This window comes from Maylandia zebra, linkage group LG10 (assembly GCF_041146795.1).
Source record: "Maylandia zebra isolate NMK-2024a linkage group LG10, Mzebra_GT3a, whole genome shotgun sequence".
Lineage (NCBI taxonomy): Eukaryota > Metazoa > Chordata > Actinopteri > Cichliformes > Cichlidae > Maylandia > Maylandia zebra.
Genome location: NC_135176.1, coordinates 34,282,794 through 34,417,030, shown reverse-complemented (window position 1 = coordinate 34,417,030; position 134,237 = coordinate 34,282,794). Strand labels below are relative to the sequence as shown.

The 134,237-nt window shown below is 44.0% G+C and overlaps 8 protein-coding genes, 1 long non-coding RNA gene and 1 pseudogene across 15 annotated transcripts in view; 3 read left to right on the top strand and 7 right to left on the bottom strand.

Annotated features, from left to right (window-relative positions):
* The window catches only part of LOC101481373 (A disintegrin and metalloproteinase with thrombospondin motifs 2), a 30,384-nt gene extending 18,402 nt beyond the window's left edge, over positions 1 to 11,982 (bottom strand). Inside the window, exons 1-3 of one of the 2 annotated variants that reach the window (XM_004556990.5) lie at positions 11,840 to 11,982; positions 9,857 to 10,305; positions 1,751 to 1,931 (exon numbers count right to left, since the gene is read on the bottom strand). In XM_004556990.5, coding sequence (XP_004557047.3) covers positions 1,751 to 1,931; positions 9,857 to 10,305; positions 11,840 to 11,927 — 718 coding nt within the window. In that variant the 5' untranslated portion in view covers positions 11,928 to 11,982. Of the gene's footprint in view, positions 1 to 1,750; positions 1,932 to 4,890; positions 5,479 to 9,856; positions 10,306 to 11,839 lie in introns of those variants that run through there. The other variant, XM_076889524.1, reaches the window with a different exon arrangement.
* Positions 11,983 to 12,813: 831 nt separating this feature from the next.
* LOC101481665 (GTPase IMAP family member 8-like) lies at positions 12,814 to 18,564 on the bottom strand. The gene is made up of 4 exons (XM_076889523.1): positions 17,975 to 18,564; positions 17,065 to 17,583; positions 15,217 to 15,669; positions 12,814 to 13,134 (listed from the first exon to the last, which is right to left on the bottom strand). Exons 1-4 carry the CDS (start codon positions 18,555 to 18,557, stop codon positions 13,097 to 13,099), a joined length of 1,593 nt encoding a protein of 530 aa, XP_076745638.1. The 5' UTR covers positions 18,558 to 18,564; the 3' UTR covers positions 12,814 to 13,096.
* Positions 18,565 to 23,627: 5,063 nt separating this feature from the next.
* LOC101481952 (GTPase IMAP family member 7-like) lies at positions 23,628 to 30,183 on the bottom strand. Its single transcript, XM_076889522.1, has 4 exons — positions 30,012 to 30,183; positions 29,567 to 29,605; positions 29,360 to 29,461; positions 23,628 to 24,962 (listed from the first exon to the last, which is right to left on the bottom strand). Exons 1-4 carry the CDS (start codon positions 30,031 to 30,033, stop codon positions 24,196 to 24,198), a joined length of 930 nt encoding a protein of 309 aa, XP_076745637.1. The 5' UTR covers positions 30,034 to 30,183; the 3' UTR covers positions 23,628 to 24,195.
* A 542-nt stretch (positions 30,184 to 30,725) lies between these two features.
* LOC143420890 (GTPase IMAP family member 1-like) lies at positions 30,726 to 33,110 on the bottom strand. The gene is made up of 3 exons (XM_076889521.1): positions 32,317 to 33,110; positions 31,473 to 32,243; positions 30,726 to 31,437 (listed from the first exon to the last, which is right to left on the bottom strand). The coding sequence occupies exons 1-2, from the start codon at positions 32,876 to 32,878 to the stop codon at positions 31,498 to 31,500; spliced, it is 1,308 nt and encodes a 435-aa protein (XP_076745636.1). The 5' UTR covers positions 32,879 to 33,110; the 3' UTR covers positions 30,726 to 31,437; positions 31,473 to 31,497.
* LOC143420891 (uncharacterized) lies at positions 32,780 to 46,425 on the top strand. 2 transcript variants are annotated; one of them, XR_013100660.1, is made up of 8 exons: positions 32,780 to 32,896; positions 40,223 to 40,433; positions 40,517 to 40,792; positions 40,932 to 40,961; positions 41,109 to 41,130; positions 41,232 to 41,328; positions 41,649 to 41,711; positions 46,225 to 46,425. It is a non-coding gene; the product is annotated as an uncharacterized LOC143420891 (long non-coding RNA). The 2 variants fall into 2 exon arrangements; XR_013100661.1 differs by having other exon boundaries at positions 41,232 to 41,350.
* A 5,276-nt stretch (positions 46,426 to 51,701) lies between these two features.
* On the bottom strand, positions 51,702 to 59,668 carry LOC105941040 (GTPase IMAP family member 4-like). 2 transcript variants are annotated; one of them, XM_076889518.1, is made up of 3 exons: positions 59,534 to 59,668; positions 54,474 to 55,031; positions 51,702 to 53,930 (listed from the first exon to the last, which is right to left on the bottom strand). In XM_076889518.1, exons 2-3 carry the CDS (start codon positions 55,012 to 55,014, stop codon positions 53,203 to 53,205), a joined length of 1,269 nt encoding a protein of 422 aa, XP_076745633.1. In that variant the 5' UTR covers positions 55,015 to 55,031; positions 59,534 to 59,668; the 3' UTR covers positions 51,702 to 53,202. The 2 variants fall into 2 exon arrangements, with proteins under 2 accessions (XP_076745633.1, XP_076745632.1); XM_076889517.1 differs by having other exon boundaries at positions 59,374 to 59,659.
* A 225-nt stretch (positions 59,669 to 59,893) lies between these two features.
* Positions 59,894 to 66,420, top strand: LOC101482245 (GTPase IMAP family member 9-like). Of its 2 annotated transcripts, none has more exons than XM_076889519.1 (4): positions 59,894 to 60,044; positions 60,461 to 60,511; positions 60,890 to 60,997; positions 64,034 to 66,420. In XM_076889519.1, the coding sequence occupies exons 1-4, from the start codon at positions 59,996 to 59,998 to the stop codon at positions 64,801 to 64,803; spliced, it is 978 nt and encodes a 325-aa protein (XP_076745634.1). In that variant the 5' UTR covers positions 59,894 to 59,995; the 3' UTR covers positions 64,804 to 66,420. The 2 variants fall into 2 exon arrangements, with proteins under 2 accessions (XP_076745634.1, XP_023009895.1); XM_023154127.2 differs by having other exon boundaries at positions 60,031 to 60,162.
* A 2,930-nt stretch (positions 66,421 to 69,350) lies between these two features.
* LOC143420653 (uncharacterized) lies at positions 69,351 to 70,787 on the bottom strand (annotated as a pseudogene).
* A 6,940-nt stretch (positions 70,788 to 77,727) lies between these two features.
* On the top strand, positions 77,728 to 98,702 carry LOC101482828 (uncharacterized). 2 transcript variants are annotated; one of them, XM_076888811.1, is made up of 7 exons: positions 77,728 to 77,853; positions 81,043 to 81,121; positions 90,436 to 90,732; positions 95,175 to 95,303; positions 96,408 to 96,530; positions 96,614 to 96,709; positions 97,390 to 98,702. In XM_076888811.1, the coding sequence occupies exons 2-7, from the start codon at positions 81,076 to 81,078 to the stop codon at positions 97,440 to 97,442; spliced, it is 744 nt and encodes a 247-aa protein (XP_076744926.1). In that variant the 5' UTR covers positions 77,728 to 77,853; positions 81,043 to 81,075; the 3' UTR covers positions 97,443 to 98,702. The 2 variants fall into 2 exon arrangements, with proteins under 2 accessions (XP_076744926.1, XP_076744927.1); XM_076888812.1 differs by lacking the exon at positions 95,175 to 95,303.
* Positions 98,703 to 102,521: 3,819 nt separating this feature from the next.
* Positions 102,522 to 131,159, bottom strand: LOC105941041 (uncharacterized). 2 transcript variants are annotated; one of them, XM_076889516.1, is made up of 11 exons: positions 130,965 to 131,159; positions 130,602 to 130,651; positions 116,774 to 116,852; positions 116,476 to 116,692; positions 115,333 to 115,604; positions 109,440 to 114,703; positions 106,750 to 106,966; positions 104,219 to 104,451; positions 103,840 to 104,124; positions 103,660 to 103,766; positions 102,522 to 103,298 (listed from the first exon to the last, which is right to left on the bottom strand). In XM_076889516.1, exons 3-11 carry the CDS (start codon positions 116,840 to 116,842, stop codon positions 103,051 to 103,053), a joined length of 6,912 nt encoding a protein of 2,303 aa, XP_076745631.1. In that variant the 5' UTR covers positions 116,843 to 116,852; positions 130,602 to 130,651; positions 130,965 to 131,159; the 3' UTR covers positions 102,522 to 103,050. The 2 variants fall into 2 exon arrangements, with proteins under 2 accessions (XP_076745631.1, XP_024659636.2); XM_024803868.2 differs by lacking the exon at positions 130,602 to 130,651.
* Positions 131,160 to 134,237: the final 3,078 nt, after the last annotated feature.

The window sequence follows — 134,237 nt, the reverse complement described above, 5'->3', positions numbered from 1 at the left end:
ATCAGGTGACGTCTTCAGTCTCAGCTGACTGCAGGTCTCCAGCCTCATAAACAGGACATTTGCATAATGACTGAAACCAGCTTCATAATTATGCAAATTCTCATAACCATCGATCAACAACCATCGATCAACAACCACTATCTTTACTTGAGTAGCTGTTTTTCTGACCACTTCGTGCTCACATTGTCAGAACAAGCTCGGTAGCGTCATGTGTCTCACTCATTCTCAGGTAACACTAAACTCAAATGAAGCTTCATTACTGAATTCCTGATTACAAAAACCAAGAAAGACACAAGAAACCCAACCTGAGAGAGCAGAGAGGAAACCCCGGGAACACAGCCCGACATCATCCAACTCAGTGGTTCCCAGACTTTTTTGCTAGCCCCCCCCCCTTTGTTTTACAAGAAAAATGTTTACCTTTTTTGCGTCACGCAAAAGGTATGTGCCTTTTTTCACGTCACGCTGTGCGCCACGTTATTGTTTACATGAGATGAATTGCAGATTCTGTCTCTGTCTTATTTTGTTTTCTATTTTGTGTCTATCTGCAGGTTTTACACGCAGTTACTGCCCCTCCATTTACAAAGGCAGAGGCATCACGGTGTCATTATTTTACATGTAGTTGTTTTTTCCTGTGTAACAATGTTCAACATTGATATCAATACACTTTTCAAAAAATGCAAAATGTGTTCAAAAACATAAACAGCTGTGGGATCCTGTTAGTCTGTGATTTGCACCAGGGGAACAAATCGTAGCAGGATCAGCCTGATGTTATTTGTATCCTGCTGTAACTTTACTGTATAAAGAGCAAACATCTCCAACATGTCAGCAGTAGTTAGTCATTGCAACAAGTGTTTGTGAACTAAAAATCAAGAATGTGGGATCCTGTTTGTCCGTGATTTAAACAGCCCAGCGCTGCTCCCGACGCAGGGAAAATCAACCCTGCAGGGAGACCTACCTCAGCACCTGTGCAGGTGAAGCCAAAGGGAAGATTTGCTTCACCATATTTTCTAGTCTTTGGCTTAGAATGAAGTTGGTTTGGAAACATATTCAGCGATGCTTCATGTCCTGCTTTGTGTTTGTGGAGGCGCCGTGCTAGCAGTGTCCAAGCCTTGCTTTTTCTTTTTTTGCCTTCTCATACCGCGCCCCCCCTGCCATGGCTCTGTGCCCCCCCGAGGGGGCGGGCTCCACACTTTGGGAAGGTCTGATCTAATTGAACATGATGCACACAGGACAAGTGACTGTCAAAATAAAACAGGAAGTGACAAACACACCGATACACATGTACTTGAGAGGCCAAAGTAACAATAGAGACAAAGCTGACTACACACAAGAGATAACACAGAAACCAGACATGGGAGAGACCAGACGCCAGGAAAGACGAACAAGATCAAAACATATGCAGGCAAAGATCCAACCTGACAACTACAACATCAAACAGAAAACACTGACTATAAAACCCAGGATCATGACACTTTTGGTTTAACAGACTTCATTTTACGTGACTTCAAACATCAAACACATAACAGGCTGTTTGTGTGTTAATCACACGGGGGCGTGGCATGGAAACAGACCTGAGTGTTTGCCTGCTTCTCTGTGGGACTCTGTTTTTATCTGTTTTGTTTTTGCCACAGAACGACAGCAGGTGTGCGTCAGCATCGAGCTCGCTCTGCAGAAGAGGAGCGAGCATGAAGCGAGGAACGCTTTTAAGCGTCAGCTAATCTGAAATGCAGCGTTTCAGTCTGAGTCTCACCTTGGACGAAGTCATCAGCTGTGTGATTGACAGCTGAGTTCTTCTTCACGGCCGAGGAGCGATAAATGATGTGCCGCCGCCCCTCCACCTCCTCTTCCTCTCCTCCTCCTGCTCCTCCCAGCCTCCATCGATCCAGCGGCTCGATGAAAAACTCCTCCTCGCCGGTGCGGACCATCCCTGCCTGGGAGACACGAGAGCGTTAATCTGAGCCAGCATTAATCAGTCTGAACGATTATTATTACAGCATCAGTCAGCAATACTTCAGCGTTTTTACAGTATCATTGTTCCAGAGACCGATGCAGTGAACAGTGAGGGTCAGATTACTGCCTTGCCCAAAGGAAACACCTGAAGAGGAACAGGTGATACCAGTAAAACCAATTAAACACCTGGAATGAAACAGGTGAGCCAACAAGTGCCAGGAAGGAACACCTGGAGGACTCAAAGGAGCTTGGAAAGAAAAGCGTCTGGACTTCTTTAAGTTGCTTGAAGACGTTTCACCTCTCATCCGAGAAGCTTCTTCAGTTCTTGGGTCAAATGGTGGAGAGTCCCAGATTTAAGCCCTGTGGGAGTTTCCCCCCCCCCCTCAAAGGGGGACAAAAGGACCCCTGATGATCCTCTACCTTCACAGACATCTGGAGGAATCAGATGATAAAACTGAAGAGCAGAGCTCACAGCTGTGCTTATGAGAAAGTAAGAACGTGTCCATCAGATAAAGACTCCGTGGGTCTGTCCCACTGCACAGTCACGTCTTTTATTCGTCAGGTTTGGTCCACTGAAGGTGTGTTTTTGTAACGCCAGGTGACGTCTTATTTTTGACGTCTAGCGTCGTCTCTATGACCTCAGTGTGTGGCCTATTTAGAGTCCAGATGTGGTCGTGGTGGATGTCTTTTCAACGACAAACTTAGACTCATTGTAGACGTCGTGCTTCTACGTGTGCAGGAACTGTAGTCCTGTGTTTCCAGAGGGAGGAGGACTTGTTGCTGTAGAGCATGGCTATTCAACTAAGAAGTTAGTTGGTCCAGATTTTCAAACCGAGGAATTTATCTGGGCCAGATATTTTTTTGCAGCCAGTAAGCAGCAGATCATGATCAATTTCAAACCCACACAACTGTACTGAAAAACAAGTAATTTTTTTTATTCCTTTTCCCCCTGTAAATCTGGTGACCTCTCACAAATGCACACCAAAAGGTCCATTTAAAAAGGGAGCTATAACTAAACTATTTTTTTGCACATTTGAAATAATAATATTAAAAAAAACATTTTGATAATTCCCTTTCAAATTAAAATAATTATTTTGCTGACCACTCACTTTTCCTGCCATGGATGGAATCCCATCCGTCACAAGTATACAGACACGCTTCATATCCATTTTCCTCAAAAAGAGCTGAAATCTTCTCAAACATTATTTTGCCAGCTGTGTGTCCCTCTAACGCAGGGCTCTAGAGTGCGACCAATTTGGTCGCATTTGTGACCAAATCTTTCAGTGGTGCGACTAAAAAAAATATTTGGTTGCACCTGTGCGACCAACTGTTCGGGTAGCAAAAAAAAAAAAATCTGCAACCTTCCCTGTGGTCAGCAACAGACACACATTTTGCCCCTAACTTTAATACTTTAATTGGACTAAACCAATCAGAGATAGTCAGGGGCGGGACCTCTCTGATTGGCCGTGGTCCAGTTGAAAGTGCAGGTGGAAGTGGGAGGTGAGTAGCTTGAATAAAGCGATATCAATTCATTAAATCCTGAATCGACTTTTAAATATAACTGTGTTTTGCCAGAAACACCAGATTCTCAGATTAAAGCTCACAAAACCATTTCAACAACAACCAAACAGCAGATGAGAGCAGGTACACGGACTCCACACAAAGACGTAAACACAGACCGACGCATCAGAATCAGCTTCGTCTTTCTCGGCTTTCTCACCCGACGGCTCGCAGACGGACACGCTGTCGGAGCTCAGCGATCCTGATGCGTCCGGTCCGCGCTGTGATTACGTCTTTTTGCGCTGATTCTGAGCTGCAGGTTTTGTCTCTCCAACCAAAATCCACCGAGCCAGCAGCAAAAGAAGCAGCAAACTGCGCTTCACATTTGATCAATGTCGTCATGAATTTTGCTGTTTTGCTTCCACGACTATTAAAATCACACTTCATGCACAGCTAGCTCTCTCTCTCTCTCTCTCTGTACTTCAAGAACAGTTTCCGTCTCCAATCTCTGTTTTCTGTATTATTTATTTGCTTATTACCCACCAGTCTACCGTTGTTTACAGCGCTGTGGCTGCTGTCTTTTTTTTTTCTTTTTCTTTTTTTCACTTAAATGACCTCGGACAAGAAAGCCTATTTTTTCTGTTGTTCAATACTGAAGAAATTTAAACTTTATATGCAGAACATTGTAGAATATTTTTAAGGTTATCTGCTATAAAAAGCCAGACCAGGAAAATCTCCTTCATGTTTTTCTGTTTTATTCTCAGTTACTTTCACACAAAGGCATCTGCTGTGATGTTCACAATTCTGATGAAGTCAGTACTGATAAATGATCAGAATTATAATATTTCTGACTGTCTGAGGCTAAGTTGAATCGAATCGGGACTTTGAAAACCAGAATCGAGTGGATTATAGAAATCAGTGATGATACCCAGCCCTAGTGAGCAGCCTGGGCACGACAGACGTGGATGTAGCTGTAATAGGAAAAGAACTATTGCTAACTTTTCTGTTAAGGCCTGATCCTTCTGAAATTCATAGCCAGCTCTGACGCGGTGTCATCAGTCTTTGAATGCTGGAAAAGCACAGTGTATCCAGAAAAACACATTATATTATATCAATTATTAGAAAATTTGTGTGCGCCTAACTTTTGTGGCGGTAGGCCTAACTTTTTAAAGTTAGGCGTACCGGTACGCCCATGGCAAAAAGTTAGTCTAGAGCCCTGCTCTAACGGTAGCAAGCCGAGCAATTTCCCATCCAAAAAAACGGACATATATGCACAACTGTGCATTATCAGTTCTGTCTGTGAACCCATCTCCTGCTATAGATATTACATCAGTTTTCCTCAGGTCATCTAACAGCATTTCAAACTCGTCTGACGCCAGAACTTCAACTCTACGAACTGTCTGACAGGGGTACGTTTTTAATAGCATATGTCACACTTACTTTAATTTTTTCGTCACTTATCACCGCATCCACCACGGCCAGCATGCAGTATTTCACTGTTTCAGAATCTGTGAAAGGCCTTTTCTTCTTCGCCAAGAAGCAAACACGAAGGAAAGCTGCTGCCGCTCTCTCTTGGACTGTACAGGACCCTCACCATGGTAGTACAACTCCGGTTGTAAGATTATTAAACTCGCAGTTAAACTGTACTTTTGCAGCCCTCTCCTGTGTCCGGACGGATGACGGCTGCACAGATTTCTTCGAGATCAATACTGGCGTGCGACAAGGATGCGTGCTGTCCCCTTTCCTCTTCCTGTTGGTAATTGACTTCATCATGCGACGATCAGTTGACCAAGCTGGCATCGGTGTGCCCTGGCACGAAGCGTGTAATCTCACTGACTTGGACTTCGCAGATGACATCGCCCTGCTGGGCTCGACTCAGGAAGACCTCCAAAAGTTGACCGCAGCCCTGAAGAGGGAGGCGACGAAAGTTGGATTAAGAATCAGCGCCAAAAAAACCAAGGTACTCCGAGTTGACTATGCACGTGCCCACATTCCTGTCATGATCAACCAACAACGTGCTGAAGAAGTGGAGAATTTTACATATCTTGGCAGCATCATCTCGAATGACGGGGTCTCTGATCGGGATGTCGACGCCAGAGTAGGGAAGGCAGTTGGTGTCCTGCGACGTCTCCAACCTATTTGGAACTCGACATCCCTGAATGTAAGGGTCAAGATCAGACTACTGAACTCTATCATCTTCCCTACTGCACTTTACGCTAGTGAAACCTGGCGCTCAACAAGTGCAATTATTCAACACCTGAACGTGCTTCAACAACGTGGCCTGCAGCGAATCCTGAGAATTTCCTACCGGGACCGAATAACAAATGAGGAGGTCCTACGAAGAGCAGGCACCCGCCCATTAGCCGATGTTGTTGCAGAAAGGCGCTTCCGCTTTGCGGGCCATATTTTACGCCTACCCCCTCATCGCCCAGCTAAGATTGCCATGACATGGCGTCCACACACTGGCAAGCGAAAGCAAGGCCGACCAAAGACCACATGGCGTCGAACATTCATGGACGATCTGAGAACTGTCAACATTGCCTGGGACGAAGCTGAAGCAGTCGCTGCTGACCGACATCGATGGAGATCACTAGCTGCCCGATGCGCCGCCCGGCGTAGGAGGAACTAAGTCTAAGTCTCCTGAGATTGCTCTGGAAAGTTTGTGTAGAAAATCTGGTGTTTGTCATTGTGGTGCCTTCGTAAGTACAGCAAACACACTCACTGCAAATTAAACACATTGGTTTGGCATTTGGATTTGGCGGTAAAATGAATAAGTATTTGTCAGTCCAGGCAGGGTTCATTGTCAATTTTGCGCTTTTGGAGTGAGAAAGACATGCTGTCGTCGCATCATATATTACGATGATTGTTTAATATGTTTACATCTCGGTGCATTGTGGGTTAAATATTGCTAGGCTACTAGGAGTGTTGCATTCAAAGTCTACACTACGCTGTAGGAATTTTTAATTTTTTAATTTTTTAAAAATTAATGAATTAAATTTTTAAAAATTAATGAATTAATTTTTTGCGTTTTCTCTGTGTTTCTGCCAGGACCACAGGCAGGGCCACTCGCAGGTTGCTTCTGGGCCACATTTGGCCCGCGGGCCGCCATTTGAATAGGCTTGCTGTAGAGAAACATCATGTGTGAAGGACTACAGAGAGATCATTGGACGTCTCCAAGATGGCGCGAGCTCTTTAGCTAAAACAGTGAGCAGCTGCTCTGTGGATGTGTCACAGAACTGTCACAGACAGTTTCAAAATGTGAGCATCAACAAAGACCGAGCAGATAGTCCGGTTCATACAGACCACCGCAAACTTCCTCTTACAAAGCTTTTCACAATAAAACAGGATAAAGATAGATTGTCAGGTTTCCCAGCTCGCTGACCCAGGGTTTGTGTTTATGGTGATTCGGACTCTTGTTTATTTATCATCATGTTCTCTGTGTTTATATTTCCTAGTACACTCTGGAGTTATTTCATTATTCCTAGTTCAGGTTGTTTCCTTAGTCTTTGGTCCTCTTCATGTCTCTGTCCGTCCCTCAGCGTTTCCCCGGGTAAGTCAGGTTCGTCTTCATGTTGCCAAGTTTTCTGTTTCACAGTCTCCCTCGCCCTATCTCGCCCCTCACCCTCTCTCTCCTCCCTCTGCTCCTGGTTTGGTCAGCCTGTGTCTCTGTGTGTTCTCCCAGTACTTCCTGTTTTACTTTGATAGTCTCGTGTCTGGTGTCCGTCATGTTCAGATGTGTTCCCTCCTGTGGTTGTTCCCGTGTGTGTCTTTATGTCCTGTGTTGTGATGTCTCTCTTTCTCTATCAGTTTGTTTGTTTCCCGTCTCCCAGTTTTGTTTTGCTTGGATTCCAGCAGTAAAGCTCAGGTTGGAGTTAGAGTCCAGATTTTGCCTGCTCCACACAGCGCTGATAAATATAATGCCAACACTCGTTTACATTTATTAAACACGTCGTACTCCTTTTAAAAGAAATTCCAACATTTTCTGAATACTAACCCTTAATATTTAACATTCAACAAGGATTTAAACATTTTTAATATTTCAGCACATTTCAGTAAGTGACACAGTTTCAGGGGCAGCACGGTGGTTAGCACTGTTGCTGCACAGCAAGAAGGTCCTGAGTTCAGTTCCACCATCAGGTCTTTCTGTGTGGAGTTTGCATGTTCTCCCCGTGTTTGCGTGGGTTCCCTCCGGGTACTCCGGCTTCCTCCCACCATCTAAAGACAATTAATCAGTTAACCTGTCCCCACTAACTAGTGGGGACAGGTTAACAGGTTAACTGATTAATCCAAATTGCCCATAGGTGTGAATGTGGGCGCGAATGGTTGTCTGTCTCTCTGTCTCTCTGTCCAGGGTGTACCCCGCCTCTCGCCCTATGACAGCTGGGATAGGCTCAGAGGAAAGCACTTCAAGGGGTTATTAACAGCACCCAAAAGGTCTGATCTGCACGTCTATCAGACGTCCAATGTTTAGCAGGGTGGGTCTGTGGATCTGTGGGTCTGTGCATCCATCATCATTAGCAGCTCTGAGTGAGAAGCGTCAGCTCTAAAGCCTCAGTCGTGCTCTGAGTCAGCAGTAAACATGCCGGAGCTGGAAATATAAAATCATAAACCGAGTAAGACTTTTCCCATCATGCACTGCTCCTGCAGTAAACTCCATCAGAGCTTCAGTGCTGAGGTGTTCCTGTTATTGTGTCCACCTCGATGAGTCTGCAGTTTGTTCCCTGCAGCTTCCTCATTCCTCCTCCTACGCCTCACATCTGTCCTCCACATCTGGCTTCACTCAGTGACTCGGCCCACGCTGTACGAAGCGAAGGTCTCAGCGCGCCACGTTTTACAGCGTCCTCTCTGTTTCTGTCTGACTCCCTGCTGAACTTAAAAGCTTTTATTTTGAAAGTTTTGTGAGCCACATTCGTGACTTTTATTGTTTAAAATCTTTTTTGTAGATGTTTGGATCAGACGCTCCTCCTGCCTCAAACTGAAGCTTTCAGCTGCAATATGTGGAAAATCAGGAGGCTCCACACACATCGACAGCTGTGGAAACATCTGCATCCATCAGCAGCTGCAGCTTCCTCGCTCAGGACAACGACGATGATGACGATGACGATGTTACATCCTTAAATCGTCTCTGAGAGGACAAAAGAAATAAAACTCTCCTGCCTGACTCGGGGACACGTTCCTCTGGGGCTGATATGTTTCCTCCCTACAGTCACTTTGAAACCAATGTCTGTGTTTTACCTGTCCATGTCTCGAGTCACCTGACAGGTGGGATCACAGAAGCCTGTTAGGTGACTCAGGTGAGCCACTGGTTGATGTCACCCACGAAACGCCTGATGCTTTGGCTCATGTGATGTCTCAGGTTAGTGACAGATGTTCATGTTTGACTGAAACCTGAGACGGTCGCCTGATTTGCTCATTAAAGTCCTGCAGACGTTCCTGTGGGCGGGCTTTAGTGTGCGTGTAGCTACAACACCTGAAGCACTGCTCCATCGCCACGCTGACGAGTCTCATCACTGTTTAACAATCGTGTGATATTTATTCATGAAAGCCTGAGTCACAGAGCACTTTAGTAACAGCAGTCCATGACTGAGAACACGCCTCGCTCAGCTCACCACCGTCAGCATCAGAGGACCGTGATGAACAGGACGTGAGCGTCTGACTTAGACAGCGGTGACGGTGAGGCGAGCGCTGTCCGCACAACAGAACGCCACAAACACGTTCAAACCTTTACTGCAGAAGAGCTGTAGAAAGAACACACCCGAGAAGCTGTTTGATACACTGCTGAAGCTATTCACTCATTTACTTTTTCTATTTTTTTCTATTTCTTTTCTACTGGTGCTGAAGTGAGTTTCTGTGGGATAATTAAATAAATCTGTTTCTTTAGAGTGAGCTGTAGAAAGAACCACCTGCATGTCTACAGCCTGCTGTGCTGATGATTCTCTACGGCATAACGACCAGGCGATAGCTAAACGTTAGCTAAATGTTAGCGAAAACAAGAAACCCGCAGAGAGCTGAAGGATGGTGTCAGGAGAAACATCTGTGAATGTGATCACTGAACGAGCCGATCATTGACTTTGTTTCAGCTCCTCGGAGACACGAGGAGGATGTCCACAGTCCCATCTCCTCTGAACTCGTCAGGGTGGAGGTCACGCCGTTAACTCCACCCTGGTGATGGTGTTGGCAGGTCAGCTGAGGATGCTCAGTGACCTGTGGACCCTCCCGCAGCTCTGACACTACCGCTCACTTAAGTCACAGTGCAGGAGCCGTGTTAGAGTTTCTTCTTCAGGCACTGATTACATGGGACCCTGTGACTAAGTTCACATGACCCAGGATTGGTCCACGACCTGGAGATTGGGAACCTTTGCTTTGATCAAACAGCTGTAAGACGATTGGGTCATGTGATACATACCAGTCCATCACAGTTGCTGATGGCGACTGACGTACCCTCCATGTTGGACACAGTTCCCGTGTAGAAGCAGCCGGTGTCTTCTATTGGCTGAGAGTGGTGCTGTCCTGACTCCTCCCACTCCATGGTGGCGGTGGGGGCGACGAGGCGAGAGTTGGGATGCAGGTGTAGGTGCAATTCCTTCCCGAAGGCAGTCACATTATAGAAAAGCTCCGCCTCCTCTGTCATGTGACTCTGCCCCCACCAACCGTGACTGGGCGGAGCCTGTTGTGAAAAGGGTGTGCCCTTATGTATGTCTTTAAAGTCAGTGGGTGTGTCCTCTGGTGAGGGGGCGTGTCTTTTCCTGCGATGTAGCTGGCGAGCTGAGATGGAACCTGACAGGAAGCGCCCCTCTGAGTCTGTCCTGATTGGACGAATGATGGCGAACTCCGACAGAACCTGATGGAGAGAATCTACAGAAGAAGAAGAAGAGTCAGTCACTCCTGCAGCGTCTGTTTCAGGACTGAAGACAATAAAACCTTCAGTTATTTAAACAAACACGTTACTGTTGAACATTCAGACCAACAACACCTGAACCTCACACCTGCAGTTCCTCTGACGTCCAGCAGGAGCAGCACTGAGTCAGTCCCATAGACTCCCATATTAAAATAAACATGTTTGGAGTCTCTAGTGATAATTCAAACCTGTTTAGATTTGATTAAGGCTTAATGTTTGCATCATTGGGGGCGTGGCCTCTGACAGGTGGTCTTCTAGCTTCACCTGAGCTGGGCCTCTAGACGTGTTTATGCTGTTGGAGCCTTTCTAATGACATCATGTGACCGATAACATGGCTCCTGTTAGGTCACTGTACCAACAGAGCATATGAGGAGGCGGAGCCAAAGACTGAGAGCATCCTGTGGTTGGACTCTGACTGGACACCTCTCACAGAGCGTGTAGATGAGTTTATAACCTGAAACACTTCTGTGCTGTGTTTTCTTTTTACACGGCCACGTCTTTAACATAGTCAGACAAAGACATTTTAAATAAAATATATTTTAAATTTTTGTTATCAGAGGATTATTGAATGGTGATCATGAAACCAGTGGGCAGGTACAAAGCTGACTGTGGTTTCTGTGTTTTACTTCAAAGACATTACTAATCATTTATAACACGACTCCAGCTGTTTCATCCAGATGTTATAATAAATAAATAAACACTAAAACCTCTGATCCTCCCACACAGGACAGTTTCTACAGGATTACATCAGCTCAGGCTGGACACAGTCTTACTCTGAGAGCAGCTCTGTGAGGACGTCTCTGTCCTGGTGGAGATTAGAGAGCAGGACGAGGGTCCTCACGTATAGAAAGACGAACCTTTGTTTGTCTGTGAGCTGTACCTACACTGATGAAGAGGAAGGATGAGTGGGCTCTGTCTGAGGTCATGGAGGTCTCACACACACACACACACACACACACACACACACACACACACACACACACACACACACACACACACACACACACACTCACTGAGTGTCCTCATGAGGACTCAAATAACACTTCACTCCTGAACCTCACTGCATGTGAAGGTCCCCAATTTGTAGAAGTGTCCCCACTGTGATGTGTAAAGGCTCGGTCCTCATGTAGCAGGAATGTGAGCACAAACACACACACAGTGAGGATTTGATGAAATATGATCTGGATGGCTCACATTCCCCAAACGTCTGAAACACGTAAACACTGAGATTTACTGGGAAAACGTGCAGAGGAGGGGCCTCACACCGAGAGCCGCTCTGTGATTGGTCAGTGTGCTGATGGACTGTTTGACTTTGACCTTGACTGCACAGTTCAAAGGTCAGCACGCAGAGCACTGAATGGAAACCACCACAGAAGAAGAGCAGGAGTGTTACTGCATCAGTGCAGCTGCTGTGTAACTGGTGTGCAGATAGAATCAACAGTACTGCAATGTCAGTATTGCAGCATGAGAAGTATTAGAGGAGAGTCTCACCTGTGCTCTGGGTGATGTAAACTGAGTGCAAACAGTGGACGTGCAGCAGAAAGGTGATGATCAATAATCCACAGCGACGCTCCTCCATGCTGACAGTGAGGCTCTCTGTGAGGCAGACACACTGAGACTAACTGCTGAGCAGACTGAGCTCGGACAGACACTCCTCCACTCCGTCATTATCTCCTCCCTCTGACTGCCGTGTGCAGCACGGTCCTTCCCCTCCAAGCTTTCTGAAGGTCCTGGATCTGGTTTCACACCAACAGTACGGGACAACAGCTGACCCACACAGACACAAACACATGAACTTGTTCTTCTATCCTTGTGAGGACCCCAAAAACCTGAACCTGTGCGGATCAGGGACCTGACTTTGTTTGGGTCTGTGAGGCATTTTTATATTGATGAAAGATTTTGATTGGTTGAAGAAATGCAAATGTCACAAGCGCTGCATGGTTTTTTAGTTATTAACCTCATCAAAGTGCTCCCTAAAACAGTGTTTATTACTTTTTAAACAACAATATTCAAGTTTGTCTGAAGCAGTGGCTCCACCTGCTGGTGAAGCTGCACTTACACTCAGAACAGTAACATGAACTCCATGAAGCTTGAGTCGTAAAAACAAAAGTGTTAGTAAGTGGACTGTTACGGAAGCATAGAGCTGTATCACATTATAACATGAAACCTTTATCGTTCTAACATATGGTTTCATGTTTGTACATATTATCATGTTATTACAATATTGTAATAACATGATAATATGTTGTACGAACATCCGTTATAATAATGTTTTTTATTGTGAGAGCTGATGTCAGAGCTTCCTGCTGATGGAGCAGCAGCTGCTCTCAGCACTGAGTGATCTTTGGTCTGCACAGGGGTGTCCAACATCAGGCCTGGGGGCCACAACTGGCTTGTCAAAGACCCCCACCCGGCCCACTGGACATCTTTGGAAAATGTAAATGAGGCCAAACATTTAGGAACTTTCACAGGATTTTATTATTTTACAGCTTTTCTGATATAAACCCCACCGACCGACGCTCAGCACCAGCAGGAACAGGCAAGGTCTGAGGAACCAAAGGACGTCCCCACAGAGCTTTCTCAGCTGATACCCCAACCTTAAACTCCCGGCGTGTCCACCACAGCTTCCCAAACACTCGTCCCGTTTCCTCGCTGATTCCTGTCGTCACCGCTTTGAAGGAAGTCTTTGACTCGAACGCTGCTCGTCCTAAAATAGTGTTCGCTGAAGCACTTTGACCCACTCCGGTTCTACCGAGGAGGACGATGGTGAGATCTGGATCCATGACCTGAGAACACACACACACGTTTCTGCTGTCATTTGAGTTTCTCTCTGTGTGTCTGTGGAAAGTCTCCTGTGACAAAGTGAACTGAAACCAGCTCTATCTGTGCATGAAGCCAGATAACACACACCAATGAGTTCAACTGCAGGAATGTCTTAAAGACATAAAGACCTGGATGGCCGCTAACTTTCTGCTTCTTAATTCAGATCAAACTGAGGTTATTGTACTCGGCCCTGAAAAGCTTAGAAATATGGTATCTAAGCAGATTCTTACTCTGGATGGCATTACCTTGGCCTCCAGTAACACTGTGAGGAACCTTGGAGTCATGTTTGACCAGGACATGTCCTTCAACGCACATATTAAACAAATATGTAAGACTGCTTTCTTCCATTTGTGCAACATCTCTAAAGTTAGAAATATCCTGTCTCAGAGTGATGCTGAAAAACTAGTTCATGCATTTATTACTTCCAGGCTGGACGACTGTAATTCATTATTATCAGGAAGTCCAAAAACTCCCTGAAAAGCCTTCAGCTGATCCAAAATGCTGCAGCAAGAGTCCTGACAGGGACTAGAAAGAGAGAGCAGATTTCTCCTGTTTTGGCTTCCTGTTAAATCCAGAACATTGTTTTTATCACTGGTGACCATTCAAACAGAAATCTGTCCGTTTTGTAGTCCTGTGGTAATTTTTCCACTCCTTTATCCTGGGATATTTTTCATCCATGCAGCTGTTATTGTTTTTTTCTTTCTTTACAGATTTATCAGATTCTCTGTGACTTTAGTCCATTATATAAAGGAGCAGCTCTAACATCTGTCAAATGTCTTTTTTGACATACTGTCAGAAATTAAGCAACAGAGGACAAAAAGTATTCATACAATTCCTGATTCGTCACAAACAGGTGTGAACAGGGCAGGACAGTGTGAGCGTCTTTGTTATTTTATCTGCACGAATACGGAGAAAATTATAAAACATTATTTAATCTTTTCCACCACCTGCATCGTAAGTACAGGTGTGTGGTTCATGTGCTTAAACTGCTCTCTGTGTGACCTTTAACGCCACACACAGGTATGTTAGCGGGCTAGCTGTGCCTGAGCTAAGAGCTTTAGCTCGTCCTCATCCTCACTCTTCTTCTGTGGTGATCAGCTGGTCAGCCACTGCAGGATCAGAGCGACTCACCTCTACATCACTTCCTGCTGGTTGGATGGTATTGATCACTGATCAGGTTTCTTCTTGTTTGTGATGAGCTACATGCTAACAGCCTGTGCTGCAGATCAATAACCAGAGAAACTAATGACGACGAGAGGAAGCGTCACAAACAAACCCCATCACAGTGACCGTGTTTGTTTCAGGACAGAAGCTTTTTAAATAAAGTTAGATTGAATTTGCTGACGGTGGACGATCCTCCACAGTGAGGGAGAAATTAAATCACTGATGTGAGCCTGATACACACCTGTTACCATGGCAATAACCGTGTTGATTCATTCATGTCTCTGTACTTTAATGTGTCAGCTGATCTTAATGCAAACAATTCAGATGGAAAGTGTTTGAAGTATTTATGTTTGTTTTACACAAAGTACAAGTACTATGAAACTGTACTGGAGTAAAAGTTACAGTACAGAGGGCCAATCGTGTTTCAGAAAACTGCTGATCCTGAACAGGAAGCAGACCAAGTCCAGTCAGGTTTTTATTTCCTCAGACGCCTCCAACATCCACCAATCACAGTCAGACATTCAGCTCTCTGAAGAGTTTGTCCAGACGGCTGGCTGTGCTGCAAAAACACCCACAGCAGATCTGTACAGTGATCCTGTACCAGTGCCTGTGCATGTCCCAGTGCCTGTGCCTGTACATGTGGATTCTCTCCATTTCCTCCCTTTCCTCACTCAGCCAGTTCTTTCCCGCAGGCTGTACGAGTAGGTTCCAGTGTTCTCCTCCGTTCTCTGAGATGATGTTCTCTACATGACGGAGGAACTCTCTGACCTGCTCTCTGTTTCCTTTCTGATTATTGTCAAACACACAGAATCTGCCACGACTCACGGAGACCAGTGCAGACACACAGCTGTTAGACTGGATCATCTGATCAATGGACCGACCTCTCAGCTCATCTCCGTGAGTGAAGAGCACCATGGAGGAGTTACTAGGATGACGACGACGACGATGATGATGATGATCATCATAAAACATTTTTCTGAGAGCGGTGAGGAGCGCAGAGTCTTCCCTGGACATCCTGCCTATCCTGACCACGAACACCACGGCGTGAGGTCCTGGATTAGACTGTTGTCCAATCATCCAGAGGCGTTTTTTCAGCTGATCTTCATCCGAGTCTCTGGCTGTGAATCCTGGAGTGTCGACCACTGTGATCCAACAGCCCTCCACTGCTGCTGACCCAGAGACCACCTCAGCTGGGACCGGTTCAAACCCACATCCTGTCGGGAACTGCTCCGATCCCAGGATGGTGTTTCCTGCTGAGCTCCGCCCTCCTCTAGACAGACCAATCAGAATGACTCTCCTGTCCACCAGTGTGAGAGACGCCATGAGACGATCACCTGGAAGAGAAACACGCTGATGTTAAACTGCAGCCATGATGAAGGAGCTGAGAGCTTAAAGCGCCCTCTGCTGGACAGCAGCAGAGACACAGCAGAGCGTTCAGCCGAGTCTAAAGAGGAGCAGTGAGTGACACCAGTGACCGACACCAGTGACCAGCATTATATCCCCCAGACTGTAAAATGTGAGCTGGAGTGAATCTTAGCTCAGATTTCAGGGTTTCTTTGAGCTTTAGGTAGAAAAGTCACTTCAGACGAATCTGACTGAGGGCAGAAGTGAGAGAAACCCCGTCCAAGCTAACGTGGAGCTTCAGGCAGGAGCAGCTCAGTGAATAATTACATGTGAGGGTGTGTTTGTGCTGGAGCTGTGCGACATGACCAACCCTTACATCCCGACACACATCTATCGTCCCGACAATGATATTAATCACAAAATTTACATTTTCTGTAAATTCAGTGAATCTCGATCAGCTCGACCTGCGTGAAGTGAATGTTGGAACGGCCGCCATTTTCTTTGTATTTATCACGTGGCGTGCTGCGGGGAAAAGCCTGTTCTAACGTTTGAGTCTAAGGTGCATCTGGAGCACCTGCCGGCTCTGTTTGCTTCTCTGTGAACTCTCTCCACACTCTGTCACGTGACTCTGGCGTCGGTGGTAGCAGAGGTCGTGCGAGTCTGAGGTGAGACCGCTTTGCTGCATCGTTTGCATCGTACAGTTTTCTGGGCCGTGTCAGACTTTGGACTGGTGCTTCTGTTTGGAGCTACCTGGTTCTGCCTCATCTTCACTGGCCATACTGGGATTCTCTGTGCCGTGGTGACCATCCAAACCATGAAAAATACTGAGTGGATTTTGTGACACCACGAAACAAATGGTGGTGTGTAATATGAAACGAGAGATGTTTTACCTTCATCATGTCGTCATATCACACAGCTCTAGTTTGTGCACAGAGTTCAGAGGAATGAGGCTCAGCGAGGTCATAAATGAGTTTCCTTTGATGTGCAGATGAAACCTAACATCTGTATGTCACAGGTATGTGCTGCGTTACACACAAACACACAACATGTTACAGACATGGACATCCGGCCCTGAACACACCGATCAAACTTCCTGAGGATCTAAAATCATCTTTTCCTTCGTGCAGTCATTAAATATGTGTGCACGGATCAGCTGATCCATGCTGACACACGTGGGTCATGTGACATGTGGATTTTTGGGACTTCTTTAACAGATAAATACATGCTGCGTTCAGGGTCCTGAGGAAAGCTGGGACACTCGAGGTTTTCCTGTCTTAGTTCCCCTGAACGCAGCATGCTGTCACAGGCTCGGTGTAGAAGCATATGAAGGTTATCACAGGGTTTAAATGAGCTGCTGTGGGCAGACAGGAAGCTGTGAAGGTTACCTGCTTTCTGCAGCAGCTCTCTGACCTGCTTTCGTCCTCCTCCTTCATTGTTGAACAGGTGAGTCCTCCCTGCGAACCTCTGCACCACCTGATGGAGAGGACCTGCTTCATCTTCAGAAACAAAGTCCTGCAGACTTTTGTCCTTTAAGGCGTCTCCTCCTGTGAACAGCAGGTAGCTGTTCTCAAACCGCCGAGGCCCGAGGACTCTGATCGCTGTCTCCACGGCGCGCCGGTCCTCCTCGGTGAACCGACCGACTCTGACCACCACCAGAGACAGAACAGGTGTGGAGGAGTGGGGCAGGCCCAGGTAGTACTTTTCAATCAGCTCCTCTGATCCTAAAAGTCCCGGAGTGTCGATCACTGTGATCAGCTTCCCAAACCTCTGTCCCGTTTCCTCTCCGATTCCTGTCGTCACCGCTTTGAGGGAAGCCCTCGACTCAAACGCCGCTCGGCCTATGATGGTGTTTGCAGAAGCGCTTTTGCCCACAGCGGTGTTTCCCAGCAGGACGATGGAGACACCTGGACCAGAACAGACAGAAGGAACATGATGAAGAGCAGTGACAGGTAAACAGCCTGTCTGCACTCACACTGCTGCTGCCTCACAATCAGTCTCCTCATTACTCCACACAGCGACAGCCTGACGCAGCGACAGCCTCGTGGCTGAGAGCACGACGCCCTCTGAGGGCAAACGTGGGGCTCGTACTGATGTTATGATTATTACTCCTCATACTGAGGTGACGACACTGATGTGTCCAAAACTGAACGGACTAAATGTGAACGGTTCTTATAGATTCACTGCTTCTGTCTAACAGTGATCCACCTGACAGGTCAGAGGTCAGGATGACTGACCTGAACTCTCACCTGTCTGCCTGCCTCACCTGAGGAGAGCCTGGGCTTGTTTCTAACCTACCTTCTGCTTTGAATCTCAGCAGCTCGCGGGTCCTGTGGCGTTCAGCCTTCCTCAGCAGCTCTCTGACTTGCCCCTCGTCTTGAGGCTCTTTATTGTTGAACAGATGATACCTGTCCCCGAACTTCTTAATGACGTCTTGGAGCGGGCTTCTCTTAGACTGGCTGATGTGATCCTGCAGTGACACGTTCAGCTCATCTCCACCTGTGAAGAGCAGGAAGCTGTTTGCCAGACCTTCATCGCCAAGGACTGTGATGGCTGCCTGCACAGCCTCCTTTTCCTCATCCGTGAAACGACCAGTCGTAACCAGCACCAGGAACAGCAGAGGGGTGGAGGACCGCAGGAGACGCTGGCAGAAGGTTTTCAGTTCCTCTTTTGAGCTTACAATTCCTGGAGTGTCGATCACTCGGATCACCTTTCCTAAAATGATTCCTTTTTCCATTTGGATTCTCATCGTCACCGGTCCCCACCCTTCACTCAACCTAAACGCTGCTTGTCCTAAAATCGTGTTACCAGAAGCGCTCTTTCCCACTCCGCTGCGTCCCATCAGGACGATGTTGAGATCAGGATCTGGAGACTGAGCCATTCCTGGACCCAGACGGTGCATCTTCTTCCCCCCCCTGAGGACACACAGAGGTCAGAGTGATGAAGAGCAGTATAATCACAGTCCTGTGTCACACCTGAGTGTGTGAGTTCAAGCACAAACACACATAAGTGCACTCGTTCTTCATTTTAGTTGTTATGGAGCAGCGGCCCCCACCTCCCCGTGCAGTCAGCCTTCAGCGTGCAGGTATGCAGTCTCTGCCGTTGGTTTGCACTCCCCGTTTCAAATCAACCTGCAGAACAGGACGAACTGGTGCACACGGGCCCTCAGGTAAAACGGTGACAGTCGCAGTGAAAAGATAAGGTGAGCTTTCCTGCTGCTGTCCTCACTCTCAGAGCGCTAAATATGAGGCGAGACCCTTCTGAACTCTGTCCTCTCTGGAGGAGGCAGCTCCGTTCAAACTACTTTAAACCACCTCTGTAATCCAGTAGGTTACAGGTTATGCTCTGGAATCTGAGTACTTTACATGTTTCCCTGTCAGCGCGCACCTGTATGACATTAACAAACCCGGACCGGTAACAACCGCAGCTGCAGCGCCAGGACCGCCCGGACCAGCGCTGGTCCCGGTCAGTCCCGGTCACTGTTGGACTCACCTGCTCATCTTACGGGTCCGACACAGACCTCTCTGCGATAGTGCGACGCTCTTCACTGTGGTCCGTGTTCCTACAGGACCGGAAACACAATAGCTCCTTCAAAATAAAACAACTTCTTAAACGGAACTCTTTAAAAACTTGCACGCAACATCAGCCCGCGATTTGCCGTGAATACTATTCTTCTAAGTCAGGGGTGTCAAACATAAATAATTAGGCAATAGTTAAACAAATAAATAATGGAAAACTTCCTGTTTTCTTTAAACTATCCAGTATACCATATATTCTCTCTCTCTTTTACAATCGATCTTTTTCTTACAGTTTAGGACCAAACAGTCATGCTGACACTACAGCAGCATTTCTTTACCGTGTAGACAAACTGAGACATCATTTTAAAATTACACTTCTTATTCTTCTTATATGAATTTATCCCACAGATTAAATGCATAGTTAGACTTTGTTACACTAACAGAAAGGGCACTTTTACTGGTCCGGCCCACGTCAGATCAAAGTAAGTCAGTTTAAAATGAGTTTGGTGACAGACTGCAAGAGGTTGAAAGCATAGAGCAGGTTTGAAAACATCCTTCTCCACTGGTTTAGTAGGACAATATACATTAATATCACCAACAATGAAAACCTTTATATATATACAACATATTTTGGAGTTATTTAGTTGGACAATAAATAACAAAACAGGATGACTGCTACCAAGCTCAAACATATTTAGTTCAGAACTAGAGAAGGTAAATACATTTACTGTGTATGGTTTAGTTAGTGTTGCTATGACAAGGTGTTGTGGCTGTAATGTGGTATCAAGAATGTGATGCTGCTGTTAGTAGTATGAACTATATAATGACGGGGCAGGGATGATTGGAAAGTCGGAGGCTCCAATCCCCTGAACAGCTACCCTGAGGTACCCCTGAGCAAGGAGAGGGTTAGGGTTATTAGTTATTATTAGGGTTAGGCTCTTATTTTGAAAGAAATACACGTTACCATAGCGACCAGGGCGCATTAAGGGGCAGAGAGGAGGATGTTACTCTCAATGTTGGTGCATTTTCAGGAGGAAGCTGAAGTTACACAATGACACAGTTAATTCAAGTTTATTATTATATTTACCAAAGACCCGTTTTTTCCTGGTCGTATCATTTATTTTGTTGTATTTACCCACAACACCTTAAAGGCCGCTCCCTGTCTGACATTAAAAAGGTTGGGGACCGCTGCTGTGCAGCATGAGGGTTAATAAAACCGCGCTCATATGAATATGATGTGTAAACTGATTCATTCTTGTACCTCCACGCCACAGGGGCCCAATCCTGCACCCAGTGAAGAGGTGATCGTTTTCTCCTCATTTTAATAAATTGACTGTTTGGTCTTTGTTCCCCACAACATGTCACCATGAAGATTAATTTAAAAAATCAAAATTAGCTGTATGTAAGCAGCAGTACATGAAAAATCGCGGGACCTACCATACAAGCTGGTTTAGGGTTATTTAAATAAAAGAAGCATGTCTCTGCAGATGCCCAAAGCTTAACAACACAACCGCTATAACAATTTAACTTTTGTACCACCAGATGTTCATATACTTACATTTGAAAGTGTTTTCCTCTCCTGCTTCGACCACCATTGTTATCAGAAACAAATCTTCTCTATGACCCGCAATAAATCCTGGGATATATCCCAGGAGTTGTATTTGTATTGTACTTTGTATTTTGAAGCCTCAACATTTGCTTTATTTCTGTTGCTATGTTGGGACCCTATTAGGATGAGGGGTCAGAATCTGGAGTCATGCACACTACTGTTTCATTTAGTGTGTATCCATAAGATTTGTACAGCAGGTCCAAGTTGTGCCTTGGAAACAGTAAAGTCGTCTGCATAGAGGAGAACTGTAACAGCAGGCTTGTACAAAGTGAGGCTTTGTGCTCACATTTGCTGCAAACACTCGTTTTACCCTGTTTTGATGCAGAATTCACTTGAAATCAGGCAAGAACTGGACTTATTTTTTACAATGTGTTCTTGTGAATTGATTGTGTATCACATACATTTGATTTAACTTTCTGCAAGACAACAGTCGTCCACTGGCCAAAACAGTTTTCCAAATACCTCCACGTGATCAAGCCTGGATTTAGAAAAGAATAGCAAAAAATCTGCACCTCCTGCTTCAGATGCAGTTTGTGTTTCTGTGTTCAGAGGCAGTGGCGTGAGGGGAGACCTCGGATCATCCAGCTGGAGAGCCTGACCAGGAGGAGTTGAACATTAACCCTGCTCTTCCAGGACACCCTGCAGACTCGGCTGCAGGGTGTCCTCAGACGAGGGATGACGTGAACGCCAAACTGGAGTCCATCGCAGGTCAACTGCAGGTATGCGAGTCAGACCTTCTGAGGAGGGTTTCACTTTTCTCTCTTCTTTATAATTGACTCTTTTCTCTCTCTCAGCTCCTTGTCTCAGAGTGGGAGGGATTTGAAGCACAAAGGGAGGAGCTTGTCATTTGGTTGGCTAATATGGATGTCCCCCTGAGTGAGGTTGACCAGCTGACAGGAAACACCTGTGAAAAACTGAAACAACTGCAGGTGTGGGCTTGTTTTGATATGACATATATTTGATATGATACATACATCAGAGACATTATCCTAAACTGGACTAACCAAGGACCATGAGTCCAACATGAAACTTACCTTACAGAACGCTGAAGTTCATTGATCATTTTAATCATAAACTTGTTGTTGAAATATTTTTACTGAACATGCAAACATCTGCTGATGAAAATGTCTTGATTTATTGGTCTGTTATGAAGCTATTGCTATTTCTAATGTGTTTTTATCACTTTCTGATGTTTTATTAATTAAACAATAAATGTATTAATTGTTGTGTTATCTATAGATGTAGTATTTATATATATTTATTTATAGTATAGCAAATATATTTAATTATTACTGTTTAAAACACTAATATGTGACATGTATTAGTAGTGATGTTGTGCTGAGGGTTAAAATGCCTTTTTGTCTTTTGGTAACTACAAAACGACAATAAACCATTAATATGTCTATGTGCTCGTATTTATTTTACCCTGCTCAAATTCAATTTATGATACATTTTATTTTGAAAGATTTAAAAGGGTTCTTTAAAGAACCATTTTTAAAAAGGTTCTTTGAAAAACCATTAAAGGTCCCCTAAAGAACCATTTCTTGATGGTTCTTTGGGGCCTCACCCAGGAGGCGCCCAGGAGGCATCCTTGTCAGATGCCCGAACCGCCTCAGCTGGCTCCTTTCGACTAGTTGACTATTGAATGTAAAGTATTTTATACTTTACCTTTTTCTGTCATATTTTAATTTTACAAGATGATTAAATTTGGCACCTGAGACCCTCCATACTGATGGAGATGCTGTCTCTGTGCTGATGTACTGATGACTGATTATTGAAGCTGTGAAGAAACAAACATTTACCTGTAACTTCAACTCCTCTCAGCCAGCCGGTCCAGGAGTAGTCAGTATGCAGGCATGTATGTGAATGTTTGCTAATACTATTCCTATTAGCACTTTAAGTACTTTATTTATTGATTTTGTTTTATTTATATTTTGATATTGTTAGGGATAATGCACTGATCAGGGACTATTTTTAATTTCGATGTACCTGTGACAACGACAATAAAGACATTCTGATTCTAGCACCGATCTGTCAGAGCAGGGGGCACCAAAGAGATTTGGATGAAACTAAGGCTACGTTCACTCTGCAGGTCTTAATGATCAATTCCGATTTTTTGATCAAATCCGATTTTTTTGTCTGCTTGTTCAGACTACAAATAAAATGCGACTTCAAACGTGCTGTAGTGTGAACGGTTCACGGCCCTCAAAGCGGCCCGCATGCACAAAAGAAGACGTCACACACAACGCGCTCTGTTTAGACCCAGAGCAAACTATATTGTTTGACTGATGGCCCTTTATATAAAGACTTCGGACTTCATGTTTCCCAATTTTTGCTTTGTTATTTTGTTATTTACATAATAATGTAAATAACCTAATAATGATCCTTATTGCTGTTTTAGAGCAGCGGTGCTTCAAAGGATAGATTTCTGTCAGAATCTGCAGATTATACAGTACAAATAAAATGTTCACGTTTCTCCAACGTTGTCTTCCCAGCAGTTTCACCGGATGGCCAGGAAGCGTTCGCAATGTCTTCTCGGGCGCTTCTCCGGCACTGATAATTGGCGTCTGTCTTGTGTCAGTGACGTAAAAGACGGATTTAATGCGACTTGACTGCAAGTCGCATTAAATAAAACAGCAGTCGCTTTCTAAAACATCTGATATGTACCACATACGAAAGTGACCCAGGTCGGATTTGAAAATATCAGATTTGTGCCGTTCACACTGTCATAGCATGATCGGATAGATGGGTCACATAGGGTCAGAAAAGTCTTTCACCTGCAGCGTGAACGCAGCCAAAATATGAGGGATGAAAAAAAAAGGAAAATTTCATCTTTTTATTTTGTCAGTAATAAAAAGTGACATTAAACAAACTTTGACAGTGAAGTATGGTATATAAAAGCACTTTCTCCAGGTTACACAAAATACATCAAAATCATGAGACAAACATGAAGATGCGTTCATAGATGCTACATTTCCTTATGAGACACTGGTCACGATGCACTTTGGCCACACGTTAAACTAGCACAGATTCAGAGCATGGCATCATTTCTCCATCTGCACATGAACAGCTGAAAGTCTGTCATTAAGATCGAGGTTGATCACGGTTTCTGTGGGATTCATAAACTTCCTGTTTCTTTACAGCTCCTCACTCAGTGTAACATTAAAGTGAACAGAGGGTTCATTTTCATCACACATAGAAAAAGAACAAGAGAAGATGCATAAACATGTACACAAAACAGGCTGCTGGCTGCTGGAGTCTGATGTCAGTCTGTCCACTCATGGGCTTCCATGACAGTGATCACATGACCTGGATGCACTACCATCATGGATTAAACAGAACAGATGAAGGATGAGAGTGAACCTTCAGTCTGCTGAGGAAGTGTGAGCAGCTCAGTTCAGCCTCAGCTTCTCGTGGAACCTTTTAAGGATTTTATCAAAGGAGGCATCTTTGGCCACCTGCTCCACAAACTGACGAACTCCGCTCGCTAAAGCCAGATAATATCGCTGCACCTCCTCCCGTTCAGACTGCCATTCCTTCTCCACCTGCTGTTTCTCCTCCTGAGCCTCCTTCAGCTTCTTCTCGTACTTTAATTTCACTGCTTTGATTTCCTCCTTCAGCTTCTTCTCGTAGAACTCTCTGAGCTCTGACTCTCTCTGTTTCAGCATCTCCTCCACCTGCAGGTAGGTGTAGTTGGAGTAAAACTCTCCTCCGTGGTCGGCCACCATCTTGTCGACCTTCTTCAGCAGATCCAGGACTTGACCACGGTCGTTGGCTCTGAGATTGTTGAAGACGTGGTATCTGTTTTCAGCCTTCCTCAGGACCTCCTGCAGCTCAGTCCCTGCTGTCTTCAACATGTGATCAAAGTCTGCTTTGACTTTGTCTCCGTGGGTGAAGAGGATCATGGTGTACCTCCAGGCACCCTCTCCAAAGATCTCCTCCACCTTCTTCACGGCGTCTCGTTCCTCTGCTGAGAAGCGTCCCACCCTGATGACCAGCAGGATGGCGTGGGGCCCCGGGGCCGACATGTTGATGCATTTGGAGATCTCCCTCTTCACGGCGTCTTCAGACATCGTGGTGTCGAAGAGGCCGGGAGTGTCCACCACAGAGATGGTCCTCTGGAACAGCTTCTCCTGCTGCTTGGAGCACTCAGCCGTCACTGAGGAGGAAACAGATCAGTTAGACTCTTGTTTTTAAAAAAGTGAACTTCATGGAAACTCTTGGCATGTCTAAACATAAATAATCATTTCACCCTCTTCATCAGAGTGCAGATGATATACTCTCTAACAAATGGCATAGACACACATGGCAGCTCTTCTGAGGTAAACGCTCCAGTCTGTCCTTATTAGAGATGGACCGATCCGATATTACGCATCGGTATTGGTCTGATACTGACCTAAATTACTGGATCGGATATCGGAGAGAAACAACAAATGTAATCCGATCCATTAAATATCAAAAAAGCACCTCACCAAACGTATGCCATGGTGTTACTCAGCTCATAACCGTAGCACGTCGGAGGGCGATAGAGCGGCTGCGGCGGACGAGACCTGTCAGCGGTCTGGTTGAGCATTTGGAGGCTCGCTACCAAACCTGCATTTAATCTCAGAGAAATGTATCCAGACAAGTAAAGCAAGTGTGCAAGTTCATCTCTGAATGTTTGTAAAGCATTCCATTCCGTAGCTGCTGTTGTTACCACTGTCCTGTTTGAAATGGATACTAACTAAGAGGGGTCATAACAACCATCTGCCTCTCTTCATTGGCAGTGAGGCGGTGGAGAGGGTGAGCAGTTTTAAATTCTTGGGGGTAACTGTGACCGAGGACCTGTCCTGGGGCAACCATATCACCTCAGTTGCACGGAAGGCCCAACAGCGCCTCTACTACCTGAGGAGACTGCGGAGCGCACACATTCCCAGATCTCTGATGTTGAACTTCTACAACTGTGCCATCAGCAGCGTTCTGACGTATGGATTTCTAGTGTGGTTCCCCAGCTGCACCAAGGCCGATCAGCAAGCACTCCAGCGGGTGGTGAAAGAAGCTGGCAGAATTATTGGAACAAGTCTGCCAGAGATCAGTAATATCTTCCCCACTCGCTGTCTGAGGAGGGTGCACAGTATCCTGCGGGACCAACATCACCCTGCGCGCCACCTTTTCCATCTGCTGCCCTCAGGGAGAAGGTACAGGTCTATACAGGCCAGAACATCCAGACTGGCCAACAGCCTGTATCCACAGGCTGTGAGGCTCCTGAACTCTCTGCCCCCCTCTCACGGACAATAACCATATCCAACTTCTTAATAGCAATGAACTGGTCTGCATTGGTGCATCATATCTTTATTCTCTTCCCCCTCCTGCCCCCCCCCTCTTTCTTAAATAGATAACTATCATATCTGATATCATATCTCACAGTACAATAATATTGAATGGGTTGCATTGTTGTATTTTGTCATGTTTCTCAGGTCTTTGTCTGAATTTCTACGAACATTATTGCTAAGGATTGTCTTATTGCATTGGAGTCACACTGGGTTAAATATGTACACTTGGGTTTTAAGGGGTATTTATTATTTTCTTCTTTTTTTGGGTTGTATGGAAGCCCCAAACGCAATTTCATTGTTCTTGACAATGACAATAAATAAATAAATACTAAATACTAACTGACTGGATGCCCATTAACCTTAGAACACCTGGTGTGTGTGTGTGTGTGTGTGTGTGTGTGTGTGTGTGTGTGTGTGTGTGTGTGTGTGTGTGTGTGTGTGTGTACAGAGACAGCCAGGTTCATAATGGATATGAGGAAGATTTTCCAAAAAAAGGAGCCACGTCAGGTAAAAGTGTAAAATCAAATGATCCATTAATCAAGAATAATGTTGGATCAGTGTTTCAGTGTTTACATCTTTTATGTGGTTTGGTTATTTGCCTTTTGGTTGAAAGAACACTGAGAGGACTTTTTATTAGTGATCTTAATAGAATTTTTTTTCATATTAATGTAATTTTTCATCTAATTGAATCTATTTGTGTATGATTGTGAGTCCAAAGAGGGAGAGAGGAAAGAGGGAACGTGAGGAGAAAGAACAAGGTCAGGAAGAACCAAACTTTTTACAGTGTGGACCACCTGAGAAAATGTCAAGCTCTCCTAAGGACCACTATGAAAGCATGAAACTCATAAATCTGACAACACAAAATTAGCATCTGCAGTAAAGATTTTTTCATGCATTCTACCACAGGCAAAGTTGCCTCAATTTTTATAGTTTTTATTAATATTTTGTAATAATTTATTTGTAATAATTCTGTTTCGGGAGTGTTTTTATGTATCTGTATTATATTACACAAACACATTAAAAGTGAATCTCTGTCCAAAAAATGCTCTCAGTTTACTTTTCACTCACTGTGAGCATCATTCATTATTCTCCCAGTAATGAAGGTTAGGATATGTATTTTTATTTTTATTCCAATCCATTCTTCTTTGGCAGCAGTTAAATAACCTTGATCAGATTTGATGGTTTTGTTACAGACTTTTCAAAAAAGTGTTTTGCTTTTCTTTCACAAATGTGGGATTAAATTGTGTTAAAATGTGCAAAACAGTGATGTCATGTTTTGTGACGAGGACCCAGGCACAGAGAGACTTGATGAATTTAAGAATCTTATGATTTAATAAAGAAATTTGCAGACTTGCACAGAGATGGTAAAATTATGATGACTGATAACAGAGACGAAGACAACAGACGGTGAGGACAGGGAGGAGCAGGGGTTTAAATGCACCAAGGAGACAGTCAGAGACAACTCGGGACAACATTTAAGGACGCAGGGACTGACAGAGACAGGTTTATCTTGCCTGGCTGGGCAGCTCTCTGGGTGCTCAGCACCCCCAAAGCTCTGATCCTAGAATCGCCCCTGCTTCAATCATGAAACTGATCAGTGATCAGCTGATCGTCTCTCGTTTGTTTATCGTTCACTTTGCAGCAGAAAGAGGAAACCAGCGGCTGAACAACAGCAGCGCGTTTAAGCTTGATCAGCTGTTGTTAGAATGTATTTAATATTACTTTCTACTCGAGGATCTTTTTCTACAGCTGACGTAACTGTGCAGGGGCGGATCTAGCAAAGTTTAGCCAGGGGGGCCGATAGGGCATGAACAGGGAAAAGGGGGCACAAAGACATACTTTTCTTTCTTATTCTCATTTAAAATGTCGAGCTTTTAATAAATAATTATCTGAATCTTACACCCAAAGTTTTAATCTGATGTAAAATGTATAGAAGTCCATTACTGTAGTAACTGTTAAGTCTAATATACCCTGGTAAGCTATATTACTTTTTCCTTTGGGTACCATCTGTGCAGTCTGCAGTTCTGCTGAAGAAAGATGTTGAATCTATTTAATTATTCTTGAAAAATAATTTATGTATGTGCCTTTTTTTTTTTTTTTTTTTTTTTTTTTACATGTGCATTAAATTAAAGTTGATTTCATCAGTTAAGCATCACGAGGTGGAGGGTGGGGGTGGTTCCGTCATTTTTTTGGGGGGGGGGTTTGCTGGGCGTTTGCAACCCTATTAGTCAGGTTGTTTAATATTTCTGCTAAGTACTCTTTAAAATACCAGAATAGGGAGGATGGAGCAGGTTTAAGTTTATTAGATTGATCAGTTTTGCTGAACTATGACATATTTTGGGTGCAGTGTGTTTTTTACAAACAGGTTTAACAGAATAGCTTTAGTGTTGTTGTTTATCTTAACTTGAGTAGGAACTTATACAAAATGTAGCAAGATATTAAAAAAACAGTTTGATTGATTATAAAAAACGCTATATCGGATTTATATCGGTATCGGCTGATATCCAGATTTATGATATTGTATCGGACATAAAAAAGTGAAATCGTGCCATCTTTAGTCCTTATCTGCAGCTTGTATCGGCCCGTAGCTCGTTGCCACAGGTGAGGACAGGAATGCAGACCGACCAGCTTCCGTGCTCAGCTCTATGCACTGGTAAAGCCTCCAACTGTTGAACTGTCAGTAATGCCTTACTTAAAGTCTTCTAACTTTACTCCAACCAGGAATGAACAGTGTGGACCAAGAATCACTGTTCACTGATCCCTGCTCTTGAACGGGGGGACCACCACCCAATCTTCTGGTCCAGAGGCATCACCCACAACTTCCAGAAGTTACAGACGCATTTCAACCAGGAAATCCAGAGCCTTAAGGCCCTCAGGCAGAGTCTCATCCATCCCAGAGGCCTGGCCACAGGTGGAGGCGGGTGGTGTGAATGCCCAAGTTTGTGAATGTGATAACTCCAGAGCAAGCCAGCATAAGCTTTTTGTGATCTTGGACCTATTTGAATCTCTCTGACCTTGAACTCAAGGTCAAAGGGGAACTTTTCTGAAAATAACCTAGTATCTCCACAGGTACAGCTACTAGGAGAGAGGCAGCACTTCTACTTTCTTTAGATTTGATCTTGATTTAAAACTGCTCTTGCACCTTTGCCTGCGACCTTCTGTTTCTTAGTCCTTGTTTCGGTTGTGCAGACAGAGACCTTCATATTATTAGACACCCTCGTGTGTGTGTGTGTGTGTGTGTTACCTGAGGCAGAACCAGTTGCTGCTCTGAAGACGTCCTTTCCCAGGATGGTGTTTCCACTGGAGCTCTTCCCTACTCCAGTCTTCCCAACCAGAACCAGCCTCACTGAACACAGACACACATGTCAGCTCACTGTTTGATTCCCTAAACTGACTCTTTATCTCAGGTTCAGCGACAGCTGTGTGTGTTTATACAAACATCTGGACTTACAGCTCACAGGTTCGTCCTTACTGTTTCTCCTTGCCCCCACTATTCAGACACACAGATAAATGAAAGAGTTCTTACTGATGATCTGGTAAAAACTACATATTTGTTCTGTGACTTTTATATATCCTTTATTTATCTAGTAAAAAATTAAAATTGCATTAAAAATGTGTTTTTTGGGAGGAAACTGGGCAAGAGGACAGCAGAGAAATACAACAATAGTTTAAGTGACCAAAAAGGACCGGATTGGTTATAATGTAGCCGCTTTGTAAATCTTGTCCACTAACGTCTCTTTACCAATATAAAGTAAAGACGTTACGCATTAAAACACACGGAAACACTGGAAATCAGTTTCTGGCACAACACTGGTCTAACAGGTTCTCCCTCAGCGAGAAACTCCGGATCCTGACGCTGTCGGTATCCGCAGGTAAAATAAAGCCCACCGACTCACCTGCCGGTACACTCGCTGCCATCTGCGCTTGTTGCTGCTTCTGCCGGACAACTTCAGCTCCGAGTCCGGATCCTCAAACTCTGGAAAGAGCTCGCCTCTACCTAACCAGTGCAGGGAAACACCGACTGTGTTTAACACAGGTGCGAAATGCCCTACCGGAAACTCAGTTTGCTGTACCTGCCACACCTGCTGCTTCACTATCCAATCACAGTGAGATCTCGGAGTGGAGAATCTCCGCTGTAATAAACCGTTCAGCCTAAAGTGGAGGAGCTTCACTGTGCAGAGGAAACGTCAGCTGACGACTTATTTAATAATAATAATAATGGATTATTATATTATTATAATAACCCCTAACCCTAACCCACCTTGATTTGAACATCTCTGAAAAATGTTAATCTGTCTTTAAAACACTACATAGCACCGAGACGGCACTTTTAAGGGTTTTTAATGATATTCTTTTAACTCTGGCAGCCCTGCTGCCCTTTTATTGTTGGACCTGTCAGCAGCTTTTGACACGGTCGACCGTGACATCCTGTTATCACATGCTGGCCTAAAAGGATCTGCCCTGCGCTGTTGTAGAAATCACTGTAAAAAATAAACTGTAAATGTAGAACACAAAACTATTTTGGCAACCATAAATTTCACAGTAAATAATTATTTTATTTTTTTCAGTAAATGACTATGAATTTAAAAATAAATTGTAAAATTGTTTATGGGTAATTCAAGTGAAAACAACAGTTTTAACACTTTGTTAAATATAGAGAGACTGTATAAAATAATACAGTATCATAGTAAAAAGTTGAATATTACAGTGAAATACAGTGATAATGTAGAATATATAACGGTTTGTTGAGAAATGTAAAACATGAAGCGCCTTAAGGTGACTTTTGTTGTGATTTGGTGCTATATAAATAAAATTGAATTGAATTAAAATTCAGTGAACTTTGGTTTTTGCAGAATTACATTGAAATAAAACAAATATAATTTAAACCTGTTAAAATACAATTCAAATGAGCTTGATTACCATCTCCTATTGACAAAGCACAGAAGAGCTGCAGCTCTTTTTATTCAAAAGTTCATATTTGCAGTAAATTATTGGCAGCTGTTGCAGCCAGAATGTCGTCTAAAAGATTAAGCTGCAACACATGAGGCAATAAACATAACGGGCATAGTTTGCTAGAAACATGAACAAAAACCAGCAGAGACGATGATTCAATTAAACCGTTAATATTAAATAATCTAATTAATGACTAAAGAGGCACTGATCTAATGAATATCAGACTTAATCCAACCAAAAACTAATAAGTACATAATAAAGAGTCAAACGTGATGTTTATTATTAATACTGGAAACCGAGACCAGCGATCACCGCCGGCAGCACAGACGAGTTCACGTGAAGGAGTTCCTGATCAAAGCCGACAGACATCTTATTTTACTGGTTTGATTCATGACAACAGACACGACCCAAAGATTTCATCTGTCACCGTTAAATCCAGTGGAAATGACGCCTCACAAAGAGCGCGCTCAGACACAGGAGGCGCCAGCACACGCTCAGCAGAGAGGGAGGAGTCCTCGCGGCGAGCGCATGCTCGACAACGTTGTTCGAACAGGAAGTGTCCTCCAAGTCACCTGACCTCAGTGCGTCCCGGCTCCAGTGGTGTCCATCGTTCTCTCTGATGATGTCGTCTACGAGGCGGAGAAAGCGCTCCACCTGCGCCCGCTCTCCTGAGCGAGTGTTGTCCAGCACGCAGTGTCGCCCCCGGCAGCGGGACACCAGGTCTGACACGCGGCGGCTCGACCTGATCGCGTCCTGCAGAGGGCGGTCTCCCAGAGCGTCTCCGTGAGTGAACAGCACAGCTGCGTGTCGGGATGCCGCGCCCTCCAACAGCTCGGTCAGGAGGGTGAGCGCCCGCGAGTCTGTGGCTGAAAGCTGGCCGATTTTCACCACCACCGCCACCACATGAGGTCCCGGATCGGCGAGCCGGGCGGCGCTCTCGATGTCGCGGAGCAGCTGCTCCCGGGTCAGACCTTCACCCGAGAGTCCCGCCGAGTCCACCACAGAGACCCGCCCCCCCTCTGCTTCGCCGCACGTGTGTCCTCTCCCTCCTCCGTGGAAGTCGCAGTCCACCTCGAAGTGGCGGCGGCCCAGCACGGAGTTCCCAGCAGAACTCTTCCCGCCTCCAGGAGGACCGATAAGAAGGATCCTCCTGACCTCTGACCCCACACACTCAGCTGCAGGACACAGACACAAACATGTGACCATCTTCAGTGTACAGTCTGTGTGAGCGTGCAGTTCCTGTCTTACCTGGTGGGCAGTGAAGAAGCCCCGCCTTCAGCAGCAGCTCTCGGACCTGCTCTCTTCCTGCGTCCTCGTTGTTGAACAGGTGAACCCTCCCGGAGAACCTCGCCACCACACCAGGGAGCGGACTCTGCCGGTCCTGGTAGATGAAGTCGTGCAGCGACGTGTTCTTCAGGGCATCTCCACCCGTGAAGAGCAGGTAACAGCGGCTGAAGCCCCGCCCTCCCACCGCTGCGAGCCCCGCCTCCACGCCACGTTCCTGCTCGGCAGTGAATCGGTCCGTTTTAACCACCAACAGGAACAGGTGAGAGCCGGGGGACTCAAGCACGTGCCGACAGCACCTCCCGACGGGCTCCTCTCGTCCCAGTATTCCCGGAGTGTCGATGACGCGGATCACCTTCCCGAACACTCGCCCCGCCTCCTCTCTGATCTCGCTCTCTCCCGCCTTGAAGGACGTCTTTGACTCAAACGCCGCTCGGCCTAAAATCGTGTTTCCTGAAGCGCTTTTACCCACTCCACAGTTTCCCAGGAGGACCACAGTCAGGTCTGGACCTGGATCAGGATCCATGTGTGAGCACGAGCCCAGGTGAGTCCAAACTGAGCGCGTGCAGGAGCCTCCAGCAGCAGAGCGATGGATTCAGGAACATGAGTGTGAACACACACCTGCTTCAGTCTGACAGGAAGCTCCTCACACACCTGAACAGGTGTGCCTGCAGTGCTGAGTGTGTGTGTAACACTGTGACACACACACTCAGCAGGACGCGGAGACCTGACGAAGTTACTGAGGAGTGCTCTTTACTTTCGTCTCTTCAGGAAACACGACGACGCCTTCAAAATAAAAGCACGGGGACACGCCACGTGCCGTGTGCGTCACGTGTAGCAGATCATCGACGTGTTTTTATCAGTAATAATGATGGTTCACGTTATTAGTGCTGAAAGAAATGTAAACGACAGCTGTCCGGGTGCAGCCTTCAGACTGGAGCTCTTATTGTGAAGGACGTGAGTGGAAGTTGTGTTAAACTGTTTCCGTTAGCAGAGGCTTGTTCCAACACCAGTGGCGGTCCTAGCCTGTTTGGTGTCCTGGGCGAACATTCCCTCTGGCGCATAAAACTTTATGTGTGTGTGTGTGTGTATAATATAATGGCGTTGTGTGATGTTTAATCTCTTCACCGTGGCAGCCCGGAGACACGCTGCAGGGCGGTGCTGTGCCTCTTAGGGCTGGGACAACGCGTCGACGTAATCGATTACGTTGACGCAAAAAATACGTCGACGTAAAAAAATCTGCGTCGATGCGTCGTCACTTTCAAAAAAAGACATGGCGGCAGCGAGTAGCGGAATCATGAGTGAGGCAGTTGCAGTCAACTTAAATCACTCCACCCGAACACGCAGCTCTACAGTATGGGGATATTTTAACAGAAAAGGAAGTGATTCAGTCGTTTGCCGGCTTTGTGAGGTGGAAATGGCCTATCATAAAAGCACGACGGCTATGCACCAGCACCTCAAACGACGGCATCCAGGAGCAGCTTCTGCAAAGGACAAACCACCGTAAGTTTTCAACTTTTTTACTAACGCTAGTTTTTACCCGTTAATTCATCCAGACCGCCCTCCCCCACGTAGACGTACACTCACTCATAGACACAGAGATAAACACCCAACCTCCGTAAATGCAAAACTCATTTAAGCTGCTTAGCAGTAACATATAGCAGCTGCTGTTTAGTTATTGTTTTTTTGGTTTGTGGCCCATGCTGGCGAAATGAGTCTGAATGCACGCAGGCTGATTATCAGAATCGGCGAAAGACAAAAATGTGAGACAGCGAATTGGCCGCAGGAGAAATGTTAACAAGGATAATGCACCACCTGCTAAACGTAGCCGTCGTGGACACTATTACAACATTGTTAAAGTGCTTGCAAAAGCAAAATGACAATGAACTCTTGATTTGTCAAATTTAATGTGTTTCATCCTATTTGAACGCTGTTTTTATACATAATGCTTCTCCAGCTTGATCTTATAGGTCCAAGTTATGCCATCTAATGACTAGAAAGCAGTGCACCAGTAAAAGTGCCATCAGCTATGGCTGTTTAAACGTTATCTTTTCCAGCCATCATGATTACTGCATATCATATGTTCAACATTGGGGATTATTATTAACCTCTTACTGTTATGCTATGAAAGCACATGGCATAACAGTATGTGTGTATCTATCTCAACCAGATCCTTATCAAATTATTTTGATATTATGCTTTCCATATAATTATTTTGTAATTATTCGAATTCATATGTGTGCTGTGTGTGATTTATGATTTTAGGAACAAACAGAAAAGTCTGGAGGACTACTGTCAGAGAAGAAGTACACCATGCACCCCCCAGGAGGTGGCTGTACTTACTGAGAGGGTCTTATCTATGATTTTAAAAGACAAGAGACCACTTGCTGTGGGTGAGGGATTCAAAGAAATGCTGACCACTTTCCAACCAGGTTACACTCTGCCGTCTAAGCGTCATTTTACAAGCATGATGGAGAGAAAGTATGAAACTTCAGTGGAGAAACTAAGGAAAGAACTAAAAAAAGCCACATCCAAAATCTCCCTTACCACTGATGCTTGGACAAGTCTGGTCACAGAGTCCTACTTAGGGGTAACTTGTCATTTCATTATTTGTTCAAAGACGCCATTGCTGCTGTTTGTATATTATTAATTTTTTGCTATGATTTCCTTTGTTATATTTGTTTTGCAAAACATTTAATTTTTTGTTAAAAACAGAAGATTGTAGTACAATGTTATTGTGGATTTTGTTTTGTGAATGAAGAGCACTTTTTGGCAGAAAGCAAAGTGAATGTTACATTTTGTTTGTTTAAAGACACCACTGTTGCTATTTATTTGAAATGTTTTGTTAACTTTTCCTTAATTTTATATATGTTTGCACATTTCATTTCTTGTTAAATGCTATCTCTATTGTATTGATTGTACGACCTCTACAACTTTATTTTGCAATTTTTTTTTTTTTTATTAAAAGGTCTTCAAATGAATAAATTTGTGTTTTTCATTTATATACATAAATTAGTAAATGTGAAATTGCTATACAAGTCAAATAATGGGGAAAAAAAATCGTTAATCGAATCGAATCGAAATCGAATCGGATTGAAAAATTAATCGCTAGATTCATCGATTAGGAAAATAATCGTTTTGCCCAGCCCTAGTGCCTCTCGTTCTGCTGGGAACACTTTCTAGGTTTGCGTTCAGGGATTAATGTGGTTGCCATGTTACCCGATGACATGGTTGTCATGGTTATCGTATGGCCCACCACATCCCAGAATTCATAGCATGGCCCAGCCAATTCCAGTTTCCAACAATGGCAGCAGCTACTTAGTTTTAATATGACTCTTCTTATTCTTTCTGGGTCACAAAATAAACTTTTAGCATATTTTCAAGCAAGAATGTAGCTGTGCAAACTTCAAATATCTGCTCAGATTATCAAGACATTGCATATTTGCAAAAATGCTTCAACGTTTTCAGAGACGTCTGTTACCCACCAGCTCGATAGCTAGCCGTGGTTCAAGGCTCACTAGGACCGACGAGAACAGCGAACTCCCGGCAAATCGTTTTCAAACCCTGTTTTACAATCTTTCATTACTGCGGTTAAACATCATATATAACCCAGATAGCCAGGAGACATTTAACTGATGTTGATTTTACATCTGATCCATCAGAATCGTAAGGATTGAAATGTCAATGCAAAATCAATGTTGAAACAACATTAAAATACTGAGGAAACCTGACATTGAAATAACATTGATTCACTGTTGTTCTGTTATCGTTGATCTGTTGATCTATTTATAGTTGACAATGTGACAACAATCACATTGAAAACCATTGATTTATGGTTGAGCGGGAAATTAAAGCTGCTACCACATGCACTATTCCATAGCACCCCTCTCACAGTGGTACATCCCATCAGGCAGCAGGATATTCCATTTAAGCTCAGCAGAGTTGACCGGACGTTTTGTCAGAACACCGGAGACACAGTAGTATGGGCTCAAATTGTGGTCATAAATATTTTGTACTTGTAAATCAGAATTTGTATGTGTAAAAAGAATTTGTGTGTGCATAAAAAAGATTTGTGTATGTGTTGCCCCCCTGGTGTGACAGGTGCCTGGGAGGGGTGCGATCCTAGATCCCGCAGCTGTGTATTGAAATAAAGAGGCACAGATCATGAACTTGTTTACGATTCAACTGCAGGATTTATTCTGCTCATCAACAGGGGAACAAATCATTAATCGCCTCTCATACGAACCAGCAATTCTTTGTAACGTGGCATAACAGCTGTCAGCGTATTGTCAAAAGTACAGGAATAACCTTGGCGAGTATACATTAACCATCATAAATATAGATAACATTGGCTCGCAGTGACCAGGTTGCCTCAGCCTTTGTTCCGGTTACACATACGGTTACACTGCATCAAGAAATACAATGTACTGTAACTCACAGCCCGTGAATAGCAAACAACCATTGATATACAGCACATGAGCAGCTATGGAAGCATTAATTACAGCCTTTGCATGCTGTCTTACTTGAACAAGACATATAGAGAACACACAACTGAGAACGTGCCTTAGCATCGCTACGGTACTTGAAGCTCACTTCCCCCGCTAGCCAGCCCATTAGCCTAGCATGATCACGTTCACATCACGATCTCATTCAAAACACAATACTTCAGAATCAGAATCAGAATCAGAATACTTTATTGATCCCTGGGGGAAATTATTTTTTGTTACAGTGCTCCATTTTCATACTTCATACTTCAACATAGGGTTGCCAACTCCCTGAAAAATAAATAAGGGACACCTCGTGGCCAGGGCCGGGCAACCCAGTTGTCTTCACTCTTCCCAGTGTGGTGAATTTTCTAGCTCTTTGTTTGTGTGTGAAATTATTTTTTTAACTATTTGACTTGAAGTTGATTTAAGTAGATGCATATTCTATTCTTTGTGATATGACCTTATGGGAAACAAATGATCATTTAGCCATTTATTTTTAGCTCAAAATGACAACATTAACACAGTAAAACAGGTCTCTTTCTTAAACAGAAGCCTGTCATGCTTAACTTTTGAGAATATAAGTAAATCTTTCTTTAAAAGAACTCTGTCCTGCTTAACTTAAAATAATAGAAAACAATAGAACGAAAAATATTCTTGTAACAGTGCACATATAGTGCATTTAGTACAATTGGCTACAGCTGAGGTATTATTTCAGCTTTTCTAATGCTAATCAGCTGCTCCTGTTTGTAAACCCGCTTGTTCCCATGATTACGCATCTTAACTCATCATCATTATTCATCTATGTATTACTTTTATGTATTAGTCATGTATTTGTTGTAATCATCTATCCTTGCAGTTGTTTATTACACAAAATAAGTTATATTATCACACTTCTGGCCACATAGCGCTGATATTCACTGCACATGCCCATAGTAACTTTTCCAGCCAGGTGTTTTCCTTTTCCCATTCCTCCCTGTACTTTTGCAGCCTTTTTTTCTTTCTCTGAGGGGAACAAACATTGCTGCTCTAATGCTGGGCGCACACTGTGCGATTTTTGGCCCATTTTGAGACGATTTTTGAGTCGTGCGACTGATTTGGTGATCGGACCGCTTTTGGCGTGCATCGTGTAGTATACGTGGGGTAACACCTCACGACCAGCTCCCGATCATCAATCGTTCGTGACGTGTCACCACAGCCGCTCACACTGCTCGCGCGCAAACACGTAACCGTTGGTGAAAAAGACGGAGCAGCACAGCTGTGCAGCTGTGATCTGGACACAAGCGATGGAGGCACAACTTGTAGAGCTTTGGCTCATCCGAGCCTTTTCGATGTGGCATCACACAATTATCACGACCACAACAACCGTGAAAACAGTTGGATTTACATGCTGCTCAATCACAGCTGCCTGATCATGTTTTTCATCAGCAATTTAGCAAAGTTGATGTTGGTGTGTGTCTGTGTGAGTGAAAGACAGAGAGAGCGAGCGACAGAGTTTCTGTTATAACCTTCATGTTATGGAGGCACAGTGTGAGCACTCAGGTCGCATCAGAGCATCGTGACCTATGAACTTCTGACCCCTGCGAGTCAATCGTGCAGTTTGAGCAGGAGCTGAATAACGTGACTGAAAAAATCACACAGTGTCTGCCCAGCTTTAGGTGTACTGTTGTCCGAGACTTGCACCGCAGTGTCGGCGTTTGTTTCCCTGTTGGCCATGCTTCTTGTTGTGGTCATCTGTTGTCTTCCGGTATTTTCTCCGTAAGCGACCTTTCCTCGACCAATGAGATGAGCGGTAATCTGAATTGTCATAAGTGTGCTGTCAGCTCATTGGTCACAAAGCAGGAGAGGGGCTGGGAATTATGTTTTCAAACAAAGCGTTAATCCCATAAACATTTATAGACTACTTTTGATTCTCACTGTATTACGGGACAAAGTGCGTCCCTTATTAGCTCAATACGGGACGTGTACTTTTGTTTCGAAATACGGGACGTTTTTTAAGGGACGGTTGGCAACCCTACTTCAACAGTACTTAACTTATAACGGTATACTTTCATTCACGAGTTCACAACAGTCTTATTGCTTCTACTGTGTTACATATTAGTCATTTTGAGGACTAGTAACCCAGCTGTGTATTGAAATAAAGAGGCACAGATCATGAACTTGTTTACGTTTCAACTGCAGGATTTATTCTGCAGATTTGCCTCCCAGGGGGGTTTACGCTCCTCCTGGCCGCTATGCGCCACCTAGTGGTATTTTGTAAGTAATGCCATGGAAGATGTAAAGTGTAATTAGAAAATACTGAATCAACACTGAACGATATAACAAAGACCAAAATATAACTGGGGTGTTCCCTTTTTTCCTTGTATGAAGACATAAACTGAACTAACATCCCCATAAGTCTTTTTATCTCTTAACTTTTTAACTATTAGTGTAATCCAGATTTACCAGCCACACATTTCAACTTAAACACATATGTTAACCTTTTACATGTGGACTTAGCCAAAAAATACGTGTGAAACTCTGCACTCAAGTTTCAAGTTACAAGTACGAATTTTGACCCTGTTTTTCTTCCTTTCATCTGATTGGTCAATGTCATGTCAATCACAAATATAACTATCCAATCAGAGAACAGATGGGTTTGGCTGTCGGAGGGGCGCTTTTTTGAACTGCAGGTCCTTCAAGGGTGATACAGTTTGAAGCTGGAGGATCTCTATATAAATATCCGATAGCAGCTAGGTCTCCTAACTTTCAGTAGCTGTTGAAAGGATAAAGTTGTGCTATATCAGTGGTTAGAAACACCATTATTACTTTAGGATTAGTTTAACACAAAGTCAAGGCTGACCCGGGACCATGGCTGTGAGTCACAGGGCGCAGCATAAAAGTCCTTTCACATCAGACGCAGGATGTGCTGCTAATGCTAACTGCTAACTAAAAGCCAAGGATCCAGGATTTGTTGCTGGCTGCTGGGCTCTGTGGGTTTTTGCAGCAGCTCTACCTGCACTAGATGCACCTGCTCCTTGTCGTTTCTATCTCTGACTTTATGTCCTCTACAAGAGTTTGTTTTTTTTGCTGGTTCCTCAAATGTTCAATAAAAACATGTATGCTAATTCACAACGAAGAAAGCTCTGTAACTATCCCTGTCATGGTCTGGGTGTCTGGCTGTAAAATTCCATTGAAGGTCTGGACCTCCCTGGTATCCACCCATGGGCAGGGCCTACAGCCTCTCTCACCTGAAGCTGATTGAGGCAATCAGGTTGGAGCGCTAAGCTGCTTGCTGACACTGCGTCCTCACCTATTCGTCAACTACCCTATGTTGGTAACCAGGCCTCACGCTTCATGTCTGTGAATCTCAAGTGCTCTACTAACCTTGTAATCTCGTGTTCTAGTTACTCCTGGAAATTCCATCACACTGAACCACTCGTCTTGGAAATCTGGTTAACCCGCCTGCTTTCAGAATCATCTCCTTGCCTCACCTGCCTGCCCTCCTGCCCTTACACCACCTCGGGACCTTCACCGCTCAGGACAGCTGCCACACACCACCAAACCCACCTGGACCGCACCACCTCTCCCTCAACGCTTCCATCTCCCACCTGCACAGTAAAACGAAGATTTTCATAGCTTCCACCCTCTCCAGAGCCCTTCATTGGCTACCGGTCTAACACTGCTGTCCTCTCTTCCAGTACTTACCTAATCACCAGCCAGCTGCCGTTGCTTTCTTGGACCTGTCCCCTGCTTATCCCACTCCCCTGGCCAAGACCCTCATGCCCCATGTATCAAGCCTTAAATCCAATCCACGTCATTTTTTTGGAGTTAGTTAATAAACCTTTGTTAAACCCTTTACTCTGCCTCCGCCTTGGGTTTTCTGCACGTGGGTTTGAATTTTGGTGCTCGGCCTCCGGCCGTTTTGTAACAATCCCCGTTAGTGAAGACTGTCATTTCCCCAATACCAAAAAATGGTAAAAATTCTTACTTGAAACTTGAGTGCAGAGTTTCACACGTATTTTTAAGTCCACACACAAATATTTTTTTACACACGCACAAATTTTCCTCTTTTTAATTGACGTTGTTTGTTTTTTGTTTATTTTCTCATTTCAGATCAGTGAAGTACAATCCAACCATAAACAAGTAAGGCACTCGTGTCTTCAAATTATTGTTTTTAACCCTTTTTGTGTGATGTTGTAAATTTTACTGTAACTTAAAGCAAAGTAAGCAAAAAACACAATGCAGTTCAATACTAATGTTTTGTTTTGTCTTGGACCAAATTTTCCCCAGGCCCCACGTGTGAAAGCACCAGGTAATAATGGTGTGTGTGTGTGTGTTGTGTGTGTGTGTGAGTGTGAGTGAACAGGAACCTTTGTAGATGAGTCGTAATTTTTTAAACCTTTTTCTAAACAGGCTCCACCGCTCTGCAGTCTGCCCCCAACATGATGCCCCATCTGGCTCCTTTCGCCAACCTACACAGCTATGCGACCTCCCCAGCAAATAGTCTGCGGTCAGTGCCTTCTGTAACGACGGTATGCTTTGAGACAATGAGCTGCATCACAATTTCATTGTAATCTTAACTTCAAAACACTAATTTATGCTGCTGAATATCATCATATTTTGCTTGTTTAGATTTCTGAGGTAAGTTCTAAAACGTTGTACATTTATATGTAAAAGGCTAAATTGTAAACAGTTTTAACAGATTGAACTACTTAAACCTGAATGCAAAATGTGAAGCCATCACTTATGGATATAGTTGTTTTTCTCATCACAATGCTCATCCAGTTTATCACAAGCCAGTATTCTTTGTGTTATTGTTCTTTTCAACAGATGCAGCCTTCCAACAACTTCTAATCATGGTGACAGAGCTGATCAGAGAAGTCGGGGACCTCGGTGAGGAGTTCAGAGCCTTCTGTTAATCCTGCAGCACTGACCCTGTTCATGCTGGGGTGTTGTCTCTGGATTAGCCTTTGCACAACATAGATGAGATGAAGTGCAATGACCGGAGGCAAATGAAGCAATGGTCAGTTCTTTAAAGGTTGTAGGACTGTTGTAGCCCTGAACTTTAGAAATTGTCAAATTCAGTTAAACTGCTTAAAAATGGCCTTCTCCTGTATGTTCTGCTTGAATATACAACAGCAGGCTATTGTTGGAAGATCCAAGAAATAGAAATACATTTCACTGCCAGCAGTTTGGTTTATTCATTATTAGAAAATTAGGCTTTGAGCTTTTCAGCTAATGGCTCTTTGAGAATCAAAGTGAGGCAGCAGTTTGCTGATTTCTGCCTTGTGACTTTCATATTAATCTCATAATTTCTCCCTGCTGAAGTCAGTTGACAAGAGGTTATTCATATTGTTAAGGTTCAAAATATTGGGGATGGAGACAAGAGAAAAACCACAATAACAACACTGGTCCGGTCGGGTTGAGTCAAACGATGATTTAATGATCACACACGTGGGAGATGGACACTGATGCAGACAGCCTCAAAATCTCAAAATGGTGGAGCATTGCTCAAACTCTTATAGCCTCTGGTGCCTCCACCTTATCATAAAAAGCCTAAACATTCACATGCTCTCTCTCACACAGCGCCTGAGCTACGACCTTGGCTCCCTGTTTATCTGCTCCTGCTGAGATGGAGCAGAAAACTCCAGCACACTCTGTTCTCTTCTACTCAGACAAATTAGACAATAACTTTCTGCGAACAGTATTTCTTATAACTCAGCAATATAATGCATCATAAAACAATATCATTCATTCACAACAAGTCAGCAATTTAATGTAATGCAAATCAGTTTAACTAATGCAATAGTTATCAGCTTCTTCTAATTCAGGAGAATAATGCAAACTAAAACTACATAATAATTCACAATCTTTAATTAGGGGTCTAACATGGCATAAAATAATATCATAATTTTACAATTCCCCCTGATGAGGTCATTAGAATAATGAGCTCACAAACACCCTGTAGCCCAGTGTGGCCGGGTTCATCTCTTCTCACTCCTGAGGCCCTTTGTCCCCCTGAGGGGCGAACCATATGTGGGATGACCTCTGTGTTTGCGCAATTCAGATGCAAGAAAAACTAGGATTCCAACAGTAGCAGGTCCAGATGACACTCTCCTTGTCTCCCACAGCTTTATTTGGTGTTCCCTTATACCATTCAGACGTAGACTAGAACCTCTGTCCGAAGAGCTCTTAACCTTTATTTTATTGCTCCAGCTACCAGTGTCGTCCAGTTGGGTGATCCTCTGCTCTTAATTCTTCAACCTTAGGGGTTAGACAACCCTTCAGTCGTAACACAGATCAGGGGATTATTCTGCTCCGATTTCAAACAACGATCTGTGTATTCTCCAGAAAAAGGAACAGGAAGGTGTCCCCTTTTTGCCCAAAAGCCTCTCGAACTTCGTTGGTCTGGTGTTCCCGGATTTCCGCCAACCCCTTCATGGTTATTGCTGTATTTATGGGATCCATCCTTTTGTGGTGACTAGCTGGAGCCCAAACGCCATGACCCCTGGACCCAGTTGATGTCTCGGCAGTCACTGTGTCTGACTCTGCTACGGAGGATCCTCGCATCTCTGTGACCTCGTCTGGTGTCTGTTCCTTTCTCTGTAAGAGACAGAAAACCAAAACACCTCTCTTCCTAACCCTAATAATCTAATGTTGTTATCTACTGACCTTCTAGTGTTTCAGAATTGGTTTAAAACATTCAGAATGTCCCAGGGACTTATTCTAATCATATCCTATGTGTGTGTAAGCGTGTTTGCATTTAGCCCTCCGCACTCAAGGCATTTCTTACACTTTATCAGTCCGGACAGTCACGCCGAACGAAGCTTCTGACCTTCAAAAGGCCGAGTGCCAACTCGTTATAAGCACATTTGCAAGGTGTGTCTGAAGATTATTGAAACCCCTCTTTTTAACAAAAGACAAAAAGTTAACAAATCTTCAAAACGCTATTCAGTTCATTTCAATGAGTAATGATTAAACATGAAAGTGATAGTTTATGCTTTTTCACTGATTCTCTAAAAGGCCCGTCTTCTCGGACCGCTATTAGCTTAAGCTTTACCATTCCTAAATTATTAAAGACACAAATGAAGTTATAAAATGTTCAAATAATCCTGGTTTGATGTTAAAGCTCAACCTTCCCCCCCTTTTTTGACACATTCCAATGTGTCAAATCAACGGAGCTAGAACATTCAAAAAAAAGTTAGGCAGCTACAAAGTTTCCCAGACTCTTAAGGTGATCCGCGTGTAACGTTCTGACTCAGGTATTTAACATTTTAATAAATCTCGTTTAATTAACTGCCACTATTTAAACTAACCTTAAAGACATAATTTAAGAAAAGATCACAAAGAATAACATGATATCAGTGTTTTGTAAGCGCGTGCGGCCCTCTATGCTCGAAGCCTTTCCCCTCAATAGATCAGTCAGACATTCGCGCTGACTGTAGCTTTTAACCCTTATTAACTTGAGCACAACTCTACAATGAGCAACAAGTTGCAATATGTATAAAAATGATCATGGTTACACCTGCAATGAAAAATTATATCATTATCCTAACACCTGTAAATGGAAGATTCATCAGAAGTTATAACAATCACAGGAACACAGATGTTAGTATAAGGTCAAAAGCTTCAATAAATGATCATCGATGCAATGCTTGTTGCATGATTCTCATACAATAATAATGCTGATATTAAAATAACAGTATAACACCCCCTTTTGTCCCGTTTCACTTGACACCTAAACGTTTATAAATGCCTCTTTAATTCTTGATTTTATTTCCCCCTTTTCTCCCCTTACTGACCACAGCAGGGGGATCTTAGTTTTGAATCAGCCATGAATCCAGCTCACCTGATTCATCAGTGAGCTCCACCGTCACTGGCGTCTGACAGGGTGGTGCTGCATACTCTTCCTTTAATGTCACTATTTTCAACCTGTTAATTAGAGTGTTTAAACCTGAAGTCGACTACGTCCACAACAAGTCAATACAGCTGTAAATGTGGCCAATTATCAATCTATTACCAATCAATAACAACAGATAACTTCTATTTTATGCATGCTTTTAATCAACCACTCACCCAGAGGATCTCCAATCCCAGCAAGTTCCTTCTCCTCCTTTAATGAGTCTGTCCTCCTTCCATGCCCTGGTAACCGGTCCATCCAGAGCCATATGATCTCAAATATACATACAACAAGCCAAACCACACCTTGGTCACACCAACCCTCCTCCGCCCCGAAGATGTCCAATGCCATCCTAGTATGGACTGTCAAAAGTGGCTTTAACGCTGACTGTCCTGACAATCCATCTCATACTTTTCCTGGTCACATTTGCCAATCTCTGCACCAGAGTTTTAAACGTTTCGCCATTTTCATTAGGTTTTATCTTTTATTTAGTTTCGACTCCAGATTTTCAATTTTTTGCCAGTTGTAATTAGTTTTTACCAATTCTTTGCTAGTTTAGTCTAGTTTTTATTTTCTGAAAATCCTTAGTTTCAATTTAGTTTTATTTGTGTTTTGCAAAAGTTAAGTGTAACAAAATCTCAGTTCCATCATATCAGTCATGCTCTTCTAATTATCCTTGGGTGTTGAGACTAATAACTATTAACTCTTGCCGCACCGAGTGTTCCTAATTTTGGTTGAAGTCAATTGATAACCTTTTGAAGGCGATTGTTTCACACCTTTATTTAGATGTCCCAGTCCTGTTATCTCGGGATACATCACGCTGCCTTATCTGGGGTTAGCTGTTTTCTTGGGATGCGAGTTAAGTGGGTGAGCTCTAAACAGAGGGGGAGCGTGCTCCCCCTGATGAGGTCTTCTAGGTAAGCTAGGTTAACCTTCTTGTGTGAGCTTTTCAAGTGCACTTTTACGGTTTGTGGGATTTTTTGTTTTATAAATGTCCCTCATAACCCCCTGATGACCCAGTAATTCATTTTTGCGCACTGTAGTACACATTTAGTTTTTTGCTTGTAGCTCTCATACTCTACTTGCCACTCCTCTAAGTCCTGATGTTTCTTAGAGAGGACAACAGAACCTTTAAAATTATATCCCATGTGTGGGGGTGTGGCCTTGCCAATTGTTTTTCCCACCTTTTCAAAATGGCTGGCGTGCCCACAAGCACATTTTATGGAAGAAAGAAAGGTAAGCTTGATATTTACATTTAAAATGTTTTGTTAAACTCAGATTTTTATTTTATTCAAAAAATAAACATCTGGTAAATAATTTCAGGGGTCTTTAAGAATTAGGCTCATTTACTTTCACAGGGAACATGACTAATTTATTAATGTGTGCTCTACACATTGGGACTTTATATTTATATTTATTTCACTTTTTCCTAATACCCAACTTTTGACAATATTTAAGCTCTAATTTGGCCTTTTGTTTTCTTCCTTTTGTTTGTTTGTGTCCTAGATGGCCTGACTCAGCAGGTGGGGGTAAACGCTGTTTCTGAGTTTGCCTTCGGCCAAGCTGTGCAGAAATGTCTCCGCTACGCTCCAGATCACATGGGTGGTGCAGGATGCCCGATATCCAGCTCGATCCCCGAGTAAACAAAAAAAAAAAGTGACCTGTAACCAATACAAGTAACAAAGAAACTTTTTTAAAATATAATAAATCACTTTGTTATTGATACAGAGATGTCTGTCATTTTTATTACATAATGTCAGATGCTTCATATCAGAGGCGGAGCCAGACATTTGAAACACCCGGGGCTTAGCCCTAAAGGGTGGTATGCATGTGGGATTTTTTTTTTTTTTTGGGGGGGGGGGGGGTGGGGGGGGGGTTAGAGATGACTGAAAGATTAATTGGCTCTGTTTTGAGTTTTGTTCAAAAAAGAATGACTTCATAGAGGGTAAAATATATATCACATGTGCAGGACACCTTAAACTAGTTTTTAATTAAGCAGCGAGGCGGAACAAAGTCGGGCTGTATCAAGACACGAGGACTAAACCCCGATTCAACCAGACCCAGAACTGATCCGGAATTAAAACAGGACTACAACAGTTCAAAATCAGCACTACTGAGGACTTAACCAAGACAGAACCAGAATCAGAACTAGATGATAGCAGCACTAAAAACCATCATAGACCTGCACTACACTTGTTTTTTAATTCTACCAAAGTCCACTGTTTAGATTCAGAAAAGTTTCTATAATTATTCAGCCTTGTTGTGCAAACAAGCTGCATAACTTAATAAATATAAAATTTGAAAAATAACAAACCTAAAAAGAAACACGAGGTACGAGATACATGAGGACCTGTGATACGGTGATACTTTTGGCAAACAACCATGTGACTAACAGGTGTGTCTCACCTGCTCTTGTTCCCTCTTTGTGCTGACAATCATCAAATCTACAGTTGAAACCAGATATTTACTCTTCAGATAAAAACACTTTTTTAATTGTAACATCAAATCAGACTAAATGTTTATTTTTTAGATTAATATAAAAACATATTTGTTAACTTTAAGAGTAAAGAGAGAAACTGTCTGTATTTCTTGTAAATGGCACCAAATTGTATTCAAACTGAGCCACACTTATGCAGCTCCACAGTTCTGTTCCTGCTGTTTTGGTTGACATCTCTTGATGTTCCCATGTCACAGAAACAGCCTCTGTGTTTTGCCTTATATGCATCCACAGCTGTGCCACCAATTTACTCACATGGACTCTACGAACCAATCAGAAGCTTCTTCAGCTCAGAATGGAATCGTCTGCAGTTTCTTATTAATTAACAATAAACTTAGTGTATATGTGCTCCTTAATATGATGAAAGTGATAAAAAACAGAAAGCTCTGTCTCTCTTTATTCTGACATTTAACTCATTCAAAAGATGTTTCAATATTTATCTAAAACAAAAGTTTACTCTAAATTGATGTTGTACAGTAAAAATGTTTTATGTTTTCTCCCTAAAGTGTAAATATCTGGTTACAAATGTGAATATCCTGCTGTGTACTGAAACCCCTCTTGTTTTGCATAGAAATATACTGAACAACATACAAAGCATAATATATAAAATAACATTTACCTGAGTTTTTTCTTTGAAAGAAGCCTCTAATGTCCATTCTTATATTTCAGTACATAACTGAAACCGATTTAGTCGGGGAGGGTAAGAACTGAAAATATGAAATAAACACACGTAAGCTAAGACTCTCTAAAAAATAGCATTTGTTCGGCTTTTCATTTCGCCATTTGTTGATTCACTTGAAGAGCGAGTAACGTAATATGGGTCAAGTGATCAGTTTGATATCAATCTTTCGTGATGCACCGTCATATTTACATTATTTGTACGGTACAAATGATTTGCTTTGGTACCTGCTCAAACTTAAGCTCTCCTTAGTATGGCTGGCTCCGTTTCTCCAACAGCGCACTCACAGGCAGCAGCTGCCCCGCCCCCTCGCTCAGTCGCTTAGTGCCTGAGCTCGGATCATACCAATATCAGGGGGGATTCACGCACAGTCGTAAATTCCCACAGTGTGCGCTATGTGCTTCGAATATTGTGTGTACTTTTTGTTTTATACAGTTGTCAGCCAGACATCTAACTATGAAAAAATTACACTCCAAAAGACCCCGGGCTTCTGACAAAACAACCCGGCTTAAGCCCAGTAAGCCACCCCCACGCTCCGCCCCTGCTTCATATTATAGGGATATTATTATGGACATGACAAATTGTAAGACTGTGCAGCATATAATAGGTTTCCTATTTATGGATCATACACAATTGTCTTTTTTGCACGTTTAAGTATTGATTTTAATTTGCAGCGGTTTAGTATTGATACAAATACCTGTGAAGTACTGATTTTTAATCATGACTTTATTGTTTCAATAGTAACCAAGGGTGCAAAAGTGATGGAAAATCAACAGTGATTCAATATCAGCATCTGACATTGTTTCAATATTAACAGTGTTTGAAAATTTGACATTGAATCAATGTCAGTGTTGAACATTGATTCAATATCAAAACCTGACGTTTCAATATTTAAAAAAGGGTGCAAGAGTGACGTCAGGTCAACGTCACATTTCAACGTTGCTTCAGTGGAATCCCCTGATGTTGACTAAACATTGTTTCAATGTCTCCTTGCTATCTGGGAAGTCACTTAGATCTCTTCTAAATGTTAATGTTTGGTTTATTTCAGTGTTTGATTTGTTCCTGAGTAAATTGATTTGGCTGACATTAAAGTTATAGACTTTTGAGCGTTTTCCTTATAAAACGCCGTTTTTACCGTTTCTTCCTGCAGTAAATATAAACAACGACAGTATTCAGGAAGAAACAAACATTGCAGATATTTTTATCATAACTCTGGTTTTACGTGGCCGATCAACACAATTTAAAAACTGGTATAAAGTCCACACTTTGTCCGTCAGTTGTTCCGTCTGTCCTGCTCACATCTCCAATGGTTGTACACGTTGTCATTAACGTGGCTTCACGCCACATCAGCCGCTTTGCTAAAACACCGGTGTCGCACATGAGGACGCTGTCACAGCCTGTCAGCGATGCTGATTAGCTGCGTATATACGAATGTGAATCGCATCATTGGCTGGACTGTGGGATAAGGTGGCATCGTTCTGATCCCATATGGGAGCAGCCAGTCACTGACTAACACTGCAAAACAGGATCGTTAACGTATTAATTTTAGGCTACGTCCACACGTAAACGGGTATTTTTGAAAACGCAGATGTTTCTATGCGTTTGCACCTTCCGTCCACACTTAAACGGCGTTTTCGGTCACTGAAAACGGAGATTTTTAAAAACTCCAGCCAGAGTGGATATTTTTGAAAACTCTGTTTTTACATTTACGTGTGAACGAGAAAAACTGAGAAAACGCAGAAAACGCAGCGTCAAAGGTGTGCGCCTTTTTTGACGTCACACTGTGCGCCACGTTATTGTTTCGGTGAAATGAATTTCTACAATACTGTTAATTCTACTCTCTGCAGTGTTTAAATGCTTACATATACACACAGTTACTGTCCCTCCACACATACGACTCGGTTCTGCTTCTATGCCCCAGCTTTGTTTACTTTTTCCCACCGAGGCTTCCAGACTTCTGATTGGCCAACATTTCTACACGGTTAGGAATATAGCGCCACCTGCTGCTTTGGCATGTTCATAGCAGCGTTTTCCTCCATTTCTGCCTTTATGTGTGGACGGGATTATTTTTTAAAACGGAAAATCTCTGTTTTCAAAAATACCCGTGTACGTGTGGACCAGAGGCGGAGCCAGACATTTGAAACACCCGGGGCTTAGCCCTAAAGGGTGGTGTGCATGTGGGATTTTTTTTTTTTTTTTTTTTTTTTGGGGGGGGGGGGGGGGGGGGGGGCGTAGAAATGACTGAAAGATTAATAGGTTCTGTTTTGAGTTTTGTTCAAAAAAGAATGACTTCATATAGGGAAAATATATATCACATGTGCAGGACACCTTAAACTAGTTTTTTAATTAAGCAGCGAGGCAGAACAAAGTCGGGCTGTATCAAGACACAGGGACTAAACCCCAATTCAACCAGACCCAGAACTGATCCGGAATTAAAACCGGACTACAACACCTCAAAATCAGGACTACTGAGGACTTAACCAAGACAGAACCAGAATCAGAACTAGATGATAGTAGCACTAAAAACCATCATAGACCTGCACTACACTTGTTTTTTTAATTCTACCAAAGTACAATATTTAGATTGAGAAAAGTTTCTATAATTATTTAGCCTTGTTGTGCAAACAAGCTGCAGAACTTAATAAATATAGAATTTGAAAAATAACAAACCTAAAAAGAAACACGAGGTACGAGATACATGAGGACCTGTGATACGGTGATACTTTTGGCAAACAACCATGTGACTAACAGGTGTGTCTCACCTGCTCTTGTTCCCTCTTTGTGCTGACAATCATCAAATCTACAGTTGAAACCAGATATTTACTCTTCAGATAAAAACACTTTTTTAATTGTAACATCAAATCAGACTAAATGTTTATTTTTTAGATAAATATAAAAACATATTTGTTAACTTTAAGAGTAAAGAGAGAAACTATCTGTATTTCTTGTAAATGGCACCAAATTGTATTCAAACTGAGCCACACTTATGCAGCTCCACAGTTCTGTTCCTGCTGTTTTGGTTGACATCTCTTGATGTTCCCATGTCACAGAAACAGCCTCTGTGTTTTGGGGGTGTCTTATATGCATCCACAGCTGTGCCACCAGTTTACTCACATGGACTCTACGAACCAATCAGAAGCTTCTTCAGCTCAGAATGGAATCGTCTGCAGTTTCTTATTAATTAACAATAAACTTAGTGTATATGTGCTCCTTAATATGATGAAAGTGATAAAAAACAGAAAGCTCTGTCTCTCTTTATTCTGACATTTAACTAATTCAAAATATATTTCAATATTTATCTAAAACTAAAGTTTATCTAAATTGATGTTGTACAGTAAAAATGTTTTATGTTTTCTCCCTAAAGTGTAAATATCTGGTTATAAATGTGAATATCCTGCTGTGTACTGAAATCCCTCTTGTTTTGCATAGAAATATACTGAACAACATACAAAGCATAATATATAAAATAACATTTACCTGAGTTTTTTCTTTGAAAGAAGCCTCTAATGTCCATTCTTATATTTCAGTACATAACTGAAACCGATTTAGTCGGGGAGGGTAAGAACTGAAAATATGAAATAAACACACGTAAGCTAAGACTCTCTAAAAAATAGCATTTGTTCGGCTTTTCATTTCGCCATTTGTTGATTCACTTGAAGAGCGAGTAACGTAATATGGGTCAAGTGATCAGTTTGATATCAATCTTTCGTGATGCACCGTCATATTTACATTATTTGTACGGTACGAATGATTTGCTTTGGTACCTGCTCAAACTTAAGCTCTCCTTAGTATGGCTGGCTGCGTTTCTCCAACAGCGCACTCACAGGCAGCAGCTGCCCCGCCCCCTCGCTCAGTCGCTTAGTGCCTGAGCTCGGATCATACCAATATCAGGGGGGATTCACGCACAGTCGTAAATTCCCACAGTGTGCGCTATGTGCTTCGAATATTGTGTGTACTTTTTGTTTTATACAGTTGTCAGCCAGGCATCTAACTATGAAAAAATTACACTCCAAAAGACCCCGGGCTTCTGACAAAACAACCCGGGCTTAAGCCCAGTAAGCCACCCCCACGCTCCGCCCCTGGTGTGGACGTAGCCTTAATTTCAATTCAGGTGAGATTTTTTTTCTGTGCACAGAGACCGTGCCAGCAGTCTGCAACTGCGCACGCGCACAGCTTAGAGGGAACATTGCGTGATGCCTCGCCAGATGTTACGAAGGACTGAGCTTTACTTTCACTATGTCACTTCTGGAAACACGACACCATTAAATAAAAGCATGGACACACGTCACTAAGTATGAATAAAGAGATGAGTCGTGTTATTAGTGCTGTAATGAATGTGAGCAACATCCATGTGATTCACTTTGAAGGAGCTGAGCGGGTTTGGGTCAGTGATGTTTCAGGAAGCAGAGGCCGCTCACAGACCTCACAGCAGTCAGTGGATGTTTCTGTGCACTGCAGAGTAATCGAGTAATCCACGTCTGCTCACAGAGAGGCTCAGAGTCCGGCTGGGGCTCAAACCTGAGCACAGGACCACTTCTATTAGTTTCACCTTCACAAACACAACATGTGAACTGCAGTCGACACAGTTTACTGCACTAAACGCACTGATGCTGCTGCACAATCACACACAACCAGTGTGTGAATGGGTGGATGACTGAATGTGTAAAGCGCTTTGGGGTCCCTAGGGTAGTAAAGCACTACACAAATACAGGCCGTTTACCATTTACAACCATTAATCTGGAACATAACCTTCAGAGTCAACAGGAAGAAGTTTTATTGCAGCGGGTTGAGCTGTGAGTGTAGCGGCTGCTGATACAAACTGAGCACATCAGCAGCTTCTGGATGAAATGAAAACAGTGATGAAGGTGTACACGATGGTGCTCTTTACTTTGAACGCTCCGTCGCTATGAATTATGGGACGGCGTTTCCTCCTCCCCTTCACAAAGGATGCTCCAGTGTCTCCTCTGCTGAAGGACGCACGGAAGCTTTGTGATCCCATTGGTCAGAAACTGTGCAGGTCAACAGGGGGCGCTCTGCTCACTGCTGACGTCACAGTCACGTGACGGTTGAATGAAACATGGTTTAAACTGCTGACAGGAAGTTTACATCAACACTAATGATATATATAATCAACAGGATCCAATCAGAGGAGCTGATCAATAACATCACCAATCAGAATGATCACAGGATCAAACAGCTGTTTAATAATAACAATCACATGATCAGACTGTCAGTTTTTAATCAGGTTAAATAAACATTTTCCTTCTTTGTCTTCATGACGATGATTAATAATAATTAATGATGAAGATCAGTGAAGAACACACTGCGGCTGATTCTCTCTCTGAGGTCGTAGCATCTCTCTCAGCCTGTCTGCTAACATCTCATGATTTTCTCTCTGAAGGCGTCTCATCTCTTCTTCTCTGATGGCTCTCTCAGCCTCTCTGAACATCTCAGTGCTGTAGTATCTTCCTCCGTTTCTCTGAACCATGGTGTTGATCTTCTTCAGCAGCTCTCTGACCTGAGCAGGATCTCTGCTTCTGTTGTTAAAAACATGATATCTTCCACCACACTGACGGATGAAGTCATGGAGAGCTGGATTCTGTGTGATAAACTCCTCTATGGTGACTCTCACATCCTCCAGATGGTCTCCACGGGTGAACAGGATCATGGTGTAACCTGCTACTTCTTCTCCAAACATCTGATGAATGATTCTCACTGTTTCTTTTTCTTCTCCAGTGAATCTGACAGCCTGGATCACAACCAGGATCACATGAGGACCAGGAGCAGCAAATGCGACACATTTAGCGATCTCTATCTTTCTCTCCTCTTGACTTCTACAGGTGTCAAACAGACCTGGAGTATCAACCACAGTCAGGGTCTGACCGTCAAACAGACCGGTTTCTTTCTCACACTCTGATGTTACTGAGGAAAAAGATGCTGTAGATCTAAAGACTCTTCTTCCTAAGATGGTGTTTCCTGATGCACTCTTCCCAACTCCTGTTTTCCCCACCAGCACCATCCTGAGTTCTGCTCCACCTGTAGGAGAAGATCAGACCATCATGAGTGGAAGTGTTTCCTGCAGTTTGTCTGCAGCTCACAGCCTGAGAACAAACTGACACTGGTCATGTGACCTCAGCAGCAGCTCTGACATTATCTGTGATGGAGAGCTGCAGCTGCTCTCAGCACTGAGCTGATCTTTGGTCGGCACAGGGAGGTCCAACATAAGGCCCGGGGCCCACAACTGGCCCATCAAAGACTCCACCGGACATCTTTGAAAATGTAAAGGAGGCCAAACATTTAGCAACTTCCACAGGATTGTATTATTTGACAGCTTCTCTGATACAGACTCCCACACCACCACCAGAGCAGCGTTTCTTTGTAATGTTATGTTGATTAAATGAGTAGTTGAACTTACAGAGAGTGCTGTATGTAGCCCTCAGTGTAAATTCACTTTGACATGCCTGGTGTGGCACCATCAGCTCTCTGACAGAGTGCAAATCCAGCTGTGAGCAGCTGTTTGCCCACACTCAGCACAGACGTGCCCACAGCAGCATCTGTCTCATGGAGGTCAGCTCTTACCTGTGGGGAGGTGTTCCGCCTTCAGCAGCAGCTCTCTCACTTGTTCCCGTCCTTCATCTTTGTTGTTGAACAGGTGAGTTCTCTGTGAAAACCTTTTTACAACATCTGGAAGTGAACTTGTTCTGTTCTGTAAAACATAATCGTCCACTGATGTCTTGAGTTCATCTCCACCCGTGAACAGCAGGTAACATTTCTCCAGCCTGTGAGGCCCGACCGCTCTGCTCGCTGCTTCCACGGCCCTGTGGTCCTCCTCGGTGAACCGACCCACTCTGATCACCAGCAGGAACAGAACAGGTCTGACAGACTGCAGGACACACTGACAGAAGGTCTGGACCTGCTGCTCTGATCCTAATATCTCTGGAGTGTCGATCACTGAGACCTGCTTCCCAAACACAGTTCCCGTTTCCACACAGATGAGTTTGGTCACTGGTCTGAGGGACAGTTTGGACTCAAACGCTGCTCGTCCTAGGATGGTGTTTCCTGAAGAACTTTTACCAACTCCAACTTTTCCCAGGAGGACGATGGAGAGATGATCATCCATGGCTGAACGTCAGAGACCTGCAGGAGAGAGCACAGGTGTGGTGACTGTGGTGGTGCATCACCATATTACTCTGTGCAAGTCTGCCTGTTGTGCTATACCACATAGTACAGATAATAATTAAAGAGGTTTAAATAAAAGTACAAACATACAACAGAAATATGACCTGACATGATCCACACCTACTGGCTGAGGAACTAACAGCGGATACCCATCCAGACTGGCTAACGCAGGGCAGAACGATGCTGATCGTGACGGGTATATCTCCTAGTAGTGGTGCAACGGAAAAGAAGAAAAAAAGTATGTGTATGGTGGCGTGGTCAGTCTGTCAAGTGATAGTTATGGTCAGCGCTAGCGTTCCAAGTGGAGGAGCAGAGGAGTTTGCGGTATTTAAGCAGCCCTTTGCTGCCCGATCCGACCGGGCTGAAGCTATTACAAAAGCTGTTGGGGTGTTAGCTGCAGACGGGAGGTCGTGTGCAAAACAAGCGGTTTAAACTATGATGAACATGCTTGTGCCACGCTATGATATCCCGTTGTGCGTCCACTTTAGTGGTAAGATTGTAGGGCTGGGTATCGTCACTGATTTCTAGAATCGATTAGTTTCCGATTCACAAGGTACCGAATCGATTCGATTCGATTCGATTTGAATCTGGGAAATTTTGACAGTCAGAAATACAATTCAGATCAGTACATTTACATATTTTTGTATCAATAAAAAGGAAGCTGACACACTCAAGACTTTATCACAGGTGTGAGCGTCACAGCAGAGGCCTTTGTGTCAAAGTAGCGGAAGATAAAACAGAAAAACATGAAGGAGATTTTCCTGTTCTGGATTTTATAAAAATATTCTGCAGTACATCAAAAACGAAAGAAAACCATTAATCAACATATGAACATCACCTCTGACGTTACAGAGGAACGAGGAACAACGCTTTCAAATCCGGGGACCAGGAGGCATACAGTGCTGCCAGGGCCAACCTGAGAAGAGGCATCAAGACTGCCAAGCAGCAGCACAGGAGGCGTATCGAGGCCAGGTTTGAGAACAACACAAACCCAAGGCAGGTCTGGGAGGGCATCAGGGCTATCACGGACTACAAAAGGAGAACACCATCACCCTCAGCCGACAGTCCTACTCTGGCTGAGGATCTAAATCTCTTTTATGCCCGTTTTGACAGGGAGAACACCGACCCTGTCCTGTCCCCTCTCCCCTCAACCGACCCTGCTCCGGTCCTGAGCACTCATGAGCTGAGGCGTGTGTTCCGGAGCATTAACACCAGGAAGGCGGCCGGGCCGGATGGAGTGCTGGGCCGGGTGCTAAAAGACTGTGCTGTGGACCTGGCGGACGTCTTCACCTCTATATATAACACCTCGTTGTCCTGTTCACTGGTACCATCCTGTTTCAAAGCAGCAACCATCGTTCCCATCCCAAAACAGTCAAATGTCACATGTCTGAACGATTTCAGACCTGTGGCACTCACCCCCATTCCCGCCAAATGCCTGGAGAGACTGGTCATTAAACACATCAGAGCTGCTTTTCCACCATCCCTGGACTCGCACCAGTTTGCATACAGGGAGAACCGGTCAACCGAGGATGCGATTGCCACAGTGCTGCACACATTACTGAAGCACTTGGAACACAGGAACACCTATGCACGGCTCCTCTTTGTAGACTACAGCTCGGCTTTTAATACCATCCGGCCATACAAACTCCGTCCCAAACTCCACCAACTGGGACTTAACTCCTCTCTGTGCAACTGGATTGTGGACTTCCTCACTAACCGTAGACAGAGTGTCAGAGTGGGTAAGAACACCTCTTCCACCCTTGTGGTCAACACCGGTGCCCCTCAGGGGTGTGTCCTGAGCCCTCTGCTATACACTCTCTTCACCCATGACTGTATTTCCTCCTGCGCGTCCAATCTCATTGTTAAGTTTGCAGATGACACTACAGTGCTCGGACTTATATCCAACAATGATGAGACAAACTATAGGACAGAGGTGCAACAACTAGAGTCATGGTGCCACGACAATAACTTGGTCTTAAACACCAAAAAGACCAAGGAGATCATTGTAGATTTCCGGAAGAGGGGTCATAACAACCATCTGCCTCTCTTCATTGGCAGTGAGGCGGTGGAGAGGGTGAGCAGTTTTAAATTCTTGGGGGTAACTGTGACCGAGGACCTGTCCTGGGGCAACCATATCACCTCAGTTGTACGGAAGGCCCAACAGCGCCTCTACTACCTGAGGAGACTGCGGAGCGCACACATTCCCAGATCTCTGATGTTGAACTTCTACAACTGTGCCATCAGCAGCGTTCTGACGTATGGATTTCTAGTGTGGTTCCCCAGCTGCACCAAGGCCGATCAGCAAGCACTCCAGCGGGTGGTGAAAGAAGCTGGCAGAATTATTGGCAGATTGTTCCAAGCAAGTATGAGCAGGAAAAGATTTAAGTCATGGCTGAACTGTCCCAGACATCTTCTGTTGCCCAAACTGCTACAAATGGGTGGAGCTCCAGGGCAACGGAAAGCTACGTGACCGTGACCGCTCATTATATCACAGTGGAGTGCGATATAAAGAGCGGTGTGTATCACTGTAGGGTCGACCTTACATTATAAAGCACCTTGAGGCGACTGTTGTTGTGATTTGGCGCTTTATAAATAAAACTGAATTGAGTGGTAGATACAAAGACCGTACTGCCCCATATTGTACCATCATTTGTTTTTTTTATAATTGCGTGGAATGAGTCTAGAGCTGAATGTTTTTAACAGGCAAAAATACTTCAGTAAGTGAAGTAAATGTTACATTTTTGTCTTTTTCCTTTTTTTGCTGATCCGAACATTGATCCGAACCGCGACATTTTTGATTCGTTGCACCGCTATCTCCTAGTGACTTCTGATTATAACAACCAAACTGAGTCAACACATGGGTGAGAGCAGACAGAGCAGGACTCTAAGAGCAGCACAGGGTTACAGGAACCTTAATGTTGGATAAATATAGCTCAATAAAAGGATTATAAACATGGTACTAACAAACATGGCACCTGTAAATATGCACCGTAACATCATGTGTGACTGAATAATACTGCTGTTTCTGCAGTATGTACACAACTCATACCACAGTGGAAATACACCATTATTAATATTAACACATACACCATCCCCACCCTTCCAGTGACACCTAGCATCCAGGTAACAGACTGATCAGATACAGACCTCATCAACATTAGAGTGGGAGGAGTTAGTGTGCTGTAGCTGCACTCAGCAAACAGATGTTATCTATATAAACATCTGGCACATCAGTAACCAGTATACACGATTACATCCACGCACTGTGCACACAGCGTTTCACAGGTGTTCTCTTCCTTTAGAGTGACATCAATGAGCTGATGTGGTAAACATCTCCACAGACATGAGTGGGACCTGGACTGGTGGACTCTCCACCATGTGACCCTTTCCAAGCTCCTTAGGCCACGATGACCTGGATGAATGAGAATCTTCAAAGACACTGAGCCTGGTTGTTACTAAGGGTGGGCGACATATAAAAATTGTCGGTCCATTAACCAACGATATATTCGCACAGGCGCAGACTTTTTTATGGGCGGAGGAATGTGATCATGCACGGACTGATTTGCGCATTTAGTTTTGTCTGGAGGGAATATTTAATCTTTACTTCTTTTCTTGTTTGTTTCAGTAGTAACATAGCTACTCTTTGGATAATTCATTTATTGATTTATTTATTCATTTGAGACGCGCTGAATCGCACAAAAGACGTGTGTGAGATTTTTTTATGTTCACTGGAAGACTCATTTTGATTTTAACTTTTTGTTTAATTTTGTATTTGCTGTTTGGTGTAGTGTGTCAGACAGAAACACTGGAACGGTCTGTAAACACAGTTATAGTGGAAAAGAAGCCAGTTTCTCTCCCCAACATTGTGGTTTTTTGTTTAAATAAACGGTTTTTGTGTTTTTCTGATCACAGGCTGCTGCCGTCCTTTCTTTCTGTTCTGAGTTTGAATCGCTGCTGCATTTGGGCGCACTGTGGGAGGGAGCTGTTAAAACAGCACTATTATTTTCCGTTGACTGCTTCTCTTAGGGTCAACCAACATTAGTACCAAACTTACTCATGGGCGAATAAATAAATAAAGCGATCGGTGAAAGGGTCGGCCTGTTGTCGACATGTTCGTCCACTCGCCCAACCTCAGCTGTTAGTCCACAGTGTTTACGTCCACAAAGAGCCCGTGAATGAAACGTTTCTTCTCTTTTTTAATCTTTGGGGTTACTTCCTGTTCTTTCACCAACTTTACTGAGGTGAACACATATGACTGAAATCTCTGATAACGCGCCCCACGCACTCACACCCAACTTACTGTGAACGCGAGTGTCTGTGGAGGCCTCGCGGAGACTCGGGCATGCGCAGATGTGTACACCTGAAGACGAACACGATCCTGTCTGTGGGTTCGTCTGCCGAGGCCCTCACTGCCGGTCACACCTGAGCCCTGCTGGTCCCCGTGGTCCCGCTGCACTCACCTGTCCAGGTGAAGCTGCTCACACCGACACGCAGAAACAAAAGCGCAGAGACCCGGAAACACATCTGAACTTTTCAGGCCGTTTCCTCCTCTTTGTGGTTCCGTCTTCTTGACTGAAGGGCGAACTGCTGACACCGGAAACAGGAGTGCTCTTCAAAATAAAATTACTAGAGTCGTTAGTATTTCACTAGAAAACATTTTAAATATCTGAACCAGTTTATTTTTTATCCCCGGTTCTAAACGAAGGCCAGTTGTGATATTAACACATCGTGATTCGCCTGAGCTTTAGTTTCCATCACAGCAGATGACTCCGCCCTCTTTTAAGGTTGTGTTACCGATCTGAACCTAGGTGATGTAAAGCTGCTTAGTCCGACAGTGCACCTGAGCAGGTAATTATTCCAGCTGTCCTGGGTTCAGTCATCACTAACAGACAAGAATATGAAGCCTGGATCTTTCCCCAAGAATGAAACTGAACCATCCCGCGGTCCGGACTCCACCGTTTTATTTTGAAGGTGAGACCGGAAAAGGGCGGCTCAGTGGGACCTTCTTACTGAGCGAAGTTTCGAACAAATAACTGATAAACAGGTGAATTTGTGAGAGCAGGTGTGATGGCCTCGGAGGAACAGTCCGGTGAGTGTGTGTGGAAATCATCTTAATTAAAGCCGATCCAATCATTGTTCTCCGTCTGCGCTTCTCAAAGTCATCAAACTGTCCGAACAAAGTCATCAAACTGTCCGAACACAGAGGACACTTCATTAATATACACCTGTACGTGTGTGCGGGCGTGCGCGTGCGTGTAGTTTACTGGTTAGTTTTTGGTGAAAAACGCAGTTTGAGCGGGTTTTTCGTGGGTGACGCAGTTTTTAATTTCAGTTACTTTCACTTTCATGTAAAAGATTACTGTGTGTGTGTGTGTGTGTGTGTGCAGGAGCAGCAGGAGGGAGGACGAGGAGAAGCAGTAAACACGAGCCTCCAACAGGTGTGGTCTCTTCAATTTTATGTTCCAGAAGAAACAGGAACCATAAACACGAACGAGCTCTGACTAACACATGATAACTTAAGACCAAAGAAAAGCTGGCAGGTGGATGGTGAAGGATTTAAGCTCAGCATGAGTGTGAGCTGGTCTCAGCTGGTTCTGCAGGCTTGGTTATATTGAAGCTGCTCCTCAACCTTCCGGTTACAAGACGAATATCGTACAGCTCTAGTTGTGCTCCCTCACAGCACCTCCTGTCAGCTCTCAGTCAGAACAGAAAACAGTTTGGTCATGTGATATTTAAAAATCAGCTAATACCGTCCTTTGTAGATCAGCCTGGAATGTCCCGCATATACGATCTGATCTCTGTGTGTCTGTGTTCAGTGTCACTCAGGTTGGTTCTGGTCGGGAAGACTGGAGAAGGAAAGAGCTCCAGTGGAAACACCATCCTGGGAAGAGAGGCCTTCAGAGCTGCGTCCAGTCATTCCTCAGGTATCACACACACATGTGTAGATGCTCACACACACACACACACACACACACACACACACACACACACACACACACACAGTGGACGAGGATGTAACATCCTGGACAGGGAGGAACGCTGGGTTGAGGGCGGAGTCAAGGAGGCCATTTACGTGAAAGACCATCTCTGAATGGAGGAGGGGCCCAAGGGTCCATCTGTCACCATCTTACAATGCTGTGATTGCAGCCGTTCCCCAGCTCTCTGTGAATGGTACTCATGGTTATTGATCAGTGGTTGTTGATCAATGGTCATGAGAATTTGCATATTAATGATCATAATCTGACCTCCCAGCCCATTGTTCCTTCAGTGGTGCTGGTTTCCATCATTGTGTTTATAAGGTTGAAACCTGCAGTCAGCTGAGACTGAAGAAGCCACCTGGATGATGATGAAACGTTTCTCCCACTGAAAACATCCAGATGAACAGAATCTACTATCCAAAACACAAACTTAACAATGTGGTGTATGCTGTACAGTGCAGCGAGGAATGCTCAGACCTCTACATTGGAGAGACCAAACAGCCACTTCACAAGCGCATGGCACAACACAGAAGAGCCACCTCCACAGGACAAGACTCAGCAGTCCATCTGCATCTAAAGGTCAAAGGTCACTCTTTGAGGATGCCAATGTTCACATTTTGGACAGAGAGGACAGATGGTTTGAAAGAGGAGTGAAAGAAGCATCTATGTCCACTGTGAACGACCATCTTTGAACAGAGGCGGGGTTTACGACACCAACTCTCTGCCATCTATAATCCAGTTTTGAGATCCCTTCCCAGACGCCTTAACGCCCACTCACATCCTGGGCCATCTGACCTCAGGAATTCGCATGATAAGGTGGGGCCAGGTTTCACAATGAACCCACCCGAAACTCTGGCTGATTGGGACCCACACCCAGTTTCACACCTTGGCTCAGGCGATTAGGTAGAGGATCATCAGGGGTCCTTTGTCCCTCTGTGGGGGGTTACTCCCACTAGGCTTAAATCTGGGACTCTCCACCAGTTCTGGTCAGCTGACCAGCTAGCACCAGTGTTCACGGAGATCTTCAACCTTTCTCTGGCCCAAGCAGTGGTCCCCACATGCTTCAGAGAGTACATCATTGTCCCTGTCCGGAGAAACAACAGCCCGCTTGCCACAATGACTACCGCCCAGTAGCACTGACTCCAATAGTGATGAAGTGTTTTGAAAGACTGATGAGAGATCACATCACTTCTTCACTTTCTGCCACCATTGACCCACTTCAGTTTGACTGGACTACAGTTCAGCATTCAACACAATAATTCCCTCTAAGCTTTTCTTTTCTATTCTATTCTATTCTATTCACCAAGTTGACAGATCTAGGACTCAGCTCATCACTGTGTCAGTGGATCCTCAACTTCCTCACAGACAGACCCCAATCAGTGAGGGTGGGAAAACAAGTCTCCATCTCACTCAGCACTGGAGTGCCTCAGGGCTGTGTTTTAAGCCCCCTGCTGTACTCACTGTACACTTATGACTGTGTAGCCACATCCGACACCACCTCCATTGTCAAGTTTGCTGACAACACTGTTGTTTTGGGCCTGATCTCCGACAACATCGAGACGGCCTACCTGGAGGAGATTAGGAACCTGGAGACCTGGTGCCAGGAGAATAACCTCCTCCTAAACATCAGCAAGACTAAGGAGCTGATCGTGGACTTCACTACAAAGCAGGCGAGGAATTACAAACCCCTCATCATCAGTGGCACGCCAGTGGAGAGAGTGGACAGTTTCCAATACCTGGGTGTCCACATCACTCAGGACCTGTCATGGTCCTGCCACATCAACTCCCTGGTTAAGAAAGCCCGTCAGCGTCTCTTCTTCCTCAGAAGACTTAGAGACTTCCATCTGCCACTGAAGGTGCTCAAGAACTTCTACTCCTGCACCATCGAGAGCGTCCTGACGGCAAACATCTGCACCTGGTTTGGGAACAGCACCAAGCAGGACAGACGAGATCTGCAAAGGGTGGTACGCTCGGCCGAACGCATCATTCAATCAGAGCTCCCTGACCTGCTGTCCATCTACACCAAGCGGTGCAAGTCCAAAGCTAGGAAGATTATGATGGACCTCTCCCATCCCAACAATGGACTCTTCTCACTGTTGAGGTCTGGGAAGCGTTTCCGCTCCCTTAAGGCCAAAACAGAGGAAATGAGGAGGAGCTTCTTCCCCCAGGCTATTCGGGGCCTGAACCAGGTGTAGGACTGGACTCTCATACATCGCTGCACCAGACACGCTCTGTTTATTTGCACGCTTCTTATAATTTATTTTGTAAATCGTTATTTGCACATCCTATTCTTACTGTAAATTTCTAAGTTAAAATCTGTAAATTTTGTCATAATCTGTAAATCTTTAAATTCTTTACTGTCATTTAATGGTCTGGCATTGCAGAGCAATAAGCATTTCACCACATGTTGTACTGTGTATGATTATGTGTGTGACAAATAAAATTTGAATTTGAACTGAAGAAGCTTCTCGGACCGAAGCCTCTATAACAGGGGTGTCAAACTCAAATACACAGTGGGCCAAAATTCAAAACTGGAACAAAGTCGCGGGCTGACATTAATATTTATTGAAAAAAAAAAAACTTCCTCCAGATATAAGAATGAATCTTTTCTTATGGACTCAAACACGTTTTGCTGAAAAACTGAATATGGAACAAGCAAAGCTTAATACTAAACAATATATATATTAGCTGTATAATACCAGTAGGCCAGCTCTGATAGTAATTTGGTATGGCTTCGCGGGCCAAATGTAGTTAGGCTGCTTGACACCTATGCTCTATAATGATTACAGAACCAGGCTGTGTGTTCTCACGTCACTACAGTCCAGAAGTGTTCAGGTTAAAGACCAGCAGAGTCCAGTATGAGACCCATATTTACATTCCAGCCTCTGTTAGGTGATCTCTGCACAGCCTTCTTCATGTTCAGGTGAAGTCTGTGTTCGTGCTTCATGTAAATTCAGTCTAACTGATCTGTTTCCTCCTCAGTGACGGCTGAGTGCTCCAAGCAGCAGGAGAAGCTGTTCCAGAGGACCATCTCTGTGGTGGACACTCCCGGCCTCTTCGACACCACGATGTCTGAAGACGCCGTGAAGAGGGAGATCTCCAAATGCATCAACATGTCGGCCCCGGGGCCCCACGCCATCCTGCTGGTCATCAGGGTGGGACCCTTCTCTGCAGAGGAACGAGACGCCGTGAAGAAGGTGGAGGAGATCTTTGGAGAGGGTGCCTGGAGGTACACCATGATCCTCTTCACCCACGGAGACAAAGTCGAAGAAGACTTTGATGAGTTCATAAAGGAGGAGTCGGGACCTGAGCTGCAGGAGGTCCTGATGAAGGCTGGAAACAGATACCACGTCTTCAACAATCTCAGAGCCAACGACCGTCGCCAAGTCTTGAACCTGCTGGAGAAGGTGGACAAGATGGTGGCCGACAACGGAGGAGAGTCTTACTCCAACAAAACCTACCTGCAGGTGGAGGAGATGCTGAAACAGAGAGAGTCAGAGCTCAGAGAGTTCTACGAGAAGAAGCTGACGGAGGAAGAAGACAAGGTGAAGTCAGAGTACGAGAAGAAGCTGACGGAGGCTCGGGAGGAGAAACAGCAGTTAGAGAAACGACTGTGGTGTGAGCTGGAGGAGGTGAGGAGGTACTATCGGGCTTTAGAGAACGGAGTCCGTCAGATCGTGGAGCAGATGACCAGAGATGACTGTTTTGATGAAATCCTCACCAAGTTCCACGAGACCTTGAAGCTGAACTGAAGTGATGCTGACTCCCACTCACAGCACTCAACTCTCCACCTGGTTCAGAGGCCGAACACACTAAAGATTTTGGGCGGTGCTGTTCCAGAAGCTTCCATCAGCTTGTGGGGTCATGACTTTGCTGAAGGTGATGTTTTCCAGGAGAGTTTGTGAGATCTTCAGGATTCATGAGCTGGAAATTTGTCCTGGAACTGCTGATGTGTTTGCAGTAGCTGTAAGAAGCACAGGATTACCTGTAGTTTAAATCTGAGTTAATAATGGACTGCCAGCAGGATGGGAGCATGGATCAGAGTGTTGCATACCGACAGATTTCCTTTTGTTCTGTTGCTCGCACAGTTAAATAAATGGAGCAAATATACATTCACAGAATGGAATAGATGGTGTTGAAGCTGACTCTGAGCTGCTTATCCTGCTCTTAAATTAACTGAAAATTTGTTTATAGACAAAAGGTGAAGCATGATAGTTTAACCTTCCTCTTTATGATGGAAGTGGGAAATAAACTCTTCTCTAATCAAGAAGTGGAAAGAGTGCCAGATTTCCACATACTCAGTCATCACGTTAACCAAACGTAACTGTAACCATGATTGTTAGCGCACATCAGAATGAAATTTGGTGCATTTCCTCACCATCAGAGTGTATAGTATAATTAATAAATCTAAAGGGATGAGAAAAATCTCACATATGTTCACCTGGGAGTAGAAGAAAAATGTGTCTATAAGGGATAAAAAGAGAAACTGTACAGAATATTATAAAAATAAGATTAATAGCTCCAGAAAAATGCTGTGTGAAACCGTTTCAGGTATGAAATTATGAAATTGCTTTGTCCTAAATATACAAAAAATTACATATTAATGGTCATAAACTGACCCCACAGCCCGTTGTTCATTCAGTGGGTCAGGTATTACACAAATGTCCTGTTTGTAAGGTTGGAGACCTGCAGTGTTGAGATGAAATTATTTGAAGTGCTTCAATTCTATGCTTTATATTAACTAAAATGCCATATAACCATATAGTGTAGTATTAAGTGGACACGGCCCTGAAAATAAAGGTATTAGACTACGTGTCCTTGGGGGGTAGAATGGTGCAGACTCTCGCCCACGCCGGCCTGGGAGAAAGTAGATAACGGGACCATCTTCTAGGAGAAAGTTAGTGAAACACTGTTGTTTAGACTAGAGAGGGACTAGCAGGCACCTAGTTTTTGAGAGAAAAAGGTTGTTGATTTCTGTGTATCAATGTGCTGCTGGAACTGCCCCAGTGGATTTGATGTGAAAATCCCCACGTACAAGTAATAAAATTAATTGTTTATTCTGAGAAAAACAGGAATGGGGTATTACACTGTTTTATGATGCATTATACTGCTGATTAATAAGAAATGCTGTTTGTGTAGAATCATGCGCTTATTTGTCTGATTAGAAAGAACAAAACATACTGCACAGGAAGCCAAGATCGTAACGTAGGCTCACTGAGAGAAAGAATGTGAAGGCTTAGTTTGGGCCTGAAGCTCTAAGAATGTGAGAAATGGTCAGACACTTGGAGATCTTGCCGGACACCCTCCTGTGCACATCTCCCGTCCGGCCGTTTGTAATGCTCTAAGTGTTTGTATGGAATAAAGAGATTGTTGAGCATTAAACACCGAGTGTTGTTCTTCCTTCAGCCCAAAGATCAAAGAATTGGGATATTTAATAACGTTCAACACATTTCTGTTCTTGTTGTTACTGATGAACATAAAAAGCTGAACTCACTAATGTTTTCTGATTATTTTATTTAAATTTTATTTAAATCGTTTTTGATGGTAACGTGCTAACATGGCTAACGCTAGCATCACCGCACGTAGCTCCGTTATTTTAAGGTCATCTTAGTTTATGAAAACAGCTGTACGAGCTCGCTACGTGTTTTGTAAGCTGCTGTGCTCTTCACAAATAAAGCTGGAAGCGTGGGGCCGGCACGATGGCGAACTAAGCAGTTGTAAAGTAGTGTAAAGTAAAATGAAAAGTAGACAACAGAAGGAATTTGAAAGTAAATTACTTTACAATATAAATAACTATTGTAATAGACAGTTTATGTCAGAGGCTGATAAGAAATCCCTGTTGTCTTTACAGGCTCAATTAGATGATCTATACAAGAAAAAGGCTCATGGAGCTTACATTAGAGCTCGTGCAAAATGGAAAGAAGAAGGTGAAAAAGTGCTTCATATTTCTACAATCTGGAGAAACGGAGGCAAGAAAAGAAATCTATTAAGACATTAATCGTAAATGGGGGGGAATGCACAAATCATAAGACTATAGCAGAAGAAAAACATAAATTTTACTCAAATTTACACTCGCCTAAATATTTAATTACTGATTCATTAAGTTTTTTTGATCAGATTGAAAAATCGATTCTGCATTCAGAGACATTTGTGACTCTGATATATGACTGGATGACTGAGATCAAGCCTTAAACAAACTGAAAATGGACAAAGCTCCTGGTCAGGATGGCTTGACTGCCATCTTTTATAAATTCTTCTAGAAAGAAATAAAACAATTTTTCTTCCAAACTATTAGTGAAATCATTAGTAATGAAACGTTAGCAACGACAATGAAACAGGGTCTTATCTCCCTTATTCCCAAACCTGGTAAAGATAAAAGATTAATCGATAATCTACGACCAGTTACTCTATTGGATACAGATTATAAAATTCTTGCTCATGTTATTGCAAACAGATTAAAGGACGACTTAGATCAGATTATTAGTGAAACACAATCTGGGTTCTTAAAAATCGTTCTATCCACAATAATATTATGTTTTAGATCTACTGGATTATAATCGCTTAATTGAAGATGATGGTGTGATTCTTTTTTTAGACTTTTATAAGGCATTTGATACGGTCGAACATCCTTTCATTTTAAAAGCTTCACAGTATTTTGGTTTTGGTAAAAAATTCATAGATTTAATCTCTCTATTATACTCTGACATCAATAGTTCTATTTCTTTACCTTTTGGAACGTCTGAACGATTTAACATCAGTCGAGGAGTCAGGGGTGTCCAGCTTCTCCGTTACTTTTCATTATTGTAACAGAACTTTTAGCTATTTTCATGAAACACAATCCAAATATTCAACCACTGAATTTGATGGGAGCCCCGTTGATCGTAATTCAATTAGCAGATGATACTACACTGTTTTTAAAGAACATGTCACAGGTTCCTCTCGCACTAAATGAAATTTCACTGAATATTAGAAAATGCGAATTATTAACTATTCATGATTGTAAACCCAGTAGCTCTCTTAACATAGCTATTAAAACTGAAATTAAATATTTGGGTATTATAATCTCAAAGAATACAGATAATAGAGAAAATCTAAATTTTGAGCATATTACCCATAAATCTAAAAAGAGCCTAATCAACCTCTCCATCTTTGGACGCGTCTTTCTTACTAAAACAGAAGGTATCTCTCAACTGATTTATCCATCACAATGCTTATATGTTTCCAACAGACTAATCAATAATATAAATCACATTAACATTAATTACATTTGGAGAAACAAGCAACATTATGTTAGGAAGAATGATGTAGTGAAGTCATTTGAAGAAGGAGGTTTGAATGCGATTTATTTTGAAGCAATGATGGTTCCATCAAACTCAAATGGTTGCAGTCTTTCATAAATAACTCAAACAGTATTTGGTTTTATTTCCCCAAAGTAATCTTTGAGAAGCTTGGTGGCATTGAATTTCTCTTAAAGTGTGACTTTGAAATTACCAATTAAATTATCCAATTTTCATAAACAGGTTCTCCAGTACTGGAAAAGGATTTACAAGCATAATTTTTCTCCACATACAAATTCGATTTGGAACAACAGATGTATACTGATACAAAGAAAATCCATCTTTTATAAGGACTGGATGGGTCATGGAACTTGGATGGTTTTACACCTTTTAGACAATGACTTAAATGTGTTAACATATAACAAATTCATAGATAATTATGGCTTATCATGTACTCAAAGTAAATTCATTAAAGTTGTGAAGGCCATTCCCCCTGCAATGATTCAGATGGCTAAAGCCAGTTTAACCGATTCTTCCTCTATAATTCGTGAACCGTCCTTAATTATTGATGATCGCCGATTTAAAGGAAAGGCACGCAATAATAAATTTTTAAGGACAATTCTCACCAAACAACTTTTCCCTTCTCATTTAAAAAGAAAATATTTGTTTAAAGATTAAAAGACATGTATCTGGTATTCTTCATTTTAATTGAAAATGTTTAGCAAGAAAACTAGGCAGTAATCAGGAAGCTGGAATGGAATGAAAAATATAACAAGCCATTGATAAAAACAGAGTAAAATTAAACATTTTACGAATCACAAATGAGACCATTCTCAATTTGAAACTATGCAACTAAGTTGTTTTTATGGTGTAACATCCTGAGTATACACACAAAAGAATCCAGAACACTTAGAAGTTATAAATAATAACAGTAAACTTATTCAACAGTTGTATTTTCTGGTCCACAAGTAGTTAGAAAATGACACAATGTACTTTTCCCTCTGAACTCTCACAGGTATAATTCATTCAATTTCACGGAGAATAGGTGTTTGTAAATTTGTAAGACACACACATGCTTTCAAGATCTTATTAATATTTTTTTTAACTGATGTGGGATGTGATGCAAAATTGAGAAAGGTTTCAGTCTTTGAATGGAACGCTCTACATGTATTCTTGCACAGGAAATCTTCCTGCTGTTCACTTCCTCCTGTGTGAATTGTCCGTTGGTGAGGAAGGACGGGATGTTCAGTCAGACCCCTTCTGGTAGGATGTCCCGAATTGTGAAGCCCTTATCTGCAATGACCATGTCACCTGGTTGTACATGTTGCAGTACTCCACAGTCAGCTGTTATGGCCTTATCTGAGGCACTTCCACCATTCAAGTTGCTTACAAAGGTTATTACACCATTAGGAGCCACACCAATTAGAGCCTTTAGTTTGGTCCGTCCTTTGTAGTGGCTGTACAAATGACTTTGTGTGTCAAGTCTCTCTGTGTTAGAAACAGAAACTTCCGTGCAGTCAAGCACAATCCTGCAGTTAGGAAATGTTGGAAGCAATCTGGCAGCGATGTCTGATTCTTGGTTCTCGAGGGAATGTTGTTTTCCAGCATGCCAACATACAAAATGTCATACAGTGCACTAACAATTGTTGTAAAAATATTAGTTACTGTGGCTCTGCTGCAGTTAAACCTTGTTGAAAGGTCTGCATGACCAAAATTAAGTTTGAGCTTCACCAGGGTTAGAAATAACTGGTCAATTAGGGGCATCATTTGGACAGTCCAATCAGAATGATATTTAAGATCAAATCTGGAAAGAAGGGCTTCTAAAAACAGGACAGAAGCAGCATCTGATCTTTCACCTTGATTTTCACCAATAGCTGGGACCTGCTCTTCTTTCTTCTTTTTTCTAACAGGGTTGTCGTCATCTGGGAACTGAAAAGACTTCCTGTCGTTCCATGCAAATCGTGTTGGCCGCGCAGCTTTTCCTTGAGGGAAGTGCCAACTGCAGACTCTTGGGTTGCAGTTTGGGGTGAAGTTTTCACGTCTGTGGAAGTGTTTAAAAAGGCAGAGAGAAATTTCAGATCATACAGTAGCCCTCCATTAGTTATGATGTGACCGTAACAGTGACCGTAATTAAAGGAGCTTGAAAAGAAAAGCGTGGGAGAGAAGCTTCTCTCATCCAGATGGGCAACTCTACTAACTAACCTTATGAATAAAATAAAGTTCACTATCAGTAACATCATAGCACCACCCAGCAGTATATAAACTCCGTCATGCTAGCTAGCACGCAGTACGAGTTATTGTAAGTGACTGTAAAAAGTCAGCACAACGAAAATAAACTCCACCTGAACTTGGTTTATGTCTGACCCAGATAGACTGCAGGTCATAACTTCTTACCTGAAGTTCAGTTCACCTGCCACTAGGACCGGCGGGTCTCTGCTCCTGCCTCCCCTTTCCCTCATTCACCTGCTGGTCTCCACCACTTGCTAATGTTACTGAATCTGTGGAAGCCCTGCGATGCCACCACCAAACAACTGAGTTATTTTTACACACCTGCCAGCATCTGGCCAATCCAGTTCGTTAATCTTAATTATGTAAATTCTCAAGACCACTGATCAATAACCATGAGTCCCATTCACAGAGAGTTGGGGAATGGCTGCAATCACAGCATTGTAAGATGGTGACAGATGTACCCTTAGGACCGATCCTAAGGGGACCCGATCCTTGGGGTGGACCAATTTTTGGCGCAGCGTGTTTTGGGGTTTAACAGCCACAGAGACCCGGTGTTTAGAAAAATGTGTCTCAGCTGCTCTGATACTCCTGACACGTACGGGATCACTACAGGTTTTTGCTTGGGCAGCGGTTGTCCTTCTCTCCTGGATCGGCTGGAGCTTTCTTTAGGAGTCTTTCCAGCTTTGACAAAAGTCCAGAATTTACATAATTAAGATTAAGGAGCTGACCTCCCAGCACATTGTTCCTCAGTGGGCTGGTTTCAGTCATTATGCAAATGTCCTGTTTATAAGATTGAAACCTGCAGTCAGCTGAGACTGAGGACGTCACCTGATGATGACGAAACGTTTCTCCCACAAAATGCTACGTCCAGATGAACAGAAGCAACTTTTTGGAGATTTACTTTCCTGGATGATTGAGAATTGTTACACCCCGGCCCAGGGAAAACCGGCGTGCAACAAAAGGAAAATTTAAAAAAAGGAAAGTACCCCCACACTCCCTGCTCTCAAGGAAGACGAACCAAAAAAACAACTGCCACGGATTTTGCAACAGCCAGCCAGTTTATTAAGTCCCAAAAGGTAGCGAGGGTCAGGGTGAGCATGGCCAAAACAACAAACAAAAGCTTTAGAAATGAAATGCAACTGGCTCACCTACACGGAAAACCCCAAGAGCAAATTACAGGTGTCTTACCTGCCTCCACGGTACTTGCACTAAGTACCGCAGCAATTTCCTAATGTTGTAAACCTGCTCAACATTTGGCAATAAAACCCTTTCTGATTTCTCCCTAACCAAAAACAGGAGAAAAGGTTCCCAAAGAAAATGGCCCCCAAAGCACTGGCATCTACCTCGAGCTTGAAGGGACGTGTAAAGTCGGGGGCGGCAAGTACAGGAGCACTGCAGAGGAGAGCCTTGGCAGCTTCAAAGGCAAACTGACATGTCTCTGACCACATGAATGGTGACTTAGGACTGGTAAGACTGGTTAACGGGACTACTACCTCAGAGACGTTTTTGCAGAAACTGCGGTAGTAACCGGCCATGCCTAAGAAACGACGCAGCTCGCGACGCGTTTGAGGAGCTGGGAAGTCTAATATTGCCTGCACTTTCACGGCAACAGGGAGGACTCGACATTGTCCTACTTGCTTGCCTAGGTAGGTTACCACAGCTTTTCCAAACTCACATTTAGCCAAGTTTAGTGTCAGAGAGGCATCACGCAGGTGGTCAAATATTTTGCTAAGGATTTTGAGGTGTTCAGTCCAGGTGGATGAATAGGCCACTATATCCAAATACACTTCACAATTTCTGACTCCATGTAACACAGTGATCATCAGTCGCTGGAATGTGGCTAAGGGCATTTCTTAACCCGAATGGCATAAAAATGGTCAGGTGTAACAAAGGCACTGATTTCGGACGCACGGTTAGTTAACGGAAGTTTGCTGCGGCGACATCAGAGGCACTTGTGTCTGCTATTGGTGTTTCGACTACTTCGGGTAAAGGAAAAACTTTGCATCCAGCTAAATCATTCCCAAGAATGATGTCAATGCCCTCAACTGGCAACTGAGGTCGCACCCCAAGTTTAACTTCCCCTGATACAAACTGTGACGACAGCTGCACAGTGTGCAATGGCACACGCATAACCCCCATTTTAACTCCCCACGCTAACATGTCGGCGCCACAATACGATTGGGCTGAAAAAGATAAAACACCCTCACAAATGAGTGACTGTTTTGTGTCACGCAGAATGGTAACAGCAAGTTTCTTCTCTCCTCCCACCAAAGAAGCACAACCTTTCGACACAAACGGTTTGAACTCGTCATCTATCCTGTCCTTCTCAGTTTTAAGTACAGTCACCCCTTCTAAAGCGTAAGGTTTGGTTTGCAGAAAGCTGACTGGACTGCTCCTTTCTCTTAAGAACGGGACAGGCAGCAATGAGGTGTCCTTGCTCATGGCAATAGTAGCACTCTCTATTTTCAGTGGTTGCGGATGTGATACTGCGGGTGTTCTTTGGAGACCAGATTTTTGGACTGACTGAGTTTGGTGTGCTGTGAACAGGAGATGAAAACGCACCTTTGTGTGTCAATGCAAACTCATCGGCCTGTACAGCAGCAGCGACAAGAGTTGTAACCTTCTGTTCATTTAAGTAGGTTACTACTTTTTCTGGGAGTTGACTTTTAAATTCCTCCAACAACACCAGCTCACGCAAATCATCCAAGGTTTTTACCTTGGTAGCGTGACACCATTTATCAAACAGAGTTTTCTTTTCTCTGGCAAACTCTACATAAGTCTGGGTGGCAGTTTTTCTAAGACCTCTAAATTTTTGCCTGTAAGCTTCTGGGACAAGCTTGTATGCACGTAGGACAGCAGCCTTCACCATTTCATAATCCAAACTGTCCTCCAATGAAAGAGCTGTGCACACCTACTGAGCTTTCCCCACCAATTTGCACTGGAGTAGAAGAGACCCTACAGTCTTTGGCCAGTGTAGTGCACCTGCAATGCGCTCAAACACGGTGAAATATGAATCTACCTCAGTCTCTCTAAAAGCTGGGACTAATTTGATGTGCCTACTTACATCAAAGCTGTCCTCTGACTGCGGGGATGGTGACTGATACAGCAGCTCCCCTCTCTCCAGAGCCCTAAGCTTTAAGTGCATGGCATCCACCTCCAACTGCTGCTTCTGTAACTCAACCTCCTTTATGTGCAGTGTTAACTGCAGCTCTTCCGCAGAAGGGCCAGTTTGAGGAGGGAGATCTTTCAGTGGGGCAGGAATGCCAGCAACAGCTCCCGCCTGAACTCCCCCTGCAGGAGCTGGCTCACCAAACGACCCCCTTTCATGCAGTTTAACACACAGGAGGTCTTTCAGCTCTTTCTTCTTCACATTAAATGGCACAGGCACATCTAAAAAGTTTGCAATGAGCACCAAATAGTCCTTTTTGGACTCATGGTGAACTCCTCTAATTTAAACTCCATACTAACACACCCACTACGAACACCCTTCCCCCCACACAAGAAAAAAATCCTGCCAACCAGTAAAACAGAGCCAACAAAGGACACTGGTAACTCACCGGCGATGATGACGACAGCTTCGGTTCGTAGAGTATGCTTGGGGAGTGTGATCGTGTGTACAGCGTCTCTTTATGTCTGTCTCCACGTTGGTTGAGTGTGGAGTGAGTGCATATGAGAGCATGAGGGTGGGAATGGATGTTTGTATCTGTGTGTGCCTGTATGTCTGTGTCTATATGTCAGGTTGGGTATCAGACGCCACCTCTCTGGGGACACCTCAGGCCCTCCAAGGTTTGGAGGCCTATCTCCCCCTACCACCACTTCCCCTGCCGGTGGCGGACTCCCTCAGGTATCGGTGCGTTGGTGGTTCTTTGTGTCCGGGGATGGGCGTCCAGGTACACACCGGCTCACTCCTTGGCGGCCGCTTATCGGGGCCTGGAGCCTGGGGCTCGCTCGGGCCACTTCGGAGGTGGGGTGCCCCCGGCCTCTCGGCCTGGGGCTCGGTCACTCAGGCACGGCTGGCTGCCGGCGGAGCTCACGGGCGCGTCACTGCAACTCCCCCTGGCTTCTGCTCCGCGGCTGCTGAGTGAGCCCTCATCTGGGACTCTCCTCAGCTCTTTCTGGGACAGTGGCGCGGCTGCCCCTCTGTTGGTCTTCCTTGGTCTCTTGTGTTCTGGGGGCCTCTGGATGTCTGGAGTCTTGATCTCTTCCATACCTGCTTCATGCCCTGGAGGACGGGGCTGTGGCCCCCCCACACCCTCTAGCAGATCATCACATGAAGGAACCTTTTAAAAACAAGCGCGTCCATGCTCACAGGTGTACACACGGGTGACCACACCCACAAACTACACCCTTTTTGGCTCCTACCTCAAAGCACACTGTGTTCTGTTGATCTTATGTGCTGCACAATAATGTTTAATATTTAGTATTTACTGTCATATTCCCATATATCATTGTGATGTTGTTTATTCTGTTACTCTTGTTCTCTTCTGCTTGTTTTCTTTTTTCTTTCTCAGCAGGTGATCCAGGTGATTGATATATGCATTTTTTTCTCTTTTCTGCTCGTTCTGTTGGTTTTTGTCTTTTGCCCTTCTCCCCCGTCCCTCTTCTCAGCTGTTTCTCTTTCCCTCTTTCTTTCTCGCCTTCTTTCCTCCAGTCAAGTCTGTCCCGTATTCAGCAAGTGAAAATAAAATAAACAATAAAAGGTGAATCAAATGGACCATTATGGCAAGGCTGGGATGGTCAGTTTGGTAAAGTAAATCCGTTGGGCATCTTTCTTTGCCTTTAGACAATAATTCTGCTGCAAAAGAGCCAAACGGGACAGGCAAAAAAAACCAAAAACCAAAAAACCCTGCCAACCAGTAAAACAGAGCCAACAAAGGACACTGGTAACTCACCGGCGATGATGACGACAGCAACAAACAAAGAACAAACGAGCCCACGCTCCAAGCCAACCCAAACGAGACGAAAAAAAGGAACGGACGAGCCCCCAATTATGTTACACCCCAGCCCAGGGAAAACCGGCGTGCAAATTTAAAATTAATTAAATTTTTTAAAAAAAGGAAAGTGCCCCCACACTCCCTGCTCTCAAGGAAGACGAACCAAAAAAACAACTGCCACGGATTTTGCAACAGCCAGCCAGTTTATTAAGTCCCAAAAGGTAGCAAGGGTCAGGGTGAGCATGGCCAAAACAACAAACAAAGGCTTTGGAAATGAAATGCAACTGGCTCACCTACACAGAAAACCCCAAAAGAAAATTACAGGTGTCTTACCTGCGTCCCTCACCAAAAACAGGAGAAAAGGTTCCCAAAGAAAATGGCGTCTCACCCCTACAGCTACCAGGTAAAAAATATTGACAACTATTTACATCTATTTACAACAAACTATTTACAACTAGTGATGTGACGTTCTGTATCGAGGCTTCAAAGCTTGTGTCGAGTACTGGAGGGGGCGTTTCCGCGATGTGCGTAACGAGGCTTGCTTCATTTATGGGAGGAGCTGAAAATGATGACGTCCGAAGCCTCGCTGCCCGGCTGTACCACGTGACTGGTTCATGAAGTGGTTTGAACTTTGCCGCGAGCTATGACAGCGATATAAACCCCTCAGACTTCATTCAAAATGTGGGTGTTTGATGGAGAGCTGCGGTTAGTGAGAGTTTGGAGACAGTTTGGAGGTTTATGAGAGAAAGTCAGGAGAGAATGGAGCCAGCTAAGAAGAGGAGGATGTCCTCCCCTGTGTGGGAACATTTTGATCTTATTCCTCCCAACAAGGTATGTAAATTTCTACAGAAGATGTATTTTCATAATACTGACGGTACAATACAATTTATGTTAAGCTGTCTGTACTTTTGTACAAGGTGAAGTGTTTGCTATGTGCCAGGGAGCTGGGATATAACAACAACACCTCATCCATGCTTAGGCACTACAGAGCTTTGCATGAGAATAAGGGGAACACCGATTGTGGAGCAAGACCAGGTGAGCCATCAAATGCAATGATAATATAGCATGCAGTAATGTTACTAAATGATATAACAATATTATACAGCTGTAATAGGTTACGTGTGTGATATTTATATTTGTGCTTTGTCTTTATTGTCTTTCCTCAGGAGAACAATCTCAAATAGATGAAGACCTGGTTACCATGGTGATTGAGGACTCCCAGCCATTTAGCATTGTGGAGGACAAAGGATTCAAAAGATTTGTTAAAACATTAAATCCTAGCTATGTTCTCCCCACTGAAAAGGCCATAAAAGCAGTGAAAATTTAGTTTTTACAGAATAAAATGTGAACAGGCAGGACTGAGGCTCAAAGCCTCAGTGTGTAGCTGTCCATACCTCAACATTACAAAAGCACAACCACTGTCCACACCCCAACCACACCTCACCTCACAGTAAATGATCATTTCCATTTTAAGCATTTCCAAATGATCATTTTCCATACTGCCAGTATAAATATAAACAGTATACTGCCATCACTACAATAGACATGTTTTACACACTCCTTCTGTTGTTGACATTTACAGGCTGTGTGCAAAAGGCCACACTCTTCAAATTCATGCCAACTAATATTTTTACGTCCAGTAGGTGGCCTACTAGAGCAAATGAAGCTTCAAGAAGCTTTGCGCTGGGGTGAACCAATTGGATGAAGAGCTTCAGTGCTTCATGAAGCTTCATCTGCCCATCACTATTTACAACACAGCAAAAGCTTCCAGAATACAGACTCACACGCAGCCACATGCACAGTTCGTTGGGAACAGGAAGTAGGCGGGGGGGGGGGGGGGGGGGGGGGGCGTGCCGGTTGAGAAAGGTCCTCATTTATAGCCGGCCTCTCCCAGTCCTCCACCAATGGTCAGCCTCCACCTGGAACTCACATAGCAGCAATAACACAGGACACAAACTATGCCACCCTCTGGTGTGGCAGACAAAAAACACAGTGCAAAAAATATCCACAACACTGAATCATAACAGAATGCATCAACACCAGCTCCTTCAGGTGTGCTGTTTGGGCAGCAGGGGGCGATGTTTCCTCACACGTCCACTGTGGGCCTCATCTGTTTGTACCTGAAGGCTGTGAACTCCCACTGAGGATGTGCACTCAGAGTGTGAGGAGCCTGTCACGGGACTCAGACCACTGCAATAAAAGCAGCACTCACCCCGCCACAATAAGAGCCCGGCACTGACTTTGATGTGCAGACGTGAAACTGTGGGCGCTTTCTTCCTCACTCTGTCACTGCGCTGCTGTCTGACCTTCACACTGATCCTCTGCAGCTCACCTGCTCTTTGACACCCTCTGACTCTCACAGGTAGGACCTCCATCATCTCTTCTTCTTCTTCATGTGCTCCTGTGGCTGTTTGGAGGAGTTGGGCATGTTCTCAGAGAGGCTCAGAGTCTGTGTGAGGAAACGATCCTCACGACTAACACCAGCCTCCACGCCACCGTCAGCACACTCAGACACTTCAGACAGAAACCAGAGTTTAGGAAACTGGAATCATTTGGAGTTTTTACAGAAGGAACTACAATCTAATAAGATCTAATAGCAGGAGCCTGTGATGAAGTGTGACAGCACTGTGAGTCTGAGCAGGTTCAACTTCATCTGTCTGACAAACGGACGTCCACATGACCGACAGCCTTTATTAATTCTGCTTTGGACTAAACACCCTGTACATGATTATAAAGAAGAGTCAGACTTTATTATGTCAACTAATAAATAATTAAATTCAAACATTTCAACTGAAACAGTCAACTAGAAACTGGACTGACAAACTGTGAATCAATAAAAGTATAAACTTAAGTATTGTCATTGTGCAGTTGCTTTCACGGCGACATTAGGTAGCAAAACAACAAAGATGCAAAAGTGTAGAAACCAAAATAAGAAGTTTGAGTTACAGGAAACACTGTGGGGCTGTGTACAAGGGCACCATGATAAAATATAATGAACAAGGCTGGAAGTGCTGTGGTCACTGAGGAGAAGGAGACTACAGAGCTAGAAACTAAAGAAAGAAAGTAACGTAGATGAAACATGAACACGACATCAGGGAGCTTCTTCTTCTTCTCTTCCTGAACATTAACCCTTTGCCAAAGTCCTTCAGGGTGTCTTTAACTGCTTCCTGTCTGGATCCACCTCTGTGCTGGTTTCCTGCAGGGATCACTGATGCTGTGATGACACGATGTCTCATTTGTTCTGCGTTCTTTAAAGAACCTTTAGAACGCGTCGGTAACATCAGTGTGGCCGACTCTCTGCTCTCAGTTTGACATGAGTTCAGGTTTCCACGGTTACAGGGATGAAGGAGACGTGTCTCAGAGACAGTCGTCATCAGCAGCTCTGCAGCTGGACCTGATCGAACAGCAGAGCCCAGATGTTCCAGATGTTGGGCTGAGCTGTGAGGGATCCGGGGAAGGTCGTCCCATCATCACTGCAGTGCTTTTACTATCAACACATTTCAAACACACACAGATCCAGCTGTGTTCAAACCTCAGTCTCGATCAGCTGATTCCCATAAATGCACAGAGCTGATAGCATGATGCTAACTCTGACCTCCGACCCTGAAGACAGAGCACAGCTGTGCACAGATGTTTGTGACTGTGAGACACGGACGCAGTGTGGAGACGTTCCTGTCACAGGGCTGATGCTGCCGAGCAGCGCTGACCACACGCTCCACTCTCACTTCCCCTCATGTCTGAGAGAGAGGCTGTGGTTTATTAATACACACTGAGGTGTGGGGGCAGTCATCGAACAGGGGCATTGAGACCCCTCTGCAGTCTCACAGCACGGTGAGGGGGGGGCAGTCTCTACACATTCACCTGAATAGACTGAAACCAGCGAGGGCTCAGCAGCAGCATGCACGGAGCATGCTCCGTGCATGCTGCAGGGCTCACTTCCTGTTCATGTGTCAGAGTGACACCGCAGGCCCACAGGTCCCATTTCAGTCTCAGCGTGAGTTTACTTCCCCTCTGACCGCAGCGAGCTTCAACTTCTATGTTACATTATATTACATTTACATCATGGCTATATTTATATTATGATTATGTTTGTCACTGCTGGCTTTTTGTCACTCTGAGGTGCTGTTGCCATGGCACCCAGACTCAGCTTTCATACTGGTTTTATCCCCATGGATGATCTCCGAGCCACCACAGCTCACTGCTGAGACCCCCTCTCAGGTCTGGCACCAGGACCCGACCCGGGTTCACCCTCATATGAGGAGAGATGATTAATCTTACCTGAGAGTGTCCAGAGGATAAACGAACAGAGGGAATGATTGATTGATTGATGGATTGATGGATTGATGGATGAAGGATGGATGAAGGATGGATGGATGGATGGATGGATGAAGGATGGATGAAGGATGGATGGATGGATGGATGAAGGATGGATGAAGGATGGATGGATGGATGGATGGATTGATGGATGAAGGATGGATGAAGGATGGATGGATGGATGGATGGATGGATGGATGAAGGATGGATGAAGGATGGATGGATGGATGGATGGATGGATGGATGAAGGATGGATGGATGGATGGATGAAGGATGGATGAAGGATGGATGGATGGATGGATGGATTGATGGATTGATGGATGGATGGATGGATGGATGGATGGATGGATGAAGGATGGATGGATGGATGGATGAAGGATCGATGGATGGATGATGGATGGATGGATGGATGGATGATGGATGGATGGATGGATGGATGAAGGATGGATGGATGGATGAAGGATGGATGGATGAAGGATGGATGGATGGATGGATGGATGGATGGATGATGGATGGATGGATGGATGGATGGGTGAAGGATGGATGGATGGATGGATGAAGGATGGATGGATGGATGAAGGATGGATGATGGATGGATGGATGATGGATGGATGAAGGATGGATGGATGGATGAAGGATGGATGGATGGATGGATGAAGGATGGATGGATGGATGAAGGATGGATGGATGGATGGATGGATGGATGGTAGCAGGGTGTCACCATTAGACCAGGTGATGCGGGTGATGTCACGTACAGGCTGAGGTTACCTTGAGTGATCTTTAAGGACACAAGCTACAGGGGTGGCTGTAGCTCAGGTGGTAGAGCAGCTACTAACTGGAAGGTTGGTGGGTCGATCCCAGTCTGCTTCAGCCTGCATGCCAAATATCCTTGGCCAAGAATCCATGTGTGTATTAATGTTAGTTAGACAGCACTACAAACTTAGAGAAGTGCTGGTGTGATTGGGTGAGTGAACGAGTTGTGTACAGCACTTTGAGTGCTCAGATAGAGCTGTATAAGAACCAGTCCATTTACCAAACACTCAAAGGGTCATCTGAGGAGAAGCAGCTCTGAATATAACACAGACTGACCACAGGCTCAGAGCAGAAAGCAGATGTGAGCAGTGACCTATGAGAGCTGTGGTTTAGGTCACATGACCAGGAAGAGCCACAGACACTGCAGCTGTATTTATAAAAACACACTCTCTGACCACTTAAAGTGTCTGTTTCCTTTTTACAGTGACTGACAGCTGAGGGGGCGGAGCCTGCAGCCATGTTGGTGGTGGTGTGGTTACTGATGATGATGATGAAGAGTGACGGTCAGTGACCTCGGCTTCTTTGAACAAACACAAAGGTTCAGATTATTAATGACCCTGATCACAGACGCAGCCAATGATCAAACAGCTCACAGAGCCAATCGTGACAGGCCGTCGAGGTTAAAGGCAGAAACGAGTGTTCAGCAAACACCTGAAACAGTTTGTGGGATGCACTTTACACACGCACACACACAGCACGTTACTGCAGAAGGTTTTTGGTTATTAGTTTTGACAGTCCACCGTCTGGACAGCTCCCGTCTCAGCTGATCCCAGCCTCGCCTCCGCTCCTCTCCCGTCTCACTAAAAAGGGGAAGCAAAGATGTTACTCCCCTCGAGTCGTAATAAAGCTCAACTTGTTCTTTGTGTTTTAACTGACATTTATTTCGGACAGGAGGATTCTTCGACATGCCTTCACATGTAATGATGTCCAACCACAGCCGATACAATGCCGTCAGAACTCATTGGCCTCACTCAAAGGGAATAAAACTTTAATCCTTACATCGTGGGGAGGTCCAAAAAAGGCACTCTTTTATTTGTCTTACTGTGGACGTGCAAACCTCGTGGCTCGTCTCAATTAGCTTGCTGAGTGTGCCAGCCAAAAAATACCCTCTTAGCAACAACAGACGGAACTATAGAAAAGGTTCCTATCTAATTGCACAATTAGTAAAAATAACACATTTAAACATATAAATCCAGTGAACAAAACATGAATTACTATTGATTTATTTCTTAATATTTCAACTACTAATTGTTTCAACCTTACATATCTAATAAAATGAACTTAAATGCGAGAGTTGCCTATGACGGCAGCTACACTCCCACCAAATCACTTGTGATTTCCACCCATGAACTTATGAAATGTAAACTAATCAACTTCTAATAGTGTCACAGTCTTGTGTATAGGTCTGTCAAGTAGAACTGGTTTACTCAGTCTCTTTCCATGGTCATCTAACAATGAGTCACTCATTAACAGTTGTACTTTGCGTATACATCCATCTTCACTCGGGTGTATGGCAACAACTTTGGCCAACTTCCAGTCATTTCTTGATGCTTGGTCATCTTGTACGATCACTATGTCATTGATCTTTGCATTTCTGTTTGTTTTGTGCCACTTTTGTCTTTGTTGTAGGCTCAATAAGTACTCTTTCTTCCATCTGTGCCAAAATTCATTGGCCAAGTACTGGACTCTACGCCATCTTTTGCGAAGATACAAATCTTCCTTTACAAAGTCTCCTGGTGGTGGCAGTATTACTGACGACTTCATGGTCAACAGAAGATTAGGTGTAAGTGGCTGAGGTCCAGTAGGATTGTTGAGTAAATGTGGGGTGATAGGTCTGCTGTTAACTATCGCCATCACTTCATAAAGATAGGTTCTTAGAGATGAACTGTCCAATGATCTGGATGACTGATCCAGAATGGTTGTCAATACACTTCGGATCGTACGAATTTGCCTTTCCCAGGCTCCACCCATATGACTGGCAGAGGGAGGATTCATCACAAACTCACAGCCTAGCTGTTTCAAACTTTCCTGATCCATTTCCTTTAATGCTTCCAGAAACTCACGTCTGGCTCCAACAAAATTGGTGCCTTGATCTGACTGCAACTGATGTACATTCCCACGCAAAGCGATGAAAGAACGCAGTGAGTTTAGAAAAGCGTCGGTTGACATATCATCAAGTAGCTCTATGTGCACCGCACGAGAGCATAGACAGGTAAACAGAAGCCCGTAACGCTTCAGTTCTTTTCTTCCTTCTTTAATGTAGAATGGGCCGAAACAATCCATCCCACAATACGTGAAGGGAGGGGTGGTCTCCATTCTCTCACTTGGTAGGTTTGCCATCTTTTGCTCTTCTGCTCGACGTCTGAATTTCCTGCACTTAATACAGTTGTAGATAAAGGATGATACTGCTTGACTGCATCCTAGTATCCATATTCCGTTCGATCTCAGCTCATTTATCGTCATGCCCCGTCCTTGATGTTTCACCCGCTGATGATAGTGATCAATCAGTAACTTTGCGATATGGCAAGTCTTTGGTAAGATGACCGGGTGCTTGACGTGTGGCTGCAATGTAGAACGCTCTAATCTACCTCCCACTCTAAGAACACCCTTCTTATCCAGGAAGGGATCGAGTCGATAGAGTCTATTTGTTCTGTCCTTGGGTAGATCCTTTCGCGTTTGAAGTGCCTTGATTTCCTTGCAGAAGATTGATCTTTGTACAATGGATATGACTTTAAGCTCGGCTTCTTTCCTTTCTTCAAGGTTAGTGGCTTTATTGCTTCTCCTTTCCAAGCCCTTAAACTCTTTCACAAATCTGAGAAGTCTTGCCATAGCTTTGACCAACCTTGACCAACTGGAGAATTTCAGAAAACGTTCTGCCAAAGAATTTGTTTCTGTAGTTGTATGGAGTACAACAACTTTGCGTACTTCTGGATCCTCTGCATCAAGTTTCCCCACCGTGACTTCTTCGTGGGGAAGTTTCTCTTGCCAAAGAAAACTTGGACCACTAAACCAGTTGGAGGTAATGAGGTCTTTGGCCTTCAGTCCGCGCGAGGCATGGTCTGCTGGATTGAGATCTGATACCACAAACTTCCATTGCATCGGTTGAGTGCTTTGCTTAATACGCTGAATGTGATTTGCAACGAAAACATGGAAACGTCTCGCATCGTTGTTGATATATCCCAAAACAACTTGAGAATCTGTCCAGAAGAATTCTTGAGCATCTTCTAGCTCCAACTCTGCTTTGAGCATGTCACTAATCCGCACTGCTACAACTGCTGCAGACAGCTCCAATCTTGGCACCGTAGTAACCTTCGTGGGTGCTACTCTGGACTGGCAAAGACAAGAGTGCAGTGGACTTGTCCTGCTTCACTGACAGCTCTCAGGTACGTACAAACACCATACCCTGAAACACTTGCATCTGAGAAATGGTGAAGCTCGTACTTCTGAACTGTTTGAAAATCCTTTGGCACGTAACATCTGTCAATTTTGACATCTGCTAGATTTTTTAGATCCAACAACCAGGACTCCCACCGTGACTTCAGATCGCTTGTGAGTGGTTCGTCCCAATCTGCTTTCTCTCGACACATTTGCTGTAGTATCTGCTTCCCAAGTAGAACAAAAGGTGCCACAAAGCCAAGTGGATCGTAAATAGAGGCTACTGTGGACAACACTCCTCTTCTGGAAAGTGGCTGCTCGTTCACAACTACTCGAAACTGGAAATGATCCGAGTCGATGCACCATTTGACACCTAGGGCTCTTTCAATTTGTTGCTCGCCCAGTGACAAGTCTTTTCTTACTGTTTCTGCACAGTCTTCTTCTGGCAGCGAATTAAGCACTTGCTTCCTGTTTGAAACAAACTTGTGAAGTCGCAAGCCTCCTGTGCTGCAAAGTTCCTTTGCTTCCTTCACCAAACGAATCGCCTCTTCTTCTGAGTGGAAACTGATAAGACCATCGTCCACATAAAAATTTCGCTCAATGAATCTTATGGTAGCTTCACTGAACTTGCCTTGACCTTGTGCAGCAATATACTTGAGACCAAAGTTCGCACAGGCAGGGGAAGAAGCAGCTCCAAACAAGTGTACGCGCATGCGATAGACAGATGGAGTAGAGTTGAAGTCTCCATTGTCCCACCACAAGAAGCGAAAGTAATTTTGATCTTCTTCTCTGACTCTGAATTGATGAAACATGCGCTCAATGTCGCACATCACTGCAACTGGACCTTTCCGAAATCGGCACAGGACCCCCACCAGAGAGTTGGTTAACTCTGGCCCTGTAAGCAGGTAGTCGTTCAAGGACACCCCTCCGTACTTTGCTGAACAATCAAACACCACTCTTATTTTGCCAGGCTTTTGAGGATGATACACTCCATGGTGTGGAATGTACCAGGCAGGGCCTTTGTCCAAGTCTATAGAGGGAACTCTTTCTGCATCACCACGCTCTATAGTCTCTCTCATGAACTCTGTGTAGTCTTTGTGGTATTGTTTGTCCTTCTCAAATCTTCTCTTCAAATTTTTGAGTCTGTGTTCTGCACAGCTCCGGTTGTTTGCCAGACTTGGTCTGTCTTCCTTAAATGGCAAAGGTAACTCACAGTGTCCATCTGCTTTCATCTTCACTCCTTCTTCCATTATGGAGATGAACCTTAAATCTTCTTGTGAGAAGTGTGAATCTTCCACCTTTCTTTCATTGAAGTCGGACTCGAGCACTTTAATTACATCTGCAGATGTGACCACCTCTTTGACTTGTGTGCGACAGACGTATTGCACTTCTTTGACCAACTGCTCAGCTGACTGATTGGGTGTCACTTCCTTGACAATGATCTTGTGGCTACATCCTATGGCGTCCCCATAGTCAACACATGGATTAGTTCCTCCAACTATTGTCCAGCCAAGGTCTGTTCTTTGGGCAAAAGGTTCATTATCTTTTCCCGCCACAACTTCTCTGGGTACCAACACTTGTGAACAATTGTAACCAATGAGCAGGCCTACGTCACATTCAATCAGTGGAGCAATTTCTTCAGCCAGGTGCTTTAAGTGTGGCCACGCTCTTGCTGTCCTTTGTGTGGGAATATGACTCAAATTCGCAGGAATAAACTCTCTTGTGTATGTCACAGGAAGAGGAATTCTCCTTGAAGAAGAGAAACCTCTGACCTACAACCCAGACAGCCTTTGACTTGGTACCAAAGTGTCTTTAGAAGACATTGTCGAGAGCTTTAACTGCACACATTTCTTCTCCGCATCCAGAGCATCTGCCTTTTCCTTCAAGACGAATGTCGTGTCACTTTGGCTATCAAGAAGAGCATAGAGAAGAATCTCATGTTCAGGATTGCTTGTTGTGGATAACCAAACTGGAATGATTGTAGATGTGAGATTACTTCTGTCACTTTGAATCACACGGTTTGATATTGCTTCACTTGGTGCTTCCTTGGGTTTGGTTTCTCTACTCTCCTTATTGCCTTCCATCTCTTTCATTTGTGGTTCATTGTCACTTTCCTTTTCTTTCTTTTTCTTTGAGGTTTTGTCTCGTTCCTCATGCAAACATGTCGGGTGTTTCCCTTTACATGTGTCACACATCTTTCTCTTTTCACATTTCTTTGATTGGTGTCCAAAGCCTAGGCATCCAAAGCACAGTCCCCTAGTTTGCACAAACTTGACTCTTTCACTCAAGACCTTGTCCATAAACTTCCTACATGTGTGAATGCTATGATTTGAGCTTTCACAAAACACACATTTTTTTGTGTTGGACGTCTCTTCTGCAGCACTCACTAGCACCTTCGCTCCAACACTTCTTGTCTTGGAAGATTTCATTTTCTCTGAGTCACCTGCTTTGAGTGCATGAAGCGATGTTACTGGATTGCACGCAATCTTGGCTTCTCTCGCAATGAAGTCAACAAAGTGGCTAAATGTTGGAAAAGAACCATCTTGTTCTTCAATTTCAATGACCTTTCGATTCCATCTTGCTGACAACCAATCAGGTAGCTTGCTTAGCATCCTCTGATTCTCATTGCAGTCATTCAAAACTTCAAGACCTTTAACCTGAAGCATGGCCGCTTCACATCCTCTGAGAAAATCTGAAAATTCTCGAAGTTCAACGCTATCCTTGTTCCCAATCCTTGGCCATGATGTCAACTTATCTCTGAAAGCCTTGGTGATTACAAATGAACTTCCATATCTTTCCTCCAAAATGTTCCATGCTGAGTAATAAGCATGCTCTGTTCCCAACAGAAAATAACTCTCAACAGCCTTTCTCTCCGGTCCTCCAACATACTTGTGAAGATAGTAAATCTTTTCATTCACTGGGATGTTCTTCCTGTCTATCAGCATTTGAAACGACATTTTCCAATCCTTGTACTTGAGAGGATCTCCGTTGAAGACTGTAGGTTCTGGTACTGGTAGGCGACTTATATGAATGGACTCAGCTAGTGCTTGGGCCAATGTTGTGGTACTATCTTCCTGTTTGCTTTCTCTTGGTTGTGACCTTGAGTTGGCCTGTGGCATATCAAACGGCTCTGCATTTGCATTAAGTTGCGAATGTGCAAACTGATTCATCGGTTTAGCTGTGACATTTCTCCGTTTGCTCCTTTCATGCAGAAGGTCTGATATTTCTTCATCTGAGTTTCCTTCTTCATTTTACACTTTCAAACGTGCTTTAGCAGCATTCATTCTCTTTACTGTTTCTAGCCTTTCAAGCTCTCTTCGCTTTTGCTCTAAGGCCTTCTGTTTCTCAGCATTCTCTGCTTCAAGGATTTCAAGTGCCTTTCGTTCACTTTCCAATTCCTCCATAATCTTCAGAGTTGCTTCAGTAGCCGCAAGCTCTGCAGCTGCTTCTTGCCTCTTTACAGACAACTTACTTGAGCTTCTTGATTGCCTGCTATTCGAACCTTTGGATCTTTGAGAGGCGGCAGAATTGAATGCTGATCCTATATCACTCCAGTGAACCATTCTCTCAGAAAGTTCTTCGTCTTCTTCTGCTGCTAATTTTTCTTGAGCTAGCTTTATCATCTTTTGAGAAACCGCATCACAGGTGTCCACTCTGCGGCGAGTGTCTGCATCAGGAGTTTCATGATTGCGCAGTTCATCATAAACTTGTTTCACTTCTGCCGAGGTATGTTCAACTCGGCCGATAAGCTCTTTAAGTTTTGCACTAACAGGTTCTTCAAGTGCCCTTTTGCCTTGTTTTGCAACAACTTTCCACATTTCATAACTGACTTTAAAGCGAGCTTGAAGCTTGTTCACCTTTTCATCATGTAGTGCTTGGCCCCTTTCAGTGAACTTCTTAACTCTTTGACTTTTCCTCAAACTTCCTTCTTTAGTAGCTTTACTTGTGCATGGTTCTGGCAAACTACTTCCTTCTTTAAAGGCTTCTTGCTGCTCCACAGCTTCAGTGTCACAGCCTTCTTGCTCCATGTCACAGACAGTCAAAGGTATTATACTACACTCAAGTCACCTAGGTCAACTTAAATACGTGAATAGTCACCTTATGAAGCACCTAGGACCTTAAATTGCTTTACTTTAAAGAGTCAACTTAAACGTATGTCACAAACTCTTAAACCAAAATAGTAAATTGCCCTTCACTTGTAGTAAAACAAAGTAACCTTCAATGTCAAACAAAATACTATAATGTGACCTTTAAATATCTAATGCAGTCTTAAAAAGAAGCAAACCCTTATAATCAACTTAAACGTACCTTAATTACATTTACTTAGCATAAACAACAATAATATGAGCTTAAACTTTTACTCCAAACCACCACACTTCCCCCTTCATTACTTGACAGAGTCCCTTTAAGATGAGCTAAAGAAATCTACTCTTCACATTTAACTTGTATAAACGTGTTACTTCTTTGTAGCTTAACCAAGCTGCACCGCTGGACTCTGGTTGCTTTATGAGATGTTTGTGTGTGTGTTTGAGTGTCTTTGATGCTTGAGAGAGACGCGAGCTTAATCACGTGACCCGGCGCGCTGTCGGCTCGGCTCCGCTGCGGCAGACCTCTTTCTCCTTCTCTCTCCTCCAGCACGAAGCAGGCTGAGTTCTGACTGTTACTCCCCTCGAGTCGTAATAAAGCTCAACTTGTTCTTTGTGTTTTAACTGACATTTATTTCGGACAGGAGGATTCTTCGACATGCCTTCACATGTAATGATGTCCAACCACAGCCGATACAATGCCGTCAGAACTCATTGGCCTCACTCAAAGGGAATAAAACTTTAATCCTTACATCGTGGGGAGGTCCAAAAAAGGCACTCTTTTATTTGTCTTACTGTGGACGTGCAAACCTCGTGGCTCGTCTCAATTAGCTTGCTGAGTGTGCCAGCCAAAAAATACCCTCTTAGCAACAACAGACGGAACTATAGAAAAGGTTCCTATCTAATTGCACAATTAGTAAAAATAACACATTTAAACATATAAATCCAGTGAACAAAACATGAATTACTATTGATTTATTTCTTAATATTTCAACTACTAATTGTTTCAACCTTACATATCTAATAAAATGAACTTAAATGCGAGAGTTGCCTATGACGGCAGCTACAAAAGACGTCATCAGCCCCAAACTCCATCAGCTGTGTTCCCACCTGCCTCTCCAGCACCGCCCCGTTGAGCTCACTGCACCGCTCCTCCGCCACACAGTTCTGATATGAAACATGAGCAGCAGACCTCAGAGCTCTGACAGGAACACCATCAGACCAATAGAGAATCATAATAAAGCTTCCTGTCACGGTCACCCAGCGTGCTCAGTTCAGTGTGACTGCTGCATTTTACGATGGCTCGAAGCTCAGTGTGGTTCAGTTTTTCTCTGGTAGCTTGTTTCCTGTTCCTGCTCTCGTGTCTGTGGTCGTGCCCAAATTCATGGGCTGCATCCTCCTGAGGCCGCATTTGTACTCCGATTACGTCACAGCAACACGACGAAGGCTGTCCAAATCCGTAGACTCCACCAGATGCAGCCGACAAATGCGTCCTCCTTTTCCCCGAATTTGAAGGATGGGTGGGGTGTGTCCTTCGTCGCCTCTTTGTTACTTCGGAAACATGGCTCGAACAATTTCTCTTCAACGACGTAATCCGATAACAACGATCTCTTTACTGTCGGCTTCCCGTGGCTGTCATGCGACCGGCTACTGCAGTTAATAATACAACAGCTTCCTGCCATTTTTGTGTTTCTTTTTATCGCTGTGTGACTGTTTTCATGTGAAAGCCTGCGTGCGCTAGTACCTCTTGGCACGAGTTCCCAGAATCCTTTGCGGTTTTACCCCTGAATGACGTCACATTTTCGATCTCTATTTATTGTCAGTCTTGCCTTGTTCTTGGTTGTGTTCTCTCCTGCTGTGTCTTTGCATGTTTCTCTGGTAGCTTCCAAGTTTTTCTAGTTCTCAGTTTCTAGTTTTTTCTCAAAGCGCTTTACATTTTAAGGTAAAGACACTACAATGATAAAGAGAAAACCACAACAATCAGACGACCCCCTATGAGCGAGCACTTGGCAACAGCGGAAAGGAAAAACTCCATTTTAACAGGAAGACTCCTCAGGTACCCCCACCCTGGGGGTGAGGGGAAAATGAGTCGATGAACTGGGATCATTAGATTTCAGCAAAACATGAAAGAACAGGTTACTACAACTACAACTCCCAAGATGCACTTCTCTGATGACAGCCAATCACAGAGCTCTGTGTCTGCAGAACAGAAAACTACAAAAATACCCTAAAAATCTAACCAATCAGATGCTGGTCTGATTTATAAGCGCAGCAGCAGGGGTTCATGGGTAATGTAGTGTTTGCATAAATGGTTATAACGAGACTGAAAATGAAATGTTTGTGACCTTTGACCCCAGCTGGCGCTGCAGACATCATCAGAGTGTCTGCCAACAGCAGCACGAGAGTCATGCTGGCCTCAGGCCTGCAGGGGGACCCGAGGGCACGCGGGTACGACGTCAGGTGGACTCAGATCCCTCACCTGCTGCTGAACTGGAACCGGAGCACGTGCTCCCACGGACGCTGCTCGATGCTCCCTGACGGCTCGCTCGAGTTCAGCCAACTTCAGACCCAAGACTCCGGAAACTACACGCTGGAGGTGTTTGACAAGACTGGGTCGAGACTGCAGACCAAAGACTTCCTGCTGCAGGTGACAGGTGAGCCATTAGACTTCCTGTCTTTGTTATTGCATCACATCCTGCTGAGAGGAACACACTGCAGAGACTGAAGACACAGGAGGGTGGTACACAAAGTACCACACTTTTACTGTCATACGTGTACAAATACGTACATATGTACATGTCACTTCACCAAGCAGTACATATTATTAGAGTCAGGTATATTTCTACCATGCAGTACTTCCAATCCAACTTTATTTATAGAGCAGATTAAAAACAGCATGGCTGTCTCAATAAAAGAGATAAAGGGGGAAAACTGTAAAAACAGCACGGTTGACCAAAGTGGTTTCCAGTAAAAACAGTCAGATTTTAAAACCATACATTAGACAGACAAAGAAAATTAAATAACAAAATAAATAAATACATGAAAAAAATAAAAATGAATCATTAAATATTAATTCATGAATAAAATATACAATAAATAGAATTAACTAAGTAAAGAAGATTAAAAGAAACCAAAAACTGACTAAGACTGACTACAAGCTGACTATGACTCCTAAAAAGCCTCAGAAAAAAGTTGTTTTTGAAAGTTATTCGAAGATTTCAAGTGTTGGGGCCAACCTAATATGGAGGGGGGCTTATTCCATGATCTGGGGGCCACAACAGTGAAAGCTCAGTGCCCCGGTGTTTCAATCTAGTCATGGGGACAGCGATGAGCGACTGGTCAGCTGAATCTGAGAGACAGGTGTAGAAGTTCTGACAGGTAAGAAGGAGCCAGGCCATTTAAATCATTTAAAGAGGCAAGAACAGGGGTAATGTGCTCACGTTTGTCTCTGTCAGCAGGCGAGCAGCAGCATTCTGGACCATTTGCATGATTTTAACAGGAAGAAACCTCCTGCAGAACCAGGCTCAGGGAGGGGCGGGGCCATCTGCTGTGTTTGGTTGGGGTGGGAGAAGGAAGACAGGATAAAGACATGCTGTGGAAGAGAGACAGAGGTTAATAACAGATATGATTCAATGCAGAGAGGTCTGTTAACACATAGTGAGTGAGAAAGGTGACTGGAAAGGAAACACCCAGTGCATCATGGGAATCCCCCGGCAGCCTACGTCTATTGCAGCATAACTAAGGGAGGATTCAGGGTCACCTGGTCCAGCCCTAACTATATGCTTTAGCAAAAAGGAAAGTTTGAAGCCTAATCTTGAAAGTAGAGATAGTGTCTGTCTCCTGAATCCAAACTGGAAGCTGGTTCCACAGAAGAGGGGCCTGTAAACTGAAGGCTCTGCCTCCCATTCTACTTTTAAATACTCTAGGAACAACAAGTAGGCCTGCAGAGCGAGAGCCAAGTGCTCTAATAGGGTGATATGGTACTACAAGGTCATTAAGATAAGATGGGGCCTGATTATTTAAGACCTTGTATGTGAGGAGCAGGATTTTGAATTCTGGATTTAACAGGAAGCCAAAACAGGAGAAATCTGCTCTCTCTTTCTAGTCCCTGTCAGGACTCTTGCTGCAGCATTTTGGATCAGCTGAAGGCTTTTCAGGGAGTTTTTTGGACATCCTGATAATAATGAATTACAGTCGTCCAGCCTGGAAGTAATAAATGCATGAACTAGTTTTTCAGCGTCACTCTGAGACAGGATATTTCTAACTTTAGAGATGTTGCACAAATGGAAGAACGCAGTCTTACATATTTGTTTAATATGTGCGTTGAAGGACATGTCTGTGAAGGTTCTCAATCATCCAGGTGATCGTAGTCTAAGGAGCTTGGAAAGAAAAGCGTCTGGACTTCTTTAAGAAGACGTTTCATCCGAGAAGCTTCTTCAGTTCTGCGGTCAAATGGCAACAGTGCTAACCACCGTGCAGCTTGTGGGGATAGGTTAATTGGATAATCCAAATTGCCACTAGGTGCGAATGTGCGAATGAATGTGAGTGCGAATGGTTGTCTGTCCCTGTGTGTTGGCCCTGCGACAGACTGGCAACCTGTCCAGGGTGTACCCCGCCTCTCGCCCTATGACAGCTGGGATAGGCTCCAGCGCCCCCCGCGACCCTGAAAAGGATAAGTGGAAGCGAATGGATGGATGGATGAATGGATAATGGATTGCATTTATATAGCGCTTTTCGAGACCCTCAAAGCACAGAACACTTCAGGACGTCGACCAAGAGGCCAACGACAGAGACAAAACAGTTCAGGGGGCTGGCCGGGAGGAAAGCGGCGGCTTAGGCAAAGCAAGTCCAGATGCCAACCTTGCAGAAAGCAGTGGTGACATGAAAACGGTCCAGAAGGTGACAGCGTATCAGGGCCAGCAGGTGTGGGGACCTCTGGCAGAGAAGAGGTGGAGCAGCCCCTGGCAGATGAGCAGCCGGCAACATGGCTGCTGCAGGCGATGGATGTGGTTGCGCTGATGGCTTGATGGACTCTCCTGAGCCTCCGACAGCTGGACGGGCCCCTTGGACCCTCAGAGTGCCCAGCGGAGACAGACGCAGGGCCAGCAGGTGTGGAGACCTCTGGCTGAGGCTACGCTAACTGCTGCTGCACAGCGCACACAGCTGGCTTGAGATGCAGCTGTCAGGAGACCTGGGTCTTCAAACCAGAGTTTTGAGTTTTCATAATTATTGATTTTTGCTTTTGATATTATTTATCTTTTCTAGTCTTTTAGTTTCTTCTTTAGAGTCCTGCTTTCTGTTTTCCGTCTGTGTTCCTTAGTTGCTGTCTCCCCTTGTCAAGTCTGCGTCTCTGTGTTATGTTTCCTGTTTTACTTTGAAGTCCGTGTCTCACGTTATTGTATCAGGTTTTGCTTCCCTGTCTTGTTAGCACTGATTTGTCCCTGCTGTGTCTCCCATTCACTGATTGCTCCCTCTGTGTATTTAAGCCCTGTGTTTTCCTTTGTCCGTGTCGCGAGCTACCCTTATCTCATCTCTCTACCCTTATCTCATCTCTCTACCCTTATCTCATCTCTCTACCCTTATCTCATCTCTCTACCCTTATCTATACTGTGGTCTGGCTGCCTGCGTGAGTTTATTTTGTGGTTTTTAGTTGTGTTACGTTTGAGATCAGCATTAAAGCTGGTTTTGAGTTCACATTTTGCCTCCGAGTGTCTGCACTTTGGGTACCCGCACCACCACTCCTGCCTGCACACAGCCTCACTTGACAGCAGCGGCTGGGGCTGTCCAATGCAGGCAGTCTGTCCGGGCAGTGCCAGCCAGATGCAGTCCTCAGCTGTCTGAATGAGCTCACCAGAGCTTCCAGCTGAAGATAGAGGTAGCTGGGTTGACTCGCCCAAGCTCTGGCGAGCCAGTTCTTGAATCAGTCACATGGTACGGATGCCCGCGAGGGCTCGAACGTCACTGCACACGTAATCAAAGCAAGCCTTGATACGCGCTTCACGAAAACTCCCCTGAGATTACCCGACAGACGCTTCGAAGCTTCGACACACAGGACACATCACTACCATGCACCCCATCACCAACGATGATGACACCGCCTACAGAGATGAGGTCCAGCGACTGACCGAATGGTGTAGCTACAATAACTTCACCCTAAACACCAAGAAAACAAAGGAAGTGGTCATGGACTTCTGTAGAACAAGAACTGATCCCCTCCTCTCTCCATAAAAGGTGACTATGTGGAGAGGGTGCCCTCCTTTAAGTTCCTCGGCACCCACATATCTAAGGACCTATCTTGGTCCACAAACACATCAGCCCTGGTGAACAAAGCCCAGCAGCGCCTCCACGTCTTGAGGGTTCTGAGATGGAACAGGCTGCAGACTGATCTCCTGGTGTCCTTCTACTGAGCCACTATCGAGAGCGTGCTGGTGCACGCCATTACAGTGTGGTACGCTGGTTGCACAACAGCTAACAAGAAGAGACTCCAGAGGGTCATCAGAACTGCAGAGAAGGTGATCGGCTGTCCACTCTCCTCCCTGGACTTAATTGCCAGCTCAAGATGTCTCCAGAGCCAGGGCGATTATAAAGGACCGCCTCCATCTTAACCACCACCTCTTCAACATCCTGCCCTCTGGAAAAACGTTCAGATCCATCAGGTGCTAAACCAGCAGCTTCTTCCCGTGGGCTGTCAGAACAGACTTCTCCAATACATGCACTCTGTCGCTGCTATTGCTCCTGTGCAATACCTTACCATTCCTATCCTTAATGACCACGGCCCACCCTATTTATCATATTATATGATTGTGTATGCACCCCCTTGTATACACAATGTTCCCTTTAGCTTATACATTGTGTATATAGTGTTTTTATATTGTTTATTTTCTTTATGTATATTGTTTTTTATTTTTGCACCTTTGTGGTCTTGCTATCTAATTTCGAGGTGCGGGGAACCGTACAATGATAATTAAGAGTGAAATCCTCACATCGGGAGTTCACAGACTCTGGAATGACTGATACAGAATTAACAGGCTCAGCGTAGACTGACTGTAGAAATTAATCCAGGCTGAGTGTGCCAAAAACTTTCACTCACCACCAGGGTTTGCTCAGCGAGCGACGAGTAGTGGCGGCGTGAACACCGCTTTCTCTGGGAAGATGGAGGAACCGACAGACGGGGTAGCGTTACATCCGGCGGGCCGGGCAAGAAATCCTCCAGCAGTTGGAGCAGGTGAGCAGCCGTAGCTGGAGGGTGAAGGTGGAGGGTGTGGAGCCAAAAAGTACTGTATGAGGATGATTCAGCCATTGGTTGCATAGCTTATTCACAGTGTAAATAATGTCCTCCCGGAGCTCCTCCGATGGAGCGAATGCCGCTGCGTCCGCTGCGTGGTCGCATAGTTCAGTGCTGTGTTGCAGGTAAGATGAAGGACCCAAAACGCAGGACTCAGAAACAGGGGGGTGGGGGGGACTTAGGGCACAGTTTTGTTGCTGAACAACTCTTAAAACAATAAAAATGAGAAAAACAAACCAAAACCTCAAATGCAGAACTAGAAACTAGACTTCAAACAGGAACCTAGAAACTAAGAGACTCACTCCGGGAAAAAACAACCGGGACTCGACGAGAGTGCGCGCAGAAAAACGAGGGTACGACGCAACACTGAGCTAAAATACACTGAGGGATAACGAGGGCACAGGAGGAGAGCACAGCTGGGAGTAATCACACATGAGACCAGGGGAAGCAAAACCAGAAACAGTGCCATGAGACACAGACTTTCAAATTAAAACAGGAAACACGGCATGCACAGACTGCATAGCAAAGTAGAAAACAGAAACCAAAACACTGGTAGTCCAAAAACATGATGGAATCCAAGATCAGTAATAATAACACCAAAAACCAAAAACACTCAGCGACCCAGAACCACGACACATACAGTGCAGCAGGTATATGTCCACCAGGAAACCAGAGAAACAAAGTAAAACAGGAAACAGCCCAAAAAGAACTGACCAATGACACACACTTCTTGATGATGATAATGATGAAGATAACCTGTGTGCAGGTGGACATTGTGTGGATGCCTGATCACAACTGTTACACAATAACACACATCACTGTGAAACACTCACAAACATGCCTTCATTGTAACGATCTGTGAGTCTGTGCGAGTCATGTGACCATCTGCTAGCTCACCTGTATAACTAATGCTGCTTCACAACCACGGTGTAAGCACCTAAGAAACTCAGACCAGGAGAGCTGCTGATGTTCAGCTGCTCCCTCTGCCACCACATGACGTCATCAGCTGTGATGTGAAGATCAGCTGTGTCTCTGTGTCCTCAGACCGCAGCAGCAGCCATGTGGTGTCTTCAGTGTCCGTCTGCGTCGTCCTGCTGGTTCTGTTGCTCTTCTTCATCGTGGTCTTCATCCTGAGGAAGAGGAGGGTTCAGAGGAAGAAAACCACAGGTATGGCAGCCAATCAGAGACAGCTCTGGCTCCACAGCAGATCGTTGATAAGGAGACCTGACTGAGTGATAATCTGCTCACAGGTCAGGAGGAGGAGAAGGAGGAGAACATTTATGTGGCGATGAGGAGGAACGAAGAAGAGGAGGAGGAGAAGAAACCGGAGGAAGAGCCCCTCTATGGTAGGCACACTCTGACCCTGATGGTAAAAGCACTTCAGTGATCAGTGTTCACAGTACAGACTGCAGTACCAGCAACTCGTCTGAGCGCGCAGTACAAACAGGAAGTGATCAGATAGACAAAGTAGAAACAATAGAAACAATAGAAAGGCTGTGAAGCTCTCTCTGAGTTTGACCTCCATGCTGTTAGTTATTTGGAGCTCAGTTTTACTCTGGCTCCGCCTCCTCTGGCACTCTGTTATTTCAGTGAGCCATGGTGTTGTGATGTCATTATAAAGGTGAAGCTAGCAGCTACAGCCACCTGCGTCACCATCCACCTGTCAGTCACAGAGGCCACGCCCCCAATAATGCAAAAACGTGATTTAAACAGCTGTTGTGTGTATCAGGCTGTGAACAAGTTTATTGTAATATGGGAGTCTATGACGACTGACTCATTGCTGCCTCTGCTGGACACCAGAGGAACTGCAGGCTGGTGGATGGAGTTGAAATAAATATTCGCGTCATCAGCTCAGTGTGTTTAACTCTCTCATCATTCACAGCTTCATTAGAACCTAAACTATCATCGATCATCTCTGAGGTTAAAAATCTTTTGTGTCGTCAGTGATGAAGGACGGTTGTGTGTGAGGTCTGCTCTGCTCTGAGGGGATCACCGTTAGTAACATGAATCTTCTTGCTGTCCACAGTTCCCTTCAGTCCTACAGTTTCCTCCCAGCATGAAGACAGTGTCTACATGTGAGGACCAATCAGAGCCCAGCGTGTCTGCTCTGTATGGAAGCCTTTGAGGGACTTTATTAATTGGAGATAAACTATCTGAATTTCAGGAGCAGGACCACGCCCCCAAACACACCCCTTCCTGTTCCTACATATATTTGACCCCCCAGCTCTACAACGCCCCCTCCCCCTCCCCCATTAGTACATAGTCCCCTCTGAGCCTCCCCCAAGCTGCAGCTCACTTCATGTTTCCCAACAACCCGTCGGCGTGGTTTTCCCGTTGTTACGCTGCTCTGATGGGTTTTTTTTTTGCCTGTCCCGTTTGGCTCTTTGGCATCAGAATTGTTGTCTAAAGGCAAAGAAAGATGCCCAACGGATTTACTTTACCAAACTGACCATCCCAGCCTTGCCGTAATGGTCCATTTGATTCACCTTTTATTGTTTATTTTATTTTCACTTGCTGAATACGGGACAGACTTGACTGGGGGAAAGAAGGGGAGAAAGAAAGAGGGAAAGAGAAACAGCTGAGAAGAGGGACGGGGGAGAAGGGCAAAAGACAAAAACCAACAGAACGGGCAGAGAAAAAAAAAGAAAGAAAATGCATCTATCGATCACCTGGATCACCTGCTGAGAAAGAAAAAGAAAACAAGCAGAAGAGAACAAGAGTAATAGAATAAACAACATCACAATGATATATGGGAATATGACAGTAAATACTAAATGTTAAACATTATTGTGCAGCACATAAGATCAACAGCACACAGTGTGCTTTGAGGTAGGAGCCAAAAAGGGTGTAGTTTGTGGGTGTGATCACCCGTGTGTACACCTGTGAGCATGGACGCGCTTGTTTTTAAAAGGTTCCTTCATGTAATGATCTGCTAGAGGGTGTGGGGGGGCCACAGCCCCGTCCTCCAGGGCTTGAAGCAGGTATGGAGAAGATCAAAACTCCAGACATCCAGAGGCCCCCAGAACACAAGAGACCAAGGAAGACCAACAGAGGGGCAGCCGTGCCACTGTCCCAGAAAGAGCTGAGGAGAGTCCCAGATGAGGGCTCACTCAGCAGCCGCGGAGCAGAAGCCAGGGGGAGTTGCAGTGACGCGCCCGTGAGCTCCGCCGGCAGCCAGCCGTGCCTGAGTGACCGAGCCCCAGGCCGAGAGGCCGGGGGCACCCCACCTCCGAAGTGGCCCGAGCGAGCCCCAGGCTCCAGGCCCCGATAAGCGGCCGCCAAGGAGTGAGCCGGTGTGTACCTGGACGCCCATCCCCAGACACAAAGAACCACCAACGCACCGATACCTGAGGGCGTCCGCCACTGGCAGGGGAAGTGGTGGTGGGGGGAGATAGGCCTCCAAACCTTGGAGGGCCTGAGATGTCCCCAGAGAGGTGATGTCTGATACCCAACCTGACATATAGACACAGACATACAGGCACACACAGACACAAACATCCATTCCCACCCTCATGCTCTCATATGCACTCACTCCACACTCAACCAACGTGGAGACAGACATAAAGAGACGTTGTACACACGATCACACTCCCCAAGCGTACTCTACCAACCGGGTCTAGGTGCCCCCGCCCCTGGAGGGGGGAACTGCACCCAGACCCAGGTGGTGTTACCCTTTTCCCTGCGGTGGGGAGAAGCAGACCGCTCCGACTCCGCAGCAGCAGGGAGGCCCCACACTCCAGACCGCAGTCGGACGGCCATCGGACGGCTCTGATGATGTTACCATGGAAACGTGGACTATATCTCAAGTTATTTGATGAAATGTGACTTTTCTGAAAGCAACATGTTCATAAATATAAATAACTTTTGTTTTTCAAACGGTTTTGTTAAAAATTACATTCACACTCACTGGACGATTTATTAGGTACACCATGCTAATACTGAGTGGAGTGGATTTTTCTTGTTTGTGGCTCAGATTCAGCTGCTGGAAACCTTCCTCACATTGGATCTTCTTCAGTATCTTCTTCATCCTGAAGTATTTTGATATTTCTCTGTAAAGTCGTTTCCCTTCCTCTGTTTCTTTGTTATTATGGTACAAATGTTTCTGACAGTAATTCAGATTTACTTTTATTATCATTATGATATTTGCTAGCTCTGAATATGACACCATCCCTCTGTGTACCCGATCAGTGTGTACAGCCACCTCATCATCAGTTATTCCTTCTGTTGTCCTGACTCTAGTTTTCCTTTCTCTACCTGCCCACACGGGTTATATTTATTCTAACACCTTCGTTCACTCACACTTCTACAACAGTGTGGAGCTGTATACAAATAAAGTTGTATGAATACGTCACATCCTCCTCCACCGTCTTCACATCAAACAATGTTTCCTGAAGGTTATATCTGGTTTCCTGCTCCTGAACATTTGCTCCCAGGCTGCAGACATTACGCATCCTGCATCCAGCAGTTGAATCCAACTACAGACCAGTTTCTAAATTGCCTTTTCTTTCTAAAGTTCGTGAGAAAGTTGTCCTTCTTCAGCTCCAGACCTTTCTAGATAAAAATGGCGCTAGTCTGGTTTTAAAATGCACCACAGCACTAAAACTACTCTTTTAAAAGTTTCTAATGACCTTTTGACTTTTACTGACTTGGGAGATTCTGCCATTGTCATACTGTTAGACCTCCGTGCTGCCTTTGATACCATCATGGGATTCTTATCTCTCGGCTTGAGCGCTGTGTCGTGGTTTGAATCTGACCCGTCCAACCAAAGTTCTTCTGTTGGATTGGGGGATGCATCATCCTCAAACGCCTCCCTGTCTGTGGGGTTTCCCAGGGGTCCATTCTTGGTCCAGTTCTCTTTTCTATTTACATGCTCCCTGTGGATTCAATTTTTAAAAACATGGCATCTCATTGTTATGCAGACGACTCACAGACTTACCTGCCACTGAAACGTAAATCTGTGAGTCCTCTGAAGGCGTTGCTAGATTGTTTGGATGATGTTAAGCCATGGATGGCTTTAAACTTCCTTCACCTAAAGGAACAGAAAGCAGAGGTGAGTGTGTTTGGTCCCTGTGACCACTGCAACTTTGGCCCTTTAGAAATGAATAAAAAACCCTTTGCGAGGAACCTAGGAGTGATTTTTGACTCTTATCTAACATTTGATAAACAGATTAATGCTGTAATCAAGTCCAGTTTCTTTCATCTTCAGCTACTTGCTAAAGTGAAGCCATTTCTCTGTTTTTAGAGGCTCTGAGAGAGATATCAGTGCCTTCATTTCATCTGCCTCGACCACTGTGATAGTCTTTACTCTGGTGTTAGTCTGTCAGCCGTCAGCTGGTCCAAAACACTGCAGCACGGTTACTAACTCTCATTGCAGTGGCTGCCAGTTAGTTTTAGAATTAATTTTAAGATTTTATTATTTGTTTTGAAGGCGTTGCACGGGTTAGCATCCTCATACATTTCTGATCTTTTAAATTGGACACTCCTGCAAGATCGCTGAGGTCAGCGGACCAAAGATCAGGCCTTTGCTGGGACCGCCCCTTCACATCAGCACCTCCCATCTTTGGACACTTTCAAAACAAGTATGAAAACCCACTTTTATTCCTTGGCTTTTAAGTCAGAATGAGTTTGTATTACTTTTGTCTTATTTCTTACTCAAATTATCTAATTTTATGATTCTTTTTCTTAACTCTTATCATATCTCCCTATGTTTTTATTTCTATTATCTTCATTGTACAACACCTTAGTCCGCGGCTGTTGTTTTAAATGTGCTAAATAAAAACATTTGACTTTGACAAACTGAGTCTGAAAGTCTGTAATACGGCAGTAAATAATAAAGATTGCATTTATAAAGCGCTTCTCACTATTCATTCACTCTCACATTCACACTGGTGGAGGCACCTACAGCCACAGCTGGGCCAGACTGACGGAGGCGAGGCTGCCATATCGCGCCATCGGCCCCTCTGACCATCACCAGCAGGCGGCAGGTGAAGTGTCTTTCTCAGTTAACAGTGTGTGTGTGTGTGTGTGTGTGTGTGTGTGTGTGTGTGTGTGTGTGTGTGTGTGTGTGTGTGTGTGTGAATCATTAACAACACAGAGTTTTACACACAACTTTATTTCTTCATTTTTATGGTGGGAGCAAAAAACCAGGTGAACTTAGCAAGATGATCACCAGTGTGACCTCTGACCCCAGACACCACAGTGTGACCTCTGACCCCAAACACCACAGTGTGACCTCTGACCCCAAACACCAGTGTCACCTCACACACACACTTTGTTTTCTGACGTGGAATCAGTGAGGTGTGGTTGTGTTGTGGTTCATTTACACAAGTCATGTCATGATTCATATGTTGTGCTGTAAGCAGAGGCAGGTCCCTGTGACAGGCGTTACACACAGAACACACAGCAGCTCCTGTGATTACCAGAGATGGGCAGTAATGCGTTACTTGTAACGCGTTACTGTAATCTGATTACTTTTTTCAAGTAACGAGTAAAGTAAGGGATTACTATTGCAAAATCGGTAATTAGATTACCGTTACTTTCCCGTAGGAACGCTGCGTTACTGCGTTACTAAAACCGTGATTTTTTTTGCGAGAATGTCTCATGACAGTGACGTAAGCAAGTGCGCCGTTGGTGACAGCAGCTGTGTGCAGATCAACAATGGATAATATATCGAGTGCAGAGAGAGTATGAGCGTGCAGCGTTTAAAGCGTGGAAGTACTGACCTTACTTTGAGTTTGATTCCATAAAAAGTGACAAAAACATTAGTGTCCGCTGTGCGTGGGAAGAAAACTTCTTTTTACAGCGAAAAAAACCCCTAAACTTCCGAGCAAGCACCGAGTAGCTACGACGTAATGGGAAACTCACAGAGACACTCGCGGATTCTTCCACTGACCGCAGCACACCTACACCAGGGTAACCCTCCGCCTACCCTGCTCCTGCTTTACAGGTGAAAATAGAGCAAAAGGACCACTGAGTCTTTGACTTTATTTATTTTCTGCTGTGTTTTACTTGCATCTGTTTGAAAGAGTGAGTGAAAACACAAAAAATATTTTATTTTATGTGCTGGAATGTGCAGAAAATAGGTTTAAATGTTAAACTAATTTCTTCAAGTCAGAGAATGTTGCATATAATTAAATGTTTTGCTTGATGCATAAAGTTAAAAGATTAAAACTGATAAAACAAGTTAAAAAAAGAGACTTTTCCATTTGATTACATTTTGTATGATGGATTATGTAGAAAAAGTAGAATTGGGCTGAAAGATCTATCGCTTTATCACCTCTTCAGGTTGTAAATCGTGTTTTTAAAAAGTAACTAAGTAACTAAGTAACTAAGTAATTAATTACTTTTGAAAATAAGTAATCAGTAAAGTAACGGGATTACTTTTTTGGGGGAGTAATCAGTAATTAGTTACTGATTACTTTTTTCAAGTAACTTGACCAACACTGGTGATTACACATCACTGTCGTGTGTTACACACAGAACACACAGCAGCTCCTGTGATTACACATCTGTCTCTGAGCTGCTTCTCGGATTGAAATCTTTCAGAGAAACTCTTCCTCCTTTGTTTTCTCATAAAAGAGGAAAAGAGGATGATGATGAAACGGTCAGAGAGGAAACAAAATATATAGATGATAAATGATCTGATACGTTCAGTTGAACACACACACGTCTCTCACAGGCGCTGTTGTTATCTTCCACTGTTGTTGTTGTTGTGTTTCTGTATCTTGGCTCTCAGCTCGCGGCACATCTCTTTGTACTCTGACGTGTTCTTCGAGTACAGGTTTCCGCCCTTCAGCCAGCCCATGATGCTGTGCCTCTCCTCCTCGTTCAGGACTCCTTTCTTGTAGTAACCTTCCACCAGCAGCTTGTCTCCAACATCGTGGTAGCGCTTCGTTGCGTCTCTGGACATATTTGAGATGTTCAGCGAGAGGATTCCTGCAGAGTTCACACAGCGAGCAGGGAGAGGCGGGGTTTACTCACTGAACAGGAAACGGTGTCTCTGACAGCATCGCACTATATCTGTTACTGTGACCGCTGAGGCGAGGACTCATTAATGTGATCGTTGGTGCTTCACGTGTTCCTGTACTAATATTTAACCTGTGTGTGGCTGTGAAACCAGTGTAACCAGCACTCTGACTCTGTGCATTAAACTGCTGAAAGACTCTTGCATCATTTTTGCAGACAGATGTTTCTTTGTGTCGTTTCTATGGTGACGAACATCTTTGCTCATTGTCTCATCAGTAACCTGGTAACAGCACATAGTACTTCTATCTCTAAAGGCTTGTTTGTAGCGTACCTGCATCCTCTCTGAGAGAATTGGATGTGACCGGATTGGCTGCCAGCAGCGACATCTTCACCAGTTTTTCCCCGTCTCCAGAAATAAGAGTCTCCTCAAGCTTCTCGCTGGAACAGAAGCACGTTAGCTATCCAAAGAAAACTCTGAGTTTAGCTCCAGGACGAACAGATTCGTTCTCACCTGATTATACGAGACTCTTTTCTGTTGCGCCAGGTCAGGCCTGCCTCGTGGTGCGGCTTCAGAACCTCTCTGCACAGCCCGCGGTCTCCGTTTTTATCCAACAGAGCAAAGAGGTTGGGGCTTTTGTTTTTCAGGTCCTCTCTTAACTTTACGTTCTCAGGGTCCTGCAACGTTTTAAGGGCATTCTGAAAGACACATCTAGGTGGGACGTGGTCGGCTTCCACCGCCAACCCGTTCTCACCACATTCTCTTTGGTTTGAGGTTTGCACCCGGATCTTGTACACACTGTTGGCAAGAAACACATTCAGAATACGATTTAATGTGTGTTACACGTGAAGTTCGATCTGCTGGTCGTCGTGGTCACACATTAAATACTTACTCAGCGTGCGCTCCAACCAAACCCAGACGTCGTTCTTGGATATCTTGTAATTCCTCTGGACTCAAACCTTTCTTGCTCATGTCGCCCAAGATGGCGTTGAAATCGTCTACGGCTTTTCTTCGCGCCTTTCGATCTCCTCCACATATGTAATATCTTTCAGGAGAGTTAAAGGTTTCTTCATATCCTTTCTGCAGCTTCAGAGCTCCTGCGTATTTGGGTAGGTTTTGCTGAAGCTGAGTGGAGATAAAACATGCCATAAGATGAGTTACCTAATTGCTTCCAACATCTCCTGTGCGGCCTCTGAATAACACAAAGGCTACACCTCCTGTAAAAAGGTGAAACACTGATTGGGTCCATAATCGCACAGAGCTCCAGAGGCCAAGTCAGGGTGGGCTAAGCCTGTAGAGGCGGCCACAGAGACCGGGTTTGATGAGTCCAAGGCGGCTCAAGATGAGTTAGAGTTTCCCAGTTTGCAATTTCTGAGAAAAAGAAACCTTGTGTTTACTTGCATATGCAATCAGTGACTTAGTGTTGCACTAGCCAGCCATAAAGGGTGAGACTGGCCCTAGTGTTTTCCCATTTGAACGAGCTAAACCAGATCATTGTGCACCACCTCTGGTTTGTACAACAGCCAAGCAAGTTACTGAGGAGTCTGTTAAATCTGCTCCTCAGCTTGTAAACCCAGCGGCTTTTTCACTCAATTCAGTTTTATTTACACAGCGCCAAATCACAACAGCAGTCGCCTCAAGGCGCTTTATATTGTAAGGTAGACCCTACAATAATAACCCAACAATCATATGACCCCCTATGAGCAGCACTTTGGTGACAGTGGGAAGGAAAAACTCCCTTTTAACAGGAAGAAACCTTCAGCAGAACCAGGCTCAGGGAGGGGCGGGGCCATCTGCTGTGATTGGTTGGGGTGAGAGAAGGAAGACAGGATAAAGACGTGCTGTGGAAGAGAGACAGAGATTAATAACAGATATGATTCAGTGCAGAGAGGTCTGTTAACACATAGTGAGTGAAGAAGGTGACTGGAAAGGAAAAACTCAATGCATGATGGGAATCCCCCGGCAGCCTACGTCTATCGCAGCATAACTAAGGGAGGATTCAGGGTCACCTGGTCCAGCCCTAACTATATGCTTTAGCAAAAAGGAAAGTTTTTCAACTGCATCGCTTAACACCACAATTTTACATGTGCACTTTCTTTTTGGGGGGGGGGTCCATACAGCCAATATTCATTTCTAAATTATTAACTAACAAACTTGTGCTTCAAGTGCTTTGTCAATATTGTAGGAAATGTTAAACTTAATCATCATCTCGGCTCCTCTGACGACCTGTATGCTGTTGCCTGCCACTGAAAGGCAGTGGGGAGAGGGGACACTTGTGCATTTATCGCAGCATATAATGTGTTTCTGCTGCTTTTTCAGCGTTCAGAGGTTGATGGCACTGTGTCAGAGCTGGCTGTGAACTTCAGACGGATCAGGCCTTAACTTAACAAAAATGTTATCAATAGTTCTTTTCATCTTTTCTCATTACCCACAGCTACATCCACTCTGTCAGGCCAAGGCTGCTCACTGATTTCTATAATCCATTCGATTCAACTTAGCCTCAGACAGTCAGAAATATTATAATTCTGATCATTTATCAGCACTGACTTCATCAGAATTGTGAACATCACAGCAGATGTCTTTGTGTGAAAGTAACTGAGAATAAAACAGAAAAACATGAAGGAGATTTTCCTGGTCTGGCTTTTTATAGCAGATAACCTTAAACATATTCTACAATGTTCTGCATATAAAGTTTAAATTTCTTCAGTATTGAACAACAGAAATTAGGCTTTCTTGTCCGAGGTCATTTAAGTCAAAAAAGAAAAAGACAGCGCTGTAAGCAACGGTAGACTGGTGGGTAATAAGTGAATGAATAATACAGAAAACAGAAATTTGAGACGGGAAACTGTTCCTGAAGTACAGAGAGAGAGAGAGAGCTGTGCATGAAGTGATTTTTATCATGATGGAAGCAAAACAGCAAAAGTCAGAGGGAATTCATGACGACATTGATCAGATGTGAAGCGCAGTTTGCTGCTTCTTTTGCTGCTTCTTTTGCTGCTGGCGAATTTTGGTTGGAGAGACAAAACCTGCAGCTCAGAATCAGTGCAAAAAGCCGTAAACACAGCGCGGACCGGATGCATCAGAATCGCTGAGCTCCGACAGCGTGTCCGTCTGCGGGCCGTCGGGTGAGAAAGCCGAGAAAGACGAAGCTGATTCTGATGCGTCCGCTCTGTATTTACGTCTTTGTGTGGAATCCGTTAATGAATTGATATCGCTAATTTACGAATAAATTCTTTACAAATCCTACCATGTGAATTCATGGATTTTTTTTTCACATTCTGTCTCTCACAGTTGAAGTGTACCTCTGGTGCAAATTACTGACCTCTGTCATCATTTTAAGTGGGGGAACTTGCACAATCGGTGGCTGACTAAATACTTCTTTGCCCCACTGTAGACCATATTAATAATAACAGTAAGACTTACATTGTTTCTGACCTGCTCCCGAAGGATCCGTGCCTCTTTTCCTACATCACCTGGATTTTTACCGGTGGCCTGGGCAACAGCGTGGTAGAGGCAGTTCTGATCTTCTGAATTTACTGGGATTGTGGTCCCATCTGGTCTCAGGATTTCAAAATGACCTGTGCACGGGCTCTGTTCACCACGAATCCGTTTAGTTATCCTTGAGAAGAACCCCATCGTCCTGTAAAAAATACATTAATAAAACAAAAAAACAACAAATCAGTCACTCTGGACAAAAAAGGGAAAAGGTGAGACTAACAAATCTCCCTCTAAATACAAGTAGTCCATAACATTTGTTTATTACTTTAAATTTTATTTAAGAGTTTTGATTGGGACCAATAATAATGTTGTTGTACATAAAATCTGTCATGTAAGTTGTGTCCACCAGTGAAGCTGTTGGAACAATATTGATGAATGAGTAATAATCCTTCTCTTTCTACTAGAAGCATAAGGAAAATGAATGTGGGGAATAATGTATATAATCAGATTAAACTATAACAGTAAAGGAAGTCAATTCAATTTTGTTTTATATATCACCAAACCACAACACCCAGTGCATCATGGGAATCCCCCGGCAGCCCACGCCTATTGCAGCATAACTAAGGGAGGATTCGGGGTCACCTGGTCCAGCCCTAACTATATGCTTTAGCAAAAAGGAAAGTTTGAAGCCTGATCTTGAAAGTAGAGATAGTGTCTGTCTCCCGAATCCAAACTTATGCTATGTCTTCTAATGATGCTGCCTAAGGGAAGCATGTATAATGTAAACAGAATTGGTCCTAGCACTGAACCCTGTGGAACTCCATAATTAACCTCAGTGTGTGAAGAGGACTCTCCATTTACATGCACAAACTGGAGTCTATTAGATAGATATGATACAAACCACTGCAGCGCAGTACTTGTAATACCTACAGCATGTTCTAATCGCTCTAATAGGATATTATGGTCGACAGTATCGAACGCTGCACTGAGGTCTAGCAGGACAAGCACAGGGATGAGTCATGGTCAGAGGCCATTCCCAGCAATTTCAGGGTTCCTTCAGTGTCGCCTGCCTTCGCCTCTGACAGTTGACTATGGCTGCTGGAGTCCCTAGCTTCACATTTCTCAAAACAGAATCACCCACAAAAGTGGCGAGAAAACTACGTGAGAGAGGAACAGGTGGTGTACCGGGGTGTTCTGTTTAGAGCTACACTTCCTCCTCACCGTCACCCAGCCTTCTTTCTTGTTGCTCAGGACTATCTGCTGAGGAAGAGCTAATGGTAGCAAAGCTAGCGTTGCCCACACTAACTACTGTCTATGCCAGAGTCCAGAGTCCAGAGCTGGTTTTCCATTCACTGAGCCTGGCCTCCAGACGTACAATCAGGCAACATTTCTTTCCAGTATCTGTGCTGAACAGAGGAGAAATTAAACATTTGAGAAGGAACTAATGACTCAGCTACAAGCTAAGCTAATAGCTACGCTAAAGACAGTCATTGGGTCTTTACTGTGGGTGAGTCAGCAGAAAGCGCGCTTTGGATAAACCACATGAAGATTACAGTTTGACATAAGCCTTTATCTGAAGGTATATAATTAAACAAGTCACACATGGTAGCAAAACACTACTGTGCACTGTGTTAGGAACAGGAAGTGATACGAGAATGCCAGAAAAAATAGAAACTGGGGGGGGGGGACAGGAAAATAACGGAGTCCTTCCCAGTTCACAGCCAGTAGACCAACACAGGACAAGTCATTATAGTGGGACCACAGGATGTCAGGATGCCAGCTCTGTGTTATTATTCACCATGACTGGTGTCAGTTCTAGCTGTTCAGTGGGTTTCTGATTTGCCCTCAGACTAAACAACTACACCAGTTTGGGGAAAACAGTTTGTTAGTTTGTTTGTCCCCTGATTATCAGACAGGAGAATAATTATTAAGTTTTTAGATAAAGTTTCTTTTTGACATTGATTGCAGTGTGTGATCATAATAGGGTTGATACGCTCCTCATTAGAAGGATACGAGCACTAACCCCACGGTGTGAAGGGTTAAGTAAGAGGCACAAACAGAGCTGAGTGTAGCTGCATGCTCACAGAACAGACAGGAAGGGCTGCTTGTATGATAACAGGGCGTTCCAGTGAACAAGAAATAAACACTTAATAGTGTTCCTTTAAGGAATGGAGCATGGAAATAAAACATCCCTATCTGGGAGGTAGGGAGTTTTCTCACACAGGACAAGATCCCTGACTGGAGGTTAATGGCCGCTGCCATGAGGAACAAATCAGGGAGTGCTGAGCCTCAACCACGACATCTCCCCATCAATAAGCAATCACAATTATTTCCTGTTTCCATGTGTCTAATATATACTTTGAATTATGAATTGTACTTCACTTCTCCATGTACAGACTGCCTGACACTGTCCACAGCTGTGCAAGCCCAATTTTAACTGCCTGATAATAAAAGAGAGTGAACTGCTAGACTGTCTCCTGAACTTCTCTCAGCGTAGAAGAACCCGACAGTATCAAAACCAAAGTCTGGAAATTGGGATGGGGAGGGTTACCCTTGCAAAACAGGTCAAAATTAACTTTCTGGCCCATATGAGTTGGTCAATTAAAAAAATATATATTATTTTGACTTAATTAAATGAGAGGCGCAATAATATCAAATATGTATGCTTCACTCACTGTGTTGGATTTTCTGGCTCCTTCTTCAGTTGGAGGACTATATCGCCTGCTGAGTCCTCCTTCCCAGGATAATAGTCTTCTGAGAGCTTCTTTCCATCTTTGTCCACCATAACCAGTTTGATTCCTTTGCCTTCCAGAGCATCACTCTGGGTGAGGACGTGGATGTCCAAAGCTGTAGCAGGGCGGTTAACATCAGAAATGTCCTCAATGTAGCACTCCAAGTCTTTCTTGTCAGACTCTGACAGGGACTCATGTGGACGCTGGAGGACCTTTTTCATGTTGTACTTATACTCCTGGCTGTTAAAGAAACTTTGGGTGTCAGCCCTGCCAAGTATGTTGCTAACAGCACCACCAACAGCATGGTTTATTTGACTTATGCACATTTTGCTCATGATGGAGGTCATATGCCTGGAACAGGCCTCAACATAAGAGTTTGAAACACTTTCTGCAATCATGTTAATGAGTTTATCTTTAAAGCGTTTTACATCTGATAAACTGTGCCTTTCATCCTGGTCATTGCTTTCCTGAGGTAGTTTTTCCATGCTTTGCAAGAGCTTAGGAACAAAGGTGTTGTTAATGATTTTCTCTGTTGGTACCGAATTCCATATTTGTACAAAGGCTGTGGCATATTTAGCTGCTTCCAAACCCATTAGAATACTTTCTATTCGATCGGACCCTTTTTTGCTCTTTATGTGTTGTGTTACAGCACCACAGACCGCTGAAAGTCCATCAAGAGCCTTAAGAGCCATGGTACAATTCATCATCAGGTCAGGAATCACTTTTCTTGTTATCAGATCCACTGACTGAAGCATTTCTTCCTCACAGTCTTTGTGAATTCTGAATTCACTGGACCCATTCTCCAGGATATTCTTTGGTATTCCTGAGCAAATGAAGCTTGTGAGAACTTCATCCAGGCTACGGTTGGCTTTTATGAGTGAAAGCACCTTTTCCTCAAAGACTTTCCTCAGAACGTTTTGGAAAAAAGCATTAAATGCCTTCTCAGCAGTATAACTCAGAGCACTGACGCATCCTTGCTTCCCCAGTTCCTGAAGTGCATACTTCCCTGCCTTCAGAAAACACTGTTTTACTGTGTAGGCACTAGTCTTTGCTCCTGCGATCAGACCTTTTGTGCCACTACGCACTGCACTTGCAGCTTTCTTTAGTCGGCTGAATCCACCAGAGATCAGAGACAGCCCGATGCTGATGGCCTTGGAGATTGCCCATTCAGCCCAGTCAAAGCCTCCTTGTATCATTCCTTTGATCCCTTGAATCATGTCAGATACTCCCTCACAGATCAGTCCAAGTCCAAACTGACTGGCACCACCACATGACAGAGCACAAACAAGAACACCTGCTGCAACTTGAAGGGCGCCGAGAACAAAACAAACAAGGGCATCATAGCAGAACTCGGGCTTCTTTTTAACCTCAAAGACTGTGCTAAGGCCATTCTCATAGAGCATCATCAGCTCATTGGTGGTGATTAAATCTTTATCTTTGGAAAGATGGTACACACTGGAATCCTCTACCTCTGCATCAGCTTTGCTGCCATCGAGCTGTCTCAGAGTTGTCAGGGCACTTTCGATGTATCTTTTCCAAGATTTGAAGATAGTCATCCTGGCTTGCATTTGGATCTGGAGGTTGCTGTTTGTGTGGTGTGGAACAAAGCCACTCGTCACTGAAAGATTACAAAACATCATCGTATTTGTTGATTCTGAGAGATAGACATCCACTGCAGACTGTGCTTCCTCCAGTAATTCCTTTGCCTCAGCTATGTAGTCTCCTTTTCTGAGGTTGAGTGTGATGTAAGCTTGATTATAAAGCGCCACAGCACTGTAGAAATGATCGCACTCTGCAGCTCTCTGCCAGTAAGTCTTTGCACCAAAGTCACATTTGGTTTTGTTCATGCAGTGTAGGTCAGTTCTGCTTGCTGCCTGTTTGATGTAATCATAGATGTTATAGCTCGTCCCCTGCAGGAGGAAGTCACCAGTCTTCTTCAAGTGTTTGGTGAGGTCTTCTCTCAGCTGGCTGATATCGTCATGTCTGCTGATGTGCTCTTCATGAAGGATGAGCCACAAAGCCCACGATTCTTTCAAAGCATCCAGTGCAGTCTGATAGTCGAACTTGTTCTGATGGATCTTAAAATATTCAGGAACATCCTTCAGCTTCATCTTGGACAGGTCACTCCTTTCTTCTACCGTGTAATTCTTGTCAAAGTTACAGAGAAACTGACAGAAACTGGAGAACAGAGTTTCCTTCATGTCAATTTCACAGAGTTCATGTTTCTCCATGCTGTCTAAATGTCTGAGCTCATACTCCTCTCTGAGCTGTCTCATGGTTTCGATGGAATGGCCTTGGTAGGCTGGTGCAAGATGGCCCTGGTTGAGAACCATCTGGACCATCCCTGGGTTTCCTTTTCGGGCGGTGCGTCCAAAGACCTGTCGCTCCACACGGTGACTTCTAGGAAAGTATGTGAGGAGCACAAAGAGGCCTCCACTCTCGTTTACGTCCTGCTGAACGTGTATGTCTGTCCCTCGGCCACCGAGGTTTGTAGCAATGATAATGTTTCCCGGGCTAAAGTTCTGCTTCTCGATGTTGTGCTTCTCGCTGATTGTGTACATGGTGATCTCATTGGCTTGCCTTTCTGGAACATGCATGTTTGTCTTCAGCTCATCTGCAGTTTTAACATCTTCACAAATGATAAGAACAACTTGGCCTCTGTCTGCAGCTCTCTGTGCAGTTTCACAGATCACCTGGATCCACTGCATGTTGCCTCCACTCACCTGAACTGCTGGCAACTCAACAAGCTTTTTACAGCGGTGAGCTGGAATGACATAGCTTGCTGTTTGGTAATGCCGTTCTAGAAATACTTTCTCAGCTTGCCCCCCTAATGTCCCAGAAACACCAAAAATGCCTTTTCCATTGAGGTACCGTTTAAAGAAATGGACATTGGACATGTAATTTGTTACATTGGACAGCTGAGAAATGGCCAGCTGATGCTTCATCTCCAGAAACTGTTGTAGGCCGTCACCCCATCGCTTGTTTTTCTCCAACACCCCACTGGCCTCAAAGTCCACAGGAATTATGGCATCATACTGATGACTGTCAGCATCACTGAAACCACCTGCGTCAGCTTCCGGTGCTTTCTCAATCATGTACTCTCTTCCCTGAGTCATTCTGATGGCTTTTAAGGCGTTCTCGGCAAAAACTGGTAACTGATTCTCAATGTATGTTTTCAAAAAAGAGGGGATCACAATAAATCCCTTACACTCATCCAATGACTTCACTGAACACTCATCAGAATATTTAATTTTCGATTTTAATTTGTCCACAGCTCCTTGGATGAGGGATTCCTCGGACATGATTTCACAGGTACAGCCATTCTCCAGGAGGAGCAGGCTGACATCAGGGTCTCCATGAGAGCTGTCCTTCCTGTAAAGTTTGGCTTTGTTGTTCATTAGTGAGTAACAATTTACAGATACACCGTTTTCTATTTTTGTCTGAACTTGTCTCAGTAGCTCACACTGTTCTTCTGGTCCAATGTTGGCCATGATTTTCTCAGTAGCTTTCCACCTGGCATCCTTAAAGCTGTCAGTCTCTGTTTGTGTCTGACCATCTGCTTTATTTAATTCATCCACATCCTCCTGTGGATAAAACCCCAGCTGGGCACCAAGAATAAGTATGTCAGCAGCTGAAACATCTTCTGATTCTGAGCCAACCACTGCTTGCATTACAGCCTTGTGGAAGTGCTGGATCCTGGTTCCCCACCTGATCTCCCCTGTTTCAAACATTTCTATTGGCTTGCAGGATGACATCATGGCCCAGATGCTTGCCAGGACTTGCTCCATGTGCCTTAGGCTGCCGGCTTGGTGTGACAGGAACGTGACCTGGACACCGCTGTCCAACGTCATGTAGTCCACCTCATCTACTACCACACACTCAAACCTCCTCGGACCTCGGGTAGTCTTCTTCTCAAACTCTTGCCTCAGCGTATCTGCTGCAAATGTACCAACAGTGCCATAAACGACCTGCTGGCTGTATGCATCCTCAAGCAGCTTGTCATGATCTTTAAAAGAGCAGCTATCGATTTGTGTCGGAGGGACCGTGGATGATGTAATACCAAACACATCATATAATTTTCTCCACTTATCCTGATCACGACTTGCTAACAAAGGAGAGCTTGTCACGATGTCCACCTTTATGCCTCGGGTGGCCTGTATTGTAGCAAACATGGCTAAAATACAAGTTTTGCCCTCTCCAGTGCTGATTTCCAACAGACAACCTTTCCTATCCCCAGACTGTGGCAGCAGGAGCAGCAGCAGTGATGCTAGCTGACTGGGTCTTGGGAAGTAGCCCTGAACATGTTCACCGCTTTGAGTGGTAAAGGCGGTGCAATCCTTTACAGCTCTGGATACGATGATCAGGACTTTCTTCAGAGCATCAATCTTAGGATTGTTAAAATCGAGAGCAGTTATTATCTTTTTACAGTCTTCAATCATCTCCCTGTTGATGGGCACACTTCCATATTTGGGTAGCTCTTCTTCAATATATGTCAGGACTTCTCGCAGGAGTGACGGGACACACTCTGGAAAGTTTTTGTTTTCCATTTCAGCCAAAAGTGTGCAAGCATCTTTGTCTCGCTCAGCTTTGTCCACACAATGTTGGATGTACTCTGCAGGATCGTCTTCATTCAGGGCAGAGAGAGCGTCGTCACAGCTCAGCCCGTACGTGCACGCTTTGTGGAGGATTTTTGTGACTGTTTTCTGATCCATGCTTAAGGTCTTTCCAAGGAAAAGCTTGATGTCTTTTGGTGCCCAGAGGTTGTTGAAGACTATTTGACTGACGATCTCCTTACCTGATCGGGGTAGCTTTGAGGACAGATCCAGAACATTTGCTAACACCTGTTGGGCCAGTGTTGGGTTGTCAGCATGTAGCTGTTCCTGCAAACTGAGGAGGAACTCTGTCTTCTTGTCTTGTCCATTTTGGAGGAGATCTTCAAAATCAGGGTCACCCTCTAAGGTCACCTTCAGCACTGCCTCCAGGATGTTGAACCTCTCAGTCAAAGACAGCAGCACGTATCCAGTAGTCTGATCCAAAGCCCACAGTAATGAAGTGGGGACGAAGTGGGGGTGCTCGTTAAAATATTGTAATGTCAGCTTATTTTGGAGAGTCTTCATCCTGTCTTCCAGCTGGATCTGTAAATGTTCATCCTCTCTGATGTCATACTTTGATAGAAGTTTTTCAAACTTCTCATTAACATCAGCGACCTGTATTAAAGAGGAACAAAGACACGAGCGTAACAGTGTCAGCAGCAGGAAACTGTATGCAGGGTCAGATGCTGTCATCCTCACCTGACCATAATGTTGAATTATTATGGATGTTTTGGGTATCTGGCAGTAAGGACAGCAAACATCTGTTCAGAACTGTGATGATGTTCTGCTATGAGGACCTTCAGGAGTAGCAATTGATTTTTTTAATTTGCCTGGTTAAAAGGAGACCTATATAACAAAATATTATGCTAATTATTAATGTTATACTAATATAATATTATACTGATCTGAACTGTTTACAGTCTGCCCCAGGGCAGCTGTGGCTACAACCATAGCTGCCTCCACCAGTGTGTGAATGTGAGAGTGAATGAATAGTGGCATTGTAAAGCGCTTTGGGTGCCTTGAAAAAGCGCTATATAATATGTGTATATGTATATATATATGTAAATCCAATCCATTATTGTTTGTTTTTTTTTCAAAAAAGAGAAATTTGTCATCTTCCAGAGTATAGGGCTGGGACATAGGGTTACGATGACTTAAATGTTAGACATTTATAAGGACCCAGAGCCTCTTTGCTATCCTTTCCCAGATGCCCGTAGCTGTTATTACCTGAGGCTGGACCCTACCTCATCTCTCTCTATGTGAGGTGCTTCATCTTCCAAGAGCTGGTGTAGAACGTGAGAGTGCTGCTGACGGTGCTCCCAGGTTTGGAGGTTATCCTCCTGAAGCCTGTTGTGCGCTTCAGAGAGCTTTTTTCTTAATGTTTCATTCTCCATCTGCTCTTGGATCTTTCTCTGTCGCTCAAGCTCTGCCTGACGCCTTTTCTCTTCTTCTTCTTTCCTGCGTCGTTCCTCTTGTTGGCGTTTCTCACGTTCTCGTTTCTCTTCATCAGTTCTGCCTGTAGAGGAATGAATGCATGCTTAGAGAAATTTAATTTGCTTTTAATTTGTTAAAAGCTTCTGACATGAAACCCTGTTACACTGCAAAGAGCTTGGTATTGGCTCTCACTGGAATACTGTGTCACTTCCTGTTCCTGGTACACACTGGTGGCTTGTGTAGCGACATCTGTGCAGCCCAGTTCATTTCAAACTCTTACTTAGCAACTTATTTCATCCTGTAACCTATGTCTGTTTTATCAGGGCACACTTCCTCTTCAATCAGCTGCAAATTTTATTCAGTGTTCACTCATTGTGTCATTAGCAGTGTGGCCTGTGTTTCTGTGCTTTCTTCATGGCACTTTCCTGTTCAGTGTGTCAAGTGTTTAGTTATTGCGTGGCCTATTTTGGGGGGTTAGTACTTATAAATAATAATAAATATAAAGTAGTAATAAATATAGCTTGTTCATAGTTTTGGAGGACAAACCACTGAAAGTAAGCCTAAAACTGGCCAGGAGCAGGTGTGGACCAACGTAGCTTAGCCTGATTAGCTGTCCCACACCAGGTCCTCCTGAGCAGCAGGGAAATCAGGCGGGTGGGTGACTGTGAAGAGGAAATGTAGCAGCAAACTATTTCTCCAGGCTAAATGATGATCTTCTAAATTTGTGACACGCCGTTTGCTCTCCAGCTTACGAGTCGTCTGCTTTAGGGTAAGTTGTTGAGAATTATACCACGGAGTCAAATACTTCTGATTTGAGGCTCTGTTGTTCACAGCAGCTACAGCATCCAGAGTGACGTAGTCAGTCACTCTAGGCTTTTGCTAACTTTCTGATTTCTTTCTGGTGTGTGAACTCTGGTCTTATTAAGCAGTACACACCACTGACTGATACTTACCAAAGTTAGGACAACGGTCAACAACACTACCTAACATGTTGTGGACCAGTTCAAATTCTTTGTGGTCTTTACTCTCTCTTATGGTGTACGAAGCGCCACCACCTGCACCAGTGAGGTCACTTCCTGAATGATCTCCGTATCTAAAGGAAAGGCCCCAAAATGGTGGTAATGCATGCAGGTACTCTCCTGTGCTGTTGCCACGCACTGTACGCACACCCTGAAGGAAAGAGAGGGGGAGGGACCAGGATGAATGACCACAGACAAGGGTGAAACTTATCATTTGGTTTTGTAGACTTACCTCTCTCCCCTTGCTACAGTAGTGAAATGTGTAGGGAGTCTCATTATGTATCGTATAGAAGCTCCACATGGTTCAAGCTCTATAAGACAAATGAAAGAGAGAATTTAGAGAAGGTCAGAAGAAGTTTTACTAACATTGTGGAGATGACTGGGTGCTGAGAGAAAAGCTGTGACCACATGAATGTCTCTAATCAGGTTTGTGTCCAGAGTGTGGATGTTTGGAACAACTCAACAGTACTGGCAGACTGACAGTTACTATCAGGGCTGTACTTTTACAGAATACACGGCATTCGTTCTGAATGCAGACACTTACAGTTGTGTGACTGCAGTTGTGGGCCTTAAATGGATACTTGGATCTTTAATATGCAGTGAGATTGTGTTGGTCATCCAGGTAAGTAAATCCCAAAAGGTTGATTCTGTTCATCTGGACACGTGTGTGTGCGTATATGTATATACGTTTTTGTTCCATAACCATTTAAGAAACTCCAAATGACTGTCTTACTGCATCCACCTCAGCAGTGATGGCATGCTGTGAGAGACCCTGCTTATGCAGTTTAACAACCCAACCAAGTTCAAAAACAAAGGTTTTTTTGCCTTTGCCATCTGAAAGTCATGACAGTGTGACTACCTGACAGAAAAGGACAATGAATCCACATTTTTGCACAGATTTGGCCTTTTAAAGGCACGTGGGCCTAAACGTTTGATTTGCTGTAAAACAGCCTGTTTCAGTTTAAACGCTGTTTTCATTTTTTTTTTTTTTAAGTGACATCAGAAACAGCAGCATGTGACATCACGTGATGGCGGAGCTTCAGTTCATCCTTTGTCATCTTTTTTTTTTAATAGGACAGGGGGAAAGAATGAAAGAAAGAGGGGGAGAGAAAGAAAGAAAACCAAAGGGGAGAAGAGACGGTGAGAAGGGGGGGAAGAGAGAAAAAAAAACAAACAACAAAAAAAAAACTCCTGGGTCACCTGTATGGAGAAAAAAAACAAACAAACAAACAGAGGAGACAGCAAACAACAAAGAGCAACATAATAATAGAAAAAAAAAAAGCACCATCACAATAAACTAGCTAGTCATAGATATCAATAGTTACTAAACGCTGTTTTCAACAAATAGCATACTCAAAAAATATTTTGTCTCTCTCCCACTTCTTCTTGTTGCATGTTGAAGCTCTACTTGGAACCTTGTTAAGATCCAACCATGCGAAATTTGAAAGACTACACGCCTTTGGAGCGGGATTCCCGACTGGGACGTCTGTATCCAGTAAGGTCCCCACATACTAAGCAGGCCTACCGCAGACATGAGTGAGACAGAGAAATATGAAGGCATGCCGGCTCGGATGTCACCCAGATTAACAAGGTCCGCGTCAGGTGTTGAGGAACCAGGGCACCCTGACGAAAAGTGGGCTACTGGAACAAGAAGGCATCGGTGGGCAAGAGATGAAAACAGGGCGTTGTTGGAATGCTACTACGCCAGTAACCCCGGCGGAAGGGGCTACATGAATACGATGAGGGACCTATGGATGCTTCAATACCCTATGGATGCTTCGATATCCACCATCCACATTGACGGCGAAACAACTAGTAGCTCAGTGTTCCAACATTCGAAAAAAGGGACTGCTCTCACAGCTAGAGACTGACGAGGTACAACACATGTGCTACGGCAAGGGGGAGCCAGGACGCCAGGTCAGGGGGGAGATATCATCACCCCCACACGAGATTGGATACAAAGCCCCAAGTACAATCAGGCTGATTGGAGCCCACACCCAGTTTCACACCTTGGCTCAGGCGATTAGAGGATCATCAGGGGGTCCTTTTGTCCCTCTGTGGGGGGAAACTCCCACTAGGTTTATATCTGGGACTCTCCACCATTTGACCTTAGAACTGAAGAAGCTTCTCGGATGAGAGGTGAAACGTCTTCAAGTAACTTAAAGAAGTCCAGACGCTTTTCTTTGCAAACTCCTTAGACTACGATGACCTGGATGACTGAGAACCTTCACAGACATCACAGTGGCAGATATCTAAGAAAGGGTCTCCAGTATGAAGAGTTGGACAGCACCAGGGCCCGACATGGTTCACGCCTACTGGCTAAAGAAGCTGACTGCACTCCACGAGCGTCTGGCAGCACAAATGAACCAGCTGCTAGTTAAGGAGAGACACCCGGAATGGCTAACCGAAGGTCGGACGGTCCTGATCCCCAAGGACCCCAAGAAGGGACCGGTCCCCTCCAACTACCGACCAATAACCTGCCTCAGTACTACATGGAAGCTCCTGTCAGGCATCATATCGGCTAAGATGAACAGGCACATGGGTCAATACATGAGCGGGACACAGAAAGGAATTGGCAAAAATACCAGAGGCGCAAAAAATTATATATATATATATATATATATATATATATATATATATATATGTATATATACACACACACACACACACACATATATATATATATATGTGTGTGTGTGTGTGTGTGTGTGTGTGTATATATATATATATATACACACACACACACACACACATATATATATATGTATATATACACATATATATATGTATATATACATATATATATGTGTATATATACATATATATATGTATATATACACATATATATATGTATATATATGTATATATATACATATATATACATATATATATATATACATATATATATATATATGTATATATATATATATATATGTATGTATATATACGTATATATGATTAGAAGAGAACGGAACATGTTGGAGTTTTCTGCCCCATCTCAGCAGGAGCAGATAAACGGGGAGCCAAGGTCGTAGCTTAGGCGCCGTGTGAGAGAAAAGCATGTGAATGTTTAGGCTTTTATGATAAGGTGGGGGCACCAGAGGCTATAAGAGTTTGAGCAATGCTCCACCATTTTGAGATCTGAGGCTGTCTGCATACAGTGTCCATCTCCCACGTGTGTGATCATTAAAATCATCGTTTGACTTAACCCGGCCGGACCAGTGTTGTTATTGTGGTTTTTTCTCTTGTCTCCATCCCCAATTTTGAACTCGTAACAGCTTGGGGGCTCGTCCTGTGGTATTGGGGTGGAAGTTAGAGGTTTGGACGGTCCGAGGTTGTCGAACGGACAGGCACGAGCCAGTGGTCTGACGTGAGTGGGCATAAGCCGGCTTATCCAAAGGTAAGGCACTACCTGTTGAATTATTTCCAAAGTGTGCCAAATTGGACATGATTAAATTAAAAGTCTACTCACTGAAATTACTGGTCGAGGGTCTGTTTTGATTTTGATGAGGATCCCCGTGTGTGTTATGCAGTTAAAGCCGGTTAAGAGTATTTAATGAAGTTGAAAAAGAAATGCTGGGTTAGAGTCCCAAGGAATTGAGTTAAAGGCTCAAGTAGTTTGGTAGGGAATTGGCTAGGTATATTTTAGAAATTAGGCCAGAGGCTGTTCCAGAAGTAACAGATACTAGTTAATTGATTAGAAAAAAGTTATCTTTCTTCGGTTGGACCCGTTATGGTAAAATTTGTCAAAAATGGTTAGGTGGAAATTATTATAGGACGGCAGTCGGAAACTGCTAAGAAGCGCATAGCCCGGAGGTTACGCTCCTGGCCGTGGACGCGCGGTCTTGACCTGTCGGCAAACAGGGTTTGTTCAGTTTGGCTTATCTGTGGGGTACAGGGCATCCTGGAATAAGCTAGGAGTTAGAGTCTCCTCACTGTTTGAAACGGTGTGATGTGCTTTTTTGGACACAGTTAAATTGAGTTAGGGATTTTAGAAATTAGGCCAGAAACTGTTCTGGAGGAAACAGATACTGGGTAAGTGGCTGCAAAAAAGTTATCTTTCTTCGGTTGGACCCGTTATGGTAAAATTTGTCAAAATTGTGTAGGCGCTAAATCTGTCAGGCCTTGCAGTGATTATAAATATAAGACGTCTTTGTAATATAAAATAACAGAGCTTTGTGTGAGACTGTGTGTGACGTGCAGCTGCAGTGCTGCGAGCTAATTTTAGACGGTGTGTGAACATGCAAATGAATCAGCAGCTGTGGAAAAGACAGCAGCTAGGAGAGAATTAGAGGAGAAATTAAGAGAAGTTTTTAACTCATAAAATTGGGGCCAACAGACTTGTGGAGGTTGGGAAGGCGTCCGGAGCATCACAACAAAAAGGTGAAACAAAAACACACACAAGCAGAGAAATCTGAGAGAGAGGCACGTGTTAGAGAAATGCCTCGTTTGAAGAAAAGAAAAAAAAAAGTTAAATTAACCCACCTACAAACGCACATACACGCAATGAAGAAACAGCTTACATCCATGAACATGTGAAGATTTTCCAGCAAGTTTAAAGCAGCGAAACTTAACATACACCTGTTGTTAAATGATAAAGTTTATCCACTACTAACAAATAAACTCTCTGGGTTGCAGGACAACAACTTAACTTCAAAAAAGACACTGGTCTGACCAACCAGTGAAGACACAACAAATTTAGTGGTAAAAAGATTCAAATTGTGACATGTGTTCTGCTGATTGATTAATACAAGTGATTACTGAGTGAAAGAAAAGTCCATTTTTGTGCTTTAAACATGATCTTAAGAATTTTAACATGTACCTGTGTTGTCCTGTCAGCTTGGCGGGTCATGAGTGGATTATATGGTGAGAAAAAACAAAAAGAGGGGGAGAGAAGGCTGACACAGGGCCTGGTCCCGTTGTTTCTCCCCTCTCTGAATAACGCAGCCAAAATAACATCATTTTCCTGTTCGTTCGTTTTTGTTTTGTGTTTGTTTTGTTTTTTCTCTTTATGCTTGATTACAGGCTGCTTTGTCGGCCCGGAAAGCCGAGGCTGACCCTGGACTCCTGCTCTCCCCTCTACCATCGTTGCTCTCTCTCCTCTACCATCTTTGATGTGACCCTGACCAAATGCTACAGCAGCTGGACCCACAACAACAACCTGAAAATGTCAACACTGCTGCAGGAAAACGATCTCATGCAGCGCAGACGGAGAGCGTTAAATCCAAGGCCCGTTTCACTACACGGGGAGATTTCCAGACAGCTTCAGCTGACAGAGCTGTGACGGGCAGCAAAAAGGGCGTGCCAGAGACAGGAGGAGTAACTGAGGTCAGGAGGCACCTCGGAATGAACAAAAGCACCAGGAGAAAATAAGCTGAAGGCACAGGTGTCGGGGCTCGGCCAGGAGCTGACCTCTGAGAAGAGCCGAACAGCAAAGCTGTAGAAGGCCGTGGAGCAAAGCAAGGGAAACATCAATGGACTTCACTCTGACCTGTACGGAGAAGACTCTGAGGTTTCTGCCCTCGGTAAGAGCTCAAGGCATCAGAGCAGGAACTGAACATGGCTCAGGAGGAGCTGGCTGATAATCGAACCCATCAGGCTTGGAGTCCCAGACACAGGACTTGAAATCAAGCCGGAGCTTGCTGGAGCAGGAGGTCGCCAAACCTGATGAAAAGCTCCAACAGCATGAGCAAGCCCTGAAGGAGCTACAGAAGCAAAAGGGTCAAGTTAAGGAGGAGCGGAACAAGGAGAAGATGCAGGACGCTGGAGAAAAGCACTGCCTCAATTGGGGCCAGAACCAGTATGGACAGAACTTTGAGAAGCAGCACCAACGGATGCAAACGGACTGAAAAGGAGGAGGGCAGGACCCCAGGGCACGCTTCAGGCCGTGGTTTACCCAGAACACCAGAACAGGAAAGTGATGAACACAAACACCCACAAACACACACATCTACATGCATTGACTCAGAATGAAGAGAAACACACATATGAACACATGCACTCATTGATTGAGTGAGAAATGACACACACACCTGAAAAAATCGAAATGCTGATTCAATTCACTGAGAAGTGATCCACACACACACGCTGATGCAATGAAGAATGCTTTACTAACAAATGCTGCACACAAACATCCAAATACGGAGTCGGTTACAACAACAAGAAGCCATTGATTGTTTATTGGTTAAATGCATTTCATGCCACACAGAGGGCATCTGTGTAGATTTAGGGGACAAGGTCACAACAGTGTGGTTGTGAAAACAATGTCTGTGCGTGATGTCTGTTTATGGCTTAAGGCCTCCACTGAATTGTTTACTGTGCTTCACACAGCAACGCATTTGTGTGCAACCAGTGTCCACTATTAAGTTAAGTCAATCCAACATGTTTTTGTCAGTCCAAAAAGGAGTTACGGTACCGGTATGCTTACACAATATTGTCCCGGGAGGGAGAAAAACTTTCTGGTGGAGCTTTGGTTGATTTTTGGGTTTTGTTTGACACTAGGTTGATTTTATCAGTGAGGTTTGGATTGTTTTCTTTCTCTAAGAGAGAGAAGGATGGTTTTATGCTTGGACATGTTTGCAATGGGCCCCAGTATCTGTTATTATATGAGTGTTTTATTGGCTACGTTTGTTTTTGCTTTTGTTACAGTGCACTGAGATAAGAACATCTGAGAGGTGTGATCCACCGGTGGTGATATTTTGGTATTTTGTGAGTTCCTGATTTAACAAATCGGCTCTTTAATCCAGGCCTGAGAGACTGAACTTTAAAGCGCTATAAAATATTCTTATTGAAAACAGTCGCAAAGTATTTTTCTCCATGTTTATAATGGGCTTGGGAGAAATTCACTTATATGGGACACTGATCGAATGAGAAGTGCTGAGCCTAAAAGGATTGCAGCGAGCCAATCCAGTCCAAAAACAAGGAGCTGTTTTCCTTTAAAATGATGACGTCATCTTGCTGGTGATGGAGGCTCGAATAGGTTGCGCGTGAGACTCCATTATCAGCAACTTCTGGTATGAATGTGTGTGGATGTATGCATGTGACTGGACTGTGACGGACTGACGACTAAACGTTTTAACTGACTTGATACTGAGACAAAAACGGTGCCGACTTTAGGATTAGTGAAAGTCCACAACAATTCACCCAGCCTGTAGAAGAAGGGAGGAGGTTTTGTCTTGCTTTGTTTTGTTTTTGCAAGAACAGAGGGTTGACAGAGACTAAAGGGGGAGGCTGTAGCTTCACATGAGTGTGAGCTGCAGACTGAACCCTTTGGTTGCTAATGTTGAGTCACTGATGTTTACATTAAGAAAATTGTGTTTTATTAGCTGTGTTTTAATTAAGGTATCACATTATATTGTTGGGAATGTTAAATGCTAAAGTGAAGAAAAGGTTTGATTTCACTCATGACTGAACATGTTATTATTAACCATAGCGGGTCACTGTAAAGAGTCAATTAACTTTTATAGAGGTAAAAAAAATAAAATAAAAAAAACCCTCCACCGAGGTCTATGAATAATAGGGGAATGATAGAGTTGTCACGCTCAAAATAGAGATATGTAATGATAAACACTGGTCCCCGTCTTTTGGGTGCTTTCTTGAAATAGTCTGCAATTTAAAAGTAAGATAGAATAACAGGGGCATGTGCTGAGGGGTGGTGCTGCACAAGAACAAGAGTAAAATAAAGAAAATATTGTTTTTAGCTTTGAGAAGTTCAAATTAAAATCTACCATTACACTCAGAGGATCAATATGAAGTTCGATATATGCTAATTTTGAATGAAGTACATGACTGGTGACTGTTCTGTCCTGAGCTTTTGTTTTTACAGCACCCGCTTGATCACACCAACAGTTTCTCGCCACCGAAAAGGGGTACTTGCAAAGAATAGGGAGGAACATCATCAAAACTGGGAAAGGTAAGCCCCAAAGGGGGTGATAACGCCATAACTTTCACTTATGGTCAAATTTTCAAAATTTGACCCCAAACTTGAAAAATTCTTCAAACATTTAGAGACAGAGTGGAGGTTTAGATAAGCATAATGTCACAAACCACATAAGGATGGAGCATTTGAATCGATAAGATGGTGAATTGATACGCAGCAAAATGTTGATCATGTTGATTATGTTTATTCCAGTGTGCAGAGCAAGGTTATTATTATTATTATTAAAGAAAACAAATGAAATAACAAAAACTAGAAGTGGAAAAACATTTGCGTTAACGGAAATAAAATTAAAACAAAAAGGAAAACTAACTAAAACTGTAATGAATGTTCACAAAACTAACTAAAATTGACTGGATTTATAGCAAAATGTGTTTAGTTTCATTGATGTGTGCGTGCCCTGCAATAGAAGTCAAGGCAGTACGTTAGTCGAGTCATCTGTGTTGCTGCTCCGTCCACGCGCAGAAATCATGTCAGGAAAAGTCGGGAGAAAGCGCCAGAGTCCAATTTAGGATTACTTTGAATAGGACTGTTTTTTAGAGATAGCAAGAGTCTGGCAGTGGAAAGAGACACAATGTCCTCCTGAGACCCAGGGAGGAAGAAAATAGGAAAAAAAGAAAAGTATTTTCATTTTTTCTTTTTCTTTTTCTTTTTTCTTTCAGATAAATCAAGTGTTGGGACGGTAAAAAAAAAAAAAACACACTACAAAAACAAAATTGTTTTTAACTAACTTTATTTAAATTTTACAACATGTGCACCACAGTGCACAAGGGGAGTTCATTGATCACGAATGTGAAACTAACAACATTCAAGAGCTATTTAAGAAAATTAAATGCTCCACTGAAATTTGTAAGCAGGATATTAAAACTTATTTATATAACAATATCATAAAAATGTAGATCAGGGATCAACTTAGAAGTCACTGACACTTCACTAGCTGTAAGCCATTGGTTCAGGAACAAGTGATTGCACTGGGCTTTCTATTTCACAAAAGTCAATTCATTTATGATATCTGAGGAAGTACTGTGATTTTATTTGGAGACACAAAGGAACATTTGGCACTTCCCACATCTCACATATGTTTTACTGTTGCACCCAACCATTCTACAACTGAAATGCCTTGGACTGTTAACCATTTCAGGCAAGTGGAGTGAACCATATTTTGCTAGACTCTCATCAGATTGGGGCTTCCTTTTCTTGATCTTTGGAGAGAACTCTTCATTACTGGTATTATTCAGGTCTTGTTCACATGTTTGTACCTGGTTTCTCAGCCAACAGGAGCTTGAACTCCAGATACTGTGAGTTCTTTTCACACATTGAGATCACTGATAACTTTTAGCAACGACGTGATCTTGTAGTAACAATCAGGTGTCATGGATTCAGCTATAAATGCGACTCTTATTTTTTACTTTACTGGAAATCATTTCTGCATTTTACCCATATTTTATTTTTAACTCAAAATAAAAAATTCCAGATTCTCCTACACGTTGGTTTCGGACCAGGTGGGACGACAGATTCCAGGTGGCCCTGTGTTTTTCTCCATTACATCTGCCACTGCAGATAATCTTTGTGTGGCTCCTCCTGGGTTCTCACCCTCTCCTATCTGGCTCACATGACTCTCATCTTCTGAAAAATCTATGTTTGAATCTCGCTCAATTATTCTGTTGAGAATTCTCTCCGCCTTTGTCAAAGAGTTGTCTACTAGGAAACAGTGAAATAAATATAAGTACAAAGTCCCAACGTGCACTAGAGTACACATTAATAAATTAGTCATTTCCTCTGTCAAACACAATAAGCCTAATTCTTAAAGACCCCTCAAATTATTTACTAGATGTTTATTTTTGAAAATTAATAAAAATCTGAGTTTAACAAAACATTTTAAATGTAAATATCAAGCTTACCTTTCTTTTTCCATGAAATGTGCTTGTGGGCACGCCAGCCATTTTGAAAAGGTGGGAAAAACAATTGGCAAGGCCACACCCCCACACATGTGATATACATATAAGGTTAAAGGTACTGTTGTCCTCTCTAAGAAACATCAGGACTTAGAGGAGTGGCAAGTAGAGTATGAGAGCTACAAGCAAAAACTAAATGTGTACTACAGTGCGCAAAAATGAAGTACTGGGTCATCAGGGGGTTATGAGGGACATTTATAAAATTAAAAATCCCACAAACCTTGAAGTGCACTTGAAAAGCTCACACAAGAAGGTTAACTTAGCTTATCTTGAAGAGCTCATCAGGGGGAGCACACTCCCCCTCCTTGAAGAGGTCCCCCACTTAACCAGCATCCCCAGAAAACAGCTAACCCCAGATAAGGCAGCGTGATGCATCCCGAGACAACAGGACTGGGACATCTAAATAAATGTGTGAGTCAATCGCCTTCAAAAAGTTTATCAATTCACTTGAACCAAAATTAGGAGCACCCGGTGCTGCAAGAGTTAATAGTCTCATTACCCAAGGATAAGCAGAAGAGCATGACTGATATAATGGAACTGGGATTTGGTGACACTTAATTTTTGCAAAACACAACTAAAACTATAACTGAAACTAATCAAAACTAAACTGAAATTAAGGATTTTCAGAAAATAAAAACTAGACTAAACTAGCAAAGAATTGGTAAAAACTGATTACAACTGGTAAAAAATTGAAAATCTGGAGTCGAAACTAAATAAAAATAAAACTAATGAAGATGGCAAAACGTTTAAAACCCTGGTGCAGAGATTGGCAAATCTGACCAGGAAACGTTATAAAATGGATTGTCGGAACAGTCAGCGTTAAAGTCAATTTGACAGTCCAGACTAAGATGGCGTTGAACATCTTCAGGGCGGAAAAGGGTTGGTGTGACCAAGGTGTGGTTTGGCTTGTTGTATGTATATTTTGAGATCATATGGCTCTGGAGGGACCAGTTACCAGGGCATGGAAGGAGGACAGACTCATTGACTGAGGAGAAGGAATTTTCTGGGATTGGAGATCCTCTGGGTGAGTGGTTGACTGAAAGCATGTATAAAATAAAAGTTATCTGTTGTTATTGATTGGTAATAGATTGATAATTGGCCACATTTACAGCTGTATTGACTTGTTGTGGACGTAGTCGACTTCAGGTTTAAACACTCTAATCAACAGGTTGAAAATAGTGACATTAAAGGAAGAGTATGCAGCGCCACCCTGTCAGACGCCAGTGACGGTGGGGCTCACTGATGAATCAGGTGAATCATGGCTGATTCATGACTAAGATCCCCTGCTGTGGTCAGTGAGGGGAAAACAGGGGCAAATAAAATTTAAAAGAGGCATTTATAAACGTTTATGTGTCAAGTTAAACGGGATAAAAGGGGGTGTTCTCACTCTTATTTTAGCATCAGCATTATTATTGCATCAGAATCATATAACAAGCATTGCATTAAACATTTATTGAAGCTTTTGACATTGTACTAACATCTGTGTTCCAGTGATTGTTATAACCGCAGGTTAATCTTCTTTCTTAATCGTATATTCACAGGTGTCAGGATAATCATACGATCTTCTATTGCAGGTGTAACCATGATCATTTTCAGACATACTGCAGTTTGTTGCTCATTATAGAGTTGTGCTCAAGTTAATGAGGGTTAAAAGCTACAGTAAACGTGATGTTTGGCTGATCTATGGTGTGGAGTGACTTCGAGCATAGAAGGCCGCACGCGCTTACATAACACTGATATCATGTTATTCTTTGTGATTTTTATTCAATTATGTCTTTAGTTTTAAGTAGTGGTAGTTAATTAAACGATATTCATTTAAGATCATATTCTTGAGTCAGAGCATCACACGCAGATCAACTTAACAACCTGGGAGACCTTGTAGCTGCAATATTGTGTCTCCATAAGGGACAGTAGGTGGAAGCAAACACATGATCTTTGGGGGGCAAATGTGAGGATTAAAAATGGCTAATTTGTTTTTGATGTCTTTTCTTAATATGAGCGGTTTTAGTAATTTTCAAACACACCTTGCAAATGTGCTTATAATGAGTTGGCACTCGGCCTTTTGAAGGTCATAAGCTTCGTTCGGCGTGACTGTCCGGACTGATAAAGTGTAGGAAATGCCTTGAGTGCGGAGGGCTAAATGCAAACACGCTTACACACACATAGGATATGATTAGAATAAGTCCCTGGGACATTCTGAATGTTTTAAACCAATTCTGAAACACTAGAAGGTCAGTAGATAACAACATTAGATTATTAGGGTTAGGAAGAGAGGTGTTTTGGTTTTCTGTCTCTTACAGAGAAAGGAACAGACACCAGACGAGGTCACAGAGATGCGAGGATCCTTCGCAGCAGAGACAGATACAGTGACTGCCGAGACACCAACTGGGTCCAAGGGTCATGGCGTTTGGGCTCCAGCTAGTCACCACAAAAGGATGGATCCCATAAACACAGCAATAACCATGAAGGGGTTGGCGGAAATCCAGGAACACCAGACCAACGAGGTTCGAGAGGCTCTTGGGCAAAAGGGGGACGCGTTCCTGTTCCTTTTTCTGGAGGATACACAGATCGTTGTTTGAAATCAGGGCAGAATAATCCCCTGATCTGTGCCACGACTGAAGGGTTGTCTAACCCCTGAGGTTGAAGAAAGAAGAGCAGAGGATCTACCAACTGGACGACACTGGTAGCTGCAGCAATAAAATAAAGGCTAAAAGCTCCTTGGACAGAGGTTCTAGTCTGAGTACGTCTGAAAGGTATAAGGTAGCACCAAATAAAGCTGTGGGAGAACTGGGGAGTGTCATCTGTACCTGCCATTGTTGGAATAATAGTTTTTCTTACATCTGAACTGCGCAAACACAGAGGTCATCTCACATGTGGTTCGCCCATCAGGGGGACAAAGGACCTCAGGAGTGAGAAGAGAGGAACCCGGCCACACTGGATTATAGGGTGTAGGTGAGCTCTTTAGAATAAAGAGCACATCAGGGGGAGTGTTAGATTATAATATTATTTTATGCCATGTTAGACCCCTAATTAAAGATTGTGAATTATTATGTAGTTTTAGTTGGCATTATTCTCCTGAATTAGAAGAAGCTGACAACTATTGCATTAGTTAAACTGATTTGCATTACATTAGACTGCTGATTTATTGTGAATGAATGATATTGTTTTATGATGTTATAAGAAATACTGTTTGCAGAAAGTCATCGCCTTATTTGTCTGATTAGAAGAGAACAGAGTGTGCTGGAGTTTTCTGCCCCATCTCAGCAGGAGCAGATAAACAGGGAGCCAAGGTCGTAGCTTAGGCGCCGTGTGAGAGAAAGCATGTGAATGTTTAGGCTTTTATGATAAGGTGGAGGCACCAGAGGCTATAAGAGTTTGATCAATGCTCCACCATTTGGAGATCTGAGGCTGTCTGCATACAGTGTCCATCTCCCACGCGTGTGACTATTAAAATCATCGTTTGACTCAACCCGGCCGGACCAGTGTTGTTATTGTGGTTTTTTCTCTTGTCTCCATCCCCAATCCACACACACACACATATACACACACACACACATATACATACATATATATATATACATATATACAGTGCACACAACTCATACAGGTGTAGTGCCACATATATTAGATAGGTCCTTGTTTGCCTGTTATTTATGACATCATTATCCATTTCCGAGTCCAAATGATCCTTCAGTTTTCCAAATCAAACAAAAACTGGGAGTCAGAAGCATCCAGACCGTTTCAGCTACAGTAAAACGATCAGTGTGGACGTGTCACAGTTTCCTCAAGTCAGCCAACCAGCTCGCTTCCTGTTTATCTGTCAGAATCCGCCCAGTAAACCTGTTCCCCTGGAGACCAACTATAAACATCTTATGTTCACGTCATCTACAGCCACTCAAACCAACCACCGCAAAATAGCAACTTTAATTACCGTCCAGAAAGCAGTGATTCATTTCATTCTGATTATTTATTGATTAAAAATATTTTTTGTGCTTTTTTACATCTTTTAATCAGCTTTTCTTTATTTAACAGTTTTCTGTATAGAAGAGGAACTATCTGACTTCTGTGGGAGTCTCGTTCTCAGATAGCGTGCAACAACTCAACATTAAATACCAACAGCAACCTCAACTTCCTGTTTAACACATGGATGCAGCTACAGCTGTTCTTACCTGAGAGTTCAGCCTCAGGTCAGGACCGCTTACGAAACCTGAAGGTAGCGCTGCATAAGACATGTAAAAACATGACAGCAACTTTTAACTAATATAAAAATAAAACTTTAACGTGGCCCGCGATCAAAAATGACTGATCAGTAGAATATGAACTTTAATGGACTGAAATTGAAAGAGTAGACTGACAGAGATTCATAAGCACTGACTTGGAAAACATCAAAGCTGCAGCAGATATGACCATGTAGATGTTAGCATTCACAAGAAAGATAAAAACGATTGGAGTCATTTTCCAAATTATTAGAAAAGCCAAAATCAGTGAACTGCGCAGGAGACTAAAAATCAATGTGATAAAGTTTTACTTACAGGAATCTCAACCCTGAGCTCAAAGACTGCAATCCTTGCAGAGAGTCAAATCTTCTTCATGTGCCGAGTTCTTCCGCCGGTGCTCATGTACAGCAGGCTGCAGAGGGCAGGGGGAGGACAGGGGGAGGGCCGGGGGAGTGCCTCCAGTCCGTTGTGTTAACTCACATTATTCCCACGTGATTTACAGGAAACTGAGCCAAGGCTATACTGGGCTCATGAGCTATGGATAAACTGTGGGGGAAATAAACAGCTCCACCCAGCTCTGTTATCAACTCTGAGGACATGGTGATTAAGCCTTATCTGAACATGAAACCTGCTCCTCAGACATGAGTCCTGCAGTTAAACTGTCTCTGACAGAAGACAAAGAGCAAGACTCGTCGGGACTGGCGCTGCGGTCTGAAGGCCTGTGATACAGCTGACATTATGTAACCTGCATACATTAGTCAGACACACTGCATACAGTTCACAGGGTCAACGTCACTCAGATAACACGGGTTTATATATACTGTAATGGCCCTGGTTTACCTGACACAGCCCTCTGCCCAGCGTTCCTGCTCAGTCGTGGACCCTGAGTTTAAACACCAGGCAGGAGGAGAGCACGCTCTCCACTGAGGAGGGGAGAAGGTCAGCAGCAGCTCCTGGTCCAGGTTCTTCTTCCTCAGGACACGGAGGAGGTGCAGCTGCTGCTGGCCTTCTTTACCAGGGTGTATTTGGAAAATGGGAAATGCTGCTCTGGCTAAACTACTATTTGTGTTGAGACATGGCAAATAAACATATATATGAGCTAATGTAAATACTATATCTGTCATGAATCGCTGTGTGGCAGGCAGGAGTTGGACCCAAAATGCAAGCACGAGGTTTAAACACAAAGAACTCAGCTTTATTCGCTGGCAGGAGAAAGTCATACGAAGCAAACTAAACCGGAAACTCACAAACTAAACCCACAGAGAGACACAGGGAGACCCACACAGCATGAGGGACGACGCGACACTGACTCAGAGAAACGCAGGGTTTAAATACACTGGGAAGTAACAAGGGGAATGAGACACAGGAGGGCACAGCTGGGGCAAATCAGAACTGACGAGACAAGCAAAGCAGGACACATTCTCATAGGACACGGACCTTCAAAGTAAAACAGGAAGGATCACACAGAGACGCGAACTTGACACAGTGGAGACAGCAACTAAGAAACACAGAGACATAAACCATAAGGCAGAGGTCTAAGAACCGAAAGACACAGACGGGAACTCAAACATGCAGCGGCTTGCAAAAGTATTCGGCCCCTTGAACTTTCCCACATTTTGTCACATTACAGCCACAAACATGAATCAGTTTTATTGGACTTCCAGGTGAAAGACCAACACAAAGTGGTGCACACGTGAGAAGTGGAACGAAAATCATACATGACTCCAAACTTGTTTGACAAATAAATAACTGCAAAGTGGGGTGTGCGTAATTATTCAGCCCTGAGTCAATACTTTGTAGAACCACCTTTTGCTGCAGTTCCAGCTGCCAGTCTTTTAGGGTCTGTCTCTACCAGCTTTGCACATCTACAGACTGAAATCTTTGCCCATTCTTCTTTGAAACAGCTCCAGCTCAGTCAGATTAGATGGGCAGCGTTTGTGAACAGCAGTTTCAGATCTTGCCACAGATACTCAAGTTCAAATTTTATTTTATTCGCCACATGCAGTGGAATGAACCCGCCCCCCGACCTTACACACACAGACGTCACATGGGGATACAAGTCGGAGAACGGTTGCATTACAGAAAAACACTGAAATGTACACTACAATGGGAAAGTACAAGAGGAAAAAAGAGACCTCTGCTCATGCTGGGCTACAGGAGGACAGCATGAGAACAGGAAACAAAAAAAACTCCTCTGCACAGGAAGCACATAAACGTCCACAGCACAACATTATAGAGCACGTGACCAGCAACAGGGTTGGGTAGGGGATGAGGAGTAATCCCAGGCACCACAGCAGCCATCCTGCCACTGTGCCGACTCACCAGCGCGGGCCCAGACCCGCCTCGTGTTCCCAGGAGGCAACAAGCATCGAAGGCGTTGGAAGGGGAGGGGGATGTGTGAGTGCTTATCAGTGTAAATGTATGTGTGTGCATGTCCATAGTTCAGCTGAGACAGTGTCCTTCACCCTATCAGGCTAAGTAAACAGTCTACCAGCCAACCCAGGTGTCCTTGCATGGGATGGGAAGAATAGTCATCACACAGTCGTTATCAGGGAGTTTTGTTCAGCTCCAGCCTTGGGCCCGTGCAGCCGGCGCCGTGGTGTCATGTTGATGTTGATTCTGGATTGGATTTAGATCTGGACTTTGACTGGGCCGTTCTAACACATGGATATGTTTGGTTTTAAACCATCCCATTGTTGCCCTGGCTTCATGTTTAGGGTCGTTGTCCTGCTGGAAGGTGAAGCTCCGCCCCAGTCTCAAGTCTTTTGCAGACTCCAAGAGGTTTTCTTCCAAGACTGCCCTGTATTTGGCTCCATCCATCTTCCCATCAACTCTGACCAGCTTCCCTGTCCCTGCTGAAGAGAAGCCCCCCCAGAGCATGATGCTGCCACCACCATATCTGACAGTGGGGATGGTGTGTTCAGAGTGATGAGCAGTGTTAGTTTTCCTCCACACATAGTGTTTTGCATGTTGGTCTCATCTGACCAGAGCAGCTTCTTCCACATGTTTGCTGTGTCCCCACATGGCTTGTGGCAAACTGCAAACAGGACTTCTTATGGTTTTCTGTTAACAATGGCTTTCTTCTTGCCACTCTTCCATAAAGGCCAACTTTGTGCAGTGCACCACTAATAGTTGTCCTGTGGACAGATTCCCCCACCTGAGCTGTAGATCTCTGCAGCTCGTCCAGAGTCACCATGGGCCTCTTGGCTGCATTTCTGATCAGCGCTCTCCTTGTTCGGCCTGAGTTTAGGTGGACGGCCTTGTCTTGGTAGGTTTACAGTTGTGCCATACTCCTTCCATTTCTGAGTGATGGCTTGAACAGTGCTCTGTGGGATGTTCAAGGATTGTGAAATCTTTGTGTAGCCTAAGCCTGCTTTAAATTTCTCAATAACTTTATCCCTGACCTGTCTGCTGTGTTCTTTGGACTTCATGGTGTTGTTGCTCCCAATGTTCTCTTAGACAACCTCTGAGGCCGTCACAGAGCGGCTGTATTGGTACTGACGTTAGATTACACACAGGTGCACTCTGTTTAGTCATTAGCACTCATCAGGCAACGTCTATGTGCAACTGACTGCACTCAGACCAAAG

Excerpts from the sequence above, each read along its gene's own strand:
- LOC101482828 (XM_076888811.1), top strand. The coding sequence starts at position 81,076 with ATGTTGGTGGTGGTGTGGTTACTGATGATGATGATGAAGAGTGACG. Across the intron at positions 90,733-95,174 it reads CTTCCTGCTGCAGGTGACAG|GGTTTGCTCAGCGAGCGACG; the intron begins GTGAGCCATTAG and ends ACTCACCACCAG. Across the intron at positions 96,531-96,613 it reads TCAGAGGAAGAAAACCACAG|GTCAGGAGGAGGAGAAGGAG; the intron begins GTATGGCAGCCA and ends ATCTGCTCACAG.
- LOC101482245 (XM_076889519.1), top strand. The coding sequence starts at position 59,996 with ATGAAACTGAACCATCCCGCGGTCCGGACTCCACCGTTTTATTTTGAA. Across the intron at positions 60,045-60,460 it reads TCCACCGTTTTATTTTGAAG|GAGCAGCAGGAGGGAGGACG; the intron begins GTGAGACCGGAA and ends GTGTGTGTGCAG. Across the intron at positions 60,998-64,033 it reads TGCGTCCAGTCATTCCTCAG|TGACGGCTGAGTGCTCCAAG; the intron begins GTATCACACACA and ends TTTCCTCCTCAG.
- LOC105941041 (XM_076889516.1), bottom strand. The coding sequence starts at position 116,842 with ATGTGGAGCTTCTATACGATACATAATGAGACTCCCTACACATTTCAC. Across the intron at positions 104,125-104,218 it reads TTGGTTGGAGCGCACGCTGA|TGTGTACAAGATCCGGGTGC; the intron begins GTAAGTATTTAA and ends TCTTGCCAACAG. Across the intron at positions 103,767-103,839 it reads AAAGAGTCTCGTATAATCAG|CGAGAAGCTTGAGGAGACTC; the intron begins GTGAGAACGAAT and ends CTTCTGTTCCAG.
- LOC143420890 (XM_076889521.1), bottom strand. The coding sequence starts at position 32,878 with ATGGATCCTGATCCAGGTCCAGACCTGACTGTGGTCCTCCTGGGAAAC. Across the intron at positions 32,244-32,316 it reads GCTTCTTCACTGCCCACCAG|CTGAGTGTGTGGGGTCAGAG; the intron begins GTAAGACAGGAA and ends TGTGTCCTGCAG.
- LOC101481952 (XM_076889522.1), bottom strand. The coding sequence starts at position 30,033 with ATGGCAGCGAGTGTACCGGCAG. Across the intron at positions 29,606-30,011 it reads GGCAGCGAGTGTACCGGCAG|TGGGGGCAAGGAGAAACAGT; the intron begins GTGAGTCGGTGG and ends GTGTCTGAATAG. Across the intron at positions 24,963-29,359 it reads AGCAACTGGTTCTGCCTCAG|TGACGGCTGAGTGCTCCAAG; the intron begins GTAACACACACA and ends TTTCCTCCTCAG.
- LOC105941040 (XM_076889518.1), bottom strand. The coding sequence starts at position 55,014 with ATGGATGATCATCTCTCCATCGTCCTCCTGGGAAAAGTTGGAGTTGGT. Across the intron at positions 53,931-54,473 it reads GGCGGAACACCTCCCCACAG|GTGGAGCAGAACTCAGGATG; the intron begins GTAAGAGCTGAC and ends CTTCTCCTACAG.
- LOC101481665 (XM_076889523.1), bottom strand. The coding sequence starts at position 18,557 with ATGGCTCAGTCTCCAGATCCTGATCTCAACATCGTCCTGATGGGACGC. Across the intron at positions 17,584-17,974 it reads GCTGAGATTCAAAGCAGAAG|GTGTCTCCATCGTCCTGCTG; the intron begins GTAGGTTAGAAA and ends GTTCTGGTCCAG. Across the intron at positions 13,135-15,216 it reads TCACGGAGATGAGCTGAGAG|GTCATGGATCCAGATCTCAC; the intron begins GTCGGTCCATTG and ends GTGTGTTCTCAG.